The 144,179-nt window shown below is 40.8% G+C and overlaps 3 protein-coding genes across 5 annotated transcripts; 2 read left to right on the top strand and 1 right to left on the bottom strand.

Annotated features, from left to right (window-relative positions):
• The first annotated feature begins 9,701 nt into the window (after positions 1-9,701).
• Positions 9,702-46,297, top strand: FAM124A (family with sequence similarity 124 member A). The gene is made up of 4 exons (XM_062514743.1): positions 9,702-9,760; positions 20,391-20,422; positions 36,236-36,975; positions 45,500-46,297. The coding sequence occupies exons 1-4, from the start codon at positions 9,702-9,704 to the stop codon at positions 46,295-46,297; spliced, it is 1,629 nt and encodes a 542-aa protein (XP_062370727.1).
• Positions 46,298-70,974: 24,677 nt separating this feature from the next.
• On the top strand, positions 70,975-86,211 carry SERPINE3 (serpin family E member 3). The gene is made up of 8 exons (XM_062514742.1): positions 70,975-71,233; positions 73,891-74,118; positions 74,754-74,951; positions 79,301-79,499; positions 80,565-80,665; positions 82,679-82,765; positions 84,109-84,192; positions 86,171-86,211. The coding sequence occupies exons 1-8, from the start codon at positions 70,975-70,977 to the stop codon at positions 86,209-86,211; spliced, it is 1,197 nt and encodes a 398-aa protein (XP_062370726.1).
• Positions 86,212-87,726: 1,515 nt separating this feature from the next.
• On the bottom strand, positions 87,727-125,584 carry INTS6 (integrator complex subunit 6). 3 transcript variants are annotated; one of them, XM_062487666.1, is made up of 18 exons: positions 125,180-125,584; positions 124,845-124,922; positions 123,939-124,088; positions 108,900-108,989; positions 102,444-102,627; positions 101,382-101,507; positions 100,424-100,578; positions 97,558-97,710; positions 97,288-97,420; positions 96,709-96,803; positions 96,217-96,327; positions 94,446-94,661; positions 94,211-94,337; positions 92,857-92,999; positions 92,056-92,290; positions 90,966-91,334; positions 90,424-90,517; positions 87,727-88,306 (listed from the first exon to the last, which is right to left on the bottom strand). In XM_062487666.1, the coding sequence occupies exons 1-18, from the start codon at positions 125,288-125,290 to the stop codon at positions 88,213-88,215; spliced, it is 2,664 nt and encodes an 887-aa protein (XP_062343650.1). In that variant the 5' UTR covers positions 125,291-125,584; the 3' UTR covers positions 87,727-88,212. The 3 variants fall into 3 exon arrangements, with proteins under 3 accessions (XP_062343650.1, XP_062343652.1, XP_062343651.1); XM_062487668.1 differs by having other exon boundaries at positions 94,446-94,529; XM_062487667.1 differs by lacking the exon at positions 108,900-108,989.
• Between the last annotated feature and the right edge of the window lie 18,595 nt (positions 125,585-144,179).

The following is a 144,179-nucleotide window of genomic DNA, read 5'->3' as shown; positions in this document are numbered from 1 at the left end:
GGCAAGAGGCAGCAGCCTATCGTGTAACACCATTACTGGGATTTGGATTAAGAGTGTCTTGCACACGTTATTGTCCTTCTTTTAGCTGCTACATGTTAGGTGCCTTGAGAAGAGATTCTGGAAACCTTTCCCAAAGTCATCCTTTTGCTGCCCATCTCTGAAAGGATCTGTTTGCCACTGAGTTTCATGGCCCAAGTCTGAGGAAAAACACAGCAATCAGCAGAGAAAAGGAGTAAGTTCAGAAAGAAACTTTCCTATTTCATGTCCACTTGCATTGCAAAGATGATCCCTCCTAGAAAAGTAAATGCTTTTATTTGCATAATTTTTCCAAGTTCACCTGTAAAATTTTACCTGATACACTCCTGCAGTGTCTATTTTCACAGGAGATTCCTTAGAGTAGGTACAGCAGTGGGCACAATCACAGTCAGACCTTCCCCTTTCATCTTTGAGAGCTGGTGTGTTTTAAAAGCTTGAATGCAGTTTTCATTCTCCCGGGCTATGGAGGCTTCCTGAGGGTTATGGAGGCTTCCTATGGGTTATGGGGCTTTTGGTGTCAGCACACCCCTCCCAGCCTGGCTCACACAGCCCCTGCACACCTGGCAGACTGGCCACGTGAGACTTTATAGGAACCAGTGAAATAACTGGTGAGCAGGGAAACGAGCGTTTAGCCCTTCCCTCTGCCACAACAGAAGAGCCAGACTTGATATTGTTATTGCAGCTGTGGCCCAAGGGAAACCAGGCAGAGGGCCAGTGGGACTAGCAGGGCTGTGCAGAGACAGGCCAGATCCTGTGGCAAGATGGAGAGAGGACACATTTCAATCTTACTGTCATGAACAGGGCTTTCTTCATCCTGAAAGACAGAACATTTAAATACAGATGGGTTTCCTTTCAGTTTGATTAGTGCATCAAACAGCTTGGAGCTGAGAGGAGCAGTTGGCAGCTTTGATAGGTGGATATTGCCTCTGATGTGTTTTCTACTGTGATCTGTGTACAGGATGTTACCTATAAAACACTGGAGGACAGCTCCAGGCAGCAGCCCTGCCAGTCACTAGTGTGGAGGTTTTGGCAGATTCACCAGCAAGTTTTGCTACATCAAAAACCCCTGACTGAGGCACATCAGAGCTAAGGACAGAAGCCATTAGATGCTCCATCACCTACACAGCGCAGAATTCCATGGAGAGTGAAATCACAGTGTAACTGCTACCAAGACAGCTTTCTTGTTTCATTAAGATTTTTTTCCTCACCACAAGTTATGTGACGCCCCTAGAATGCTGCTAGAATGTGTAGTAATCATAAAATCAGCCACATTTTCTTATAGCCAAACTGCTGGACAAAAAGAAGTGGGATAAGTTCTGGATCCACTTCGTACACAAAGATCTTATGATCCCTGCCCTTGTAACGTATCAAAGTTCCATCTGGAGATAAATCACAGAAGTATCATTAGAAGTCTGTCCTGTTTTTCTTAAATGTCTGCTTCTGGCTACTTGATGAGACAGATGCTGGGCTAGATGGATCTTGGATATGACCTAGTACCACTATTCCAATAGTCTGTAATAAAAGAAGATTGCAGAGCAGCCAGGGAATCCAGGAGGCACTGCAATTTGAAGGAAAGGCACTCATGTGCTTGAGTGATGGGCAGCCATCCAAAACACTAAGGTAGATGGAAGGCAATAAACTCTGGAGATAAGCAGATGGCTCTCAGGCTACAGAATGAGTTTACAACCAATACTAATGGTCTTAAGCTTTTTTATGAACTTCTTGCAAAATGCCAGAGCCAGCTATTACATGTCTGAGCTTCTTAAACATCAAAGATATGTTTTTAAAGTTGATTTTCACAAGCCAAAAAAACTTATGTAACTTTCAGTTAAAACTTGCAGACCACAGAAATAGCATCCAAATTTCTTTCCCAATAATCCTTTCTGGCTAATGGGTTTTTGGGCCAAGTTTCTGGCCTTTATATTTTTATTTGGCCCAGTTACAATTCTGCAATTTTTTCAGTGCAGTTTGAGAACAGCAGCTGAAGTAAAATTTAATCTGGGCTGCTGGGGTCCTGTCCTCTGCCTTGGAGGAGCCACCCACTGCCAACCATGCTGTTCTGTCCCTCTGTTTAGTCTTGCTGCTGAACTTGGTGCAATGAGAAGTTGAGTCTGCCCAGGAAAGTAATATGTCTGAGGATGAACCATTTCTCCCTTTTGCTAGGCTGGTTTTCAGTCAGATCAGCTCCTTCACAGGCAGTGTGAAGATGAGGAGGTGCACATGCACAGTCAAGGACAGGAGAGATGGGCAGATGTGCATCTTCCCTTTAGCTGAGCGTTAGCTGCTGAGGGGCTCTGCTGCACAAGAATGAGACCTCCTGGCTCTGTGGGTCACTGGAAGATGCAGCTTGCAGGTTTAGTTGAGAACTTTAACATGATCCATCAACTCCTAGAAAAGACCACCTTGGTATAAACGGATGAACCAGAAAACTGGGAAATTTTACATTCTTTCAATGATTTACCAGCTCTGATAAGACATTAAAAAAATTACCGGGCTCATATTTTGGGGCAGAGTGTTTCTATTTATTTAAGTCCCAATGATTTTCTTCCTATGGTTCCCGTACAAAACTCTGCTTTCATTCCTTGCCAAGTTTTGGTAGAATCATTGAATTCTTTGGCTTGGAAAGGACCTTAAAAATCATTTAGTTCCAACTCCTCTGCCATGGGCAGGGACAACTTCCACTGCACCAGGTTGCTCAAAGCACTGTCCATCCCAGCCCTGAACATTTCATCATTGCCTTCTAATGTTCTCAGCACAGGCAGAGAGATCACATATTCAAGGCTGCTCTCAACGTGAGAGAAGGGATATAGCAGTCACAGCCTCAGTCTAATGAGGGAGGGGAAAGGCAGGCTGCACTAAGCCACTGGACACAGGAGCTCCTACACCAGCCAGAGCAAGTGGGACTTTAACATCTCCCTCTACATCAGCAAATCTACTCCTGCTCACAGATCTCAGAAGTGGAAAGAGAATCAAATATCTTCTAGCAAAATTGCTTATGTTTTATTTCAGTGATCTGCTTCACTGTGTTTACCATTGTTTAGATTATGCATAAAACAGACATTCTTGATGTTAGTTTGATACGTCAGTGGCTAAAATTCACAGCTACTGGATGAAAAGTTTTAGCAAAAACATTTAAACCTAGAAAAACAATCTGATTGCAAATCTTATGATTAAAAAATTGTATCACAGGTAATTCAAAACTTTTTTTTTTTTTTAAATGTGGTAGAACAATTAGGAAATAATATCTTCCTTGGAGATCTAACAGTGTTTTTAAAGTAGCTGTTTTCCAGAGTAAAACTTTTTACTGTCATGACCAGCTGCAAAGGAAAAAACCTGAAGATCATTTTCAGTTTCAGAAGAGCCTACATGCAAAAGCTGCTGTAATATTTACTGTTGCTACCATAGGGGCTTAATCTTTCCTCTTTGAACATCAATGGATACAGGATTGGTCCTTGAAAACAAATGTTTTCTCTGCCTTGTAAAGCAAACTATTTCATGAAAAAAACTTTGTTTAATAGGAGTTACCAATATAGGAGTTACCGATATAGGAGTGCTTTTCTGACTATAATAATCATTCACTGAGTATATGTGAAGGGTTCAGGACACTCACTAGAAGCCAGAACTGTCTCACTGACCTCATAAAAGTGACAACAACTCCACTGCCTGCTTTCCTGGTATACTTTCCACACATGTGGCACCCCATGACACTGGCTAGCGCTTCTTTAAATGTGTCAGCTGAAACATTTCCACTGTGCTTAAGTGGATGTGTGCCAGTATACTCTTAACACTTCCACCAACAGAGAAACAAGGCAAACACTCAAGCATCACCAGACTCATACTCTAGATCAAGCACTGCCTCCCTACCTCAGCAAGTCCACAGAAGACAGCTCCATACTCTGTCAGCCAGCACAAATCAGTGGTCTGTGGCCAAGTGAGCTAAGAGTACTTGGAAATTTGCAAATTTTTAGGCCTCTACCCATCCCCTGATATCTTGAAAGCACCTCCTTAGTCCTAGAGAAGATAGAGATGGCTTTGTTTGGATTGTGCTCTCTCTTCTTGCAGAGCACCAAGGAAGAGGTGCAGTGTAACACCACCAGCTGGTGACCAGAAAAAGGGGAATTCAAGTGCATGACCTCCACCTGCCTTCACCACGGCATGTAGCCCTTGTACATCAAGGTTTCCACCCTCAGGGCTGCCCAAACTGGTGCTAAGCCCTACTATGTTCTCTCTCACCAGTAAGGGCTGGGTCAAAGTTTGCAGCAAAGTCTCACCTCTCATGCTTAACTAGGATGTGAGCACTGGGCAGTGCACTCACAGAGATTGAGGACTGACTCAGCATTGCCTGGCACAGAGCCACTGACCTAAAGTCCAATCCTGGGTGTTGATCCTGGCACCTTCACACAGCAAACCACCGATTACATCCACTTGAAAGATCTGTCTGAATGTGATTGTTGCAATGTGAGGGCAAGATTAATTCCTCATGTCCATAATACACAGTCACCTCCACTTTACTTCTCCTGGAAAGGGATTTTCATTGCCCATATTGGTCAAGCCTGAACCAACCAGAAGCCTGAGCAGGGATGGGGTGCAGCTCTGTTTTCTCTTGTACTCCCACAGAGTTCTGGTCTACAGGATGATACTGAAAAGGACTCCAAATAGTCAAGTTTTTATAGCAGCTGTTACTGAGTGCTAGAAGTTTTCCATAAAAACATTAATATACTAGAATTCAAGTAAAAACAGAGCAATTTGCTTATAAAATGAGTATTTGTTGTACTGTACCATGAACTTGGGTAGGAGTATGTGTGCTACAGTTTTCAAATGAAACTTAAAAGACTGGGATCTGGGAACAAAGCTCCCTTAAACTTCACTGAAAAAACTCACCTTGGTGCTTTGAAGAAATAGCTTTTTACTGCACAGTTGTATTTTACCTCAAAATTGTAGAACTTTTGGAGGTTGGGTGTCTGGCTTGAGACCTACCACAAATGAAACTGACCTTATCATAACCTTTAAAAATCCAAACAACCCAACAGTCTATGTGAGAAACTGCCACAACTATTTTGGCAACATTTACCAGTCTAAAAGTCAGCATTTTAGGGCTGACCTAGCATGAAGAGTGAACCACATGCCAAGACATAATTTTCCTCCTCCTTCCAAAACTGCAATTGTCTCTTTTTTTTTAAAACCACAACCCAGTGTCTTAAGTCCAGCAATGAATGTTAACAAAGCCTTGACCTGCAGAGGGCTAATTTCCACGGGGACCATTAGAGGAGAAAAACTTTTTTATAAATGCCAGATTCTGTAAACTGAGAAGTTCATCACTGAATACCTAGAGTAGTGTGGAAAGTGCCAGGAATGGAATCCAGAACCTCTTATTAGAGGCTGAGATTCTGCCTCCAGAGTCAGGTAGCAGAGGGTGGAGACAGCGCAATTTGAAATGTTTCACATGGGAATGAAAAATCCCGTCCTTTAGCATCTCTGCTATTTCTTTGTCTATGGTACTGAATCCTCTGCTAAGCTAGGCTCTTGGTCTGTCTCTCAGAAGCTAAGAGGACTCTCTAAATTATAGCATAATGCCAGAAAGAACTGCAGTGGCATCTGTCCCCTTTTGTTTTGGAATTGCAGAGAAAAAGGGAGAGATCCCAAATGCTGCATGAAAAGAAAGTAATTGAGTGCTTTTCCCCCCCGCAGAACACCCCTATCACCAGAACTTCAGTCACATGAAAAGGGACGCATTTTTCTCCTCTCTCCCTACACTGCTACACTCTTGCTCACATTCTATCCTCCCAACTGGTGCAGGAAAGATGATACCCCAGCAGACAGAACTCAGGGAGCGGAAAAGATAATGAAATTTGAATCCAAGTGTGGATTCACCAGGGAAATGGATGCTTTTGCTTCCCCTTCTCTTAGTTCCTGTATGATCCAATGCAGTTCATCTTTCAGCTTTCCAGTCTGCCTTTCCTCAGCTGGAGGCTGCAGCTCTCCTGTACCGTGCTCTCAGTTACTGAGACCACTGTGTGATGAAGGAGGATCTGCTGCCTGCATTTGCTTCTGTGAGGACAGAGATTATAGCAGATGGAGGTTGCAGTTAGGTGGTGCTTAACTTTGCTGATACAAGCTGAAATGGTTAACCTTGGGCAATTTGCACATACAGCCCCAGACACAGTGGAAGTTTCCTCTGGAAGGTAGACACATCCTAATTACCCACGGTGTAGGACTTACCGTGAGAATAGATTTGCAAACAGTCATAAAAATTTGCTTTACACCCTCTCCTTTGTACCTTAGGTCCTATTTTAGGTCTGGATCTAGGCAAGGAGGAGCAAGAGAACTTCCTGCAGAACTAGTGTTCATTTCACATCCTCAGTGTTTGGTTTTGAAAACAGAAAGCTTTTCTCATTTGGTATCTTTGAAGATCCAAAGTCTCCTGATACTTTTGTGTCTGGGTTCTTGTCACCACTGCTATTAAGTGAAAGGCTTGAAATTTGAGGAAATTTAACTTAGAAATATTTTCACTATTATCTTTGTCTTTAAACTGGTATCACAGCATCATAAGTATGATGAAGTAATTAAAACTTAACTTCTCTTTTTTTCAATAAATAGTAGAAAGCACCTAATGTGAAGTACAAGTAACAGAGAAAACCTAAGTAAGGGACAGGAGTTAACACCTCATTCATTAAAATCTTTTAAATGCTTGGAATTTAATGCAGAGAAGTCTCCTTTTCACCATAATTATGTGAAATACCAGAATAAAACAGAGTTAAATGGGGCAAATATATAAATAAGAGAACCTACAGTTTGCAGTAGCTTTACTTACTATCTTAATTATATATTTCCTTTGAATGTTTCTTTTTTCCTTCCCTGGGACAGATGGAATAAATTAATCTTAAATGCAGCATAAAATCTATTCCAGATCCCCTCATATGCCAGTGTTTAAACAAAACTAACTAGAATAATAAAAGTCAGAAATGGAAAAGATCTATTAGCTGACCACCTAAAATTTTATATACAGAAATGCATCAATTTAACTAAACCTATTTCTAAATATTTAAGGAGGTTTGGTTACATCTTAAATCAGTTCAACGGTGGCTAGAGTCAGTTTATTTCACTTTGAAACCACTCTTAAAAGCAAATAAAAATGACCTGCTTTTAAGCACAGTTGCACTAGCTAAATAAATGCACGTGTGTAGGCTAAGAATGAGAGAGAAAAGCAGGTCTGTCCAATCCTGCTAATAAGTGACTACAAATACCATTTTTGTGGGGCTCAGGGTCATCCACGGCCAGTGATGGAGAATAAAATATTTACCCAAAACAGAGCTCTGAGTTGGGAATCAAGAATTGTTGTCTCCGTTTTGCCTCTGTCTAGCCTTGGGGGAATCTCCTAATGACACAGTATTTCTGAAAATATTAATGTCTCCTACCTGAATGTGGCGATTTTAGCAAGCTGGGAACCAGGCAAGCACAGCATTTTGGTCCCAGTCCTGAAAGAAATGGTATTAATTTCATTTTGTGAGTAAATTGTTTTGGATGGCAGTTTACCAGTCATAAAGCATAGAATAGGTTGTTTCCATGTGTTCTGAATTACTATATAGGTGTATGCAAGGGACTGTTCTGTATAAGCCCCATTTATAGCATTTTGTCCAAACTAGCTTTTAACAATTTGCTGAGGGGAGGATGGAAGAGGGAATATAAAGGGGGCTTATTCCATACCTAAATCCTTATGTTTATGGGAATGTTAATGTGAAATCCTCCACATAAAATGAGAAAACATTCATCGACTTCCAAAATGACATGCATGCAACCCTTACCAGATCGCCAAAACACATCAACAAGCTTTCCTATACTGCATTTTTTCCCCTAATTCTTGATGCATAGTAGAAGCAGAAAGTTTCCCCTAAAAATCTCTGAAGACTCTGAGTGTGTTGACCTTCTGTGATGCTGAGGACATAGGACATCACATGGGTTCAGTGTCTGTCCAAGGTGGAGCAATGGGAATTCACCAGTTTCATAAGAAATACTTTGGAGTTTGGTACTGACTTTTTGTTCCTACAACATGGCAACACCACCTTGACAGCTCTTCCCAAGGTGCTCTCCTTTTCGTATATTTCACAAGAGTCCTACCCACACCTAGATCATTTTAGAGAACCAGGACTATGCACTGTTAGAGGCAGCAGTAGCATGAACTACACCCAGCCTGTTGAACAGTGCTAGGTGTCACTATTAGTTTGTGCTGCCATTTACAACTTGAGAGACCACAGGCAGGCTTGAAATGAGGGACAGCAGTGCCATGCAATGTAGAGATGGATACAAAAATATTGGTGGCAAACTAAACCAGTTTAGCATTTCTTAGACCAACAGAAGGTTGGTTTGTGTGGCATATTTCTATATTCTGGTCAGTCTTATGTCTCAAATGTCAAGATTTTCATTATTTTTCTTCTTTCTTGTAAGACACAAAGAAGAAAAGGTATAAGGAAATAATTTTTTATTAAAAAAACCTTTTTTTTGTTTTTTTTTTTTTTGCTTGCAATCACTTTCTCCAAGTGGCCATTTCCTGCAGCTGATAGAAATTTGGTGGTGGTTAGAGATTTCTGAAGAGAAAATTCCAAGTTGTCAAAGCATTTTCCACAAAAATATTAAAGGAAGAGGCCTCCAGTTATGGGGTAGATTTAATTGTCCCATAATAGCTACATTGTGGGAACACATCCCAGTGGCACCCCATCCCAGTTTTGTGCTTGAACCTGATTCAGAAGAGACAAAGAGCTGGTCTCCCTGGATAGAGAGCCTGGCTAACAAATCAGTTGTGCCCCCTCCTTGTAAACACAGACTGAATGGACTCAGTGGATGAAGGGAAGACTTGGGGTTTTTTTTTTTTTGTTTGTTTGTTTGGTTTTTGTTTGTTTGTTTTGGGGGTTTTTTTGGGTTTTTTGGGGTTTTTTTTTTTTTTTTTTGGCTAGGTGAGATCTTGGTTCACACCTACACGGGTGGATATTTGTATTTCTGTAAGTGATGGAGAAAAAGACAGGTGTTCACTTCCAAACACAAAATAAGTAGACATGCATGGCATGATACAGGAGCGCACCCACAACTTCTCCCTTTACTTTCACCCTATAGACACTACCAGTCAGCTTTCCCACATCAGCATTTCCTCACAGGCAGCATTCAAAATTCTTCTAACGCTCCTTTTGCATCATTATGGAAACTCTCATCAGGTCGGAAACCACCCCTTGCCCGTCTCTGTGCGTAATTTCAAAGTTACTGTATTCGATGTAATGAGCAAGTGCCAGACAGCACTGAGGGAGGCTGGAGAAAGCTCAGCACAGTGAAAGGCTTCAGATTAAAGGCTGTAACAGCGGATGTTCCAAGACCGGCTGGATAACGAGGACGTCCATACCCCAGCAGTCTTTCTTAACTTCCCCCGGGCGCGGGGCGCTGCACGTTTAGCCCTGGAAGCGCTGAAGAGCGGCGGTGAAGGCGCGGAGCGGTTTCCGAGCGGGGTCCCGCGGGCCGGGCCGTGCCCGGGGCTGTGCCCTCAGCAGGCGGCGGGCGGTGCCTCCCGCGGGGCGGGGGCCGGGCCGGGCCGGGCCGAGCGGGCGCTGCTCTCGCTGTCGCGGCTCTCGCTGCTCTCGCTGCCGCACACGGCGGGCGCGGAGCCCCCCAGCCCCGCCGCCGCCATGGAGAAGCAGCCCGGCGGCGAGGACGAGTGCGTGGACTCGGGAGCGGAGACGGGCGGGTGAGTGCGGGCGGCTCTCCCGGGGCTGCACTTGTTGCCGGCGGCCGCCGCCGAGCGCGTCCCAGCAGCGGCGGGGCTGGGGCTGGGGCGGCGGCTTCGTGTCCCGGGCAGAGCTTCCCTCCGGCGGCGGGGGCCGGCGCCCCGGCGGCATCCCGCTCAGCGCCGAGATTCCTTGCCTTGCCTTTCCCGTCCTGGGACTCGTCCGGCGTGACCCCCTCGGACGCATCACCCTGCTCCCACTGCCCCGGGGAGTTGGCGTTCCCCTTGGGTGAAGCAGTCCCCCCACCGTCCTCCTGCTCCACGCGGGGAGGAAGACACGGAGAGGTCGTGGCTGTGGGCTTTAAGTTTGAGCTGCAGAGCTCCACGCTGTGATGGCTCGGCGGTGGGGCCCGAGCTCAGCTCCACGGGCTGTGGATGCGCTGGTCAGGGCTTGGTGCCGCATCCCTGTATCCCAGAGGTAGTGCGGCCGAGGGTAGTCTGGGAGCGTGTCCAGGACCTGTTCTCTCCTGGCAGTGACACCTAGATAGTATCAGGCCGAGAGAGCTGACTTCTTAGAATGGCCATTGAGAGCTGTCTACAAAAGCAAGTTAGATTTGTGGGTGCCCTGAAAGTGGGTTGCTGTTGTCATGATTCTCGTTGTGATACTCACCACACTAGCCTGTGAACTGCTGTAAACTTTGCTGGTAGTCTCATCTCAGTCAAGGAGGCTTTTTTTTCCCCTGACTTCATGACCCTGCTGCCAGAGATGTGCCGTGTTTGTTAGCTGGATAACTTCTCCCGAGTTAACAGAGCTGCAAGGACGATCCATGGGATCTCCCATTCAGCTCACACCTTCAGCCCGTCTCTGTGGGAGAGAAACAGAAGTGCTTTCAAGCCTGTCCTACATGCTGCTGCCATGGTATCTTGTCAGGAATGGCAGTGAGCCTTTGCTTCTCCTCTGGTTCCAGAAAGGCAAAAGGAGGTTGCATATGCCTGCTAAGGCTGTTCTTTCCTGAGTCTTCCCTCTCCTCACTCTTTGCTCCTCCAGCTGTTTCTCTCCAGGCTTCTTGCCTGGTGCATCTCTTTTGGCCTCTAGTCTGACTTGGAAAACTATAAAGCTAATTCTTTGCACAGTAGTGTCAGGTGCACAACACCAAAACTGAAGTAGCAATATTACAAATAAAAATCTAAAAGGTGAAATTGGCATACACTAATCTTTTTCATACATCCAGCTAGTAATTAAAATAATTTTAAAATCTTTTCTCTAGTCTGAGAAGTTAAGGACTTTTCCCATCACCTTGTATTGTGGGCGCACCTAACAGTAAAAGTTTTAAAATACTTTATGTGACATAGGTTCAAAGGAAAAAATCCACACCTCTTTTCCAGATATAGGTTAGTTCCCATTAGGGACAAGGGGAAAAGAAAGACAAAGTAATCAGTGAACTCATGCCTGGTTCAAAGCTCAAAACCCCCTTGATTAGTCAAGTCACTCTTAATTTGCTGTGTTTATCTGGAATGAAAAAACCTGGATTTTCTTGGGATAGGCACTTGGAAGGATTTGACCCAGCTGGTGACATTAGCCTTTAGACCTCAGGGACCAGCGTGACAGCTGTTTGTGTCTAGTGTTGATGGGGTGCTAAAGCTGATGATTTGATGAAGCATATCTGCCCCATACGTGACACTGGAAAGTATAGGTTGGTGGAAGAGTCTGTCAGGAATTTCAACAAGGACATATGGCAATTAATAACTGCAGTGCTTTGCACTGACATTTCTTTTGAAAAGCAGTGGGTCTCTGCATTTCAGTTATTATTTTTAGTTTTGTTTAGCAGCTGTTTAATTCAGATAAACATGTTGCTTATGTCTCTTATGTCTCTTTCACAATGTTTATATTTTGGCTTTCTCACCAAACCAACTGTTCACAGCACTTGCTTTTCCCTGTTACAAGAAGATCTATTTGCTTTGTCTCAGTCCCATCACAGCTATTGCTAAATTGAACTATACTCCTTTTTCTCTGATTACTCAATGGTAAAAAAAATAATAAAATTTTAAAAAATTAACTATTCTGAGCTTCAGCAATCATCCTCTGAAAGAATAACGAGGAACAACTGAGTGGTTCAGTAACAGTTCTGCATGGAGTGGTCCCTTTCTGTCACTCAGGGAACAATAGTGGATAGTGACTGTAGTAAATCCAGGCACTGCACGCCCTTGTCATCTCAATGATTGTACATAATGATGTGTGAGCTCTTACTTGCAGCCTGGTCTGCTGAAGCTGCTTAGAGCAGCTAACAAATTGAACACATCAAGTACTCCACAGGGCATATGTTGCTTAAGGTTCTGTTGTGGCTGCCAGCTACAAAAGCAGGCAAAACTCTCTGCTAAAGGCAAGATCAATTACAATTCAAACCCCTCATTTTCCTAATCCTTTGGAAAATATGTTCCTCTTACTGCATTTGCCTAGGTAAATAGGGTTGGCAAAGAGTCTGCTGAACAAAAATACCATATTTGGAGTTCCTGAATCCAATAAGAATGGATTCAGCTGGTGTTGTCAAGTACCTAAATAAAGGGTGTAGAACGTATAAGCCAATTAGTTTCTATTGGCTGTTTATTAATGAGATTTGAAATAGTTTGACCATCCTTGATCTGAGACACTTTGCCTATACAAGTTTTATCTTCTCAGGAAGCATATTTTGGGAGTTTTTGGCATAAAGACCTTCTTTCATCTGCTACTGAAAATTTTAGTCCAGAACTATGGGTCACAGCGCTTTCTCTGGTAATAGCTTTAGTAGTGGATTTGTACTATAGAACCTGACATTTCGGGAAGAGTAAAAATAGTCTTTCTTTAGTCTTTTATTTGAAAGAAGACAGAGGAAAAACAAGTGGAAGAAAGGTTGAAGGGAGGAGAAATGCATACATTTACAGAACTGTAGTTAAATGGCAAAGAAAAGACAAAAAAGTGAAAAAATCACAGTTACTGAAAATTAATTGTAGAAATATTGATTTTAACGTTTTCTTCATTTTACAAGCCATGCAAATGCTGTTATTTCACTGTCTTTGAACAGCAGAGCCAATATGACAAACTTAAGACAATTTTGGAAGTTGTTGGGCATGCCTGATTTTGAGGCAACACGACATATTGGCTACCGCTGGTACCAAGGACAAAGTACCAGCTTAATTCACTGTGTTCAGGACCAATACCCCAAGTGAATGTGGAAAAACAGGTAGTTTCTCAGTTCTAAATAATCAATGTTCTAAACATTTCAATGTCCATGACAGTTCCCAGCAGAAGTTTACTTGTTTACTTAGCTCTAAGAGCTCATGTCTTAAAAGGTTCACACTTTAATCATTAGCTTACTGATTGTCTCAAAGTTTGCCTAAACACATAGGGGTTTTTTTAAATTACTTTAAAGTAATTTAATATTTTGAGAAGTTATAACTTTTAATTTATTTGAATTTGCAATGTATCCTCTTGTATTTCAAATAAGTTATTAATATTTTTAGAGAAAGTGGAGAGACATTACTGAAGTACCAGGTGGGGAGGTCTTTTGTATGATAAGTTTAAAATGTAAATATTGATGATGCAAACTGAATTAAACAGTAGTTAATTGTTGAGTATTTGATGAATTTTAGGAAGGTTATAGTATTTTTTGGTAGTAGACAACTGCAACAAAACAGTTCAACAAGATATAGAAAAATCCATTGCAAAACAGAGAAACAAGAGATGTTTGAAGTTTGTGACACTGTACCATGCAGTGGCTATTTGTTAACATGTATTTAGCAAAATCCATTTCTGTTTGGTTACAGTTAATTTTCATGGTGTTTGTTGCCTCCTTTACCTTTTCTCCTGTCTCTCATTCCTGAAATTATTTTTGCAGAGATTATGTTCATTTTTGGAGTGTGCTGTACTTGTTTGTTGGTTTTCTTTATGGCTCTCCCTGGCTGCATATGTGATAGTGGCCAAGTCAAAAATTATATGAGCCTCTGTTAACTTAAGCAGATCAAAAAAGCCTTTCTTTAATTGTTGCAGTTCAGTAAAAGGTGTGAGATTTTAAAGCAGAAAATACACTTGGTAATGGAAGGTAAGGCAGCATTTATTTATTTATTTATTTATTTACTTGCTTATTTACATATATATATATAAAATTGTACCCCACTTAGACGTAAAATATCAAGAACCCTGTAATCCATGTGTTGCCTCAGTCAGAACAGGTCACTTAAATTATGAAATGAATAATTGAATGGTTTATTGGGGTGAGAGGTTGCTTTCATGTTTCTGGCTTTAAGGAATTCAACTCTCACGACTTCATGTGGCAGTCCTTTAAACTGACATGTCAGTCTCTTGTCACATATTTCATCCATCTATGAGAAACTCTGAGGAACACAAACCACTGACGTTGAAAGCTATTTTAGGGTCTGTTTTTACCTTGGGGCTTCTTTTGTTTAGGTTTGGTGTACTGGGGAACGTTTTGCTGTGGGGTTTTTTGTTGACACTTTCACTTCATATATAGACCCATCAGTCCAGATATGTCACGATACTCAAGTTGTCTCTGATTTGATATTTGTATAATGTAAAGTGGAGCTGTTCGCCACAAGCTGGGGTTGAGGCACTGTTTCCAAACAGATTTATTTACTCAGTGAAGCAAAGCTGTTGGGTTGAACATCAGGGCAGGCAGACCTGCGAGTGCCAGGCACTGGAGCAAGGCATGGAAAGTGAGGCTGAAACAAAAACAAACTTTAAATCACATTTCAGAGGCCATGAGTTCTGTGCTGAATCCGTAATTTTTAGGTCCCGACAAGCAGCGAGGTTCACCTCAGTTAAATGTAGCTCTGTGAAGGCTTGATATTTAGTGTAAATCAGGCTTCTCCTGTTGTTAATTAAGAGAACCAGGGCCTCAGGAGGATAAGTCAGCCCCGGCCTGGGACGTCTGGATACATGCCACCTGATGTGTCCCTCTGGGAGTGCTCTGTGAGGGAGTGGTGAGCAGGGTGTGCAGCCAGGTGTGCTCACTGAAGCACAGCATGGTCCTGCCTCATCAGGTGCTTTCTGGAAGATGACAGCTTGTCATACCTTATACAGCAATGGTGTCTCTCATGTGGGGTCCAAACACTGCTGTCAGTAATGAGCTCTGGAGCGTAGTGGTTAGAACTGCCTGATGGGAATCTGTCATCTGCCGTTGTCACTTGCCTAGAAATCCAGAGTACGGAGTTTAGAGACAAGTTGCTGTGAGTAACTCCATTTTGGTCATCTTGACTGCACAAGTAGAAGTACCATGAGGGTAACAGATTTGTGCTGGACTGATATTAGTGGAGCAGACTGCAATTTGACCTGCAGGAATTTGGTGATAAGAAACCCAGGACAGAGCTCTAAAGCCAAACCTTCTAATTTATGCCTGGGGCTTTAACTGTTATAAAATACTCCCGTGTGCCCTGTGGAGCATTTTCTGAGGGAGGGAAGGAAAAGAAGCTGTTAAATGCAGTACTTAATATGAAACAGTGAAACGTGCCACAACTCTAGGTAGAAAAGGCATGGGAAATGTGAATCCAGCAGGTTCTATTCCATCAGTCCTAGGCAAGCAAAGGATACAGAGGAGATTGTAAACTTTTCACTATTTCATTTTGGGGAGTGGGATTAAGGAGTGCTTGCAATGGAGACCACAGGCATATTGGGGTATGGTAATATGTTAGAATTACTTGAGATGTGTTTTACACGGCAGGTTGCCTTTGGAGATGTTGCACAGCTCAGAGACCTTGGTTCCAGCCACGCCAGTGCCTTAAACAGCATGTAGGGATGTCCCTGAGCATAGGGACAGAGTTTTCCATATTGTTGAATCCTTAAAATGGTTTGATAGCATCAGTTTGAATGGGGCCATCTATCTCTCTCCCATGTCTTTCCTGGGTGTGTTTTACCATGGACCAGGAACTTGTTTTGTCACGTTGCCATGGTTCAAGGATCATTCCCAGAAGACCACTTGCCAGGATGTTTTGGAAGGCGAGAGGTTTTACTGGTACAGGTGCAGACTATTTCAGGGCACTTGGCCTCGGTCCCAGGCAGTTCCCTTGGGACTGTTTGTTTATGGCTTCTGTTGTCAGTGCTGTAGCTGTGATAACATGGTGCTGTGCCACAGCTGATCAGTGTGCCCAAGGAGCCCAAGCACTGTGTGATGCTGGACTAGCTGCATTGCTTGTGTGAGCCAGAGCTGTAAAATAGCCATGTTCTCACCCAAAGAAACAGGCTTACAGTGTTTTTTTGTGCCACATTCAGCAACTGCAAGTTGCACTAGCAGTTTCTTGCTGGTATTCAGTGGAATGCTCTCTTGGATATTTTGAGGCTCTGTATTGACAGTCAGCAGTGAGAGGTGCACACAGATATCAGAGGACTGCTCAATATCTTTTGTGCTCCTGATGCTCTTACCATGTCTAATAATGCACAAGTCCGATCCTTCAATGGTGGTAATGGGAACTGAGGTCCCACCTTTATCACAGGCTTCTATATTTCTATTTTATTGTCTCTTGACATTTTTGCAGCTCCTCTTTGCTGGTGGGCTGACCATTGAGCACATACTCTTAGCAGACTGATGTGTCTTTTGACTGAGCTATAAGCCTTCCTTTTCAGTATCTCACACTGTTTCAATACCCTGTTTGATTATTTTGTTCTCATTATGTACCTGTAAAGGGAACAGTCCTCTATTAGTTCACTTTCTGTTGTGGATCTTTTTTCCCTTTTATCTATAATCTAACATCTATCAGAGGAAATAGCTTGCTGCAAGACCACCTAATAGGCCTGGAACTTCTGAGCCCCAATGTGGCCCCAGGTGTCACCATTAAAGCACATGAGTGCTTTACTCTTGAGTTATCCTATTGGGAAAATCTACTTCCAAGGGAAATGACAGAAGCCAATACTCAGAATGTTTAAAACAGGAATGAAAAGAACAGAAAGGAACACAGTTGCTTGATGTCCAGAGAGCCTGTATGCCTCAGGAGATGTTTATTTCAGTACTTGATTTTTCTAATGCATGATTTTGTCAAAGGGAATGTTGTGTGTGCTACTCTAAAAAGCTTAAAAGACTTCTACTAACTTCAGAATTGAATGTCCTAAATAGCTGATTGTAAAGGGAAAAAAAAAATTTATAAGCCACTTACCAACGCATGCCATCAATCTGAATGGTTTCTTCTAATATTTTGAGAACAATAATGATTTTGCTAGCACAGGTTTGTTTTTTTGGGGTTTTTTTTTGTTGTTTTTTTTTTTTTTTTTTTTTGTTCTCAAGGGCTAGATTCAAGACAAAGAAAGGAGCTGGAGGGAGAACAAAAGGTGATTCAGGTTGTCCCTGAGAGCACACAGAGAGGCTCCTATTCATCCCATTTGGTTTTAGCCACATGGCCTAGGGTTCTCCATTAGAAGTGTGGTTTCTGCAGGCTTCTTGTGTAGACAGCAGCTAGGCAGAGATACTTCAGACCTCTCTTTTTATTGACAATAGCGGGAGCTTAGGGAGGGTACAGCCTTCATTTTGGTATCTGAGTTTGACATAAGCCTTTGAGTCCAATTACCCTTTTTTTAATTTGTGGATGTCAGTTATGCAACAAACATGAATTAAACATCAGCTTGAGCCATATTAGTACTACAAAAAAACTGCAATACAATTCTAAAGCCTATTAAAATGTGTCTGTGCAATTAGTCTCTGAGCACACTGTTGTCTCCTCATTTCTTGCCCTCCATGTTTTTATTTTTCCTCTTGTTCCATTTTTCAAGTCCTGCATGTACATAGACTGCTACTCCCTCAGTTCAGGACTCATTAATTCTCCATGTCCTATAATGTGCTTGCAGCACTTTGGGATAATAAAATAACAGTGTGAAGTAATAGAATGCTGTTCCAACTTGCAGTAAGCAAAAGGCAAAATGTTGTCTCACTTCTGAAATACAAGCAGTGCAGATTCATTTTGGATTAGCTGCCAACTGCTGAACATAGATAAATTGAAGGACAGCCCCAGGCTGTTTTCAAACAGAAGTGCAGACTAAATGAATCTTTGCTTGGGATGCTTGGAGGCAGCTGGATGTATATTGCTTGCCTCTAGGCGTATGAAGAATGAAGTGTTACACAGCTTTCACACCCTTTCAAATATACGTGGTCCCAAGTGACGCTGATGTGACTTGCTGCTGAAAATCCTGTGTGGTTTTATGGCCTGCGTAACACCTTATGCCCCTGGCATCACTTCCCTTGGTCCTTGCCCAGAGCCAGAGCAGTGGTGTGTGCATTGCCCAGCAGTAGGAAGAAGGTCTCCTTCTCTGCTGATGTTGATGTCCAGGAGTTAGAAAGATAAATTAGAATTTATCCGTCAGTAGAATTGACTTGATAGATTTTCGGGCTTGATGTGCTTCACTGGTCTCAGATCTAGGGGGAGGTTAGCAAAGCTTGGAGAGAGGGATGTGCTGCTGTAAGTGGCACAAAGAATGCAGAATTCATGGGCCACAAGGACATTTGGCAGAACTCACAAGATAAGGAAGATAGTAACAAAGCTGACTAATTTCAGCAACGGTGCTGAGGTCAGCTCTAACTGGGTAGAAAGCAATTTCGTCAGGGGGAGATTGTGACCACTGACTGAAGAAACCCACTGACTCAAGAGACAGCTGATCATTGTCATGGGAAGTGAGAGAACCATGTAGCCAGTCACAGGGAGAATACTGAGCAGCAACAGAGCTCTATGACTGGTGGCCAATGAACCCTGATTTCTTTGCTTGCTGACATGTATGAGTGGTGTGAAGCTTTGGTGATCGGGGAGCCAGCCTGTTGTGGCCCACACCAGCTCCCTGCTTTTCACAAACTAGACAAAAGAAATGGGAATACCTCATCTTGGTGTGTGAATTGGTGCTGCACACGAGGCAGTGAGCCCACATTTGGGGCAACAGTGCCATTACTGCCTCTGCCCTTCCCAGCTACACAAGGGTCCTGGGGGTGATTGGTTGAGGGGTAGCACTCAATTCATGGAGGAGGTACTGTGGAGCAGCTCTGTATGGGGTGCCTGAGAGTGACTGCTAATGACCTAAACCTGTAGTCTCTACCAGTGGGAGAAAGATGTTTCCTTGCTCCTTGGCCTTGGGGGTACAGGAATAGCAAAGAAGAGTGAGTGAGGGAAAGCTGCAAGCCCCCACCAGCAGGTCTTTCCCCAGCATTGCCCACATCTTTTCCAAAAACTATGAAAACCTCATGGCAGTTGGTGGTATTGATAAGTCCTTTTTCACTAGTTTTCTGAAAAATTCAGGTTGCGTCATCTTTCACTAGTCCAGCAGGATTGACAAGAGTTGGGGGTAGTTCCTCATCATCTTCTCACCTAACCAGTAGTTTTGGCATCTGATCTGCTGAGTACTAAATGCAAGGCTATGAAATATGGGGATGACTGTAATTACTTTTTTCTTCTGCAGAGCTATGTCCATATTAAAAACAAAAGCAGATACTGTAGATATGCGGGATTGATGTCCTTTATTCCTTTGGTTGCTTGAGAGCCTAGAGTATGAGGGTATCCTGAGAATATGCTTAGATAGGTGTTTACTTCCACACATGTCTCTTGGGAGTCAAAGCTCATGTGGTTTCTTTAATTTAAAGCAATGTTGCAAAATTGCGGCAACTATTATATAAAACAAGCATTTAGGTTTTAATCCAAGAGCTATGTCAGGGCTCCCTGAGCATTTTGCCTGTTCAAGGCATTGCAGGGCACACTTGCCATATGTGTATGGTGGCAGAGTGCTCTGGTGTATGGGGTATGTTTTGGGGACCCAGCAAGTGTGAGCGTAGAGGCTGTGTAGCTGTGAACTCCAAACCTGAATGCTCAAAGGTCATAGGTGGGGCCTCAGCTGTGGAAATTATTTTTTTTCCCCTTAAATATTAAGTGATGGCATGTTTGTGTTATTATTTCTGAATCTTCAGGACATAAAGATGTTGTTTTAATCAGCTCAGAATGGAGTTTTTAGAAGTTTGGGGTTATATGCAGCAAAAAAATTAATTGTACTGTTGCTGAAAATACTTAACTGCTCTTTCTCACAGATAATTCAGTATGCCCTGAACTAGAACCAATGGCTGTATAATTTTATTGGGATGTCTTCAAGAGGAAGTCGGTCTACTAAAACAAAAAGCGTTGTCATCTAAATGTTTATCTTTTGGCATTCTTTTTTTTTTTTCCTTCTCTGACAGTTGTGACTGTACAACTTTAAAAATTCTGCTCATCACATAGAGTTCTCTTGAAAGGAACTCTAAAAACATAATCTGAAAAGCAGCGTTTAGAGAACATAATGTGAGGAAAGAGAGGAACTGAGTCCAAGTCTAGCAGACTTCTAGTCCTAACCTGCATCTGAAGCAGACTATTTCTTCCTTATGGAGGGCTTTCTGTGCTTTTGTTTTCACACCTAGAGTTAGGTAGCATGAATAACCCCCAGATAAAACCATAGTTACTTTGCTCATTCTATTTATATATTTTCAAAATTCACATAAGATGCCAGTTTTTCTGCAGGAGCATTAAAACCTGTTCCAATTATTCTCTTAGCACAAAAATAGTGCTAAATGGGTATTAAACTATTTCAATAAGCACTGTGTGTTAATTTTGGTAATTTTTTCATTACCTCTTCTAGATTTAATACTTTCTAATTAAAATCTTTGTCTTGCAGGTCTGAGTACAGCCGTATGTCCTCTACCAGCAGTGAGTATAACTTTGAGACTCTTTTTAAATGGCTTATTATATTTTCTTTTTCTTCTGCTTGCTAATATTTATTAACATCAACCTGGTGTTATTGACAGAGAACAGTTTGACACAGTAAAGCCCCCATTCCTTCTCTTCTTGCATCTATGTCTAGGAACAGTATAGAAAATTACACTCTTTGAATATTTGTGACCAAAATACAACCATGTGTAAAGTCTTAAATATTGGCATTCACAAGGATGCAAGGCAAAATGAGAACAAAATATATAGACACTGTGTGGGCCAGCGTGAATTGTCCCTCAGGCCAAAGGAGTTTGCAGTGATGAATGACATTAGAGCTGGGAATCCAGGAATAATTAAATGTTTACTGTAAGCCGATGCCAACAAAGCACTTCAGAGAAGCTCTAGTGAAGTCAGTTTTTTATTTCAGAGATGGTAGATACTCTGGTAAGTGCCACAGTCTTTCTAGATATTTGCAATGTCAGTTTATTTTCATGTTATCCAGCTGATAAAAGAAAAAATCCTGTGTCTGGATTATTTTTTCTTTATTTTTCACCAATGCAAAATTATTATTTTTTTAAGCAACAAGGAACACTTTTCCACTCCATACTTCCTTAGTTGTAGAACACACTGCACCCGCAGCACTTTGAAATGCAATAATGCTTATTCATGCATGACTGCTGGTATCTCTCCTTGTCCAAGTGCAAAGTGATGTCTGCCTCCCTGATTCACACATGGATGTGAGCTTTGTTTATGCCAGGCAAGCACATAAAAATTCCTAGATGACAAGTTGTGTTTTATAATCTGGATCTTTAAGCACTATGAAAATCAGAGGGGAAGAAAGCTGTCAGTTGTTTACTCATTCACACATTCTGACTGAAGTGTGGAGAGGGTTATTTTCCATCTCCTGTGGTCTCCACTGAAGGGCTTTAATTGATTTCAACAAGAGCTGGATGAGACAGCATTCGTAATGTCTGACTCCTGAGCTGATGTGACTAGCAAGGAACTCACTGTCTTTCCTCCATCTGCTCAGTGTGTTTGTGTCTGAGGAAGAGAGAATTTAGTGCAGCTTTTTCCTCAATTCTGTTGTTGAAATAGATTTCTGGATTCTCACTGTCAGGCATAATTTTTTAAATGATTGGGAGGTAAAATCCAGGCAATCAGCTCTCTGTGATAGTGAAAGCATATTGGATTTGCCTGGTTACACCAGATGTGTGGCACGTGTGCCCTCTCAGCTCACAATTTCAGATGATGGCTTGGGGAATATGCTGCTAAATTCCTCCACTTTTTGGGTGGTGACTCATACTTGCTTACTGGGGGTAGATCAGTTCAAAAGACAAGGTGCAAGTAGAGTATTTCTCATTTAAAAACCTGGTTTGAATCCCTTAAAAACTGCATGGCTGCAGCACATTTTACAAATAAATGTAGCAAATTCCATTTGTAAGCCTTGTTTTTTATTAAATGAGGTGTTTCCACGGGGAATGAATCTTTTGTTACGTGGCAGCTACAGTGTGTCAGTGTTAACTATGGTCTCCTCCCTGTCTTGCTGGCCACTGCTGTCCAGTGGATGTGGCGATTGCAGTTTCAGCACCAGTAATTTGTCGGTACAAGGAGGTATTATCATTCCAGCAAAGACACACAAGTTCAGGAGACAGAAAAGTCTCCTCCTTTCTCTTTTCTGCTTCCAAGGCAAATTATAGTGATACAGCTTCGCAAGTAGCAGTATTTAACTCTGCCTTTTGAGGGATTTGTGTGGTTGGTTTGGTCAGACATTGCAACAGTAACGGGAGCAGTTATATAAAAGAATTTTGGTAAAATAGAAGTACTTTCATGTCAGAGGCATGTAATACATTTTAAAGAAAGATTGTTGGGGAAGGGAGATTTTAAAAATTATTTGTACCTTTTTTATTTCTTTGGGGAAAAAGATTCGGTAAGTGGTATCACTCACACTACAGAAAGCAGTCTAGTCAAGGATGCTGTTAGGCCCTAGTGTAGCACAAAATAAGCTGTTGTAAATTAAGAAGGAAAGAATCTCCATTACCTGCAGGTGCTTCACCTGAATCTCCTGTTCTAATGGAGTTTATCTAAACCAGAAGGATTACGGGCTAATTTGATTTTACAGGGGTCCTCTTTGGTGGCACCAGTGAGGCTCCAATTTCAGTGTTTAACAAATGAATAATCTTTTTGCTTTTCTGGATTAACTCCATTGGACAATGGTTTTTCACAGACATGCCAAGAAAAGGTTAAGAAAGATTTAGCAGGTGAATCAACTGCAGCTTCTGTCACAGCAGCAGAGCAAACTGCAGGACTTCGCACCAGTGCAAAGTTGTACAGGAATTCCAGACGCGCCTCACCGCCCCCCCCCCCCCCCCCCCCAAGTCAGAAGTAAAACGTCTTTGGCTGCTAAATGGCAGTGGCAGGATCATTCTGTGTTTCCTTCCAGTACTTTTTTTCCCTGAGCACATGGCAGCAGCCGTTGTGGTCAGTGTACTGCTTCAGCAGTTCAAAGTCCTGCCTGGTGGATTGGTTGGGTCTTGGGTTTTAGGCAGCCTCTCACTCCTTTTCTTCTTTGCCCTTGTGTCCCAGCTTCAGACAACCAAAAAATGCTTTTTACTGGCATTCATCTAATGTTTGTGGTTTCATACAGCAGGTAATTTGGGGAAGAGTACCGAAGTTTGCAGAGCGTGTGTACTTTGGCAAGAAAAGGCAGCAGGTGCCTGCTGCGCAAGCTCTGGCTGTTGTCAGGGTGACCGTGCCACTTTGCCTTGTCTTAATGAGCTGAGTAGAAAGGTCACACAAACCTGTCTGCAGAATAATGCATCTGGAGGTATTACAGCTTTCAGTGTGATTTCAGTGAAGAGAAATGCCTTTTTTTTTTTTACCTGACTGCTGGTATATGTAGTTACTTTTTCCTTTGTTCTTCAGGAAGAGGAGTGCTTTGTCTTGTTGGGATATTTTGCTTATTGGTGTGCTCTTCATTAATCTAGGAATTGCATTAACCTTCTTTTTCCTCATATTTTCAATTACCTTTTCAATTATGATTTTCAGTTGCCATTAGGGATCCCCAATTCTATATGAGAGACAATTGTGCTAGGCACCCACAGAAGAGACCTTTACTTGAAATACATAATGCCAAAATATAAAGACCATAAGTGGCATATGGACACAGACAGTCAGAATCACAAATAATTAGTGTAGGTCGGCACAATAAACAACATTCCCTGTACATCATAATTTTAATTATCTTCAGATTGCTTTGAGCTATGTGTTTCACAGATGATTTTCAACTAGGGAGGAGGAGTTTTGATGGGGGCTGCTTATTGTCTCTCCTGCTTAATCTTTGCATTGATGATAATGGCTCTTCAGAAAGACCCAAACCAGAAATCGAAGTTTTGAAATATGACTTTTGTCATTTGTAACATTTGCAAAGGATGAGAGAAAATGGCCTCAAATTGCACCGGGGAAGTTTATATTAGATATTAGGAAAAATTTCTTCACTGAAAATGTGGTCAGGCATTGGAACAGGCTGCCCAGGAAAGTGGTGGTGTCACCATCTCTGGAACTGTCTGGATATGGCACTTGAGGATGTGGTTTAATGGTGAACAGGGTAGTGCTGGGTCAATTATTGGATTCAGTGATCTTAGAGGTATTTTCCAACCTTAATACTTATATGAAGTATTCACACCTAGTCAGCCCTGGAGCCAATATAACTAGATTGTCTTAGAAATAATTGTAGAAGTGAGGGATATTTTTTTCCTTAACCATTTTTAGCCTGGCAGTCAGGTAACTGTCTGTATACACATTTGTACTGGTCCAGCTAAGTTGGTAAATGAAATATAAAAATGGTCCAATGGGATAAAATGCGAGTTTCTGGAAGAGTTTAGAGCATTTGAAATTGCAGAACCCTGTAGCATGCAGTAGTTCAAGTTGTGCTTCTCAGTGAGGTAAAGGGCTTGTCACTCACCTGCTTTGCAGTTGGAAAGCTGGTAATTCACCTTCCTCTGCTCCCTTGCCTTTCCTTTAGCAGCTAGGAAACAACTGAGTCCTTGTAGGGTGTTCATATTCTTTTGTGGCAAACCTGAGAGCTGGGGTATTAAAATTTTTATTTCCATGTTGCACATAGCCATGTTCCTAGTCCATGGAATTTTACTCACTTTCTGATTCTAGAAACTGAACACAAGAAAGTTTGTTTTGGCAGATATAAAATATGTGGGTTACTACATGTGCTTCTTTTTAATAAATGCTCTGTTTGATATTCTGCTCCTACGCTGGTTTAAATTCAGATCTTTGTTTGGGGATTTGGTCAAGGTTTGGTCAACATTTTGTCAGTATCATCTGCATCAGCTCCCTGGGCTTGTGACCCTGTGGGAAGCCTACACTGGAGCAGGCTCCTGCCACAACCTGCAGAGCCTTGAAGAGAGGAGCCCACACTGGAGCAGGTTTGCTGTCAGGGCTTGTGCCCCATGGGGGGCCCATGCTGGAGCCCCTTCCTGAAAACGTGCACCCCTCAGAAGGAGCCCACGCTGGAGCAGTTTGGAAAGAACTGTAGCCCATGGGAATGACTCATTGGAGAAGTTCATGAAGGTCTCTGTCCCATGGGAGGGACCGCACCTTGGAGCAGGGGAAGGACTCCTGTCCCTGAGAAGGAAGCAGCTGCAGAAATGATGTCATGAACTGACTGTTACTCCCAGTTCCCATCCCTATGTGCCACCGCAGGGAAGGAGATGGAGAACTGGGAGTAAACTTAATCCCAGAAGGAGGGAAGGGTAGGGGAAGGTGTTTTTCAGATTTGTTTTACTTCTCATTATCCTACTTTTATTCTGATTGGTAATAAATTCAGCTGATTTCCCAAAATCAAGTCTGTTTTGCTCATGACAGTAATTGATGACGGATCTGTCCCTGTCCTTATCTCATGATCTTTTAATTAAATTTTCTCTCCCCTTCCCAGCTGAGGAGGGGAGCAATAGTGTGGTTTTGGTGGACAGCTGGTGTCCAGCCAGGGTCAACCCACCACAAGATACCTTGTAACAAAAGCACAGGGAGAAATGGCTTTCTGTTACTTGTGTATCATTTCAAAATTTGTCTTCAATGAACTGTTAAATGTGATGAAATCTAACCAGCAGCCAGAAGGGGAGTGGGTCTGATTTTGGCTTTGAAAAATCTGTCACAAAGCTTGAATTTCATAATATAGTTGTCTGCTTTAAGTTAGGTTAGTTCTGACTGATTGTGACCCAGGCACTGCTGGACTGGGTATCTTCTAAGTCTGTTTCTCCAAACAACGTAATTTATGAGTGTAAGGATATAATTATATTCTTTTATTGCTATATGAAGATACACTGTAGTATATTGTTTCTTATTTCCATAGAGAACAGAGATGCTTTTACAATGGCTGGCAACAAGCTGTATTAAATGCAATTATAAAAACAATTTACAGCAGGCTTACCAGCATCATACTGTATTTCCAGAAGATGTTATTATAAAAGGAAGACTAATTAAAGTATGAGGAAAAATGCAAGAGGAAATTTGACCTGAATCATGTAGAGTCTTAGCCTGCAGCATCTGTCAGTGTTGCAAATTCAGGTGTTTTATATAGTAATGAAATCTGAAGTGTCAGCTCCTCTGGAAAATATAATACATCTTCTGCTTATCTTGCCTGGCCCGTGTTACAATGCCAGGGGTAAAATGCAATGCAGCTTCCCACTGTGGCAGGGTGAAGAAGGAAAATGTCTCTGGTATGTGCAACTTAACAGTCTTTGGCTGTGCAAAACATTTATGTAGCTGCTTGTCATCAGACCCCACTGTGATGAAGGACCAAATGCTTGCATACAGGATAAAAAAGAACAGTACTGATCCTCAGAGAATTGAGCTTGGAAGGCACCTCTAGAGATGAGGCACAGCCATGTGTATGGACATGCACAAAAGAATGTGTAGCTTGAAATCAAAACTAGATTTGATTTTTACATTCCCAGTGGCATTGACCACTGACATAGCATTGCTGTTGTTAAGGCTGAAGTTCCTGCTCAAATTTGTCTGGATTGGAGTGACCTGTGTATCTCTGTTTTTTGTAAAATTCAGGGTTTCACTCTTTGGGATCATTTAGCTTGCACCAAGCTGTGTGTCCCATGGCTTAATTACTTTCTACTTAGTGCTGGCTTGGGATTTCTGTATCAAGGATGTGCAAGTGTACCCTAAACAGTTACTGGGCCAGAGTTATCAAAACATTGTTTGCAGTTGTTTTGTATACTCTTTTCTGACCACATCCAGTCAGGTTTTTTTTCCCCCTTGTCATACAGATACAGCAGATGAAAACTGGACTAGTTATTAAAAATGAATAATGTGCATGAATGACAATATAAATGTTTTTCCAGCTCCTTTATTTAAGCCCACATAGTCATAATGAAAACCATGTAACCAAATACATCCTAATTTTTAATAATCCAAGCATATTTCAGAAGCATAGGAAATCTTTGGTAGACACTAAGCTATCGAGTGCCATACAGTTGCAGTAAAATCTTACAGGAAATATGTCAGAGAAAAGTTAAATTGGATTATTTGGTGATGTGGGTTGAATTTCCCCCTGTGGAAGTGTTGCTGCTGCTGTCCCAGAAAACCACAAGGAGCTAGGCAGCCATTTAGTGGGTGTTTTAACCCTGAGAAATGGGTTGCAGGAAAGATCTTGGCACTCCCAAGTTCAGCTGGTACAGTGATGAGAATGATCTGGAAATTGTTGCTATGTCTGTCTGAATTGTTAAAGCCCAAAGAGGGAAGCTAAAAAAATAAATCTGTCCCATGGCAACTCCTGACTCGGAGGCACTAGTTGGGGTGGAACAGGAAAAGCCATCTGAGTCACCGAGTCAAATAACAAAACACTTGTGAAGGCTGAAGCTATTAAGGCAGTTTCTACTAAATGTTGCCAATGCCAATAGTTAGTTTCCTCATGGCCATAGTATATTATTGTGGGGTACTTTGTTCCATCTGAACTTTTAAAAATAAATAAATACCATTTGTTTATCCACGCTCAGTGGAAGCTGGGGCATTTGGTAATAGTGCATGGCACACTCTAGAGCAGTAGATGTCCTCTGCCTGCCTCATTTTTGCTGGTACAACATTTGTTGATTTGTCGTTTGGGGGGTGGGGGGGGGGAATTGTATCTATAGTTTATAAAACGTTCGTGAAATGTTTACCTGGTGACTCCTGGCTGTCAGCACAGGGGACTAGGTTGGAGCACTGACAACAAATCATGCCTTCTATTCCTGCCTCTCTTTCCCATCAGCTGGTAGGGGGTAGATCTTTTGAGCCATACACTGCTGTCAGCTGGAAGGATTATGAGATTCAAACTAATTTTCTGCTACTGCCAAGTCCAAATGGGTCCTCTGCTGTAATGCTGATATTGTTCATTGTCCATAGAGACACAAACATGACAATGCTTGGCCATGCCTCGGGGTTTGATCCCGTATTGTCTTTGATTGTGTCTTCAGTGTAGATGTTTTGGTGTGACCTCTGGCTGGCTTTCCTTGCCACATTTTTGTGATACCAGGAAGATTTGTGCAAAAGCACAGGCTGATTAAAAGAGGTCTGCCTGAAAATTAACTTTTTTTGCCAAACTAGTTATCTGACTGTCACCAGAAAACACAATCCTTATTCTTCCTGAAGTCTGGGAGTTTCTTCTCAGTATGTTCAGCAAGCTCTTTCAACATGCATCTAGAGCTGACACATGGAAAGCACTGGAAACACTTAGCTGAGAATAGTAGGGGGAAGAGTGCCAGCAGTAAAGTCTTAAATTGTCTTAAGCCCATCATAAAATCACACTTTCAGTCAACTGAAATACACTGTGTGTGGTATGGAGCTCATTGTTGGACTGAATTTGTTAGCTGCTCAAGTGTGCAGTGTTTCTTGGGTTTTTTTTAACAGTGTTCTTATTGCCCTTTTACAAAAAAACATACTTTTGAGAATCTCAGCTTTTCACAGGAGTGGAGTTTTAGAAAACACAATGCCTGTAATCGGAGGACTTTGGAAATTATGGTGTTGGATGCAGTTTTTACAGCTTCTGATTTACTGGTGGTTGCTGATGGGAGTTTTATTATGTAGTAATTTATTTACGTAGTAATTGAATTACACACACAACTTGTAATTGAATTACACATTGCAGCTCTCTACAGAATCTGGTATTTATACCAAATATCAGTGCCTGGGTTCTTGCCAAGAGCTATGATCCTTATCTGTGGCTGAGGAGAGTACTGAAGACTTTAGTGCTCTCTGGAGGATAAGTAGATGATAAGGCTGTTGGGTTTTTTTAAATTGAAATTCAGATTATTTCTAACAATGTAACGTAATGTTCAAGCAGCATATGTTGAGGGAGGAGAACACCAGGCAGCCAAAATAAAGAGCTCATGGAGAAGCCCAGAGCACTGGCAGAAAAATCATTATCTTAGGGTGTTTGTAAGGAATTGCCAAGCAGTTTATTTAATTGTAACCATGGTGTGAAAGCACCCACTATAGGTTCCTAAGTTTGTTTTCATGAAGATCCTATACAGTGTCTTCTCAGAGCTGAGAGTCCTTTTTTCATTGGGTGCTTAATATACAATAAGCACAGCCTCTGCTTTGACATGCCTCCAGGCTCCATAAAACCTGGGTGGAATACACACACTCAGCAAAAAGTGTCAGGGACATGGGATTACACATTCAGAAACACAGTATGACACTCTCACCCTTTCTTTTTATCCTGCTTCAGAAGGGAAACATAATGTGAACTTGTGCCATCTTTCCTCACAGAGACACTAACTTCCCACAGGTTTCATTGGAACTGAATGACAGACACTGGGACAAGAGGGAGAGATAACACTAATGTGAGTTTAAGTTACTTCTTTTCCTAACCTACAGCTGAACTGTCATCCCACAGGCAACACATACATCATTTTATACCAAACGTGAACATTCCTTAGGTGGTAAGGGGATAAGTGAAAAATCTGCAGTACTGTGAATGAAGAGAGGAGGGAAAAGGGGGCTGAGAACAGATCTGTGACTGGAGGAGTGACTCTGACTCTGCCTTGGTATGAACAGTCAGCAGCCTGACTAAAGGACTCAAAGAAGTTGGTTTTGGAGGATGTCATGGAAGACATGATAATCATGTAATTCAAGGGCTTTTCTTGCATAGCACTTGCCACAAAACCACTTCTCATTTGTGGGCAAGGAGTACAGCAAGATAATGTAGTAGAACAAGACAGTGCCTGTAGGACCACACAGATTAGGCGCCCAAGATGGAAATGTGCACAGTGGAGAAGTGATGGGCTTTATCTGAGGCTGGACTCTGTTTCTCACCTTGGCTACAAAAGGAGCCCACGACTGCCAGCCATGTGCTGCAGGGACATCCACCAGGTCTATAACCTTCCATGGGAGGACTCTGTGCCACAGAAGTTGTGATTCCCATGAAGGTCCCATGGCTCTGAAGAGGGCAGAGGGGACACCACAAACCATCTGACTGCAAATGGGAGTGCCAGGTATTGTTGTATTGTCAGTGTAGGAAATGTAGCTACACAAGCACCCAGGCCAACAGAGGGGAAGGGAGCAGGAGTACATGGAGAGGTGAAGGATGTGAGATGGCCCCTTTCAACAGCAGCTTAATTTGATCATGAAAAGTTACCCGTAGGCAGGTCAGGAGATGGTAACTGCAGGGGGAGAGATGAAAATTCACTGGAGCTGGAGCACAGTGGGGAGTTTCAGCAAGAGTTTTACAATCTAACAGCAAAGGTACACCATGTTTAGATCTACCATTGCCTTTGCTTGATCATACAGGGTCTCTATGGGCATCAAGTGTTGGTTGTTGACAAGATTCATTCCCGCAGGATTGGCTCCAGTGCTGTACACTAAGAGTAATAATGACTCCTTGCAAGACTGCTCATATTAATGTACCAGAGAAGGCTTTTTATCTCCATCAGAGAGATAATGGGCCTAATTTTGAGCTTTTTTTTTTTTCTCAGGGTTTTTTTGTTGTTGTTCTACAGCAACTGGAGGAGCAGATTGGCCATTTTTCTGTGCTTGACTGTGTGCTGGTCTTCCGTGCTTCCATAGCATGGATGGAGGAGTGAGCATTGTAGAACATTCAGCGGCAGTTTCTCAGGAAAATGATGCTCTGTGGGGACTGTGAAAGAGGTTTCTCCTCTTAGCACTGTGCTGTGCCAAGAGAGAACACTTTCTTCTTTGCTTCTTGCTTCTGAACATCCTTCCTGAGTTTGAGGTGGTGTGCAAAGCAGGGCATGCTGAGAAGCACATTATCCAGCAGCCCTGCATTTGTCAGATGCTATTAAACAGCAGGGAAAGAGAATGGAAGAACTGGTGAATCTGTCACATCCTGCTTGTTCAAAAGGTTATTGATGCTGCATAATTCATCAAAGCATGACCAACCTAGTGTTGGGGGGTCTGCTGCCAGAGCTGTCCAGTTACTGCTTCTGTTGCAGCTGCCCATAAAGCAATGATCCTTGTTTATGAAAATGGCCTCTGATTTTGTGTCTGCCCATGAGCCTTTCAATTAGTACACGTAAAAGGATCATTCTTGCCTTGGACTCAGATAAAAGGTGAAGGTCCTGTTCACTGAGAAAAGCTACCGTTTTGACATTTCCTTGTGTTTTGCAATGTAATTGAAGTAGGGAAGTACTGATACTTTCTGTGCAACAGCAGTCCTGGGAAATTTTAATTGGAAATATTATAGTGCCTTTTTTTCTCCCTGACATTATTTATACAGTGTTTGGGATTATTTTATGTTCCCACAGTTAAAGTATTTTGATTGATCACAGTGAAAAAATATGCTGCTTTGTAATGTTTGGTTTTGAATTATTTCTTTAATTCCTAATAGCTGTAATTTCTTGATAATGAAGTACTGCTTGATGGGAGTTGCAGATCAGAAGCTTGGCAAATTCACTCTGAACCTCTCCTGTTGCCCAGTTTGCATCTCTGGTACTGCATCATGCAATTTGGTCCAATGAAATTTGGTGTCCTACTGTCTAATGTAGCAATAGAGGAATATGGTGTGTATGGCATAAGACAGATTCAGGTGTTGATTCTCATGAAGCAGCATGCTGCATTGGAAAAAATGGGAGTTTGTGTTCCAGTGCTCTATCAATGCAAAAAAAAAAAAAAAAGTAAAGTATTTTTTAGGTTGGATATTTCCTCTGTGTTTCCTGGATAGAAGATTGAAAATGTATGTAGCTAGAAAATTGAAAGTATCTGCCACAGTTTGAAAATGCTCTTTCATATGCACAAACTAGGACCAGGAACCAGTCTGCCTAAAATCTCACTTCATTATAAATTCAATCCAAAAAGTTACCAGGTTTCCTTGGCCCTGTAGGCAACTCTTCATTGAATAACTCCTGGTAAGTCTGTGAGGTCTTTAGGTTCACCCTTTGTTTCACCAGCACAGGGTGAGGAGAGACATTTCAGGGAGACAGTTATTTATATCCTTCCTAAGCTCTGCTATGGGATGAGTTTAGTCCACTGGAGAAGCCTGGAAAATCAGATCCCATCAAGACTGCTGAAGGTGGTGACTTCTCCTGAAATAAGAAAGTAGTTGGAACACTGCCATGAGAAGGGATGGGTCTTTGCTCAGGGCATCTCCAGAGGGAATGCAACCTGGGTATGTCAGGGTGTAAAAGAGGGACCAGATTTCCAGGTCACGACCAGAGTTTTGCTCAAGCAAGGTGTGCAAGAGACCTTGGGCCAAAAAGTAAATGAAAGAGGGAGACTTCTCTAACCTAGGATTATGCAAGTGGTGTGGAAGAAAACTCTAAGGGCATTTTGCTTCTTGTATGGGTTAAAGTTAAGTTCATACATACCATAGGGAGAAGGAATGTTAGATCCAGTTCTCCATATCTACAGATGAGTCTGGCTGCTTCCCAGCTGCTGGGGTTGCTGTCCTGACTTTACACCCACTTGGGCCTGCCTTGGGTCAGGACCTCTGCCTTCCCAACCAGCAAGTGATACCTGAGTCCTTACGGCATCTCTCAGGGGTGCTGGCTGCCCCCGGCCACTTAACCCATTGCTTTCCACTTCACCCATGGGTATTTATGTCACTAGGTCATAAAATAATAAAGTTATTTAACCTCTAAGATCATCGAGCCCAACCATTAACCCAGCAGTGCCAAATCCATCACTAAGCCATGTCACTACATGGCACATCTACCCGTCCTTTAAATACCTCCAGGGGTAGGAACTCCACCACTTCCATGGACAGCCTGTACCAAAGCTTGACAATTCTTTTGGTGAAGAGACTGTTCCTAATATCCAGTCTAAGCCTAAACTGGTGCAACTTGAGGGCATTTCCTCGTGTCTGATTGCTTGTTATTTGTGAGGAGAGACTGACCCCCACCTGGCTACACCCTCCTCTCAGGGAGATGTGGAGAGTGATAGGGGTCAACACTGAGGTTCCTTTTCTCCAGGCTGAACATCCCCAGCTCCGTCAGCTGCTTCTCATCAGATATTTTCTCTGCACTTTTCACCAGCCCCTGTTCTTGCAGTCACCCAGCCAGGCAGCTCTGGATGCCAGGAGGGTTGTCCTCTGCAGGTGCTGCTGTTCCCTGCAGAGAGTGGGGTAAAAGAATGAGGAAGGCAGCCATCCTCCACAGGCTTTTCAGAGGTGGCTGCCTCTCTCCGTGCACACAGTAGGGGATGTGGACAACTGGGATGGACAGGTAGGTACCTGTCCTGTTTGTTCCCAAGCCCAGGCAACTTCACTTTCAGAGAAGTCACCAAAATGAGGTAGTTGGCAAAGGCAGACTTGACAGGACCCACTGCTTTCTTTCAGATTGTCTTACTGATGAAAATGTCCGGGTTTCTGGGCAGGAAGAACCACAGGGCTGGACTGTCATTCTACTTTGCAGGCCTTTTTTTTATCTCAGCTCAGCAATATAGCATTAGCAGCAAAATAAAAATAATATGCAGAGAAGGACCCATAAAATCATAAAATATCAGGGCTACCTTCCACTCCCAGCTTTAAGAGCTCAAGTGTAACAGGTCCACAGCATTTCGTCTGACTGCTTTAACCTCTCATGGGTGGTTAATACTACCTAGCAGAGGAGTAAAACGTTTAGAATTGTAAAATTCTCTTTCAATCTTGATAGTAATTACCTCTTAGCAAAGTTAGTGCTTTGCCAACTCGAAGAGACCTAATCCCCTTCTGTCATAGGAAGAGAAAAAATGTAATAGCTGTGAGAACTGTGACGCTTATTTCCAAATAGATGCCTCAGCATTTTGATATTTTCTGTGGGATTAACTAGTGACCCAGGAAGGCTAATACATATGCAGAGCTTTTATTTGCTCCTGTAACAATTTGCCCTGGAGCAAATTGAACTGTGTCATGAGAAATGGTGCTGTTTCACCTCTTTCTTTGTCAAATGAAGGAAAAAGACTTGTTAGCCACATAGTAACAATTTGCAACTTATTGTCATTTCAGGGAAGGTTTCTCCTTGCCTCATATTTCTGCTTAAGTTTCTCTTTTTCTGTTTTCCAAACAGAAAGCATTGGCATTTTACAAGCACAGAAGCCACACAATGAAACACGTAAAAGCATCTGTGCTAGCACAAAATAGAACTGAAGCTCTTTCTGTACTGATCTGTTGCACTCACATAGTTGCTTCTCTCTCAAAAAGGAGGGATGATTTGCTCTGCTCTGTATAACTCTGGCTCCTAAGGGTGGCTTTGTGCTGTGCCTCTGAGGCTGGTTCTGCGAGCAGCTGTGCTGATGGGCACAGGCAGCGATGGCTGCAGAATACTAATGCTGCCACTGGCTCCCACAAGGCTCCACTTCTGAAAAATGCTTTAGCCATTCAGTGTCCATGCACCATGCTGAGCAACGGGAGGGTAGAAAAGCCATGATCAGGGATTTTTTTTTTTAAATGCAGAGCAAGAAGCTGACAGCAACGATGGCTCTGTGCTTCACATTGTTGTGCCCAAGCTTCTTTCAGAGCTGCAGTCATTTATATGCATAAATATCAAGCCTGTCACTTGTTGCAGGCTTTAATAGCATTTTGTGTAACACAGGAATCAGAGAGAGAAAAAAGCAGAACATCTTGTATTCCAGTCTTAGAAAATGAATGACTGTGTAGTTTTCAGGTTTCAGGTTTTATCGGATCACTGTTCTCAGCAATTTGTTTTCCTTCGTCTTCTGCTGTCTGATGTAGAGGACCAAGAGAGCACCTCCCCCCATACCCCTTTTGTCTTTCTCTCACACTGTGACTACCCACAGGGAGTATCTCAAAGAATTACCTACCAGTAATGATTGCCACAGCTCTTTTTGCTTCCAATTTTTTTTCTTCCATTAGCCTTCTGACAAAGTCACTCTACATCACCCATTTCATGCAGAGATATGAGAACTCTGCTGTAATTGTATTTTTGATTATTTACTTGGTTTTTCTTTGCCTCCCCTAGGCAAGATGCTTGCTTGCTATTTGCTCTACATACCATATCTTTCTGCAGCTTCTAAATTGAGGCCAGTGTTGTGTTTACCAGTCATCTCTGTCTACAAAGCTATGCAGTTGAATATAATTTTCTCTGGGTCTTGCAGCTATTCTCTATTGAAAGACAACTAAAATACACTACTCGCACAAAGCTGCTTTTCCATTAAAGCAATTGGTGGAGTATCACAAGAATGTTGTTCTGATGCCAGGAGGGAGAGGTTTGTACTGATTGCTAAAAGGAGGGGGAATAGCCTTTGAGGCAGTCCCCTTATTAAATGTGGTCTGCGCAGTGAAAACTTGGGAAGCCTTTCTAAGGCTTCTCACATTTAGGCTTTGTGCCGAAGCTCAGGGTCTCAGACATGGAGGTGGTTTCGGAATACCACACAAGGCGAACCATTTCAGAAAAAATATCAAAGTAACTTGATTAATTTAGTAAACTGTCTTGGATCACCATGCCTCTTTATTGGCTGTAACTCCAGCAGAAGAAAGTAACAATTTCTCCCTAGACCTAACCAGCTATTGCTCTGCTGGGTTATCAAAGAAGTTTCAGGGACAAACCAGAGATAGAGCCCCTGTGAACATTGCCAAGATTAACTAGAGGAAGTGTAATTTTTTTTGTGCCTCCTCCCTTTACAAGTCTTCTCTAATCTTAAGAAAACCTTGAAGCAGTAGTGTTACAGGCTTGATAGTCTGAAGATACAAACAGTGAAGGATTTGTAGGGACCAGTGATACATTTTCCTAGAGAAGGACCTAAAGGCTTGTCTGGTTTTGTTTTTGTTTTTTTTTTTCTTTTTTTTTTTTTTTTTTACTAGCTGTATCAGTTAGTCTAATAAAAGATATTAGCTTTCTTTACAAACGTTGCCTCCAGGATGTAAAACACTTAACTGTGTGTAAAATTCCAGTGTCAGGGTGATGGAGTTCAATGGTGTGATTTCCATGCCCTGAACCAATTGGCAAAATTGAAGACAAGGTGGGATGAACACTCTCCCCCCTTAACATTCTGTGCATCATTTTTGTCTCTTACACCCCCATGCTACATCAGTATTTTTGTATTTCCTACCTTTCAGCTGTATGGAACAGGTCTTTTCTAACACAGAAATGCACATTGAGTAGCATCTTTTGGATGCTAACTCAGAGAAACAGCAACTCTTACAGTATGCATGATGAAACTTTTCTCTGTCTTCTGATTGTTTTCTTGGTTGTTATATCACTGTACATTTTGTTGTAGTTGTTTACTACAAGTGAGATTCAGGGAGATGGAGGGAAAAAAAAGTCTGCTGTGACTGACTAGACTATTTCTCCTTTAAGGATCACCTAAGTGTTGCCAACTTGGTTGCAAATCTTAAAGGACTTTTTTTAAATATTTCAGGTGAGCTTTCCGTGGAAGGCATACAAGACCCATTCCTTGTTAGTGTGCATATTATCACTGACCCAGGTGAATCCAAGACTCTTCAGCAGGCCATTGATAAGCTTCTAGCCTGGATCCATCCAGACCTCCAGCTGTTTCGGGTCTCAGAAAGACGAGTGCCCAGGAAGCGCAGGAAGCCCGTCAAGGCTGGTGTTTCTCAGCCAGCCCTTGCTGTCATTCTGTTCCTGCAGGAGGAGTATGGAGAAGAACCCATCTTGCAGCTCCATGAAACTTTTCAGCGGCCACCTTGGCATTACCACCACACAGAGCTAATGCATGGGAAATTCCTCCCTTACATGCCATGCAGCCAAGACTTTTACACTTTGGCTCCAGAGACTCCCCTGTGGGCCATTCGCCCAGTGCACTACGGGAAAGAAATGATCCGCTTCACCATATACTGCAGGAGTGAAAATTTTGTGGACATCTTGAAACTGTATGAGCTAATACTGAAAAGACCAATGTGTCAGAAGAAAGCGGACTTTTGTGTTTTTCCTGTCTATTCTAACATGGAAATAGACATTCAGTTTTCTTTAAAAAAACTCCCAAAGGGACAAGTTCCAGTGAGGACAGAGTCAGCCGTGCTGGAGTTCAGAGTAAAAGATGTGGGGCAGCTTGTGCCTCTCTTGCCCAACCCTTGCAGCCCCATCAGTGAAGGCAGGTGGCAGACAGAAGACCATGATGGAAATAGGATCCTTTTGCAGGTAAGCTCAGTACACAGGGGAATAGAAGCATATTTCTTGGTTTTGTGCAGGAAAGCTTAACATGCATTGATAGTTGCCCTTTGGTTGGTTCTTTTGCTCTATCCTTGGAGCAAGAACCAGGACAGTACTGCTGAAGAAAGAACTTGAAACCCCTTGCTGTGCTGTGTAACTGATCACACAAACAGTGAATGATGTTATCCAGATATCAGTCAACCTCAGTCTGTGCTAATGAGATGAGATAGCTGTTTAAAAAAATGAAGAGAGAAGGAATTATGAGCCCAAGTTGAAAAAAATCATGGCTGGTGAGTGTAGTTTTGTAAGCAGTATGGACACAGAACTGACAGGGAGTTTTAAAATAGCCCTCAGTTATGAGACTTTTATGGAAGACAAGCAGAAGTCCTAATGGTAGTCACTATTTTTTAGCATCGCTGGGTGACAAACTGCATCTTTCTTTTGCACAGTGATTATCAGGATGAAGTGAGAGGTGATGAAGGAAAAGAAATGCGCCCTGAAGAGCAGTCTAAGAGAGACATTCCCACAGACTCTTTCTGAACTAATCTCGAGTGCTCATAACAGAGTCCTGAGAGTTTGTTAGAACATCTGTAGGCACCATATCTGGGCAATATATCAGCATGCTCTTCTCCACTACACCACATCCAAAGCAAATAAAAGGATAAGCAACAAACTCTTAATAGCTGCCTGCCCTGCAGAGAGGTATCTGTGGCAATCCAGAGCCAAGTTAATGTGCATTCTGACTCTGCAGAGGCATTTATTGCTGCTTACATATGAATCCAGGAGCACAATCCCTCATCTTTATAAGGCTGTTGTTCAGGTTTCTAAGGGTATTTTCTTTTGGAGTGAATTTCATTCATATGGCTTGTCCAGTTGTCTGACCTTATTTCTGTGGAAGGCCATTGTGGGTGCCATCCTTTCACCACACAGATCTCCCAGCACACAGAGAGGTGTGTACAGCCCTCTGTAGCAGAGTCACTCTGGGTTTGTACTTCCTGGGACTGAAATTCCAGGCACACAGACATCTCTGCTCTGGTGAGTCATGTCCCGGTGGTAGTGGAACCTTTTGATGTTGCTTTGCGGATGCCACCCTCAGAGAAATCCCATGCCAGAGATGAATAACACTTGTAAAGGGCTGAGCAAGGCAGTTTCCTTGCCCACCTGGCAAGACAGTCACCAATTTGTCAGGGTTACTGGTTGCACGTTAGACATACCTGTGTTAGCCCAAGGTTAGTTGCAAACTGAGGCTGACAAGTCATCACCAAACTTACACAGAGCAACCACACTCACCTGTGTCCTCTTTTCCCTGTTCTTCCTCAGGAGTTTTCTGCTCTGTGATATAACTTTGGTGTATGGGACCTTACACTAGTTTCAAGCAAATTGAAGGGAAGGGTAAAAACAAACAAAAAAAAATAGGGCTTCTAAATAGGGCTCTTGGTTTAAACCCAGCAAATTTTCAGAAGTAACAAATGCCAGGCAGTACAGAAGTAAAGTGAGACTTGCTGAGCAAAGAAAATCAAAATAAGATTTTAGCCATATGAACCAAAGGAGAAGAGCAGAAACCTGCCTAAGGATGGCCTGCAAGTGCAATTGATTTTCATTTTCTGTTCTCATTCATTGTTAACTACTTAACAGCCACCCAGCAGGTGCAAGCAGGTTAATACCTCAATTTATGGCAGGATGGTCAATTAATGAGAGGAAATGATGGAGCATGGCTTATAGGAAACATCAGATTTAGCTATCCATGGACTCCTTATATTAATTTAATTCATTCTAAGTTCAAAGCAATTACAGTATCTGACACTGAAAGTAACAGGACAACATTTTGACTTCTCACAGAGAGTTGCTATTAGCAATATTATCCATGCCACAGCATTAATGATAACTTTATCTTCTTCCCAGTTATATAAACTTAAACAATGACCTCTCAGTATTTTTCAGTCTCCATATCAGTTGATAATTAGTAGTCCTCAGAATGGTTTTGTTTACTTTATACAGATATTGCATCTTTTTAAAATTATAGTTGTCTATAATAGTCTACCAAAAATGGTAGACTAACATTCCTGTTAAATTGCAGGCACTGTTTGAAGTTTGAGTATACTTCCATGTTTAAACTAACAAGATGTGACCTCTTGCTTGTCCTGACAGGGAATTGGATACTTGCCAGCCAGATTGATCCATGTTCTTAATCCATTTTGCAAATGCAATTATCAAGGGGCTTAGATAAAGTCAGTTCAAGAGACAACAAAGTTATTCATGGGTAAGATAAATCTGTTTATTGCCAATAAACTATTCCTTCATTTGCAAGGAAGCTCTTCAGAATTATTTTGTCACAGTAGTTTTTAAACATTGGCAAATTGCTCCAAGGGTGCAGCTATATAACAGCGCAGGCCAAGGGTTCAGTTGGCTGGAGCAGGAACAAGGCTTAGGACCACAGTTGCATCCTATGGGAAGGCACCCACGCTGCTTCACCAGAGATAAGCCCAGAAGCAGGAACTCTTGGAAGCAGTTGTCAGAGCAGTGGGAAGAGTATGTAAATAATGCAGCTAAGAATATCCCATATACTGTTATACTGAGTATACTGCTGGATATATAGGTCTTGCCCAGATTCTTGGCTGCCTCTGGGCATAATCCACACAGAGACAGATGAACTGCTAATCAACTTGCACTCCTGGCAGTGCAATGTGGGAAGCAGGAAAGGTTAATAACTGATTGGACTGGTTTGGCCATGCATGTTTGGGAAGCAAGGATAGTGAGTAGAGAAGAGAAAGTGCACAGATGTCCTTTTTAAATCATTATAACATCTCTGGATAAGTATGAAAAGTAAAATAATATTTTGGCAGGATTTCCTAGCCACTCTGCGTGAGATGAATCATGCAGACATACCCAGGAGGAAGGTGGACACCAGAAAAATTAATATCTTACCTAGGTAGAGACCCAGCATTTGCACTTAAACTTAGGACCTGCTTTTGTTTTACATGCCAGACAGTCCCTGTGCAGTTTATGAGGTGTCTATTTTCTGCCTAGTGTTGCTTTATAAGGCATCCTTGAAATAACACTGGGAATATTAACAGATCACAGCTTATGAGGAGGTAGAGGGATTCTTTTTTTTTAGCTGATTTGCTGAATTAATCGGCCAATGTTCTTATCTGTATGGGGCAACTGTAGTCTTGATTTGAAAAGTGGTATCGTGTTTCAGGAGCAGAGATAATGGCCCTAAGTGATGCAAGGCGCTGGGACAAGAGGACTCCGTTATGACAAGTGGAAAAAGAAATAAGGGCAGCTAAACCAGGGTCAGAGAAGGCAAAAAGACAAAAACAGGCAAAGAGAGGGCACTTTTGCAGAGAACAGTTCAGTCTGCAGGAAGGGAATGGATGTGAGAAAGGGCCTCCAAGCTTGCTGAATTATTATACTTAGTAGTGCGGATAGAGCAGAATTGAGCACAAAGAGAAAGAAAGGCAAGAAAAGCATCCAGTGAAAGAGGTTGCCCTGAGAATCTGTGGATGCCCCATCCCTGCAGGTGTTCAAGGTCAGGCTGTATTGGGCTTTGAGCAGCCTGGTCTAGTGGAAGGTGTCCCAGACCATGGCAGGGGGTTTGGAGCTATACAATCTTTAAAGTCCCTTCCAAACCAAACCATTCTTTGTCTTAGGACAGGCAAGGATGTGTACAGGGCACCTTTACAAAAATTATATTTATTTTCTTCTAAAACTGGTGACACACTTTCAGAGCAAAAATTTACTGAGTTGGGGGAGGTGCCATGAACTGATTTAATTAATCTACAAATCTAATACTAGTCTCCTGTTTTTCAAAATATTTTAATCTATTTTTTCTTTTCCTTTTTGTGACCTAAGTGTTTGGTTGTCCTTAATGCTAATATCTGTGTTTTGGGAGAGCACAGAGAATCAGTCACTAACTCATGTAAGAGATTTTTACTTGTTTTTCTTCAGCCTAAGGTACTTTATCCAGTTAAGTTCTGTGACATACTGGGATCTCTTACAAATCTGTACACCCAGCAAAAAATCTTGAGAGTGAATATATTCTTGTGTTACAAAGCACTCAACTTTTATATTTTTGTAAACACATTATGAGCCACTTTTCAAAGAGGTTCAGTTTTAAATCAAATCTGTGCCTTTTGCCTTTTTTGGAATGCTGTGCTTCTGACTATTTGCCTTTCAAGTAAGACTGTGATGATACTGAGGACTAATCTCTGCCACTTTTTCTTATGTTGACTTTTTTTTCCCTCTGGATCAATTCCACTGGTTTTAATACAATTAAATAAACACCATCACGCTCCTGTTGAGCAAGGCAGGCAAAATCTGGGCTTGAGATGGTGATGTCATTGCTGTGCTGGCTGAGTCCTGACCTCAGCAAAGCCTTGCTGGCAGTTCTTAATGCAGATAATGCTTAAGGAGATCTCTATCTGCTTTCTTAAAAAGCAGATAACTTAAAATAGACTGCAACAACACTCATGGATTTTTTTGTCCTAGGTCCCAGCAGCCCAAGTTGAAAATGTATTTCTGAAAGGTTCACCCCAAGTTGTTTATGGCATTCCTGGATATTCATCATGAAATTCTTCTGCAGCCCATTGTAAAACACAAAGACTCTAAATCCCTCCAGGCTTCACAAAGATTTGTGCAGAGATTATAAATGAGCAGCAGATTAGCACCAGATGTAAAAATCTGTTCTGTTAGAGAGCTAATCTGTTCAGTCAGTGGCCGGGTTTGCTGTACATCTTTGTGGCAAGGTCTGACAAACCTTCCTCCCTGCATTTGGCATTTTGTTGAAACACAACGTGTCACTTTGCATTGTGTCTTTGTCCTCTCAGGTGACTGACGCCCTCTCTGGCATCTCTCTGGTGCTTGTTCTTGTTGCAGGGAGCATGGCTGTACCAAGCAGGGCTCTGCCAGGCAGCAGGGGGGCAACAGCCAATGCTGGGAGCTGTGAGAACACTGACCATGAGGACTTGAAAAAGAAAAAAACTCAGAAAAGGTGCAACTGTTTTCAAAGCTGGTGGCAGGGTTAAGGAGGCAGAGAAGCCTCCTCCAAAAGCTGAAGAGGAGTGGTCTTGGTGCATGCACAGGCTGCATGCAGCACTCAGTGTGCTGTGCCAAGGTGGCACACAGGAGCACAGTCAATGGCCTTGGCACAGGACAAGGAGCTAGTTTTGCCTGACTTTTAATCCTGGCTAAATTGTTGAATCCTCTCTGTGATCTCTGACAAGTTGGAGAATGTAGATATAGAAGAGTCTTATTAGTCCACATAATCCAGTTCTCTACAATCAGGATTAGCCTGTAATCTTTATTCACTAATATTCTGTGGGATGGAGCTTCTGACACGCTACCTGTGGTGCAGTGTTCTACCTGTAGTACACTACTGCTGCTTGGACTGTCTGGTGTTCTCACACCCAGGAAAGTCTTTGGTCACATTGCTTTAAAATGAAAATATTAAATTATTATCTCCCCATTATTTCCCATTTCTGCCCATATAATGAAGAGCGGCATTGGATAATAGGTCTTCTAAATCTTAACTCATCTAAAAAAATTATTGAAGTGAGCAGTTCCTCCTATAAACAGCTGTTCAGAAATAAGTTGTATTAGTGATGTCACTTGATTTGCCCTGCAGGCAGCCATTCTGGGGGCAGTTTGTGCTTGCCCTCTTCTCCTCACCATCCACCATTACCTCCTGCCAGGTCAGCTGGGCTTGACCAGAAACTGTGACCCAGGAGCAAGATTACTATAAAATACTTTGTGTAAATTTAAATGTCTCTATCTGTCTGCAGGAACGTTAAAAGAACTAGGAAGAAAAAGGTTTAAAATGGCAAAACCATAAAACTAATGTCTTACCTAAAGTAGGTTGTCAGCTACAGTCTGTGTTGTCCCTGTAGTCGATGGGTGTGTACTCAGTACAGCCCAAGGACATAGAAAGCACTTCAGCTAACCAACCAGACACAAGAATTTTTTTCAGGGAAAGCTGAATTGCTCTCCAGACCCCACTGGCTCTATTAAGTAGACTGCTAAATCTTATTTGTGATGTCTATGGGCTCTGCCTGATGTATGTGTGGTAGGTGGTGTGACCTGCACAAGGTAAAGGCAAGGCTTTTGTACTGGCCCCAGAGATCTCTGCTGTCTGTTCCCAAAAGCCTTGTGTTTTCGGCTCCGGTTTTCTCCAAGGTGCCAGAAGTGGTCTCATCCTTTTCACAAACAGGAAGACTGCACTTGCTTTGATCGTTTGTTTCTGTGGATGCTTGATCTGCCAAATTGTCAGCTTAAATCTCCAAAAACAGAAGTATAGTGTAAAAATAAGATACAATGAGGCAATCCATTATTTTACTGAGAAGTAGAAGTGTTCTGAAGGTGCTTCTGTTGATTCACTGAGCGTGGTGGTTGAGTTCATGTAGTGTATCTTATGACAGAGCTACTGCAGAGTGAAAAAAAGGGTAATTTTTTTGTTAATGCTAACAAAATATAATGAGAATTGTTTTCTTGGTCAAAAACATCAGAAGAGTGCAGTGGTCTGTTTGTGGACTTTCAGCATGTCGGATTCTTATTTCCGGGTTATCCAAAAATGTCTTCAGTTAAGAAAGAGCTGGTGTTTTCCTCATGGACAAGCTTTTTATCTTGCAGAGTAATTTTTAAACAAATTGGCTCACATATTGCACTAATAAAATAATGTTATTTGTAGAGGTCTAACATGATTTCTGGCTAATGTTTTGTTGACAACTGAGTCATTACATTTGACTCTTTTGTCCTCAGGTTCTTCATTCATGTAATACTTTATGACATTAAGGGAAACAGCTTACTGTATTACACAGAAATAGGTTATTAATTAACATACCTTATTACAAGTATATATAGAGAGATTACATATGTATATTTATTTACCTACACCATCTAAATGAACTTCTGTGGTTTGGCTGTCCTATAATCTCTAGTAAGAGATCATGAAAGAGCCAAGCAATTTTTGCAGATGTGAAAATCCTTTTTTTGCCTATAAAAATCACTTCAATAAAAACCAGAAGATGGCTATGACAGATCTGGGTCACTAAGACAATGTGATGTGCATGAGCAAGATGTTAGAAGCAGCAATGTATGGAGCTCTTTTAGAGACTGGGTACAAAGAACCTCCTTCGTTGCCAGGTCTCAGCTCTTTCTGTCATGTCATATAATCTGTTTGGTAAAATGAACAAGCTCTGTCTTTATCCATTACTCACCCCAGAAGATTCTTCTCCTTCTATTGTTATTAGAAACCTTTTATTAGTTTGTGGTTCCATTTTTTAATGGATAGTTCATCTTATTATATTTTTTTCCCTGTGGCTCCATCTTTTTCTGTTCAAATTTATTCTTTTTCACATAGGTGTGATTACTGGAATCATGTGCAATATTCCAGATGAGGCCATAACAGTGTTGTTTGCAGTGGTTTTTCAACTCACTTGAGACTGCCCAATACTTTGTTGTCACAGCCTTGTTCCTTTAATAGCAGAAAGAGATCAGGATATCCAGGTCTTTCTCCTCTCCTGCTTCCAACTGACAAGTCCCATAGCTGAGATTATTGTTTATTCTCACGAGCATGATCTTTCACTTTGTCCAATTTGTTCCTGTCCCTTTTGGAGCAGAGATCAAGTGTTTTTATTACATGAGAAATTCCATTTAGAAGACTTTAAATTAAACTTCTTGAAAGGCTAATTTCTAAAAGCCTCACTGAAATAAGGGGGAAGGTGAAAAACCTTACAATTGCTCAAAAACAGTTCAGTTACACAGACATCAGTGTATAGTCCCATAGGAAAGCCACCTGGGTCCTGCTCATGTTAACTCATCATTTGTCACAGCTGCTCTTCCCATTCAAATGCTTAAGTTCAAATGATGGCTAGGCAACTGAATCCTGCCCTGGCACTGAGATTCAGGTCCAGATTTGGATCATAACCATGAGTCTGAGTCTTCAGTCTAGGTGTCTACAAGCAAACTGAATGTGTGTCTGTAATGTCGCTGTGAGCTAGTTAATAGAGCTAACTAGGTAAGACAGAAAATGTGGAAGACTTGAAAGAAGTAGTAAATCCCCAGTGAGAAGCTTGCGGAAGGCTTTCTGATGTTTTAAAGGAGGACAAAACAAAAAAAAAAGGTAAGGAAGAAATAAGATATTATAATTATATAATATACTTCCATTTCTTTATTTTTTTCTTAAGCTGTCCACTAATGTAGTAATGTTGGAAGACAGACTATGAATAATCTGAGTAAGTCAGTAAGAAGCGAGAAATTCAAACTAGTGTAATTCAGCCCACAAGGCAAGGCTTCTCTACCATTTATTCTTGTTGTCTTGAGGCTCCTTATGTAAATATTTGGGATTTTGGCAGGGTGGGTCGTCTTTGTTATTGCAGTAAAACATTTGCTGCAAGCATACTGACTGAAGTCTGCTTCATAATTATTTGCAGCAACAACTCAGCAATGGAGACTTAGGGTTGTGAAACTGCCAATTCTGTATTAATGTGATCTTCTTCTCTCCCTCTCCCAACTGCAGCAAGCACACAGTTGGTGCAGGAAGTCTGCAAAGCAGAACAAGCAGCCATATCCATCTGTGTCAACAGATTCCCATTTCACCACTCTGCCAGCCTTTCTTCCTCAGAGCTACCGATCTGTCTCTGAACAGCCACAAGAAACGGGTCAGAAAAAGATACAGCACACGAATGGCCTTGGTCATTATCTTGGTTTCTCCCAGCAGGACTTGAGACATGGTGATCAAGGAGACTTCACAGGCAGATCCAGGAGTGCCTCCAGAATTTCTTGGTCATTTCAACGAAGCAAGTCTCTGTTCTGCTTGCCCACAGTGAACTCCTCTACAGCATCAGAAACATTTCATTTCAGTGAACCATTTCAGTTTTTAAACACTGGAACACCTGCAACCAGGTTAAAAACATGGAAATGCAGCCCCAAGCTTAACGTTGATGACTTGGAGGATGCCCAAGAGACTGATGTGGACACAGGGATGAAGCTGTCCTTCTCAGACCTGTCTGTGGTTTCTGCATACTCTGCCCTTAATGGATTTTGCAATGAGTTGGAAGACTCTCTTCCATCACAGAAACAAACTGTCAGTGGGGCTAAACAGGCAGCCACCAGTGGAAGGCCTGTATCAGCCATGTGCAATACTTTCGAATCAGTTGATGGTTCACTGCCTTCTCTTTCAGAATGGTCTTCCACCTCTTTCATGTCAGCTTCTCTCTCCGAGCAGCACAAAGGGCCCTTGAGAGCAGCTCCCTGTTCCCTGGATGATCGTGTTTGCCCAGCTTCACCAGTTAATGAAGAAGAATTTTATATCTGAAGTGTCTCTATCTTACACCTTCCAGAGGAAACACATTCTACTTGTGAATGACAGCAGTGGGTCCACCCTGAGCTTACAGAAGGTTCCTTGCTGAGGAGAAGGTGATACAGAAGTGTATTAAATATTTGAAGGAACTACTCAGAGCCCTCCGAGACTGGCATTCCCAAACTGGGCACAGTCAAGAGTCTGAGTAAAAAGTCTGAGATTGCACCCCCTATCTTTGTACTGGAGAGTATGATCAGCACAGAGGCTTTTCCACGGGAGCCCAGGGTGGATGTTTTCTAACCAGCCCTAGGACTGGTGGTGAAGGAAATGCCAGAAGAGGCACATAGTATTCCATTTTAATTTGGCAAAAAAATGAGGACTAATTTGTGAAACCAAACAGCTTTAACTTTTCTGAGAAATTCCCTTAAGTCAAGAAAGATGGGTAAAGAAAGGGGTGTTATTTCCCTTTACAAGGTCCCAAAGGCAGCTGTAAGCACAGCAGGTCCCAGCAGCACAGCTCCAGTAGGGGCAGGCAAGAAGTTTCTTGTGAGGAAGCACTTTCCTTCCAACCTTTGAGAGCTGGCAATGGTAAGGGAGGCAGAATCACACAAACATCCACTTTGGAAGAGGTCTTCAAGATCATCTAAGTCCAAGTGACAACCTAGCACTACCATAATCACCCCTAAACCATATCCCCAAGTGCCACATCCTGATACCTCTGGAAGACTTCCAGTGACTGACCCCACCAATTCCCTGGACAATTTATTCTAAGGTCTGATGACCCTTTCAGTGAGTAGTTTTTTTCTAATATCTAATCTGACCCTCCCCTGGTGCAAGTTAAGGCTGTTACCTCTCCTCCTTTCATTCAAGATATGGCAGAAGAGACCAACCCCCACTTCAGTGCAACCTCTTTTCTGGTAGCTGTAGAGATCAGTGAGGTAACCCCTGAGCCTCCTTTCCTCCAAACTAAGCAATCCCAGCTTTCTCAGCTGTTCCTTATCAGACTTCTGTTCCAGAAGCTTCACCAGCTCCATTGCCCTTTTCCGGACATGCTCCAACACCTGAATGTCCTTCCTGAATTGAGGGGCCCAAAACTGAACACAGGATTCAAGGTGCAGCTTTCACCAGTGGTGAGTACAGGGGTCAATCTCTGCCCTGGTCCTACTGGCCACTCTATTCCTGATACAGGCCAGGATGTCATTGGCCTTCTTGGCCACCTGGGCACACTGCTGGCTCGTGTTCAGCTGGCTTTCGACCAGCAAACCCAGGTCCTTATCCAGCCACTCTTCCCCCAGCCTGTAGTAATGCATGGGATTGTTTTGACTCAAGTACAGGACCCAGCACTTGGTTCACCTTACTGAACTCCATAAGACTGTCCTCAGCCCATCAATCCAGTCTGTCATAATCCCTCTGGAGAGCATTCCTGCCCTCTAGCAAGAAGATCAATACTCCCATCAACTTGGTGTCATCTGTGAACTTACTGAGGATACACTCAATCCACTCATCCAAATCATCAATGAAGATGTGAAATAGAACCAGCACCAGTGCTGAACCCTGGGGAATACCACCAGTCACCAGAAACTAACTGGATTTAATTCCGTTCACCACCACTCTCTGGGCCTGACTATCCAGCCAGTTTTATTTTAAAAGGAGTCTACCCATCCAAGCCATGAGCAGACAGTTTCTCCAGGACACTGCTGTGGGAGTCAGTTTCAATGCTTTCCTAAAGTCTGGATATAAAACATCCACAGACTTTCCTTCTCCTGCTAAGTGGATCACATTGTCATAGAAGGAGATCAGGTTGGTCAAGCAGGACCTGCTTTTCATGAACCCATGCTGGCTGGGCCTGAGCCCTTGGCTGTCCTGCACATGCCATGTGATGGCACTCAGGATGACCTGCTCCATGACTTTCCCCAGTAGTGAGGTCAGGCTGATAGGCCTGACCTGACTATCCTCAGATCATCCTTCCAACCCTTCTTGCAGATGGGCATTACATTTGCTAATTTCCTGTCAACTGGGACTTCTCTGGTAAACCAAAACTGCTGGAAAAGGGTTGAAAGGGGGTTTCATAAGATCTTTTGCCAGCTCCCTCAATACTCTCAGGTGCATAACATCAGGACACATAGGTGTGTGTCTAACTGGGACAGAAGGTCATACCCTTTCCTCATGGATTATGGGGACTTCACTCAGCACCTCATCCCTAACTTCCAGCTGCCATTGCTGAGTTTCCTGGGAGCAGCTGGCTTTGGTGTTAAATACCGAGGCAAAAAAGGCATGAGGTAACTCAGCATTTTCCTCATCCCTTGACGCTCTGCCACCCTGTGCATCCAGCAAAGAATGGAGACTCCTTAGCCTTCCTTTTGCTGCCAATGTATTTATAGAAACTTCTTTGCAAGAAGTGTCACTCCTTCCCCAGGGAAGAGGAAGTTCCACAGTACCTCCCACTTTGACAGACCAAATGCAGGAAGTGCCAAAAGGGAAACCTTAGAGAGTATTTTCAGCCCCCTCACCCAGAAAGCCCCTCCTCTCAAGATAGAAGGGAGCCCTGTGACAGTTGTCTGAACCACTTGTACAGACAGCAATAACCTGAGTAACCCGTGTTTGCTACTTCTAACTCAGGCAATGCAGCTTAACTTTTTGGAATACAAACCAAGGAAGATAACACAGCATTTTTATATATTTCTACACCATTAGACTCAAATAAAAGACAGCTCCCTGCTTTTTAAGGAGTTATTTTTCTGTTAAAAATAATTAATGCAGAAACTTATTCTTTGTATTTCCAGTTCAAGCATACTCCTTTCTGGATAAAACTTTTTCTTCTTGAATACCTCTCCCCAAAGGGAAAACAAGTCAAATTTTCTGGCTTTTGGAAGATGTTTTTGAAATATGCATTTTTGATAACCTGTTTTGCTCTAATTTAATTGGTGTTTAAAAAAAAAAGTAAGTGAAAAGATGCTACTATGACAGCTAAGTACCTCCACCAGGATTTAAGTCATATAAACATATTTTATAATGCTTGTTCTGAGAAGTTACATTTTTGGCTGACAAGTGTCACTGATCACAACTCTGGTCAAGCCACTGGGGAAATGACCATGTTAAAAGATGTATGTATAATGCTGGGTGTAACTTATACACAGGTGTAAATGCTGAAGACTTACCATGATGGCATTGTGGTGTGTGGAATAAAAACTCATTTTCAAAGAAAGATACTTGCTGCATTACCAGGTAATTTTAATCAAAAGAATTTCTGCTTTGGAGGGGGAAAAAAAGGTGAAAAAGCACGCACATACTGTAAACAATAGTTACAAAAAGTGAAACAGCTCCCCTGGCCTGTTTAGGTAAGTGCATGGTTTTTACAAACTATTCTGGAAGAAAGTCTAGAGGAAAATTAGTACAGGTTTTTAGGGGAGGAACCTGCAGCCCGAGTCCAGAAGAGGCCAGAGGGATAGTCAATGCTTTTTCCTTTTGCTGTTGTTTTCTTCACACAGGAAAAAAGGCAACAGACTGAAGTCCAAGTCTCCTCTCTCTGATATGCTGTCATGGCATTTACCACGGGTAGACTTTGTCTTTTGCGCTAACACAATGAATAAACAGAAAAGTCTATTCAAGGTAAAGAGCACAGAAGATTATCAGTCTTCTCCTGCCCTCTAAAACAGTTTAGGCTTACTGCAGTTTTGGGTAAACTCTTCTCTTTCTGGGACCAAAAATAGCACTAATGAAGAATTTGTCATGGTGTGTGTGTTTACCTGCTCTGTGCTCCTTCAGACCTCACACAGTCTTTCCTCTGACTGTTGTGACCTTTAGATCAAAACCCCCCCCAGAACACGTGAACGTGAATTTATCTAAAGTTGTATTCCCATGTTATTGTTTGTACCCTGCCAAAATATATATAAAATACTGTGAAGTCAGACTAGCCCCTTTTTCCATCAGCTTGCATTTCACCATACAAACAGTGATACCTAGGACAGTCAGCATCCATGGGTTTAAATTTATGCTTCATCATTTTCTGTCCACAATCATGATATTTTCACAATATATTAATAATACAGGTAACATTCGATCTGGACATGAAATGAAAACCTTGCTTGAGCTGATGTAGCTGTCTGATCCTGGCATCATGCCAACACTGAAACTCCTGACAAAAGCTGATTTGGGTTTTTATTGAAGAGGAGGCTCTGAACCATCTCTCTGCTAAGGCATGCCTCTAAAAGGAGTCCATGACATCTGGGGATCATCACCTGCTGTGGCAGGAAGCACTGGCAGTGGAGATGCACAGGGAAGCACAGGACAGCTCGAGTATCAGTCATGAGGTTTGTGTGTTATTAACCAGCAGCTCCAGAAGCATCTCAGTTCCAGATTTTGCCGCAGTAATCCTGATGGGAAGAGAGCTAAATGAGTGTCCACAGACTTTGCATTTGTACTGTCCCCACTAGTTCTGTCTCTGTCTGTTTACTGATACCTAACTAGAGATTAAAGTTGTAATCGTTTGCATTGATGGCGCTTGTAACCAAGTCTTGTAAAAAACTGAGTGTCCTACTGTCAGGAAAAACAGAGGTGATAATGTACAGAAAACTTTCTATCTATAAAAAAAAAGAAGACATGAAGCATGTTTCACTGAAGGTAGGCTTCATTAATTCTCTTTCCATTATTATGAGAAAGGGCTCATCTCTTCAGAGACTTGAATATGCCCAAGTTTCATGGCATTTGATTATTGATTAGGTTAAAGTATCAACAGTGTATTTTGAGAACTGCAGTTTTTTTCTGAATTTTCTCTCCTCACCCCAGAATGCACTGCTTCTGTGAAATAAAATGATGAAAAGTCAGTTATACATAACCTTCTGCATGTTCATTTATGATGCATTGCAGACTTACAGAGTGTTTTAACTAGGCTTCCAAGATGACTGCAGTGCCACAAGCTATACAGCTTTTGGTGGTGTGTGTTGATGGGATAATTACAAAATAAACACAGCAAAAATATTTTTTGTTGGACTCAGTTTTGCCTCTGTAGACTGGGTCTTTTGATTCTCACAGTGATGTTGTAAATCATTTGCTCTAGTAAAGCTGAATGATAAAATAGGAGCTGTGGCACATATTGGTAATCTTGCATGCTTAAATCCCATCTGGGTTTGTTTGATGTACATTGGTCTTCATAATCATCCTTTCCTCTGATTTTCATCGGTGTGTGGTGTTACCTATTAAGCATTTCTTTATTCCCCCCATGGGACACATCTGCATGTCAGCACTGCATTGTATATGCAAAGCTGTGTAGGTTTGGCTTTGTTTGGTTTTTATGGTTTTATGGTTTAACATTGTGAGGTTTGTATATATATTTTTATGGCACTTACAGAGCTTTAGAAATATCTGGCTTCTGGAGGTCACCTAGTCCAAAGCATTTGCTGAAAGCAGGTACAAAGCTGCTCAAGCCTTGGGCTTTGGAGTTCAATCAAGTTGTTCAGGACCTTGTCTGGTCGGATTTGAAGTATCCAAAGGTGGCAATTTCACAATGTCTCTGGGCAATGTGTGCCAGTGCTTGCCCCCTGTAATGGTGAAGAATTGCTTCCTAATCTGCAGTGAGAATTTCCCGTGTCCAAAATTGTGATCTTTCCCTCTTGTTTCACTGAGCACCTTTGAGAAATCCAGGCTCTGTCTTCTCTGTAATCCTGTTTTAGGTGCTGGAAGACTGCAGTTGCTCCTGCAGCCATGGTCTTCTCATTCCCTGACCCTCTGAATTCTCTCAGGTTTGTCAATACCATTCTTGTGCTGAGATCCCAGAACTCCACACAGATGTATGGATGTGGATGATGAGTGCTCAGCTGGCAGGAAGAAGAATTTCTGTCAACCTGATGGCAGCTCCCTTGCTTAAACTACCCAGTATCCTGTTGGCCTTATCACTGCAACACTGCCCTGCTTAATCATGTTCAGCATTCTCTTTACTGGGACTGCAAAGTCTCTTTCTTCAGAGCTGCTCCCTAGCCAGGAGATACTTCCTTCTATGCTGGTTAGTCCATGCCAGGTGCAGGGCTTGCATTTGCATTTATTAAACTTGGTGAGGTTCTGACTGGCACCTTTCTCCAGCCAGTGAAGGTTTCTGTCAGTGAGAGCCCTGTAGCCCTGCCCTTCAGTGTATCAGTCGTGGCCATCACATTGGCCAGTTTCTGTTGCTGTGTCACTGGTAGTCCATCCAGCCCCGTGGACTTGTGTATATACAGCTTTCTGCATCCCTGACTCAGTCTGTAGTGTGATCATAATTTTCTCCTCTAAACTTTGCTAGGTGCAGACGCATGCAGAGCTAACAGAACATCTTGTAAGTGACAACCTTGTGACTGAAGGCAGAGGTTTTCCCAATCAACAGATTCTTCCACTTACAGAAGACAGGAATTTCTCTAGTCTGTCCTGAATAATTCCTGAGTTGTTTAAAGATGGTTCTATCTGTCTTTCCTTCTTGATTGAATGGGTTGTGGGAGATGCCCACAACAATATCCCTTTTGTTATTTCTCCTGACCCATAAGCTCTTGAATTTCTCACCATCTGCTCTCTCACAAACATGCATGAATTCATGCCACCAAGTTGCCTAGAGCACAAACCTCATCACCATCTTCTACCCTTCCATAAAGAACCTGTGTCCAGCCATGAGAGCTTTGGACCCAGCTGCCTCATCATATCTCTAAATCATCTGGTTTTATATCCTGAGATTGCTGAGGTCTTCCAAAAGTGATTTTCAGGTTCACCAGCCTGAGCTTTGCCTCAGCATCCCATCTGCCTAAGAGAGTGGAGCTACCCAGGTGTTGGGCAGACAGTCCCACCTCACAAAGGGCTTAAGAAGCAATTTCAAACAGTACATGTGTTAACTACTGCAGAAATCAGATTACTGTTTTTCCTATCAAGCTGAGAAGTCTTAACCCAGGAACTCATTCTTCATAGGAAAAACATTCCATGCTTTTGTTTGTTCTTGTTACCTCTCTGTTCCTTTTCTGTGCTGTGTGATTTTTCAACTAGAGGGTCCATAAATGCATATGGTTTTTGGAGATTAGATGCACTATATAAATGTACAGAATAGCTTGAAGGTGTTTGCCATTTTATTCTCTGTTTCTCTCCTAGTAATGGAACTTGCTGCTTTGGCTGCAGCTGAGTGCTGAGCTATCCTTTTCATGGATATTTACACAGCCCTAAAGTCCAATTCCCAAGCAGAAAAGGTCAGTTGATACCTTACTCTCATGTATGTAAAATTAGACATTTTTAAAATGTAATTAATTTGTGATTTAGCTCTGTTGAATTTCATCTACCTTTTTATTGCCCAGTTCCTGTCTATTGTGAGATTTTTTCCTGTCGCTTCCTCAGTTGTTCATCGTCTTTGTGGTCTTGGATGGTTAATAACCTCAACAAACTCCCATCTCACAAAGTCATCTCCCCCTTTTCCAGGTTTAAGTCATGCTGAGCAATGTAAGCTTGAGTACAAATCCCTGCATGACTCCACTGCCAGCCTCCTTCCACTGTCAGAGCTGGCTATTTATTTCTACCTTCTGTTTCCTGCCATTTAATCAGCCCTTTATTCACAAAAACTTACCTCTCAAACCACCACAGCAGGATTTCCTGTAAAGGTTTTGATGAAGGGCTTTGGAAAACTGTTCTTAGCTCTACACCTATTTGTTGATGCCTTCTAAATCCCCAAATAGACTTAAGAGGTGTGATTTCCTTTTATAAAACCGTGTTGACTCTTCCCAAAAAAAATCCTCAAACTTGCCTCTGTTTAATGACTTGTCTCTCATCTGAGCCCGAGTGTCATTTGAGTACAGAGCAATCCTCTCTGTGGCATTCTTTCCCAGCTTCCAGGATTCAGCATAGTGCAAATTGCCAAATTTACAGAGTCCAGACTTCCTGAGCCAAAAACTGCTCAGATCACTGTGGGACCAACTGCTACGCTGTGGTACCAATGCATTTATCCTCCCTCAATTTGTCAGATTTCTTGTTGAATCTTTCTTAATTCCTTGGGTTTCCACACCAGCTCAGGACAATGAGCAGCACTGAATTCATTCCCTGCATGAGAAGAGAGACACATTTATTTGCAGCCTTCACCCAGACAGTTTCACTGAGCACTTTCTGTTTCAGGAGTCAATGCAGGCTTCTAGGCCATGTTGCCTCAGTAGCTGGGAAGGATTGTGTCCTCCTGAGCTCAGGAACCAACAGGTTGTGAGGTAGCTGTGATAGAATCCAGCTGCTTGTTTCAGAAAGCCTTGCAGCCTTCCAAGGCATAAATCCCATGGTAGAATATGTTTCCAGTGGTAAATGGAAGTGGGACAGGGAGCAGGTTCAGACACTGGATCATTTGGATTCTTGTTTCCGTTCTGGACCACTTCAAGCAGCTTTCTCCAAGACGCTTCCTGATGGTGCCCTTCAACCCTAGGACTGTTCCCACTATGCAAGAGGCTACAATAAGGCTTTGGCTTCTCTGTCTCCAACATGATCCCACCAGGATTTTTGCCTCTTCCTGTCATCCCATGTTCCCTTGGACATCCCACAGCAGGAAACTCAGCCTCTCAGGGTCATGCTGTAAAAAACACCTCTCAGCTGGGCTGCAATGCATCCTCACTTGGCTTCAGGTAGCAACCCCGGTGCATAGTGGGCAGGTTGTCAGGTTGTGTCCGAGAGCTGAACAGATCCTGCGGCAGTCCAGGGGGGAAGCCAGGCCAGCTGCTGTGTGTGTGTGTGTGTGTGTGTGTGTGTGTGTGTGTGTGTGTGGTGTGTGTGGTGTGTGTGTGTGTGTGTCTGGTGACCCGTGGGGCATCTCTGAAGGGTGTGGACACAACTCCAACAGTGCTGGGCTGGCCTTGGAGCTCAAGAACAGTGTTCAAACTGCTGGGGCGTTTTGGGGTTTTTGTTTGTTTGTTTTTGCTTTTTTTTTTTTTTTTTTTTTTTACAATTTACAGATAGTGTTTGGCTGCAGAAGGGGTCTTAGAGGGGTTCATGGCTGTGCAGGTGCATCCCAGCCCTGCTGTGGTTCAGCCTCCTGCATTAAGGCATGGCTGGCGTTTTAATCAGATTTCCTTTTTAATCACTTTCCTCCTGAATAGATGGCGCGTAAAATAGAAAACCAGCGTGCAAGGTGGAGGCCATTAATCCAATCTGCCTGCCCTAAAGGAAAGCTGCCGACTGGACGGCACGGCGATGGAAGCGGTCCGTGGTAGAGTTGCCCCATTCCCGGCCGCGGGGTGCCCGTGCCGTGTCTGGGGGTGGCGGCGGTGCGGGACAAGGGCTCTGTGTGCCACCCCGGGAAGCCACCAGCCTGCGCGAGCGCCCAGTGCCACCTGGCGGTGCCAGCCGGAGCCCGGGCGGTGACCGGGGGGACCCTCGGGCTCGGGGTGCCCTGCCGGCCCCGCAGCCTCCCTGCCCCGCAGGTCAGCCTCAGCCGAGCAGGGGCCGTGCTGCGCTCCCGCCCCGCCGCTCTGCTGCTCTCCCTCCCTTCCAGCACGAAGCTGCCGAGCAGGATAAGCCATCGAGCGGCTCCGGGACCCGAAGGGCTCTGCCGTGTGCTCTCCCTGCGCCGGAGCCCGCGGGGCTGCTCTTGGGACGGAGCCGAGCATCCGCTGTGTATGAGCCTCTGAGCGCGGCACGGTAAGCCGGCTGCCTGTCACGAATTCCTCTGTTTGCTTTGATGAAAATGTCAGCCCTCCTGGTACGGAGATAATCTGCTAAGTATGACCCGACTCCTGCCAAGACAATGCTTCTTGTGAGGTTAGCAGTGCTACTGGAGAGCTCCTGCTCCTTAGGTGTAATGAACCTGGGGACAGAGCTGCCCGAGACAGATACTCTTTAAGAATGCAACACAAAATGCCAATTTTATCATTCCTCTTGCTTCCATGAATTAACAGCCTTCTTTTTCAGCTCACATGTACTGTTGCAAGGACATATTTTTATTTAAGCTGGGCTGTGATTAGGAGCAAGAGGGTTTTTTTCATATGGTTTACCATGATATGGTTATGAGTCCAACTTCTTCCTACTTTTGGGGGAGGGTTGTGGCGCTTTTTTTTTTTGTCGCAAGAAAGAAAATCTTTAACTAATTACTCTATGCCCCTGCTTATGGAATTTGACTAGATGTTATGCCATGTAAAGCCACAGAAATGCAGCCTCTGCCCTTCAAGTTTCTCTCCCTGGCACTTTGCTGCCTTGTTTTCATTCAAGTGCTGATTGCTCTCTGTTTTTCCCACAGGATGGACGAGGATGCTAGTGGCCACACTGCCATGTGTGTAAAGACTGCAGAAGTTTTGAAGAAAGGACTTCTGGGGCTACCTGAAGCAGTAACAGATAAAACCATTCCCAGGTCTGCCGCTGCCAGAGAGCTGGCCATGAGGTCAGGGTAGTGTTGGGACAAGCCAGAGGGCAGGAGAGGAGCAGAGAGATGAGAACCACCTGTGACCCTCCTCCCATTTTTCTAGCCCCAGATGGTGAACCAGCTTCAGGCATGTGGAGCTGTGCAATATCCTGCACTTTGAGGGATTCAGATGAGATAGGGAATGTGGAGGGAAGCCATCAGCCCTGGGGGATAAGGATGCTGAAGCTGTCACGTTGTCAACAGGGCCCAAGTGAGCACTGTTTTCCAGGTTTCCAGAATAATCTTTGCTCTGGGCTGGCTTGCTTTTCCAACCACTTTCTTTGCAGATGACTTCTTTTGGATTCATGCTGCCTGTCCCCACAGATCTTTCCTTTCCTTTCCTTTCCTTTCCTTTCCTTTCCTTTCCTTTCCTTTCCTTTCCTTTCCTTTCCTTTCCTTTCCTTTCCTTTCCTTTCCTTTCCTTTCCTTTCCTTTCCTTTCCTTTCCTTTCCTTTCCTTTCCTTTCCTTTCCTTTCCTTTCCATTCCAACACTATCTCCTCCTTGGCCAGCCTGAGCCTGGAGATGCTTCCACTGTTCCAGCTCCACCAGCTCCCTGGCACATACTTTGTCTCACCCCTTCTAACAGGACTCAACTCTGAGGCTGTACTTGCAGCTCCACATCCAGAATGAAGCAGGACAGGACCCAGGGCTCCTCTCTTTTCCTGCCCACCCCTCTCTATAGCACCTCCTCCTTAAATCCACTGGGTTTGGTACTTAGCTTGTCTCTGGAATACTGCAAGGGGCAAAACTCTGCTTTCAGCATCCCTGGGAGTCATTCAGTGACACCACAGGGTTGCAGCTGCTAGTGTGCTCTGTTCTCTGCAGTGGAGGCTTGTTGTGTCTCAGACATGCAAGGTCACCAGAATATTTTCTGATTATGCCATTTTTGGTAGATGGCCCAAAGAAAAATTGGCTGCTCTCTGGAGTGACAGCTAGATTGCAGTCTGACATGAATGAAGAGCATAGCAAGATGGAACAGATTTTTGCTCCAAGCCTTCTCTGCTGATGTGTTAACTTTGGCAGCATCATTTGGAGATAAAGTGAATTAATCTTATTCAGGCTGTGTACAAAAGAGACTGGGGGGAGGAAAAGGAAAAAAAAATAGAAGAAGGATGTGTGAATCTATGTTGATTATTTTGAAGCCATAAACAAGTGACATCAGAAAAGATTTTGACAACCATATGGACTTTCAGAAGTGTGAAATCTTCTGAAAATGATGTGCAATCATGTAACGGCTGGCATTAAAAAAAAAAGAAAAGAAGACAAGATATGGATGGATGAGATGTACAGACAGTGGACTGCAATCTGTGATACATGAGTTAAGATTCTGGGTACATGAAAAAAAATGTTACCAAAATAAAAATGTATATAAATCAAATTAAATTAAATCAAATTGCTTAAGAGAATTCTCCCAAAGGTAATAGAAATAACAATCAATCCTATTTCTTATTGCTGGTTTTCAGAACTAGACTCTGGGGAACAGCAGTCCCAGGGATTGAGCAAGAGCTTTCCACTGAAATAATGTGTTTCTGGGAAGCTTCACTGAAGATGCCACATGCAATCTGGATTTTACACGGGGCAGAAGCCACAGGTACCAGAGTGCAGGTCCTGCTGAAGGGCATCAGCTGCTCTGGCTGAGGTCAGGATCTGCCGTGGCAGTGCAAGGTATCTCCCCTGGTGTTCACTAAGGGGACACTTTTATCCCAGAGCTTGGGAAGTGCTGCCTGAGAGGCAAGCAGAATGACAAGAAAGCAGGCAGGCAAATTTTGTAGCTTTGGTGTGGCATGTTTCCACACAAGCTGTATGTGCACGTGGCAGGGACATCCCTGTGGGCCACATGAAGGTGTGTGATGTGGCACACACCAGAGGAGTTCAGTGCTGCTCTGCTGCCCTGGGGAAGCAGGGCTATTGCCAGGGGCAACTCATCAGATCTGGACAAGGGCCACCACGCTGTCTGAGGTCTTACCTGCTAGGAGGAGAGAAACTTGAGAGGTCTGGGCTCTCTCTGGGGGCTAAGTTTAAATGAGAGCACTCTGAGCCTTTTTACAGCCTGAGTGTTTGATGCCTTTCCCCTTTAAGTTATCACAGTGTACAGTAATGTGAGACACAAATTGCAGCAAAATACTTTTCAGGTTTGATTCATAAATGGCTCTGATTTGCTTCTGATTTCAGCTTCTGCTGTGGCAGCATTCCAGGTCCAGATTCTAGTTTGGATTTCTTGTTGCATCACGAGAGAATGAGAAAATCAGATGAAAGATGAAAAACTGAAAATGGAAAGCAAAGCAGTTATGCCATCTTGAAGCAGGATCAAAAGTAGGCTGAAGTCTCAGCTGAGAAACTGTTTTTCATGGGAAAACACAGATCAGGGCAAGAGTTGGCTTTTATATATCAATAGGGGTGTGTGATGTGATGAAATAGATGATTCATATGAAATGAATCTGTTTGCATTGCTTGAACATTGAAAAAGTACAGCATCTGTGCACTGTACATAATATACACTATCCCGTAGTCTGATGCTTTGAGTCCTCTTCCAATTCTGCAGTATTTCCATTAGACCTCAACCTTTAAGAAGTCAGTACACAAAAATGTTACCCACGCATCTTAAATTTTTCGATATAGGTTTTCTAAGTATACCCTTCCTTTCCTTCCCTTTACCTTTCACCAAGCAATCTTTTGTAGTTTTGTGACACTAGCACAGCCACCAGAAAATTTAATAAAATGTGTCAGGGTCTCTTTCTACCTCTGCAGGTAGTACTTGCAGTCAGTCCTAAGAGGTTCCAGCAAGAAAGTGTCAATGAAGAGAATGTGATAAACTGTATAAAGAAACATTTATTTGCTATTTGAAAACTGAGAATACTTTATGATGCCATGATCTGTATTTTCAGATTCCAGAGTGACAGGCTTAAAGAAAAGCATATCAAGACACGCCCCCCCCCCCCCCCCCTATTTCTTTATTTAATGAGGTATGAGCTTTAACTGAGGAATTTAAATGATTGACTGGGAAGTATTTTAAATTCTTGAGGGTCATAAAGATCAAGGCAAATGGATCAATCCAAAATAATTAATTTTGACACTGTGACAACTGCTAGCGCTTTCTTTTTTCCTCTCAAACAATCTATGAATATTTTTCCTCTTTTTGAAATGCTGAAATAAAGAGTCTTGTTTTCCAAGGAACTGCAACATTAAATGTACCCATATTTGACAAGAGCACTTAAAGAAGGCTGTAGTTGTTCTATTTCTAAAAGAAAGGAAACATTGAATAAGAAAAATTCAGGATCCATTCATTCATTAGCTGGTCCTTTAACACTTTCTCTTAATTAATAGAGTTGTTATGAGACTAAGCAGCAACAAATACACATTAAGTATGGGGGGGAAGCACTAAGAAATGAATGTTTTACATTTAATTACAATAGTCATGCAGAGATCATATGTGCTGTGCCACATCTCAAGCAGAACCAGTGTGCTGTCATGCCTTTGGAGAAGAAACCTTCACCAGACCAATTAGCTTTTTAACACTTTTTCTTCTCTATTACTAGCACTGTGTCTGATGAAACAAGATAGTTTAACAGTTTAATTTTGTTTTATTCCAGAAAACAGATTTACTGTTTCCAAACATACAACCTCAGGGGCTGGGAATACAGCAGTGCTGAGGATTCCAGCTTGAAAGGCATCTCTGGACAAAAGTGCACAGGGAACAAATCCAGAGGAAAGGTCTTCAGCCACCCTGTAATGAGTGGCACATGCCTTCTCTGTGGCTTCACACAAGGCCCTCAAACACACGGTGTCCCAGTCTTCCCAAGGAAAAATTGAGAATAACCTTGTGTCACCCAAGCATAGCTCTAATATAGTTCTGCTTACTACGGAGAAACATAAACAAAACAATGTTATTTTATTAGATGCCTATTCCAGCAGACTTCTGTTTAAAGGAGGAGAAGGCAGTGCTTGTTTTCTGTAGGAACTCACTCTGCATTGTAGCCCTGAAAGCTCAGCTTGGAGTCAGCTCTGTTTTCCTGCCTGTCTCCAGCTGTGTCAGAAAGAGCTAATGGCTGGATACCAGGCAGGCTGCACACTGATACAAGAGAGGTCAGCTTCCCAAAATTACTGCCTCTCTAGGGATTATTTTAACTCTCTTGATCTCCAAGAACTACCATGCCTCAGAGAGGAATGCTTCAGAGTTGAGGGGAAAGAGAGGAGAACGAGCTTGTAAAGCAAACAAATTACCCTGGAAACCAGCATTTGTTCATGTGAGTACGTGCTTGCCTACTCCATGGCCTGAGCTGGCTTTTGGCTCTGCTCTTTGGAGCAGCCTAAACAAAGGTAAACCCCAAGCAGCAAATACCACTATGCTCAGAGGACTGCAGGTGCCCTGGTCACCACTTTACCTAAGGAAATTCCATGTAGCTCCTTCGTGAATTTGTCTTGTGCTAGCTACGTCAGGATCAGCAAGTTAACTTTTCAGGATCCCACTTCTGGGACATTCTTCTCCCCTGACTTTTGTTCCGCTCTTTCCTTGTTCTTGACATTTATATGAACATTTGCAACAATACAGAATAAATAATTCAATTTTAAAGTTGTTCCCCTGAGTTGTAAGGGTGATCCAATCAACCTGCCCTGATCTGATGCATAAGGCCTGGGTGACCATCACAAACAAGACATTTCAAGACACATGGTCCCTCAGAGCTGAGGTTCTGTGAAGAGCCTGCAGACAGCAAGTCCTGTTCTGTCCTTCCCAGAAAGATTTTATTTTAGTATCTTGGATCCCTATTCAAGTGCTGGGCTAGCCGTGCTACTGTTAGGAAGATCAAGAGCCAGAGGTGTTAGCACCCAGCATTAACACTGGGTAGGAATTCTTTTGGCTCTGCCGCAAGGTTTCCCTGCCACCTCATGTCCCCACTTTGCTGCCTTAGCAGAAGATGGATCAACTCCAACAGAGTGGAGCACCATCACCTCCCAACACCAGCAACTCAGAGAGGTCAACTGTTCCCATGGGACCGAAATCCCACTTTTTAATGGCAGGCACATCTAATATACCCTAGGAGTGTGTGTGGAGACTCCTCCTTGACCGGGGACTCCCCTCAAGGCTGAGCAGAATAGATTTGCCCACAGTTATTTTGTGGGTTACTAACATCAATCTCTACTTAATTGTTTTGCTAGCTTTAATATTGCAGTTCCAATATTGCTTCAATAAACAGTGCACTGCACTAGTAGTTATAACTGTCTGTACTGTATAGTAAATCATTCTGATTAAGGTCTTTCAGTCTAATCATTATAATTATCACCATCAATAAAATAAATAATTAATTTTATTAGTATAAATATATTTGGCTTTCCTTTCTTAATCTTGCGGTCCAGATTTGCACAAGGATTTACACAGTCCTTTACAATTACAATCCTTTAAACATAAATTTGGGCAAAGACTGGATCCATCTTCACCTACATTCCTCTCTGAGGAGGAGTTTAGAGAGTAAGGGGGTTCTTTATGCAACTCGTGACTCAATGAGATCACTTCTGTAATAAACTTTCTCTGGAGCTTCTGTTCTGCTTGTGACACCTGCGTCAGGAGAGGGTGGAGAGCAGGCATGTGGTGTGGGAGGGAGCCACACCAACAAATGCCATCTCTGAGAATGAGATCTTGATAGAAAGCCATTAAGAAGAGGCCTTCTAATTGGAGCCTTCTTCTTTCCTTGCAGCTGCAGCTTTGCACAGCAGCCTCCGTGCCACATGTTTGAAGATGGATCTGCCCATAGCTCACCCAGGACACGGAGGACCGACCTCCCTCTGTGGAGCACATGCACCAACAGATAATCCAGATCAGTTTACCTCTGTGTACCTGGCAGCATGCTACTGTGCACTGACCAAATATCAGAAGAGTTTGTGGTTAATTAGGATCAGGTTAATCCCTGCTGACTGCCTGTCTCTGTGTAAAAAGGGCACTAGAGGTTAGAAAGTATTAAGTACCTTAAATGTCTACTTGCATAATGTAAAAACCTACTGAAGATCCAGACTTTGTGCTTGAAAGTGTTGATGTGAAATAATTTACCCCTAGAGATGTTTAAATGTGCTTCTTATCCTATCAAAGCAAAAGAATCCATTAAAAATTTTCCAGGATAAAGTGTAATAAATACTTGACCATGGAAAATAATAAACTTGCAGAACAGTGAAGACATCTACAAAAAAAGTGCTTTAGAGATTCTGAACATTATTTCCAATTCCAAAGAATTTAGCTCAGCATATAAAGTATCATTTTTATAGCTGCAATAAAGCTTTTCTGTGATACAATTGTATGTAGTTTTCTATTCTATTAGCTCCTATTTATCATAAGAATACAGCAGGTAATAATTAGATAGTTTCAGATATACACCCATTCTGTGGTACTCCCCAGAGACCCCAGAGGGCTTCACAGGAAGAACGCATTTCCATGTTGTTATATGATCAAATTACTTAACACATTTGTGACACTAAAATGTAGATTATGTTTGGTTTAGATGTTTTGCTATGACTAAGCATGTATGTGATTATTGGACATGTCAAAATATGGAGAACTTTTGGGCTTTTCTCTTTAAATAAGGAGAGAGCCTGAGGTTGATTTTAAAAAACTGAGCTGATAGTGGGAAGATTTTTAGAAGCAAGACACACTAATAAAGGACCTGTGAATCCGTGAGAAACATCAACTTTGCACACATCTTCACATATCCTGATAGGCCATTGGACTCTTTTTCTTTCTGGTTTTTCTTACTGGCACATTTATATAAGTATTTGGAACACTTATATAACAACAGGATATTAGCTTATTTTGAGGTCATCTGTTCTTGTGACTTACTCCCCATTTACAGTCATAAGCTTCTCATTGTGACATCACCTTGGCGGCCTCAGCAGTACCTGTGATGTCACCAAAAGGGATTATAAACTGAAGCTGTGAGAGCAGATCAGCTTCTGAAGAACAAAGGTTTTTTGTTTTGCCCTGCTAGCAGAGGGACATGGAAACACCCACCCACCCTTTCTGCCCTGCCTGTCATGGTGGAGCAGGACCATTTCACCACACAGGCTGGTAATGCAAGAGTGGGGCTGCCTCGGTATGAAGGATTGCTTAGTTTGGGTGAACTTGAGTGCAGTGAAGTGCATGCAGGAGGAAATATGTGCAACATATGCAAACACATCCGACTGTGCTTCTCCGCCCAGCTTGGGGGCACATCACAAGCTGGGTGGCCTGTGCAAAGCCATGCTCTTGCATGTTATTCACTCTATAAGTTCCTGTTTCATCTCAACCATCTTGCCCACTCAACCACACCCCTCTTTCTGAAAACCAGACTTCTTATAAGAAGTCAGCACTGCAACTTCATAAACATCTTTATGCTTTCATCTTCTGTTTGGTTCCCTGTCATTTCAGTCAGATCAGCAGCAGAGACTTCAGCTGACAATGTGCTCATGTGAGGACCTCTTCCTATGTCATTTACTTGGCAGCATTCACTTGGCACTGTAAGAGTCTGTGATGGACAGTTAGACAAGCATTTGGGGGTATCAGCTTTTAACTTACTTTGTATTCCATGTCAACAGCAAATGCATTAAATTTGTTGGTTCATGGAGCTGTCTGGGAGGAAAATATGCTGCTGCAGTGCTGCTCCCCACTTCTGCTTTGGCTCACTGGCCTGTCTTGTCTGAGCACGAATCTCCACCAGGCCCCCATGCAGGGTACTGATTCTAGCTCAGAATAATTTTAAATCTGCAGATACCAAAAGGGTGATGTCTGAGGGCAGAGGTGGCATTTCACAGACTGGCAAGTCAACTCTGAATGTGCTGATGCAGCACCTCTGAGCCACTGGAGTCAGCTAAGCAGCTGAGCTGTGACAGCAGCCCTCACAGGTCAGCTGTGCACAGAGAGAGGCTCTTATCATGTATTCAGAGTCCACAGGGAAGAGGCTTTACTGCTAAGATCTTCATATAACAATGCTGAAAATAAGTACACAGTGAGATTACCTCTTTGGAACTCATGCATCATTTCCCTGGTGCTCCTAAAGCTGTCCTCCCTATGACACATGCATGGGACAACTATTGCATTACAACAAGGATGTGCAAAATCTTTAGTCTTCCTTCAATCAGCTTCTCTTTCTTTTTTCTGTTTTCTTTTTTCTTTTAATTCAAATAAATTTCACCAACCTTAAAAAGAAACTGTTTTATTCTAGTAGTTTCTCTGCCCTTTTGAATTTTGTCTATTAAAAATACATAATGAGAGCAGTCAATGAAAGTCAGAAAACTGCTTGATTTGGCCTACACTTATTCCACTTCTGCCTGTGGAAACACCTGGCACTTCATGAGTGTTACAGCATTAACCTCATCCAGTGGAAGTGGAATTCCTGTTTGCTTTGCTTTGCTTCACACTGGAGAAATGCACCAGTCTTCCCACTGCAGAACACATTACATAACGCATTAGAAACATCTACCCTGCAAACTTGAACTTAACCCCAGCACCCGTTCCTCACACTACCTATTAACTTACTGTCTGGCTCAGTTTTTGGATGTTGTCACTAGCTGTCTTCAAAACTGGCCCTGGGAAAGGTCCAGGTCTCATTTGTTCCCAGACTCCTGTGGCATAGCCTTGCCTAAGCTTGTATCCCACATATCCTTCCATCACCAACCCATCCTCCAAGGGTGCCCTTGGGGCATCCCTCAGGGAAGGAAACACCCCTGGCTCCCAGGGTGATGCTGTGAAACCACTGCTCTCTTATTCCTCTTGGAGTATTAGAGACAGAGGAAAATGGACTCACCAAAATGTTATATTCATGTTTTGGGTCCGCAGGGGCTGAAGAGGACTGGGAACCAACTGTTGCACTGTTTGGTCATAGCTGGCCTGTGCCACTGCTCCTCTGCGACCCAGCCTGCAGCCATGGGCAGGGAGACTACCTCCTCCTGTGGAGATGCCAAAAAAGCCTTCATTGCTCCTAACAGCTCTTCTTTCCACCTGGAGCTGGCCAGGAAGACATGAGGGAAGTGATCTGGGGGCTCCAGCAGAATGGAGCTCCACTTCAGCTTCTGCACTATTTGACCTGCCCAGAAGGTCCAGGCTGGCACCAAGCTCATCTGCTCAAACCACAACACCTCACTGAGCAGATGGATTTCTGCTTTGGAAGCAAACCTCTGAAGAGCCAGATTTTGTCCTCACACCCCAGTGGGAGGCAGAGGCAGTGTTGGTTTTTACATGGGCATGGGGATAGCAGTAAACAAATTCATTTGGATTTGCTCATCTGGGTGTTTTGTGGCTCCACAGCCATCTGCCTCCCCACAGAATAAGCTCTGTATGAAATGATTATGCCAATTTTTCTTATCCTGAGATTCAGCAGAACCACCTTCCTGACAGAGCAAATGTGCTGGCATCTTGCACTGCAGGCTCGCTCCTGGAGGAGAGATGTAAGCAGGAAGGAAGCTGGTTTGGATCCAATTTAATTTCCCGAGGGTTATTCTATATGTTAAGGAGAGCTAGGACACAAAAGTCAGATGCAGAGAGAAGATTAAATTCTGTTCTCATTTGTGAAGGGGTAAATGTACAGTAGCTCTGCTGATAACAGGGTTATGCTGGAGTGGGAAGAAGACTGCAGGAAACTGACCTAACACAGAAAAGCTAACAAGAGAGTTCTGAAGAAGAAGACCTGGTTCTCTCATCTTTTTCTCTTCCAACCTTTCCTGGGCCATATTCTCCTCCAGGTCACAGTGTAAAGTGCATGCCACAGAAGCACAAACTGGCCGGAGCCCAAAGCAGAGAAGCTCTCCCTTTCCTCAGCAGCCACACCAAACTAGGGCTCAGTTTTCTTAGAACACTGATAAATCAGAGAAAACTCCAGTGTCCTGTGAGAAAAAATTGGCTGTGGGGAAAGGTTTCCAAAGAAATCTTTCTTTGCCCATAGTGCCTGTGCAGGCTGTGCCTTTCCCTCTGGTTTCTCATTTCAGTCTGGTGACTTCTGGCTGCTTCCAGGGCTAACATGTTCCTGCCCTTCCTCCCTGTTGGCACCATCATGGAGGCTGGATCCTGAGTCTGTTTTCCACAGGCATGGAGCACCCTGTCCCCCAGAGGAGTCTCCCATCCCATAGTCCCCCAGCAGCTCATCATTTGCTCAAGGATCCAAGTTTGTGTTGATGGTTTGTATTTTCACTCCTATACCTGGGAGCAGAATCTGGCCCATGAAGACCTTGAAGATGTAATTCTGGAGGACAGCTGTCTCTGTTTCTTTTTCCCTCATCTTTCTTTTCCACTTCTGCAGATTTGTCACACCAGACATCACAGAGCATGTGATGGCATCTCTCAGTGCTGAGCAGCAGGGGAGGCTTCAGCACCCTTGCCCACCACCATGGTCACACAGGGGGACACTGAGGGGCTGTGCAGTGACAGCAGTGGCACACTGCAGGCACAGACATGATCTAATCCATTGTGGAAAGCCACCAACACTTAGGGCTCCTTTCCAGTGCCTTCCACCAGTTTGGCTCATTGTGTGGGGAGGTGTTCACACATCAGGAAGCTCTTTGCTCTCTTCCTTCTCAAAGAGTGGTGGTTTTCTCTGCTTAGAGAGGGAACAGAGAGGTTGGGCTCCCTGTGAAGCTCTCAGAGCTGCTCCTGTAGAAGCTCAGAGCAGGCACAGTACTCTGTGTTCCAGAATGCTACCCACACACTCCTGTGCTCTGTTTTCTCCAGACATCCTCAGTTTGTGTCTTTCATCACTTCCCTCAGAGTCAAAGTTATTTCAACGTGAAGAAGCACTTCTCAAAATACAGATGCTACCTCTGCCCTTTCTGACTCTGAAGTGTTACCTTGGGGACCAGTCAAATGAATGCCTTTTAAAATGCATTTTCAGCATCCTAAAAACAAAATAATTGCCACAAAATTTATGAGTAGTTTCCTCACTACCTTGTGATGCAGAGCCAGATTAAGACTCAAAGAAGGCTATGATGCTTCAACTAGAACACAGTCAGGTATGAAGGCTCTAAAAAAGTCCTTAAAGGAGACAGAAATGCCCTTTCTCCACAGCAGCCTTATTCTAACACTTCTTTAGGTCCAAGACTCTTCTATTTCTGACACAGAATTTCTCTAATTGGCCTATTTAATTTGCAGCCCCCCCTGCACTACCCTCACTTGGACAGCTCAGTTTCTGGCTGCCTGGGCTCACTCGGCAGCCTCAGTTTTCAGACTCAGCCTGATGTGGCACTGGCTTCTCCTTGGACACCCACTTCTCAATTGTGGATCCCAGTCTGGCACAGAGAAACTTTGAACATAGGCTGCTAAACTGAACAGGCATGAGAATTTTGATTCTGACCTTGAGTATGATAAATGTTCATAACCTTCCCCCAGGCTTCTACACTTTTTTTTAGCCACAACTAGTTTCACTGACTCTTACTTCTTTATTACTCCACTGTCTCCTATCTTTCTCATCATGCACCAGTGGATTTCTTTCCTACTCATTATAGGTAAAGCACATTTCTTATTCCCCGTGGTTGCTTTAAACAATATTGATCCAGATTTAGTTTTCTTGAATCCTCTCTGCTGGTTTGCAAACACTGCTTGTGCTGAAAATATTCCTCCACAGCTTTCCTTTCCAAAAACATTTGCAGAGAGGGAAGATTTGAAACAAACACTCCAACTTCTAAGCCTCCTTTGTGATGAGACAAGACTCAGAACACTTTTTTCTCTTTCCCACTGAAATTATGCTGTCTTACACAACATTTTTACCAAGTCTGGCTTTTAATTATGTCGTCCATAAATACATACCCCAAATCTGAATAGCAACATTTTTGTGAAGTGGGAATTGAATGTTATTTTTGGATACTAATGACTAAAACCTTCAGGGGTTCCCCAACTTGGTTTAAATGTTACGAAATCCACAGGAGAGTAGCAAGAAAGGCACAGAGGAAATGTCTTTTCAGGTGCAGAGCCTGTGGGACCACCACATCAAATCCAGAGTACAGTCCCCCACCAGTGGCCAGAGCTAATTTATCTATTGACAGCTCTGAGCCCCTCTAGAAATCACTTGGTGGTCTCCCTTTCATTCCCTCTGAATACATTTCTCTTAGAGTGAAAACTGTTAATGACAACTTCAGCAGAGAGGCCCTCATTCAGCCAAATCCCTAAGCCCAAATGTAATTTTCAGCGTGAAGATACTGCCATTGAAATCTGTGGCAAAATACATTTCTGCCTGTTGTGTTAGACTGTGACTGACCAAGCTCTTGTGCTTCATCAGTCCTTGAAGGAATCACTCTAAATCCCAGGATCCTGAAACAGACCCCAATGTTTTCATCTATTCTTGCATATTTTCCAAACAGCAAAAAGAGAGGAACAGCCCAAGAACAGAATAATAGAGGTTTATTGCTTCATTCTCACATAGGCCCTAATTCCATTGTGTGGCTTCTCCTTCCCTGCTAAGAGTGAAACAGAAGCACCTAAATTATTGCTTGATTGTAATGCCTTTTCCCCCTATGTCTTCTTTCCCACTTGCAACAAGAATGTGTATTGCGAAATAGCCAAGTGCATCGCATCAAACTCTGGGAAGATCAATAAGCTGCAGTTTTATGTTAATTTTTAAGCCAAATCTTGCTTGTCTTAGGTGGCATTGTGAAGCTGTGAGGCTGAACTTATGAATATGATGGGCAGGATTTAATCCTGTCACACGAAGAAAGCCATGAACAGCTGCAACTGCTTTTAAAGCAGTCACAACTCCATCTCTTCTGCTTCTAGTCCCTTCCTCATTTGCTCTCCTTCAAGCAGAGCACTTTGTTTCCTTCTGGAGTCTAAAGAGTGAAAGAAAATCTTGCTATTTTGGATGGCAATAATTAAAAAAAAAAAGGAAATAAAGACATTTGAATTGCATGGGATTTCTGAATAAGGTTTCAAAGTGGGGGTAAAAAAATAGCTGTGTGCCTGGTACACAGAGAGCCCTTTCTCTTCCCCTTTGTGGTAGAGGAATCAATGGAATTCATATAAAAGAAAGAGGGGGGGTGGGAAGAGAGATAGGAGATGCCTTGCTCGGTACCAGCAGGTCACAAGTCTCATGAGGCTCGAGCAGGGCTTGCAAGGAAGTTGCTGACTCTATCACCATGAGTACCTTTTTGTTCCTTGCCTTGGATTTGCTGGTCAGTGGCATGCCGCTTTGCCTGGCTCTCCATAGAGCTTGTAGCCTACAGGAATTTGGACAGAGTGGTACAGACATCGCCGACAGAGACTCTGATCACTGACTATCCCTTTAAATGCAGTCTCATGACTTAGTTTTTGCTCCACTACCTATTAAAGAAGGAGACAAGACGTTCATAGGCAGCTTCCATTCAGGCACCCAGAAGGACACAGAAAAGCAAGACAATTTAACAGAGCTAACTGTGAGTAAATACGGAGCATTAGAGGTGCTCTCTAGAGCAAAGGGCAAGGAGAAAGATTTGTAGGAAATCCTGAGGTGAAAGAAGGTGCAGTAATTTTTAAAAGATACTTGTATACAATCTTCAAAAGGTGAAATTCTGTAAGGAAAGCTATCCTCTCATTATAACATTATTCCTTTAAATATGAATCTAAGTGTCTCTTAATATAACATTGACCAGTGCTTGATTTCCCCTAAAAATCTGATCTGGTGAATTTTTGCTGCAAGCACTGGAGCCTTTTGCAAATACCACCTTTTCTTTTGCTGGCATAAATTTTATGGAAGGAATATCTGGGGGGAAGTTTGAAGCCAGCCTTGTACAAACTTGGATCCAAAGCCCAGCCCGGAGCTTCCAAATATATTTCTGCACCTCCTGAGGGGTGGCCTTCCTCCTGGGAGTGCTGGGTGTGATCTGCTTTCTGCTGGGGACAGAAAGGAGCTGTGGGTGCTCAGCAGCATGGAGACTGCACTGAGTGTACCATCATGTGTGCAGGTAGCTAATTTTTAACGAAGAGGCTGTGTGTCTCCACATTCTGTAATGGCCAACCATCTTATATACTACAGCATTCTGGAAAACTCAGTTCTTGTTAGTCACCAGAGTCATCAGCATGTCCATACATCTTCTCTTCTCTTCTCTTCTCTTCTCTTCTCTTCTCTTCTCTTCTCTTCTCTTCTCTTCTCTTCTCTTCTCTTCTCTTCTCTTCTCTTCTCTTCTCTTCTCTTCTCTTCTCTTCTCTTCTCTTCTCTTCTCTTCTCTTCTCTTCTCTCAGAAGCTGCTGAGTAGACCTGGACAAGTATTTCAACAGTGATCATTATTATTACAGGTGATATCTCAACACTGATGGGAAAGTTCCTCTTCCAGCTCAGCCTGTTTCTTTTCTAAATATATCTGTGTCATTAATTACAGGTATTAGCTGGTGGAGACTGTTCCCAGCTCGTCTTCATGTTACCCATTCTATTCTCTGCATTTATCCTATCTGCTTGCTGCTTAACCAAAGGGAACTGCATCTCCTATGATGAGCTGAAAGAGCTGAAGACTGAATTTGCCATCAGTCTCTACCAGCACGTGTCTGAAGCAGAGAACAGGACAAATCTGGTAGTCTCTCCAGCAAGTGTGGCTGTTTCTTTGGAGCTGCTGCAGTTTGGAGCTCAAGGAAATACCTTTACTGAGCTACAAGATACCCTAGGATACAGCATTCATGGTAATGTACTTTAAAAATACTTATTGTCTTACATTTTGTTAACTCACAGCTTTATGAAGGTGAAAGGAATTGCACACATCATACTAAAGTTCAGCTTTCTTTCTCACTGCAAGATGTAGTTTTCTCCATCTTTGACAGCCAGGTATTAGAGGGACAAAGGAAACTCAAGGGAGTAGTTGACACAGAGATTATTATTTCTCTTCTTTTTTTTTTCTGAACCGGTACTTACTGCCTTATGACACAAAATATGACACATCTAGAAAAGCTACTTCCATGAACAGCAGAATTACTCCAGGTTTGCCAGAGGTCCACTGTGTCCTGGCCTCCTCTGTGTGCTCTGCAAAGAGCTGCCAGGCAGAGAACAGTGGTTTTCTCTCCTATCCCACTAACAAATTTTATGAAACTTGTAGAAGCTGAATTATTTCTAAGACTGTTCTAATGCTATTACAACTGGTCAAAAAGATGAAAAGTTATCAGAAGGAGACTGGCAGACAGAAATATATGTTGGCAGATGGATGGTGCAATTGCATCTTTCCCTGAAAGCAGGCTAAAATATAAAACTCACGGGGAATTTGGAAGGGATATGGGAAAGACAGATGTCTTTAAATCCAGCATTAAGTCAGCTGAATTTAAGGATGCTGTTTTCATTTTAGCTCTGGATTGTCCTACCATCTCAAATCATATGTCAAAATCTATTTTACATTATGGGCAGGATGTTTCTGAAAAGCAGATGACTGCCTCATCTTCAAATTTGCAGCTTACATACAATACTTATGTATAGAGATGACACTACTAATTCTCAGCATAAAATTCACCTTCAGGGTATGAAGGCTAAAACCCACAGTAATGTCACTGTCCTGTGGTGTAACCAGCCTCAGTCACCACCACCATTCTGCATTGATATTCAACCCCACCACAGCAGAAAGAGCTAACTCTGGCTGATCCGTACAGATACACCTGCATGTACTGAGACATGGACAAAGCATCTAAATTATGAGCAGCTGATATAACAAAGTCTTGCCTACAGGACTCCTATTTCAGTAAATTCCATTTCTAACCAATATTAATTCATACAAGGATTATGCCTTGCTTGACACTTCTTTCTGGTCATTAGGGGCTCAGTTATTATGAAAGGACCTTACAGAAAAAGATTTCAAAATGAAATTTAAGCACAGATCTCCACAGGAAATACAACAGAGAAATGCAGGGGTTATTCATGACCCGCTAGCTCTTTTATGCTCTCTTCTTCTCATGTGGCAAGTAGACATTTTATCTCCATTTTAGCTGTCTGTGGCATAATCCACATGAACTTTAGCTTTCAATAATATTAATACATGTATGTGAAAATAAAGTAGGATGGGATCTGTTGTTATTGGTATACAGCATATTTCCAGTAAAGGGGAAGGAAACCACTTCCTCAAATGGTCTAAATCAAATAAATACATTAAATATTTGGATGTAATTTCCTATAAGATAAATAAACCCCAATTGTATATGTATGCATATATGATAAAATTCCTTTCTTCCAGTAGATGTTTGCATTAATGTTTCTGTTGGTCTGCCCTAAACAATAATGAAGTATATGGTTAAAACCTTAGTAGGCTGAAAACAATGAAAACATTAATGGCTCATTCACTGTTCACAGAGAATTTACTCTTACATGCACTTGTAAACTTCTTTCACTGTTTGGAAAAATTGTTCACCTTTTTTCGAGTACTAACAAAAACAATGCATAATGGCATGTATCTTCAGACAGCACAGGCAAAATGATATGCCTTAGAATGATTGCTCCTTGCTGTTTTATTAAAGCAATTTAGAGCTGCTGTCCAAGTAAGAATTCAGGACTTTGATTAGCTAAGCACTTTGGTGAAGTCAGAAGCTTGGGATACCACTCCTCACATTAATCTCTGCTTCTAATTTACCATCTTTGATTCCTCACATCTTCCAGAGAGCTCACCAAATGCTCCCATACTAATGCAAAACACACAAGAATAACACTTTACACCTCAGACTATGTCAGTTTTATTTAAAAAAGGTAAAACCCCACGGTTGTGGCAAGGAGTCGCTTATAACACATGAAGAAACCTATCAACTTAGTTTAGGATTGCCAGGGTTGATCAGCAATACCGGGCCAGTTTGGGACACCACCCTCCAAGAAATCAAACACCACCTAAGGGCAAAGTGTGTCAGAGGGACCATCAGGGAAATGCCTTTCCTAGGACAGGTGGATAACATCAGGAGAAGGAGATAGTGCGGTTGTGGCATTGGCAGCACAGCTAGTCATGGCCAGAGGCATGTTCACTGGTGGGAACTCAGAGAGTGCCCAAGAAAGAATAACTACCTTATGAACTGCCAAGAGCTGTGTCTGCATAGAGCTGTGAGCCTGAGATGAGATCAGCCACTTGACACATCCACACTAGAGCGGTTTCTACAGACACATAAAGAGAGCTTTCCAACGTCCAGCGCATCATTGCCCGTGGCAGCAGTGCTTGACTGGAATACTCCATAAAGTCAAGGGTGCTCTAGTGGGTACAGGGCTTTAACAGTCAGAGGACATCAGTGTCAGCAGTGGAGCTAAGAGCTCTGGAGCCCTGGGGACATCTCTGCTATCCTTAGCCCCAGCACAACAATTGCCGTTTCCCTCTCTTGCCTGGCAGACCAAAGTGTGCAGGATTTCATACACACGGTGGGTGAAGCAGTGACTGACTCCAGCCAAGGCACAGTGGTCCAGCTGGGATGTTCCCTCTTTGTGGATGCGGGCGTGCAGCTCTCACCCGAATTCGTCGAGCGTGCCTCGCGCTGGGCCAACAGCAGCCTGCTGCAAACCAACCTGAGTGACCCCAACACCACCCACGCACAGGAATGGATCACCACTGACCTTGCAGGTACCGTAGGGACCCACAAGAATGGTTGCACATGACTGAAATGTAGAAGAAGAGTAAATGGGAGAAATTGCATTTAACCAAGCATAAAGTTTTTTTGCCATGCCCCATGTTGCCCAAACTGAGGCGGAAAGCCAGGAAACCTAATTCTTGTGTTAACACTCACTTGTAATGTGAAGAAAGAGATGGAATAAGTTTGAATTTATAAGAAGCGTCAAGATGGCAACTGTTCCTTGGCCTTGTTCCCCTAATTTTTAAAAAGGCAATCCTTTGCAGTGTTCTCAGTTTTGATTAAGAATGGCCAAATTCCCCTTGGACTGTATTAATGACATTTAATACTTTCATGGTGCTAGGGAGACACACAGGGTGAAAAGCTCAGCAGTCAGACTCTGAGTTTAAAAAGTCAAAGTGGGGAATAAAAGCTCTCTGGGGGAGATCATGGACCAACAGGCAACCCCAGAGAGGTCCATGTGCAGGTGGGGAGGGGAAGGTAGAGCAGTGTCCTGTGTGTTGTGCCTCTTGGCCTTAGGGATGGAGAGTGGTCTCAGCTTGCTTTATTTAGTCACAGGGACCTGGCCTTTAGTCCTGGGCATGTAGGACTGCATGTGTCCCCCGTCCCTTGTCTCTTTTTCATGCAGATGGAGACGTGCATGGGATGACTTTGGAGAACACTGGGTTGTCGCTCAGCCAGGTCACCCTGGTGAGCACCCTGTACTTCAGAAGCATGTGGCAAAAAAAGTTTTCTTTTATGGATTCCCAGATGTTGCCTTTTACCACACCAGAGGGCTTGACCCTGAAAGTGCCTACCATGCACCACACAGCTGAAGTTAACTACGGTAACTGTCCTTGATCCATATTTGATCTACTGTGCAATATGGAACAGATTTACTTAATTTCCACAGATACCACACTAAGATGTATAATTTTCCCAGCTTGGAGAAGTCTCAGAAGAAGTCCCATCAAATGAAGAGACCACCCAGGTGACCAAATCGACTCCTCATAATTCCAGGCAATTATGAAACAGATCCTAGGTTCAAAATGTTTCCTAAAATACCTACTGTCCCTATCCCATCCCTCACAGACGAACACCTCCCAGTACTCCATGACAAACTTGTCAGCTGTAGAAAACAAACAAAAGTCAATATATCATACCAGAAGAAAGAAAGATGAGAGACTGAGGGTACTGCAATATCCTTTACAATAGAATTGAGCTAGTTAAAGCAAGCTGACTAGGAAGGGACTACAGTAGGAAGCACACCTGACGCTGTGACAGAGAGGAAATTAAGACTAAAATTACATCAAGCCCCTACCAGTTTGATTTGTTGGATAAGAAACTTTCTGGCCCTTCAGCCAAATCACTGTCCCTTGAATGTGTGAGCACCAGAGGGAGCAGAGTGTAACCAGGAGCACCAGCACTTCAGAGCTGTAGATCTGGTCACAGTCTGTCTCCAAAGCTTTAGGGAAAAACTGCAGGTCTTCAGGGACAAATTCTAGAAAAAGGAGAGAAATTCTTATGTCATTTATACCAAATCAGTGGATGATCTCAGCCTGGGCTTAAAACAGTACAAATATAGGTCAAAATTTATTTGTATAATATATGAATACAGTGTAGGCTACTTTCAAAGGCTTGATGTATGTGGGCTGCTGACAGGACTCATGCTGCAGGTTTAATTTACTGCCACCAGGAATTATGCCAGTTAGCTATACAATCTCTTTCAAAATATAAAAAGCTATTTTCCCTCCTACTTGAAATTTTAGAACTGCGCTTGGGTAAAAACCTTTCAAATTCCAAATCTAAATTTTTTCAAGACAGATTTATATCTCTTAACATCCTGCCTTGTTTTAATCCTTTAAATTAAATAGCTTCTCTTCAGCTTTGATATTTATTCCAAAATGTAATTGCAAGTCACCAAGTTTTCTCTCAATTTCCCGATAGTTAAGGTGAAGATGCCAGGCTCTTCCAAACTATTCAAAAACCAAATGCCCCAAAATCTCTACTAGCTCTTTTGTGCACTTTTTCAATTTTAAATTAATCTTTCTTGAAAATAAATGACCAGGGGAAAAAATTGTACACGAAAATTTCAGTGAGGGCATACACATGCTTGATAAAATGCCTTCACACTTTCTATGTCTTGATAAAAATATCTTGCATAGTGTATTGCAGAACCAGCTCCATGTGGTTACTCAAGGTTGGCCCCACCTGGGCCTTTTTCCTCTTGGCACTTTTTAGGTAAATCAAGGGGAGGGAAATCTCTAGAGGTATATAACTTCTTCGTGTGTTTTTGACCCACCATTTTGTTTCCACCACTCCAGTCTTCACAGCAGTCTCACTGCTTGTCTTTGAGAAAAGTCTTGAGTGTTGACAATACTTTGGAAAGCTACTAGTGACCCTTTTCCACCTCTGGTACCTTTCTTTGCTCATTGTAGTTTCCCCTTCAAGTGGCTGCTTGCTGCCTTTCCTTTCTGGTTCTAAGTGCCACCACTTCTACCTGTAAATAGTGGCAGTGAAACAATGTTTAATGTTTTACCTAAAACTAGATGGCTGGATCTATGCCTTTTTGTCAAATTTGTTAACTCAAGTTAAATATAGTCAAAAAGTTTATAGTTTTGTTTGCCAGTCTACATGACATTCCAATTTACCTTGTTTTCTATTTCTTTCTGTGACCTGATTATTCTTTTCTCCAGAGTATGTCCTAAAGCTTCTCAAAGACAGGGCTAAAGTTTCCCAGATTGCCTTCTTTTTCTTACAAATATACTCCTGCTTCCTAGTCATAGGAAACAACTGAATCCTCAGGCTATTGAAAACCTTTGCTGACTCATTTGCAATTCCACATCCAAGTTCTTCTCATATTCTGGGGTTGTGATCATTCAGGCCCCAGATTATTAAATGAGAAAAGGCAGGAGGTTGTTGGTACTTGTACAAGTAGAGATCTCAGGTAAAGCCAATTACCAGGAATTCCCCAGCTGAGCTGCATTGTCTGACCATATATTTGCTCCGCAGTCCTTGCAAAGTTAACCTGAAACCATTTGTTGTGCTCTGCTGACCACTTGCCTAAACACAAGGAACTCCATCCTATCATCCTTAAATATGCAGCTAAAGCAATGAATTTTTGCACAGAAAAGGAAAGACAAAATACTTGGATTACCTTTCATCCAGCCTGAAACGTGTGAGCCCTCTGCAGCTGGAGACACTTTTGAGAAAAGCCAAAATAGAAGGGATCATTTAAAATTTGCTGTGGGACAATTCAATCTTTGCCACTAAAAAATCCAGAAACCTTTCTAACAAATCAGTTTAAAATTAATGCAAAAGACTGGCTCAGTACAACTAAACAGAGGACTGAGATAACTTTCCTTCATTATTAAGTGATAGTAGCTGTGTCCCACCAGGATTCAAAACACAGAATGAGAAAGATAAACGGTGGTCTGTTATCAATTGCAGCATTTATAACATTGTTTATCCTTTTAACGCTGCCACACAGAACAAACTAGCCTGGGGACAAGTAAAACTGCTCTAAGAAAAATGTCAACATTACTGTTCACACACACTTTTTAAACACTACAACTATTTTACATATTCATTTTTCCAAGCAATTTGTTAACGACATTTGCATTCTAATTTAGCATATGTGTAATCCTTATGGGATGCTCAAAATTAGTTCAAGCAAGGAATACGAAATGTTCTGACTCGATAATCTAAAGCCTTTGATTTTCTTCCTAATTAATAAATAAGGACTGTATAACCTTTGTGGAAAACGTGCTGATTTCAAAATAGATCAGCATGCCCACAAATTATACCTTTCATGTCCAGTGAACTGCAAATATAAATCTTCCTTTCCTGTCCATTAGAAACCAGAACATCTTTTCCCAGCAAACTATCCACATGCTGGGAGTTGATTTTAACAGAGCCATTCTCTGCAGATTGCAAGGCAGGAGGGCTGATCTAAGAGCCTAAAATTTAATCTAGCAGAACAATCAACACTTAATTATTCTTATCTAGTCCATATATGCAAAACTAACAAACACCATACACTAAATATTTGAGACATCCTATAGCTATGTATTTTTTGCCAAATATTTAGGTATTATAAACATGAGCTATCTATATACAGTTATTTATAACCAATGACTCAAACAGTGTGAGCATCTACCCTTGAAGAGACAACTGCTACAGGTGGGTGAAGAAGGTGTAGATTCAATATTTTGCATGGCCTGCAGTAAAGGCAGTACAAATTTTCACTTGTGCCTTGCAGTTAAGTTGCATTTAACTCCTGGCATGCTAACTATTGCTGAGTTCCTGAAATGTTACCTATTGGATTCTCAGATGAAAAAATAAGGAAGCAAAATTGTGACAGCTAAATCTGTTCTTGTGTGTAACAGAGTCCAATAGAAAGGCCTGGATTAATTGCATTTTGGAATGTGGGATGAAAATGATACTTTTAAATGGCTGTTACAAATTACTGTAAAACTAATTGCAAGTTTGGAAGCTCTCCAGCTTTTCCTTTTGAGACTACTTTTTATGACCTTCATCTGATTGTGATACATCTCTGTGCTTAGAATTTCAAAAATTATAAATTTGGTGCTTAAATTTAAAAAAGAATTAATGCTTAAATAAGCATATACTAGATCTTAATACAACTCTTTTTTTCTTGAAATAAGGTTAAAATTGATTTTTAAAGGTAATAAAAATATTTCAATTAATCAAGTAGGACACACTGCATTTTGTTTTTGTAATTCCTATCTGTTGCAGTAACATTTTAGTGAAAAATATTATAAAATTCTAAGTTCATTCAAAGAACACGCATTGTGGGAAGAGTCATCACTGTTGTCATTGCCCTGGTAGTTCTGGGTTTTTTGTCCCCAAACTGAGCAAGGAGGAGAGCTATTATATGGCAAAGTAATAAAATACCCATGTTCTGTTGAGGTGGTTCTTCAGTTACTATTGGTGGCATTGGCACTGCTCTGCCAAGATATTTATGTCTCTGACACACTCAGCTCTGTTCAGGTGAGATTGTTGTGAGTTAACAGCAACCTGAGCTGGCTACAGGAGCCCAAGTGCTGGAGACCACTCCCTACATGATCATACCACAGCTGCTGTAAACCATTTGCTGACCCCAGCACGGGTTGTGGTTCAGGGTTTTACTCCCACCTGATTGATGAAATAAGATCTTTCTTTGCCCACCCACAGGCCAGTTCCAGACTGCAGCTCTGGAGGCTTTCAGCATGGTTGAGTTACCCTACCTGGGGGAGAAACTCAGCATGTTCCTAGTGCTTCCCAGCCACAAAAGAACACCTTTGTCCCAGATTGAGTCTCACCTTTCTGCCAAAACCATAACTCTCTGGGCCAACAGCTTGAAGAGAACAAAGATGGACATTTTTCTGCCTAGGTAAGCAATGTTAACACAATGGATTCACTACATCAGCTGTCAGAATTCCATGTGACAGTGCTGACACAAGAATTGTGTGAGCAAAATCAAATTACATGCTTTTGGTTTCATTATTCATCACATTATCAGAGATGCTCTAACCCTCTCATAAACCACAGACAGGTGAGCCAGGAATGACAAGACTTTCTGGTTACACTCGGTACTAAAAAACCTAAGGTTAAGAAACCTAAGTATTTCAGTTGATCCTACAGCTTTTACTTACAATTTGTTTGGGGTATAAATCCTTTAAGGATTCAAACCAGAGAATTGTTGCTGGACCTTTCCCACTCTCATTTTTCCCTTTGTTTAAGGAAGAATAAACATATAACAACCTAAAGACACACTAATTTGTATTTTTTAAACTTTCCAGAGTACTAAAAAGGCACTGGACAAAAAGCTTGGCCCCTCTCCAGCAGTCATAACCATCTTTCCATGCACAAAGCAGGTTTCAGTTATCCACTTTCCACTTTAGTCAGTTGTTTTAGCAAACACCTATGCTGGAAGTATTTGCTTTTATCTACTCCAATGAAATTGCGTACCAGAAGGACTAAGGTGCAGAAGGCTTTATGTGGCTATATCTACTGTATGGATTAGCATGCAAGGGCTTCATTACACACCTCCCACAACACATTCATCACATTAAAGAAGCACTGAAACACAGTGTCTACATTAATATTTGTTTTCTTCAAGCTAATTTTTTGGGGGAAATTTCTCCAAGGGCAATTTGCCATAGCCAAAAATAATACTAGAAAGAGAACACTTTGGGAAAATGCAGAATTCACATGTCAAGAAGACTTAGTAGCAATCTGATTGCAACAGAGGATGGTGAGGGATTCCTTCTGTTAATGTCTTCAGGTGAAAGTGAGCTACTTTTCTGCAAATACAATTTATTTCAAGCCTTTGCATTTCATCCATCTCTTCCTGTATGAGCCCAGTGTATTGTCTAGTTAAGTGTATCTGTTAATGCCTTTTAATTCTACAAAACTCTACAAATCTTGCACTTAAAGTCGATCACATTAATTTCAGGTTCACTATTCAAAGCCTTTTTGACCTAAAGACAGTTCTTTCCGCCTTGGGAATTAGAGATGCATTTGATCCCATCACTGCTAATTTTAAAGGCATTTCAGGTAAGAGGCTTGGCTGAAAATGATCCTTGACCCAAAAGGTGTAGACTCATACATTTGAATGATTTATTAGACCTGAGTCTTCTGGATTCTACTTCTTTATCTGTTAAAATCTGAAGCACAATTCACACTCAACTGCAATTGTATTTTGAGCTGTTTTGTAGGAAAGAGGAACCTGAAAAGGACATGTTTGGTTTTGGCCTGGAACTTACTTTTTTCTTGTCTTTAAGATTAAAACTGTCAAGGCAGTGTAGGCCTGGAAAAATGGTTATTTATTCAGAAATTTAGGATACTTAAGTAAAACTTGCATTCCTATATGTGTTTTTAAATTGTTATTAACAATGAGGGATGCTGGTTCAACAAGTCTATATTCCAACTCCTGACACTGCAAAAAATACTGGTTTATGCCCTGGCTATATTGTCTTGCTAATTCAGTAATCAGTGGACAAAGTTATACCTTCCCTTTGCTGATATACTGTTATGATTAAATTCTTGAGTTTGGAACACTGAAATTCTTCTGCTCCTAGGAAAATTTGTCCCCATTTAATATTGCTTTTTTTAAAATTCCAAATCATCTGTTCTTTTTTTCCTTCCAGCAACAAAATATTTCAACTTAGTCATTTCTGCTCACAGTAAAGACATGGGAATGTCTGGCAGTTGCCCAGCAAGAAGCTCACATCCTTGCGCATGTGAGTGAATAAATGAAATTGCTCCAATTCAGACAAACATGCTTTTAGAGAAAAGTTGCTTTCCTGAGATGAACCTCAGTAGGCATGTTATTGTTTTTTACGCTGCTTTTAAAATTGAACATAGCAATGTTCTATTGTAATATAGAGCTCAGACTGCACATAGATGCACATTAAAATAATTTGTTACTGCTCACTGCTGCTTTGCTTATTGCAAACAAGTGTTACTATACCAATAAAATACACAAGGATGTATTTTTATAAAGTTAATATCTATTTAAATATGATAAATACTTTGGGGAAATTAATTCCATAAACAATGTAATTTAGCAGCTTCCTTTTGGCATACAGGGTAAGGCTTTAGAAGTAGTTGATCCTGGCAGGGTTATGAAACAAAGGATATGTTGAGGCCCTTTTTAATTCTACTCTTACACCATTGTGTCATAGCAGTAGGGCTCTCCTTGTGGTCTAAGAGTTACATAAAGCACAGTTTACAAGGAAAATGTGTATTTTACTTAACTAATAGATAGTTGAAAAAACCCAAAAAGGTAAGTTTCCATTTCCTCCTCCGGATGAAGCAGAAGGATAATCTTCAGAATATTTACACTCAGATCATGTTCAGGAAATAAATGGGGAACTTCATTTCAGATCTGAAATAGCTTTTTTATACCTGAAAGCTGGTCCTTTTTTTTGCCCTCAAAAATATTACATATTTATCTACTTTCTTAAATTATTCCTTTCCCTAGTTTTGTCCTGCTTGCTTCCATCCCAGTTTTTCTGTCTGGACAAAATTAAGACAGAAATAGATAAAATCCTCTTTTTGAACTTCTTCGATTTCACCTACATCATGTTGAACTTGATCCTTGAATTCGGACAAGAAAAAGTTTCAAAACTTCTCAATCTTTCCTGCTTTCTGCCTTTTGCAGGCAGCTGGAAAAAAACAGACTTGCAACACTTTCTTCAGTGTCTTTCTGAAATTATTTATTTTCCAAGATGCATTTTATGTCACAGTTCCGTTGTTTCTTCCTGAAAATATTTTTCTCTATTTTCCTTTCCAAAGGTTCTTCAGTTCTTTCATTGTCCTCACTTTGTTAAAGTTTCTATTTTCACCCTGTAAACTTGTCTTCCACTGCAACATGAAGACCTGTCCAACTACTAACTCCCATTCAGCATTCATTCCACTGTTATCCATATAGTGGGAAAACAGTCAATGGCTGTTATGTGATGCTTAGATTCTGCAGGGGAAAAAAAAAAAAAGGTAAAACCATTCTGATTATTTTTTAAGGATGTTCATATTGAAATGTAGAATGTAATTTTTTGGGTTTTGCAGAGCAAGATAGTCTTTATATTTCAGAAGCTATTCACAAAGCAGAGATTGAAGTAACAGAAGATGGTACAAAGGCATCAGGAGCTACAGGTAAATCAAATATTCAGACAAACTTCTCACTTCTGGAGTGACCACTTCTCCCTGCTCCCAGGAAGGAATTCAAGAGGCATATAGAGAACATGGCAGTGCTTCTCACTGTGGTGCCCAGTTTGCTGCACATTCCCTCACTACAACATCCCACAGTTGCAATGCCAAAAAGAACCTGAGCATACCTGAACTGATGTATTCAGTAATCCTCCAGAAACAACCCTGAATAAGACACACTTGTACACATAGGGGCGTACAGAGAACATCTGGCACAACTAAATTAACCTTTCTGCAGAGCTGTACAGTTTTAAGTTCCATAGCAGTTTTTATCTCTATCAGAGCAGTAATATTTTCAATAACTTTGTGGTAAGCCCCATACAAAATAAAAGCTTTTAGGTGACTTCAATTACATTCCAAAGACTAAGGGGAATAGACCTTTATCCCCTTGAAACCAATGCCAAAACATCCCTTAACTCTAGTCAGACCAAGCTGACATGCAGATTTTTAAAAGTGCAAGTGCAACATTTATTGTTTACTTTAGAAGTTTTGGATCTTGTCACATGATAACTTTAAACTAGGCACCTTCTTTTCTACAAGCACTAAAATAATGCCTTCCCAAACTAAATTTATTGTGTCTTACTTGAATTTTCAAACTAATTCAATTGTTTAACTGTTAAAAAAAATCCAGATCAGGTGGGTTTAGTTTGGGGGGGGTGGGGGCAGCTAAGTGTATTCTTAATACTATATAGCTAAAAGGAAGAACTTATCTAAACAAGATGTATTTCAGTAATAGCTGAGCCATCATAATTCTTAAAAACTCTTTCTTTAATCTAATAATTAACCCACAACCAGAGAGGAAAGAAAGTCATAAACTGAGTTGAGGACACTTCAGATTTTGTTGAGAGCTCTGACAAGAGAAATTCCAGGATCACGTAGGTATTTCTCAGCTTCTTGTCTCCTAATTGGATAAGGAGCTACATTTCTGCCTTGCTTATCCTTTTCACCAGAACAGCATAGCTAGGAATTGGCTAACAGGTGAGGAAATAGCATGGTATGACTTCAGCAGAGTTAGGGATGTGATGACAACAAAAATTACCTTTAAGATCCAGCACCAGGCAGACCTTCTTCAGCACCAAAATATGCACGAATCACCTGCATGTAGTCTCAACTCATGACTTGTTAATACTGGCAGACCAGTTTCACTGATGGATAAAATGTTGTTTTAGTCAAAGCAGAGGAGTAACTTGAAAGTCAAAGTACTAAGATATACAGAGCTTGAGTGCACTGTATGGAAGATGGAAAGAAAACAGATGCATTTTACTGATGACTTCTTTGTTACATTACAGCAATGGTCTTACTAAAAAGATCTCGAACACCTATTTTCAAAGCAGATCGACCTTTCACATTTTTCCTGAGACAAGCTAATACAGGTATGCATGCTCTGCCTTTCAGGAGCAGAATCCCTCACAAGTAGCACTGAAATCAATACAAATAGAACACCATTGAAACAGTGGGGTTTGGTGTTTTAAAGCATAGATTTTAATTTCCTTAAAAATCATGTATAATAGTCATAGAAGTCTAGGAAACCAGATTAGCTTCTTCTTTGGACATGCAGTATGTGCTCAAAAAACTTCTATAAAAATTATAGGCACCAGAGAGATCTCACAGATGCTGAAAGCTCCAGAATCAGGAACTGATCTCTACAAAGCAATTCAAATTACAAACAAGCTGGACCAACTGGATTAACATCTGAAGTACTTAAAATAGAAACCCTTCCCTATAAAGGAAACTTATCTATGCCTATACTGATAGTAAACAGACTTCTACCAAAAAAAAAAATTCTTTGCAACTGTTAACTCTTTTCTTGCAAATGACCTCTCCTACCCCCAAACAAAAACCACACAAAAAACCCAAACAGAACTGCAGAGCAGGTCTTAGACTGAAGCATCACAGTGCTCCTTTAGCTTCAGTAAAGGATTATAAGTATCATTTCAGACGTCCAATCACATTAAAGCATTCCAGAATGTCTGCCAAAAGAAAACACCCTATAGAGTTGGTTGGCAATAATAAAGAACTGCATTATGCACCATTGAGTAGGTATTTGCTACTCTGAAGCATCAGGCCAATCTCCAACAACTCTTATCATTCTTAATGCAGTAATCTTGCACCTAAAGTATTTTCCTAAAAATCATTTGAACTACCACACTTCTCTCATAACTGGGGTCACAGCCATTTAGATTTTCAAAGAACAGAGACATTTATAGGGCTCAGTAAAACACTGGGACCTAGCACAAAGACAGCGAACATTTCCCTTATCTGCTTCCAAGCAACACACTGTTCTCTTAGTGAATACCTGTGTAAATAACATTTTGTTTAAAAACCCCATCTTAAATTTTTACCACAGTACAAGCACCTGAAAATTACTGACTTGGTTGGAATCTTGTTTTAAATATGCCTTGGCAATTATTACCAGTCAATGAACAAGAGTATTGTACTTGGCAAATGCAGAATTTTACAACAAAAAGGCATTAATAAGCTCACCTATGAAACATGAGCCACAGACTCTTCAGGATTAAGAACAAACTTACTTTGGTGAATAAAATGGTCAGTTTACAACATATATATAAATTATATAAAGAGGAAGGAAATCAGATTGTTAAATAGGATTTTTATGTGAAGCATAAAATACCTACTTTACAATCAACTCAATCAAAAATATTTCTGTAATTTAAGCTTTTTAATGCAAAAAGTGAAAATATTCAGTCATTTTGTTTGCTCAGACTTGGTGATTCACATTTTTGAGGCATGGAAAACTTGTTCAAGTAAACAAGATCTATTTTTCATCCACTTGTCTAGAAGTGCTTAAAGTGCTATGCCGATAAAGATCATAATGAATCTTTATGTAGGCCAAAAGTATTTATTGCACCAATTTTCTAGTAATAGCAGAAATACATTTTTCAATACTTAAAGTAGCATAGTTCTGCTCAAAATAATAGAGAAAAATAGAGTTTTTTAATCTGAATTTCAGGTTTGAGCACATTTCCTTTGAAGGATGGGCAAAAGGTAACAGCAATATGAATAACCAAACAAATCCAGTGAATCAGAGGCAGTCATTTCATTCTATTTTGTAACTAAAATATGAACACAAAGCAATGAACTTAGGTTCTGCTTTGCTCAGTGTAAGTCTCAGATTTTGGCAGGTTCCTGGTTAGGGCTACCAATTATTTGGAAAGGTGTTTTTAATACAGAAATGTTTGGATTATTTTAAGACAAGCATGCAATTGCAGTCAGTTTTTCCATAAAAGCAATGAACGATTCTATGATCTGCTAACTTACATATTAAACTGTACTACACTTCAAAGTTGTGGCCCCAAACTGAGATAATGTTAATATTGTTTTAATTTACAGGTTCCATACTTTTTATAGGAAGAGTTACAAATCCCTCATAATAAGCACTAAATGTATTCCTTGACTTCTACTCCTCCTATGATGAGCCTTCCTCAATGAAATTAAAGGCTACATTGTATGCATTTATTAAAACAGTTTTAAGCCTATCAATCACTTTTCCAAGAACAAGCAAGAGCAAAAGCTCTCCACTTCCTTATTACATTGTAGACACTGCTGAAAGGTAGAGCTAAGAATCATCAGCACCACAACTACAGCAAAGACACTATCCAAATAAGCATTTGCAAAAAACAGAACAGGTTTAGCCTCCTACATGTTTAACAATATGAGCCAACACTTTATCTCCAACTTCATCATGGCTAAAGTCGTGGCTTGACTGCTGCTGAGTATGCAGGTCATTGGAATGAAAGCAACCCACAAAAAAAGGCTTTGTGATGTCACTTTTCATGCACAATTTTATTTCCCTGTCCTGAAGTCAAAAGCTTAAGAACAAAACTGAAATACATTCTGACCTCAGACAGTTATAATCCAGCTGCTATAGAAGGTAACAAGCAAGCAGGTAAATGCAGTAAAAAAAACCTGAAAGGCTGTTTAGGCTGTTTCAAAACTGACACAATCATATAATCATTAAGGTCAGAAAATACTTCTCAAATCATAACTATCAAGCCCACCACTAAACCTACTCCCTAACAACCACACCTACACACTTCTTGAATGCTTCTAAGGATGGCAGTTCTACCACTTGCCAGGGCAGCCTGTTCCATACAGAGCAGGTAAGAAGCAGGAACACCCACTCAGTGACCAAACAATTACTGCCAAAAAAGGCAGCAGTACTACCTCCACTGCCTTTGAAGTGTACACAACACAGAATGGACACTCCAGAAGAACACTGAATGTTACTACTGGCATCAAGAAAAATGAGTGTTTTCCAGCATCCTGCCAAAAGCTGGGATATGGCAAGTGTTCAGCAATTCATGGCACAAGCATCAGAAACCCAGGCCCATAAAGATTTTGGGTGAAGACTGCAAACAACTGACTCCCAAGAAAAGCGTCAGAGAGGACTATTTTAGTCAGCTCCCACTGAATCAAACAAAGCCTTCCAAATAATTCAGAGCATCTGGCACAGCTGAAAGACACAGCCAGTAAAGCAATCAGTGATCTTTTGTTTCCAGGCAGAGCACCATGTGGCTGTCCCTGCACTTGTAAACACGTAAAATCTTCTGACACAGAAAACCTCTGTGCAGCCTTCCTTAAAGGCTACCGACCCCTGCTTTATTGCACTGTTCCTCAATAAAGCCGCAGGGTTTGTCATGGCTGCACATGTACATATAAAACATCACTTTGTTATACTGGTCACCAAAAGTGAAAAGCACACAAGATATCCTACTGTAGCTACAATTCAGCATTAGCTCTCTTTCACTTATTCTCTGATTAAGAGCAAAATATCCAGTGATACAAAACCACTCTTCCTTCTTTAACACTGATACCAGAACACAGAAGCTCTGGAAAGGGAAGGCTAAACAAATCATTCCAATAAAAACTGTACTCAAACATACACAAAGATTAAAATAGAGATTTTATTGATGGAATAACAAAAGTGCTTTTCTTAAATATTTTTCAAAATACATTTATACAACTTACAATAATATATCCAAAATAACTGTATATACAAAACATTACCTTGTTTAATGTATGTGCTTTTTTTTTTGAAAATTACAAAGCAACTTTTTGGCAAAGTTCAACCTTAAGAGGTGATAGTTTTGAAGATTAGATTAAGAAAAATAGAACCTGAGGGAAAGTGACACTTATGTCCATGACAAGCAAGAAGTTCTCAATTTAGTTAAATAAAAATGTTTTTGTAGTATTTTTCACATTACAAAAATAACAGAAGTGAAGGAAAAAAAAGGATGATGGATACTTCTCATCACTTTATTGAGCAGCTTCCCATTCTTTCAGGTACAGGAACTTGAGATAAGAGTGCATGTCAAAAACGAATGCAAGTATGAACAGCAGTGCCCTGCTGTGGCTCTCTCATGTGCAGTTTCTTAGCTGCTGTTGATATGGTTGACCTGATTTGATCTGCGATGGATTTCTTCCAGGAAACTCTCAAGTTGTTCTATCAGCATTCGTTTTTTAAACCTGGATTTAAACAAAACCATTACAATGGATGCACAAAGTAACACAGGAAACATCACTGAAAAAAAAAAACTTCTACTGAACTCTGGAAACTTCAACTATTACTTCAGGAGCAGTGCATGATGAGGCTATGCATGCCTCATATGTATACATACACTGTCTCCTAACATTCTGGTAAACCATTAATTTGCTTTTCCATTTGCTGTATACAAAACTACACTTGCAACAGTTTATTATAGTTGAACATCACTCAGCTCTGAGAAATCCAGGAAATAGAATTAAGAGTTTGTTGCTTCCAGAAGTAAAAGTTCTAAAGTACAGGAATAAAATATACATCAAAAGAACTACAATCCCACTGGCAAACAGCTTTTAGGGATCATTTGCATGCCTTCACAATGCATTCACCAAAGCTAACCAAGGTGGTACTGGTAGAGGAACAACCATAACAGTGCAAAGCAGATTTCCTGAAAAACAACACAAATTACAACTTCAATAAAGAAATTAAAGGAAAATCCAGGCATCCAAATTCCATACCTCTGACATCTCTGCAGCTCTATTCCATATCAGTTGTATAAATTTGATCAATAGGCCATTCTGTCACCTCTGCTTACAGCCCTACCTCAGGAAGTACAACTCCTTGCTGTATTTCTGCACCTCTAAGAAGCCACTTCTGACCAATGCTTTGGTAGCTATGTGTGTTCAAAGGCAGGCAGCAATGAAAATACTTTGAATTATACCCCAAGTTCAGTCCTATGACTTCACTAAATCCCAGCAGAAGCATCTGGGATCCAGTCAGGTACCCTGGGCCCATGTCCTTGGCTCACAGAGACATGGTACCTGCTCTAATTTCCAGCTCACAAGCCTCCCCACAACCCCTGAGGCATCCAGCAGCAACACTCAACCACCACCAAATTTTGGAAGTCTCAACTACATATAGCTGGAATGAAGAGACTGTGCAAGAGAAATGAGAGTTACAGGCGATGTTAAAAGCCTAACTTTACAAGCACAAAAATTCCAACCCCACTAAGGGCTGCCAAAAACTCCAAAAGCAACAGTACTGTTTTGGTGTGCTGTGACAGTGAGGAAGAAGATATAATTTACAAGATATAGAACAACTCTGACAGGCAATATAACAAGCAAAAGCACAATAAAGCAATTGCTGCTATAGGAAGAGCACAATCTACATAAATGTACATGCCCTACCAAGCTTGTAACAGAAGGCTAGAGATCTGTATGAATGTCCAACATCCAGCATACTTTAAACTCTCAGCAAGATTTTCTCCTAAAATTACTTTGTTTTTTAATAATGAAATTTGCTTAATGCTACAGAAAGAGCTACTACAAAACAGATTAGAGAATAAGAAGCATCTATTCTTTGAGGTTTCTGAAGTAAGCCTCAAAGTTCTTGTTATATTTACGATCCATGCAAGATCCTGGATTTACAAGTTCCCTGCAACTCCAACACTATTGGTTCTAGTACATTTCTCCTTTTTTGCTCTCAGTGAGAATGTAGAAGGCTACATATGGACAGTATCTTAACAATACTATAAGGAACAGTTTCTACCTGGATGAAAAACAGAGTTTAAATCCTTATCAAGTCACTTTTCCAGAGAAAAGCCACCTCCATTTCCAAAGTCTCAGACAGGACTACACTATCTCTGAATGAAATAGGCTGAAAGTAGAAACATATCTTTATGAGTATACCTGAATTTAAAAACTATTTTTAGAACAAGATCTTGAGCTGATGCCATTTCTGAAAGCCTAATTCCCAGTAACTGGCAACTCCATTACACTTGCAAATTAGCATTATACTCACACCTGAAGTTTTTAATTTCAATTATTTTTTTTAAAGGTACCTTCTCTTTCTCTACCACTGTCCATTTACATTTACAGGGATTTATCAGTTACAGTTGCTAACATCTTTAAGCCAAAATCCAAGGGAAAAAAGGTAAGCTTTTACAAACAACATCTCACAAAGCTTATACATTTCTGCTCATTCATGGGGAATTATTTACTTGAAGTGCAAAGCATTGTTTTCTAACAACCACATGATTGTCCAGCAGTTATACATGACACTACATGATGCAGTTCTGTAAGAATCTGACAATTCCGTTGCCTACCTTGAAGCTTCTTTTATAACATTTTGTAAAAATATCAGTCGGGTTTGTAAGCTTCCTTGTACATGCTTCAGTAAAAAGAAGATTTTTTCATATTCTTAAAGGTCAAGAGAAAAGAAACATCAGTTACTTAAAAGATGCCTACACAAGATAACTGTTTTAATATATTTGAGTGAAATGCAACATTTAATTTTTGTAAACTTTTAAGCTGTATCTCCTATCAACTGGAGAAAGAACATATTATTTAATGAGAACCAACACTTAAAACCATAAGATATTGCAGCTTAGGATATTACTAATACCTATCAAGTTAATTCTAGTATGGATATAAAAAAACATTGCTATACCTATCAGTGTTCACAAAAGTAATGTTTTAATCACTCCTACAGTAAGTTTTTAGTAGAGGTTTTAAAACAAATCTTTACAGCTTTAAATTTAATTTTGCTTCAGTCTCATGGTCCAGTACACTTCTGAAAGAGTTATCTAGCATGAATTATTTGTTTAACTCCCATGCCAATTATCTGAAAGAAATTCAGTATACTTACTCCTTCCTGGTTTTCGGATCTCTTTCATAATTTGTGCTCTTAGCTCTATGTTAATCTCTCTGGAACTTCTGCAGTGCACTGTTTTTTTTCCTTTGCTAGGTGAAGACATCGTCAAATTCTCTTCAGTACTTTGCTCTTTACTACCTGATTCCTCATGATTCTCCAAAAACCCATCGACATTCAAATTATTTCCTAAATGTTCATGGCCTACATCCTCCGTGTGAGCTGTTGGTCGATCCAATGAATTGAATGGTGAAGAGGACAATGAAAAGTCTGAATCCACAGCACTTGGGAAAATATCAGATGAAAGGGGGTCTGTAACGTGATTCTCAATGACATCAACTCCAATTTCATTGTTTGTTTCTGTTGCTGAAAAAAGATTACATTTGCCACATTCAGATTCCTTACCATCTGATACAAATCGATGAGTCACATCAGTATTAGACTCTTAAAACTATGCTTCAGCACACAGTCTGCTGTACATGCCAGGCATAAGAAAATGTCTTTGTGGATTATGATACTGAGCCCATCACTATCTTCTGGCAGCTAATGACTTTCAAAACAATCACAGGTATATCCTTTGTATGAAAAAGGAAATTACTGTATGGAGTACCAATAAAAGAAAAGCCACCTGTAAAGAGTGATTTTGACATGATGTCCTTCCCCCTTTAATCAAGTACTCAAGTACTAAACCAAGTGTACTCTAGCACTAAGCAGTAAGTAAGTTGTACAGCCCCTCAGTTTCACACTCAAGGAAGTGATTTCACTGCACTAGAACAAAATTCAAACTTCATATTGTGATACTTCCTAGAGTATCTAAATTTCCAGACAAAGGAAGAAAGCTCTTATTGTCTACAGTGTCTTCCTAGGAGAGAGGAAATACATTGTTTATACTTGGAATTTATGTGGAAGACTTCCATCTGAAGGACTATATGAACTCTGTAAGTAACCCCAGATGCACACTTAAATACTTTATTTTCAAGAGGGAGGGATAAAATTGCCATATTTCACACATCAGCCAGCAGTATTTTTTACACAAAAAAGGTTTCTCATATAAATTAAAAACAAAAGATTTTGAAGATTAACTTACTTTTGTGAATAGCAATGGGTTTAACAAGGTCAGGCTGTGCTTGTGCAATTGGTGTTGGTGGCCCTTTTCCTCCTATGTGGTTATTGACAACTGGAGGAGTTTGTGGTCGCCCTCTGAGCAGGGGGGACATACAACGTCGCCTTTTTGGAATCCCTTGCATATTTGGTTCTCCAGGTCTTTTATGCTTATTTTGAGGTCCCGATACGAATTCATCTGCTTCGTCTATCATCATTCCCTGTAATTAATTTAACAGGAAGAATTTTTAAGCTTCACACCAAAACCACATAATGTAAGGTACAATTAATGCTCTGATAATACATTAATGTTTAGCATGCATAAAAGTTACATACAACATGCCATTATGTTTGGAATTCCAAATTGTCAACCAAGACCAGATAAAAGTGCTTAAGGTCCTTATCCAACAGTCTGCCAAGTAAGGTAATGGAGTAGGCCATCAAACTTTTTCAGTAATTTCAAACAGACTCACATATTTAATTCAAGAGCTCTAAATTATATTGACAGTTTGGTCAATTCTAAGATTTGGATAAAAGGGGCAGTCAAGACGATCAAAGTTAAGACAAGTATTTCAGTTAAAATACAATTTAAAGACAATACTGGTTTTGCAATAAAGACTGCCCTCCATAAGATACTACTGATGGAAGAACACCAGAGACACTTTCCTATAACCATTTCTTGTACAAGTATTTGAAAGGGTTTCTCCAACAGACTACTCAAAGAACAATGCAGGCAATAGTGTACACACAACAGCACATTTTTGAAAAAGCTTGACAGGAAAGTCACCTTTTTGTCCAATTTGAATGGATTGCCAAATGTATGAAGCCTTCGTGGCTGATCAGGATCAAGTTCCCGGAGTGGAGAAGGTATTTGTTTGAGATACTCCTGGTAGTTTCCCATTTGTGCTATAGGTACGCTGTGAACTTGATCTATTGTAACAGACGAGTTAATTAATAAGCAGTACTGCTCACATTATGACAATTTACATCCATTTCATATCTCCAGTGTTCAGACTTAACATACACATTAACAAAACAGCTGTACAAAGCTCACCATTTTTCTTCGCTAACTGGTATTTATAGCACTTTTGACTTCAGGTGACTTGCTCAAATGAATTGGTACATGTCTTGGGGATTTATCATTTTGACAGGAAATAAGCAAAAGGTGTCATGCACATGTATTCATTTTCCTATGTCTCCCAACTTTACAACAGAGAGATGGATGGAAAAACAGACTAGGAAAAAATGAGAACTACAACATTACTACAAAGAAAAGATAGAGTAAAGCAAAGTAGCAATGCCATGCTGCACACAGTTTTGACATAACTTTGTCCAATTTTAGCCAACCAAAACTTAATTGTCAAGACTAGCTTTTTCCCAGAGCAAGGGTGACTCCTGACACTGCAAATCAACACATTCTTGAAAAAGCATAGGGCCTGATTTTAAACTTATTCTAGTTTTAGAGTTGCCAAGCCTTTGATCCAGAAGGAAATACACTAGAAGAAACTGCAGTAAAAAATCCTAACACAAGTTAATCCTCCTCCTTGAAGAGCAACTACTCTGACAAAGTGATAATATAATGTGAAATGTACAGATGTTAATCTGACCTATGTAGTGGCAGCACTAATGAAGCACAAGCTTTCACAAGCCTTCTCACTCAATTTATTTCAATGCCACAGCAGTGCCAGAAGACATAGGAAAAAAAGGTAAAGGAATAACTTAAACAACTGAATCATTTGCTGTTGGCTCAACAGGCAAAACAATCACAGTGGCAGCACCCAGTGAGACAGCTTACTTTTCCACTGCTCACAATCCACTTCTACTGAGAGAGATCATAATGTTCAGAACTGCCCTGTGATTTTATCAGATACATCCATGAGAGCTGGGAAACAGTGAACAAAGAATCTTCTGAAAAAGCCCAAGTCTCTTTATACAGACTTAAGGACAGAGCAGTGAATCAGCAATTTTCTGTCCTCACGATTTTTAGCTCCAATAAGGAAAAGAAAAAGCATCTAAAAAAATCCACGCCGTTTAATGGCAGTATCAGAGGTCCAAGAAGTTGTAAACAACTACAGTATTTGTTACATTTTTTTTAGCAATTATTATATAACAGGCAAATAAAGTACCAACTGTTATCTAACCTTCATCTTGTCCTTTGAGGAATTTGCGAGTACTCTTCAGTAAATTAGATCTCATTCGTGTTAACTGATCCAAAAGATTTCTTCTGGGTATGTCATAAGCATTTCTAAATGTCTGAGGTTTCAAATCCTATGGTTCCAGTAAATGAAATTCCAATTAATGCCACATAAGAAACAATATCTAGCATTTCAATGGAAGTATATTGAAAATAACAACATTACACACAGTGGTGCTTACCTTATTCAGCAAAGCTATTTGGAACCCAGCATACTCCTTCATATTGAGGTCTAGAGGTCTATGAGGAATTTCCCCAGTAATCCCCTGTAGCAGATGTTGAAAATCGTTCCTATGTGCCATAGACAGGTTGTGTGATCTGCTTCTGACCTTAATTCCAGTCTCTTGCGCTACCTTTTTGCCTACAGAGCCAATGACTCTATCGGACTCTATTTTGGCCTTAATTTGAAATAAATAAATAAATAAAATTGACAATATGCTCTTAAAAGGATTAGTCAGACTTATTCATTTTAAATTCCTACCTACAAGATTCAACAATGTGCTAACACACTATGAAGACCATAACCAGGCTGAGCGCTTAAGGAGTGTTTAATACATAACCACTTAATGCCTACAACAGTTTTAAATATAGTGAACAGTTCTCTGCCCAGATCTTCTGCATATTTCTCCTCTGCTGCCCATTACAGTATCTAAGCACCAATATGCATGCAATGCTTTTATTTTCATAAAATGCCATAATTTGACTAGTAATTCTCTGCAGATCTATCTGTACTCATATAGTGTTCAGCTGCTCCTGCAGAAAAGAGTCAAAACTCTCATAAGACTGATTCTCCCACAACTGTAGTTGCAATCAGTCACCCAACGGTATCACCCTTTTTAAAGCTCAATGAATAGTCATAACATTCAGAAATGTGAAATATATGAAAATAACCAACTGGTTGACCAGACAGACTCAGCCCCTAATATTGTTAGATTTGTAGCAAAATTCAGTGTGTTCATAAACGCCAGTTTTTGACAGAATACAGTGAAAAGAGCCAAAAGGAATTTAGTAACAACTGCCAATTTTAGTTTTGTAATTTCACAAATTTATAGACTACTCAAAAATTTGAATAGGCAATGAGAATGCTGAGTCTTGACTGGCAGGGCCTTTCAGAAGTTACAAAATCTTCAGGTACAATTTCAAGTGCATGTCATTACATTTTAGAGGAGTCTAAAATGTCTAGATTGAGACACCAGTTCACAGATTAGTGAGCAATATGACTGTTTTAACAGGATATGCTCTAGACTTCAAGATACTTGCTTCCTCAAATAATCATTTATCTTCTTGTTTCAAGGAAAATCTGGTCCATAAAAACTCAAAAGCTAAGTTTCAAGTACTTGGCACTACTGTTTCTTGAAGTTTCATGTTTACTTTTATCTAGAACACCAAACTTAACATGTACAGTTCAAAAGTGGAGGTAGCAGGGCAGAAATGCTTTAGCTGGTACAGGAGCCTAGTCACAGTCAGCAATTTCAAACGGTCACTTGTCACTTCTACATCTCTATTGTTATTTGATATTCTGTTATGTCAGTTCTTATTTACTGAACACTTTCCACTTTATGCCACAAGCCAAAGAAAGAACATTTTGATTCTGACGCATCAAGCACAAATCCCTATTTCTTGAAAAACTACTAGAACATCTTTAATGACAACATGGGGATTTTTGGATAAAAGGATATTACTCTCTGCACAAGTGAAAATGCTCCTTAAATAAACCCTCAACTTGTACTTCCGTATCTGTCTCTATATAGTTCCATTTATAAAGTCTGCATTTAAAATGTTATATATTTTCCTTCAATTCAAAAAACCAAAATTATTTTTGGTAATTGTTTATGGGAAAGTATTAACTTGATCTTTCTGCTTCCTTTTCCCTACAAAGCTACTGAACTTGAGAATTTTAAGATTATCCTGCTATTAGAATAAATTTTTACTGCTCTTTTGATTCAACATTACCTGCTGACTCAACTTTTTGAGATATGAAATGACACTGTAACTAAGTCCATATTCCACATTGTCAGCTATAAGGTTTGGTGCTCCCATCATTCTCACAGCTTTCTTCAAAGGCTGAAATATGGAATATATTCATGGTCATTTAACTTTATACATATTTCAATCAACTGTAGCCATTTCAGATAGAACCTGATGTTCTGAAAGTTCAAACAAAAAAAGACTCTCAGGGCAGCTTTTTTTGTTGTTTTAAAATAGTTTCATGTATACAGAATCAGTCAAAAAATCATGTATATACAAGCCCCAGCATATTATGAAATTAAGAAAATTTCATAGCATTCAGGTCTCAGGCCTTTCACAGGACTCCAGTGAAAACACTATGACTATATATGAAGTTTAACTATTCTCTCAAAAGAATACATATTCTACTTAAAATAGAGACTACATCTATAGTGGAAAGACAACTATAAACCAGAAATACTAACACAGGCATCTTACCCCAAGATAATAAGGAGGCATTGTCTTCAAATAGCTTTCAAATGACTGACGCCATTTCAATGTAGGCTTTGCCTTGTGTACTTTAAACAAGTCATCTAATGGTTATAAAAAAGCAAAGCAACAAAATGAAAGGCATGTCTAGATAGCATTGCATCTTCTCTAAAATAGAAAATTCTAGGAAAATAATCTCTTGAAGAAATGCAAATTCCTCAATGATTAAATCAGTATCTACAAGTCAACATATATACAACTAAACCAAACACACATACAATATTAACACTGCAGCCAAAACTGGAACCTGATATAATATCAAAGTGCATTGGTATTGAGACAACAGATTAAGCAAAATGGCTCTTAAAACAATGAAAGTGAGACCAAAACACATCTGAAAATGACTGAGTAAATCATCTTACAAACTGTGTCATGAAGGCCAGGCAACTGGAGACAAGTGAAACAAGTTACTGATTCTACCTTTCTCCAGCTGTTATTAATACTAGCATTAACTGCAGTAATTGTTTAGATGACATCAATGTCTCAATTACCTACCACATAAGAAAATTTGTATGAAGTGGTATTTACCTAGCAGTGGAAGCAGGACTGGGTAATTGTAAGGCATTACAAATAAATTCACGCAATTCAGTGCTGTACTAGCTTTCAAGTAACCAAAAGGATGACCAAGTTCACTGTATTTTGCACTATTGCTCACATACACCTGCAATAAAACACATTACATTGGGATTTACATGCCAAGTATTGTGTTCTGAAATTTTGCATCCTATTTTCATTTAGAGTTAAGATATATGAAAGACAGCATTCCATAAACTTCAATGCAGCATGCATTCTACTTGCCTGCCAGCAGGTCTGAGGGGATTTTCTTTCCAGGATAAACTGGGTCAGTGGTGAAGGCTCTAATTCGTATTTATCAAAAGGCAGTTTGTCAATGACCATTGGTTCACAGTCAGTACAGGAAAATTTCACCACAGGATGAGATGTGCGAGGTGGCTAAAGAAAGTATTCCACTGTTAATAAGGCTGTGCAACAATTAAAACACAAATGTGTTACAACTACAGTAACACAGCTTCTTTGAAAACACGTGTATTTAAGGAACCTAGCAACACAGGATTCATTTACTGTTATTGAGTCCTAAGCAATTTATGATGTTAGCACTGTCTTATTCTGAAAGAACCTTGTTTTCTAAACAAATGCCAATTACTTCACATAGTAAGTCCAGAGCAATATGCAGCTAAGACTTCTTGCATTTACTCCTATTTGTACAGCTTTTGGCTAAGTCCTAGTGGGGACAAAACACATCAATGCTACTCTGGGACATTCCATTTTCATTCCCTACAGAACCAGGTGCTGTACTTCTGTATTTGCTGACTTAGCCAGGAACTTTCCCTTCTCGGCAAATTTAACAGTTACAAAAGTCAATTATACATATCAAGAGTAGCATGAATTCAAAAAACCTAACTTTAAAAACTCACATTTTAACTAGGCCTGAGGGGGAAAAAAGGATTTCAATTCAAAGAATTTCAGTGTTTGGATTCTTTTCGTAGTTTTATTCATCACAGGAAACTCCATCTCAAGTTTCAACTGCAAGTTAACAACTTGAAATTTCTGTTGCCAAAAGGGAAACCTGATTTTAAGTGTGATGAAAACTAGAGCTGCACACCTTCCACTGAACAGAGGAATGTAAGCTCTTGTACTTACTCTGAGCCTTCCCCAAGGCCACTAGAATCTGAGAAAGAGCTCAACTGGGAAGCCACCTTCCATTTACTCTAACAAAAAGGTAACTCACAAATACACAAGATGAAGCAGCGAAACACAAGGTTTCTTGAACATCTTCACCTTGAAAGCAATTCTTTTATGTCTAAGCTCTAGGCTCTTCATTTCAGGAAAAAAACACCCCAACAAGTTCTGTCAAGAGGACTGGTCTTGCCTTGAGTGTCCCCAAGCTGAGGAAGGTGGACTCTCCAACTGGACATCAAACAGGAGGCCCAACCAAATGGAGAAAAAGAACTCTCTTCAAAGAACATGACTAATAAATAGTTGTGGTGGTGTTTTTGATCAAGCCACCAAAGTTAAACTAGGAATAAAAAGGCTGCAAAAGAAATTGACTACTCAGACTTAAGAAGTCCAATAAGCCTTTGCTGGACAGCAGAACTATTTTTACCTCTGAGCAGCTGAAGCAGCCATTTACATATTGATCTGTCAACATAATTATTAGCAGACTTTCATATACGATTCAGGAAGCCTTGATGGTACCATTAGCCACAGCAGACTTAAGTTCTTGTGATAGAACTCTTTGAGATAACTCCACTATAGATCAGGTATCCAGGCAGGAAAAGTCAAGAATTTAACTATGAACACTTAAGCAGACAAGATATGCTACATACATACAACCTGATTACAACATACATTGTGTTTGAACAGTACTGAAACACAGGTCTGGAAACACTATCAGCAACTTAACTCCCCATCATTGCATGAGGAAGGTACAAGGCAGAATTTAAATTGAAGAGAATTTAGCTATGCACGACAGTGCTTTGTAGTTATGAGAGCTATACACACTACAACAGAAAAAAAAAAAATCTCATCTTTTTGCAATTTCAGTAAGTCCCCAGGCTTTCAGAAGATTTAATTTAACAACTCTTCACTTGATAAGACCTACTTTAACAATCTTGATTATGATCTGGAGTAGCAAACTGTACAGACTCTACACAGCAAATAGAGGCAGATACTCTGACAGTGCTTACAAGCAATACACAGGACCAGCTTTCCTACAGAACAGCCTTTAAACATCTACTACATAATGACATTTTGGTTGTTTTAATGACTACAGAAAATTTACTTTCATTCCTATATACTATCTTGCTAGTAGCTCATCAGAAGTAGGACATCCCCACATCCTTTAATGAATGCAGCCACAGATGCCAAAAATATCAAACCTGTAAACATGACTAAAATGTCACACTCAAAAACATGTATTTCAAAGGACTTCATCTGTTTTCTAACCCAGAGATAAAATTTATGACAAGTTCAGTGCATGATCATGAACATAGCTGTTTCGTTTCAAAAAACCCACAAAAAAAATCAATAAAAATCATCATGTAATGTAGGTAACCATCTACTTTAACAATTTCAAATATAAACAAACAAAATTGCATTTTACTATACAGACCAAAAGGCAGTGGCATACATTCTTTTGTGGAAAAAAAACCAAATAAATTAATTCTTAATAAATTAATTCAAAACCATGTTTTTTTCTGTTTGGTTAAATTGAAGGTGTGGCTACACTGCACAACAGCAGATGAAATTACATTCACTTGCTAGAATGAAAGTAGAACTACCACAGGGATGCAAATTGACAAGATGATATCTTTTATTAATACCCTTTATGAGGCAATACAATTAGGCTTTTACTAAGTACCACCATTTGATATTTAACAGAATTCAAACAACCACTTACATGCATGTACTGAGTCAAAAATCTGCTACAGGCAGTTACCTAATGGTTCAAAGTTACTAAAAAGAAAACCCCATGTTATTTGCTCATCAGTAATTTATAGGCATGCATGTGTCATTCCTTGGGTCACGCTGCTTCCACATTTGCTATAATGCAATATATGTGACAAGACTTGAAAAAACTTAGTGAATAGGAAATCCTGGAATATTCCTGCATGCACAAACCTTTTGCTTTATCTTCAGTACATACCAGTGTTGGCGAATTTTGATCTGGCCAAAAGGATTCAGGAACAGGCCAATGACCTATAGGAACCCCAGTTTTAGGGTTTGGTCTGACATAGATAAGTTTGTGACAGCTGTGCCAAGGTTGGGGTCCAAAAGGTCTGGATATCTCCACCTGCCCATCTAAAGAAAAAGGCTTTGAGTCAAAATAGCATTAAAACTAGAGAACAGTATTCAGTAACTTCTGTGAGGAGCTAAAGACCTATACTCCCAAGGAAGCCCTTCCTGTAGTTAATATTATTTCTAAGAATAGCAGACAGTTGTCTGAGCAGGTCTGCAAAAACAAACTGAGGAACCAAACAAAGCACTGAATGTTTACAGGATGAGAGTCCAGAAAGGCAATTATCTGGAGCCCTTCATAATAATGTTTCTTTTTCCTCCATTGTCATTAACAGATAACCTTCAAATCCAAGCATTAAAGAAGTGATATACATGACTAAATACTGCCGGGACTTGTTATTGCAGCAAAGTAAAATTTATAAAGTAACAACCAAAGAGGGACCTAGCTAAGCCATTTAGTTTGAGAAATTAAAGCTACACAGGTGTATTTGCTATTTTAACTCTTAACACAGCCACTGAAGAAAAAAGAATAAGCCCAGGTCTTTCTGTATCATGTTATTTACATTTCTAGCCGGCTGAAAACTGCTTAAAACCCATAAATCCCTTTAACTATGCCTGACACGAACAAATGCATTTAAGACTACCTGAGCAGTTTGACCAAATGCAGATATGTCTGGCAGCTACAGCCAATATTTTGAAATTCTACGAAGTTTCAAAATTAACATGTAGGTCCTTTTTCTAGTTAAGTCTTTCAAACTCCAATAGTTTCTCTTTTGATTTGACAACTAGTACATTAAGTTCACTAAGTTACACTGATGACAGTCATCCCTGTTATTTGATACCGCAGTGCAAAAAATGTTAAGTACCATCAATTGGTGAGGGATCTGGTCCAGCTTTCTCAAAATTTATTACCACTCCACTCTGCACTTTTTGCACCAATGACTCAAGACATTGATTCAGCATTCTCGGAGAGCACACACAATACGATCGACCTAGAAGAAAACAGTCAGGGTTAAAGCTCTTCAGTGTGTGCACCCTTGTTTTAACTTGGATCACTGAAAACCGTTCAACCACCCACACACATTGATTTATGTATGGATCATTGATTTAAAGCTTCTCCTGAACACTCCCTCTTTTGTTAAGCAGCAAGGCAGCCCTAGTGAAGCACTGACAAGAGCCTATTGGAAATGTTTGTATTTTAGGCCCTTAATGCCTAACTCAAATTCTTGGTTGCATTCATGGAAAATGGGCTCCCCCTTGTGACAGACATCAATACTTAAACTGTCCACAAATTACAAAGCACTTGCCAGTACAGCCTACATACAGTCAGAAAGTAGTGTGATCAAATCCTTTTGGAACACTTTTCAATGTCCTCTGTCTCCTCTCTATCACATCCTCTCTGATGCATTAGAAGAACCACTGTACTTTTAAAACATAATCAACTCAGTGCCTGAGTTTGATCTGGAATATAATTTCCAAGATATTAACAATATGATCTATAACAGAAGTTTCAATCCTGCAAAATATTATGCATTCTGAAATGCATTCTTGTGTGCTCTGGAGGGAAAAAAACCTAAAATAACCCACTTCCTTCACTGTGGCTTTTTTAGACCAGAGAATTGCATGAATTTACCAAAACTGTACTGCAGAACAGACTATTACAATTTCTAATTGCAACACCAAGGTGTAAGAGAGAAAAAGTAAGCTCTCTTACAAAGCATTTCTGAAGAAAGTAGATTCACTCTTCCAAGACAGGCTATATTTAATTGTCTGTAGCTTTAACACTATATATTTAGTTTCACTATAACAGTCTTAAGAACTTAGAAAACCTTATTCCATCACATGGAATCACACAACTAATTAAACTAAACTGAATTAACCTACACTTTGCAAAGTAATGACCAATCAAAGGAAATAAGGACACTCACCTCCTGTGACTTCACACATAGGTGTGATAGCGGAGTCATCCACAGGTACCCCTGTCATCTGCTCTGACTCTGGTGCTGTAATACCAGGCAAACGAAGAACCAAAGCAAATAATCTCTGATCCCATCGAAAGGGTTCCTTAGTCAACTCACTTCCAGGTAAAGGGGAATTGAGAGGTAAATGGAGCTGGAAAGGGATTTAAATCTGTGAATACCCAGCTTTTAGAAGAAACAAAAACCCAGGTTATATACCAATAGCAATTCACTCTATGTAAGTGCATACCTATCTCTCCACACCCATTTAATACCTCGTTGACCAAAATGAGGCAAGCTTCTAAACGACAGCACAAGGCATTCAGAAGATTCTAGATGCTCTTTTTGCATCTGGATACTTCACACAGATTAGTGGGAAAAATAAAGCTTATCCAAACACTTAACTACAGAAGCCCTGAACAGATGGATTTGCAAAAAGTAATTGCAAATTCCAGAAAAATTGATACATCCCTGGCTGATAATACCACTGTCAGCAGAAGCAAAATTCTCATTTCACCTGGAACACTGCAGCAACAAAAAGGGGGAAAAAAATCCCCAAAGCAATGACTCAAGTGGTGCAAACAGTTGCATTAGCACATCAAATACAAGGGGGTTAAAGCCCACATGCTGAAGCAAACTCAACATATCCTCATTTTCTCTCATGGAGCATTCAAAAAAATCCCAATTCTCAAACTTCAGCTCAATGCTAGCAAGAAAGTATTGGTCTGTTCCAAAACTTGATGCAAATCCACACAAGCACTTATACATTGCCTTCATTTCTAGTTCATAGTGGTTAGAGAATTTACAGAAAGCCATTAAAAAAGGTTTTTTGTCTGCTTATTTTTAAGAGATAGCTAGAAGGCATTAAAACCTGATTTCCAAAACCAGATACCGCAGCTATTTCTATTTATATAACTGCAGCATCTCATACTGAGAAAAATACATACCTTGATGTTTGAAAAGCAATCAATTTATTGATAAAAATCTTGAAGCTATGGTCATGACAAAACTACTCAAAATGTGGCCAAGAACCTGAATACTTTGGACTTTTCAACACACCTGCTGATTCCTTCAGAATTTCTCTTTTTGCTTATGCAAGCACAGAGTACATGTAAGAACAGAACTATTTTCTCCAAATGTTCATGCTTTACACGAAACAGGTCAAAGCTAACTCAGTTGTTTATAACTGCTTGACATGCATGTCTTTCCCCTCTACACAAAGAGCCACAAAGACTGCCTGACAATGGAAACTCAGTTAAAAAGTTAAAAGAATAGACATTCTTAGTTAACAGCCTGGAATCCTGACTGTTAGACTGAATTGCAAGCACTTCACCATTCTCACTTGGGGCTATTAAGGAATGCCATTCAAGCTTTCCTACTTAGTTTATCTTTAGTCAGATCTATCTCCAAAGAGTACATTTGATCTGCAAAACACACCTATGTAACAGCATTGTTTTCCTTCGGGTGGCATATATACATTTTTTACTATGTATATCTATATATATAAAAAGTATCCCATAGGATCCTGCACCAACAGTATCCTGAGTTCAGTTTACCTCAAGCTACATAATATTTAATTTGCTCAGCTGGTTATATGAAGGGAACCCCAAAACCAAAGAGTAGTCAGAAGCTGGCCATTGCATTATGCACATATTACTATCAAAAATATTTTCAAATGCAAGAAAATGCAAAGCAATCATCAAGTCAAATGTCTTCACCTTCCTTCCTACAATTTAAGTTTAACATTTATAACCGGTGAGGTTATAGATTCAAACCACTTCAACCACAGACATTAGTAGCTTGGTCTTGTCACCTCCAGTTACCTTTTTTTAAACTGGTATTTTATTACCATAGCAACTGCATACCTAGCAGAAACTAAGATGAGCCTAGAATTCTAAATCTTGCATTTGAATTCTTTCCCCACACATTTTAATATGAAGGCATGTACACATTTTCCTCTTTCTCAACAACCAGTACAAAAGATAAAGGTACACTGAATTAAGGGAATGTTATTTACCAGCTATGGTCTTCAACATGTGACTGTACATAGACAACAAGTGTCCTCAGCTTAGTACTAGAAACCAGCTGTTTAGTCTCATCACTTGTTTGTAGGAACTCCAAGAAGCCCTACCATTCCTAAATGTCACAATGATAATGCTAGTATACAAACAGTGCATGCCTTATGCCACTCTTCCTGCCTTGAAAACAACTAAAATATTCCAGAACTTCGAGGACGTAGAAGATCTAGAACACTCTTTATCTCTTCAGTGCAAGGTTATTGGTGAGCAGGTTTGTTTATTGTCAGTCTTTGTTACTACCCATATTTACGCAGTCATGAGAAACAGCACAGTTTAAAATCCTTAGAGGGGGGAAGAAGAGGATCCTGGAGACCCTAGGATGAAAAAAATCTAGATAAGCATTAGAACACTCTGCACTGGCAAGGCAGTCTGAGAAAGTAATGATCTTCTGGCAATGGCCAGACATAGGGGCTCATCCATTAGAAGGATTAGAGAATAGCACCGCTTAAGCTTGAGTACCCAGCTCCATCTTGGGAAATCTCATAAATGGGTCTTACAAGAGTAGGCACTGAACAAATACAGTTATCAACAATATTATGTTTTCCCATCTTTTTCCATCCTATCCCATGCAGTTATAACACATAGAAAGACACAAACTGTTCTTCCATGGAAGATAACTCAAGGAGATCCCAAAGCATTAGCCATCACCAAGTACTCACTGAGCTGATAGCTATACATCAATAATTCACACATCAAGAGCTCTGGAGCTCAGTGTCAAGTGCTGTGAACCAAAAAACTGCTGCTAACAGGAATAATCATTTATCAGAATGCATCAATATGCTAATAATTCCATTTCAATCTTGCAGACAAATTTAATGCTACTTAGAGGGTATGCAGAGGGAGGACAAGGGAACATAGCTCAGCAATTGCAAAACTGGAAAAAAATGCTATTTCGTAATATGAAGAGGAATAAGAAAACCCTTCAAGCATTTAAATATTTCTTTAACAAAAGATGAAGAAAGGGCTAAGACTGAATTTGAGGGATCAGGCCAGAAGCAAAACCCACTCCATAAGGAACCCAGAACAGAGACCAACTAACAAATTAATGATGGTTTGCCAATAGTATGAGCCCATCCCTTCCAAGTTCTGGCAGGAACTAGTGAGTCCAGGGAAGAGTCTGCTCAACAAGCCATGCAGAACATAGAACTGATGCTGGCACTTTTCAGTGCATTGGCACTGATGCATTAAAAAAGTGCCAAAAGGGACAGAACTGAAAGTGTTACTTGTGCAGGTAGAGAAAATGGCATAGACAAAATACTTTCTGTTTTCAGTCTGAGCAACCACACCCATGAGAGACAAAGCAGCAGTCACTAAAGGGCAAGGCTCTATCTGCAGCACCCATTTTAAAGTCCACAAAGGAACAGGACATCTGAAGAAATCAGCAAGAGCTCTGGAACACTGTTTAAGCTTGACTGCTTCACACTAAGGCAAATGACAGTGTTCCCATAGTGATAAACTGATTTCATTGGTAAGAATGCAAATGTTCATCTGGATGACAAAGCTTAGAGAAAACTTGCCTCTAGGTTCCATGCTGGCTTCACAGGCTTTCCAAAAAAACCCCAACAAAACACCAAAGCCCAACATCGTTGGTACTCCTGTACATATGTCTTAAAAGAGCTAAAAATATTCTGCCTCAGTCGATGCTAAGTAAAAACACTGTTGTCACAGGCAGTGGGATATGATCACTTCCAACACTGACTCTGAAAAGCCTCCCCCAAAGTCAAACCCAAGAACAGAACAGACATTTGAAAGTGACTGAAAAAGCTTCATTAGTGAACCAAAGAGGAGCAATGAACTTCCACATCTCCAGGGCAGTGTTCCTGTACTAATTCTAGTTGATTTCTGCATGTCCAACCTGAGAGGTAACTGTAAAGGACGCTCAAGGTAGACCAAGAAAAATTCTGATCAATAGGACACACACTGACAACAACAAAAGACCATCCCTGAAAGACAGTAGCACCCTTCAGTACTTTCTTCCTCTTCTCCTTGATAGTGTTAAGAATGTTCCTACCAGTACACCTATGGCAAAAAGAAGGGGGAAAAAAAATCACATGCTTTGCTGGGTATGAAGCATACCCAGTACACACAAATGGAAAAGTATTCAAACTTGCATTTTGTCTTACAGAAAAAACAGTGGTCACTTTGCCTCCTAGAAGAATGGAACACCTTTACACTGGCTTATTTATAACTAAAAACAAACCACCCCACATTAATTCACTATTATTGGAGCAAATTCTGCATTTCTAGAGTGTAATTTAATAATCATAATACTGTAACATTGGGCTCAATTTTATGTGACAACACAAACTCCAAGTGTAGCATACATTTATCAGTCAGCACTGCTCATGAGCCAAGTCTAAATTTAGTAGATTTATGCAGCCACCAGAAAACACTCTCAACCTAAGTTACAAAAGTTTAAAGATGTGAATGTATGACCGAAGAGTTGCCTGACCCTAGGAAATATCTTCTTGTGAAGACTACAATGAAGTTGTACCCACATTAAAAGGAAAAGGAACTGGCTGGCTCTAAAAGTCCTGATTCTTGTTGTAAGAGCAAGAGCTTAACTACTAATGCAGCTTTCTTACCCACATCATTTTGAGTATCAAAGATTAAAGGAAATGTAACAGAATCACAACACTGTATACACTAGAAGGAACGAACACATGACAGCTATATAGTCCAGGGGCTTTTGACTGTTCAGGGCCTTGTCCAATGCAGCCTTTACCATCTCTACAACCATTGGACAACACACCTGGTGTCTGATCACCCACACAGTTAAAGACTTTCTTGATATCCAATCAGAATTTCCCATGGGACAACTTGCAGCTGCTACTTCTCATCTCAGCCCTGGGTACCTCCAGGAAAAGACAAGCTCCCTGTCCCACTCAGCTGTTGCAAAGGGTGGTAAACTCCCCAGTCTTCTCTTCTGAAGAAACTCAGTTCTCAGTCTCTGCCCAGAGGTTATTAGTTTGACATCCTGAGCACCCTAGTGTTCCTCACTCCAGTATGTCAGCGCCAGATCTTACAAGTCATCTGACAAGTGAGATTCTTCTCCTCAAGGAAGGACTTGTAGAGCTAAGAGATGACCCAAAGCAATATTCTGCTGCTAGCAGCACTGTATGTTGCAGAAGACTCTTCAAGTGTCACACTATTCTACGCAGTATTTTGGCCTATATTCAATCACAGAATTAATTTGAAAATAGCTTATTGGGTAAAAAAAAGTATCATGGGGAAGTGAGGTTTCATACAGATAACCTACTTGTTACCATGGATCCAGGAATTCCCTTTCAATTACTAGCTACGCTTGTTAGGAGTCCACACAATTATGTGATCATTCAACTCTCTTCAAGTCAGATATATTGCAAAAACCACTCAAATACCACTTTTCATACAAATTCTGTAAGTGCTGTAAGAATGTAATATAAAACATGATTAGGAGAAATCTGAGTAACTAATAAACACCAAAGTACAGCAAGTTAATCTATACAATCAAATGTAGTGCAGCACAGCCAGGAGTCTAAATTCTCCTGCTGAGTTTCAAAATGGACCTTTGGATATTAACCTTTTCCCAGAAAAGGGAATGAACTTAGGGATTTGTTGTAGTTTGTGTTTTTTTTTGTTTTTGTTTTTTTTTTTTTACTACTGCATAGAATGGCCACTGAGCTGGCCAGACCAATCCTACCTCATACAACTACTTACACCTTTTATGGAAAGAATACAAAATGGCCAGTATGTTAAATTAGTTCAGTGCCTCAGCATTTGCTATACCTCTGAGTTTGCCAGACATCTGAGTGGGTACTCCAGTATATTAAGATCTCAGTTTTAAACTGCTCCACAGATTTAACTTGGAATATATTTCTTCAGTTCTTATCTTGAATTATAAAGACTACTGATGTGATTATAATTTAAGAACTTAATGTGAGAGTAGTACATGTTCCACATACTCCCTAGGCGCCACATCCTTTGGGAAATCACTACATTAACTTGGGTCTGTACAAAAAGAACTTATATCAAGACCAATTAAAGACACACATGCTTTACAGAAATCAATTTCTTCTGCTACCATATTTGAAAAGCCATGAACTCCCTAGACAGAAAGAACAAACTCATTCTACTCAGACCAACAACTGTACCACAAGTTTCTGTTACATGAAGTGAGGAAAAAGTATTTTTGGTTTTTTTTGTAGTGCTATTGCATAAAATTACTTGAATTTAAAATCAAAACACAAGCAAGTTTAAGCTATGAATAAACATTCTTCTGAGGAGCCACTTATGATTCTACTGTAAACAGTATCAAAGTTTAAACCATATTTAGTACACATCACTGTAACCAGAGGTTAGATCTTACCTCTTCCTGTATCCCACTGGTAGTAGTTAATTTACTTCCATCAGTTACTGTTATAATTATTGCTGGCTCCAGAAAAAAGGGGTTTCGACCCTAAGGGAAGAAAAAAGTTTTACTTAAAATGATGCAACAAACTCTGTTCGGTCATTAAATAGTCACTGATATTCACTAATAAAACAACAAAGCTTGAGGTATTTATTCTCGTGTACTGCATAGTACAGCACAATGGGTTTGAGCCTTTTTACAGTCAGACCATGGAAAGCTAGACACCTAGCATGTCTGCATTCCATGAATGCATAAAGAAACAGCAAAAATTGTTAAAATAGGACTTCAAGAATAATGCTTGCTGAAGTATTCTGACAAACCAGCATCTGTTTAGAGAAGCAACCATCTCAAAAGGTACTTCCAATACCCCCTATTCCAGGGCGGATTTCATGTGATTTAATTACTATGTGTACAAGTAAAGTATTCGCATACTATCTTGTGATCATGACCCCTGGGTTAAGATCTAACACTTTATGCATTAAGACTGATATAAATAGCACCAGTTCCATTCTGACCAAAGTTTGACATACATGCAAAAATCTACTCCAGAAACAAGTACTTGAAAAATAGATAAATTTTCTATATGTATCATTTAAGACACAAACATACAAGGCAAGATATTCTAGGATCCCAGCAAGACAGGGAGCTAGCCTAGCTGCAGCAAAAACTTGAGGTCAGTTATTGGTATTCCTTTATCTACTGCCAGTATTCTAGGAGCTTTCTGTGCCTTCTGAAAAAACACCAAAGTATTCCATGGACACATCACCTCCAAGGTAAGGTAACATTTCACTCTACCTAGTGTTAATAACAGACAGAATAAAAGTCACTAAGATTTTGTTTAGGAGGTCCTGTTCTCCTCTTGCTAATCTCAAGGCCTTGTTTTTCTTCCTCAGGAAGCAAATTGAAATGTAACTAAACCCACAGCCTAGTTCTGCTTATAAAGACACTATGTCATGAATGCTTGTGATTTACTCTAAAAACATGGAAAGAACAAACAGATTTAAAAAGATTTTAATTCCATTTTTAGAATCCACTAAACATACAATATCATCTGATTTTGTGCTTCAAACAAAACTATTATTCAACAATATGAAGTATATTTGATGAAGGGCATCGAGTTGGAATATTGTGGCAGCACTACATTTGTAGTAGTCAATATTTTCCTCAAACCTTAATGACAGAAAATTAAATATTTCTTTTCAAATAGCATACTACTACAAAAAAATAAGCAAAAATCAAATTAAAACAAATATCAATATCTCCATGAAAGCCAAGCCACTTCATAATTTAATTTAAACAATTACTGAGAAGAATTTAAGGACCCTCAAAACACTCAACTTTAATTAAAATAATTTCCTAAGAATATTTAGCCTTATTTTATTCTTAATAGTTATGATATGTTTTTGTGGCAACTAATAGTTTACCACAACTGCAAATCATCAGCTGGAAGCTAATTACATTGCACTGAAATAATACAGAAAGTGGAGTTTGTATCAGATATTTTTCTCATGAATACTGACTGTAAAAATACTTTAACACTACTGTTGTAAATTATGGAAAAAATAAATTGACAACTGATAAAAATAACCCTTTTAGAATGGCATAAGCAAGGCTAAATTAATATTCTGGTGCAATTTCAGATACCAGTATTAAAATTTTCATCTCTGACAATACCTTTTATCTGGATAAGGAATAAAAAAGTTTTTGAAGTTAACTTTACTTTGCCTCAATTTTTTCTCATCTAAAGTTTAAGCCTTAAACAGTCTGGTCCTAGAATGATTATGAAATTATAAGGAAATAAGAGTTGCTGTGCTTAAGCTCCCTATGAAACATGTCTGAGTGAGAAATGTCTTCATCCTCAGTCTAGTCTTTACAATTTCACAAGTATTTTACATATACAAAGGACAGTGTCACTAACATATTAAGAAACATGCTTTCAGGAAGATAATTAAAATATATCATGGAAGAATCTCAGTAAGAATGCCTATTATTGAGACCTATTTTTGACTAATAATTTCCATGTCATTAATTTTTAAAAGACCACTACTGACTCTTCTGACCCTGCTCCTCACCTTAGTTATATAAAGGCATTTGAAACTAGTATTAAGTCAAGTATTCCTCTAAGAAAACCCCCTCTTATTTATGCAAACTCAGCAGTCAGACATCATTAAATACCAGAAGACGTAGCAATTCTTTCAACTAAACTGCAGCACTTTTGTCAACAACTGGTTGAGAACTTCATTTCTATCTAATTAATCCAATTCTACAGTAGAAAAGTTACTTTCTAGTTTTCTTTCCCTAGAAATGCACTTTAAAAAAAACCAATTAGCATTTACACATCTTGAAATATCATTCTTCAAAATACTTAGCAACATCATTGATTGTCAATTCATAGGTAATTCAGTCCAGCCCAATTATTTTGGATATGCAGAGCAACAGTGAGTGACAGTGTACACTACCAGCTCTTTGGCAGCTTACAGATATGCTGCAATGCACTGTGGAAAGCATCTCAGGATAACAAGGTATAAATAATAAGATTGCTTACAACTTAGTCTAAAAACTAGCTAACCAGAATGAGGTTTTATTTATTTCAGAAGTAAGTTTTTTTAAACACACTGCTTTTCCTTCCGGAAGTTTGCAGCAGTGGAGGAAAAGAAAAAAGCACCTACAGTTTTAATGGCTGACCACCCTCTAACAAGAAGATTTTTTCATTCACCTACAGTCTGCATTTTCAAGGACAGATGTGTACCAAGACAACAGAAAGGCCCACAGACCTCTTTTGCAAGCAAAGTTACTTAAAACTCAGCATCAATACCCAGGAAAGCCTGCTTGGCTAAAAAGGAACAAGCAAGAGATTCAAAGCCTTAACATCAACTTACATTACACAACACTTCCATTTGAACAATTTGACAGCATCATGACTGCTCCAAAACACAAAACAACTGAGCTGCCTTTTCCTTGGTCTCCAGCTAAAGCAGTTCTGTGCTCAGATAATGCAAATACAGAACACCACTGAGCTCCACACCACTCAAAGAGTCACAATAGGAGGCATCCCACACCATCCCAGATTGCAAGATGCTCTAAGAGGGAGCCTCTCATCAAGCCAGGAGTGTATCAAATTATCAAGATACATTATTGCCTGGTTAAGGCTCTCACAACTAAGAATTCACTCCCACTGGCAAGTAAGCTTTGCATCAAATCTTAGAGTGACTGATTAACACACATTTTTTTCCTTCTTCCACGTGTACAGGTAAAGCAGTTCAAGAGCTACTGTTATCTTGACATATCCAAGTATACACAACTACAAATGCAGAAAGAGAAGATAAATTGAAGACTACTGTTATCTCAAAGCACACATGTAAATATTAATTTCAGAGTCAGAAGCATTGCAAAACTGAAGAAATGGATGAGGTAGAAATGCAACCAAAACACACCAAATCAGAGATGAAAAATGACACAATAAGCAACTACTACAAAAAAGTTTTTAGTAGTACAGAAATTTCATGCCCACGAAAGGCTGGAAGGTCAAAATAGACATGAACTGAAGTGCAGATTTTTTAAAAGAACGTATCATTAGGAATGGGAAAAGTGCATTTTGAGATCACAACAAATGTCTAAAAGGTATACTTTCACTTCAGTAAATCACAAAACTCTGCAAGCTGCATTGCACATCTACCTCCCATTATATTATCTCAGCAGAGCCTTTTCATTTCCAGAAGTATAAGCCCTAGATCTCAGTAAATTTAGACATCTGACCAGGAAAAACAAAACTGCTGTATCAATTTTTGAATTCAGTCTTGGGTTTTTCAAAATTTAGAAGGTCAAGAGTCTCACAAATGCTCATGAGAATCTGTGAGCAACCATTGTTCAAAAACAACAGCTTAAAATGAAATCAAAGTCAGAATGATAAAATTATTAGCTTTAAAGCTATTTTTAAACTGATAAACAGCTTTAAAAAATATCAAAACACTAAGCTCGAATTTCAAACTAAAACAGATGGTCCAAATCCATAATTATTTTCACTTCCTGTTTCTTAGAAACTTAGTTATGATTTAGCAAAATCATGAAATGTCTAAGACATGAACATTTTTTAGAGACTTTCCCCTTCATTTGCTCAAGGCAGAACACTATCAGTCAAGTACACAGAGGTATTTAACAACTCTTCTGATCATCAGTTACATAAGAACTGCAGCATCTTGTGCAACTTTTTACTTGTCCCACTCCCATTTTCAGCAGCTTTGGCCATTTTCACTTCTCCTCACAGAATTAATCAATGCAGTTGGCAAGTCCTATAGAACCAACTGTATTTTATGCTTTTGCACAATTGTTTCCCAAGTCATAAACACAGCTGAATACACAACACTATTTTAGCCAATTTATACCCAGCAATTAAGCTGTACAAAAATTACTTTGCCTTTAAGGATTTTGAAATATATGTAGATACATACCATAACCAAGCATATACATGTAATGCACTACAGTACTAGGGAACAAACATGCTTTCAACTTTGGCAGATCAGTAAATTCTTTCCTATTACTCAATAGGAAGCAAAATGTCTTTAAACTGAAGTTTTCCCAGATGAAGCTACTCTATCACCTAATTAATATTTAGCACAAACACATTAACACTTTGATCTATCAGAACACAAGGAAAAATATTCAGGGGCTGGGGAGTGCAAAAAGGGCAGTCCAATTCTACTACAACATTTGCTTTGATAAATCTGACTTCTCACAGGATATACCACAAGAGCATCGTAATTCTGTGGACAGACTGAAAAATACAGCACCTTTAAATTCCATCAGTGTTATCTAAATGACTGAAACTGCATGATAAACTTTTCAATTGTACTTATTTACTATGTCTGTTTCAGAACTGAAATTGATTCCTTGAAGTGGAAACACCTCAGTATCAGAGAAAGTCTGTGCTTTCAGCCTGAATGAGTAAGAGCTGATGAACATACAAACGCTGTTCAGGCTTAAGATCTAACATGATGGACTTCACACACAAAGAGAGCTGCTAACTCATCTGTCTTGCTGTCCATAAAGATTTCAATATGGCCCCTCCATACTCAATATACAACACAGTTTTGCAGTGGTAGCAGTTCTATATTAGAAGACCACCAGACATTCGTACAGCAGATATATTTCAAGATCACTCTCAGAAGTCACAGAAGAAAGTTCCGTGAGAGCTACACCAAGCAGTTAGAGTTTTACATATGGTAAGTGCTTTGAAATCTGTTAAGATTTCAAGCCATAAAAGAAATTCTAATACAAGCCAGAAATTTCTCTTGATACCTGATTAATGACAAAGGCAATACCACCAGTCACAGAGGAATCTTATGAAACAACCTAATAAAAGCCCCATTCCAGAAATTATACTATCTCCAAGAAAAGATGCCCAGTGTTTTTATGAAAGGGCTGCAGGACAGCAGGATGATTCTTGTTATTAGAGTCACACACACCTGCACATGGACAAGCATCCTCCGTCATAATACTGACATCTTTTAGCTCTCCCTGCAGTACCCAAGACAGGAGGTACACGTGCTCTGCCTTTCACTCATGCTAGGCAGTGGGAATACTACCTCACCAACAGACAGGTTTCAGAAAGAACACAGGAAAAGTCATCATCTTTTAAGTAAAAATTGAGAGATCACTTCACTACCACCAAAAGAAGTGAACTCTAAATCTCAAGGGGAAAACAACTACTATCAGAAAAGCAGGTGATAGTAACAGATTTTAGAAGACCCAAGTGTGGGTCTGTATATGTAACAATATACACACCCAGGGTGAGTAAAAAGATCACATCACTTCAACTAAGGGAGGAGGGAAAGAAACAGGTTTGACAAATACTTAAGGAGTCTTGACTGAGCCCAAGACAGTAACTACACTATGGAAACACCAACTCTCAACACCACTTATTCCCCCAAATTGCAACTCCCGGGGTTTTTGCTGTAGTTTCAGCTGCATAAAAGCAACATTTATATATTTAGCCAAAATAGCCTGTCAGAGAGTACCTCACCTATGTAAACTTGCATTTTACTTTGTAATTGAAACACCAGCCAGCAGAGGGAGCACAAGTTAATAAAATCTCTGCTCATATGAGGTTATTTGAGTAACAAGATAAACCTGAGGCGTATTCTATTTGCATACAACCTCAAAACACACAGGCACAGGTTAATTCCTCCATTCTAAAACTATATATCTAAAACCCCTAAATGTTCTTGTGTAAGTACAAATAAAAAGTAATCCATCACTGAACTCTAATTTCTTTATGTATGTTTAATCCAACAGTTGGTTCATGATTTCTAGACACCATGGAAGCACATACTATCATTCTACTTCTTCCTTTTTTTGCTGCAGACTGCCCATCTTTGGAAGGCTTAGCCACAAACGTTAAACTGTATTACAGACACATTCCCTTCACTTCTGAAGCTAACCTCCCCCTCCACCCCCAGTATTCTATCTCAAATTATTTTGTCTTTTGAAGAAGACCCTAAAAACAGAGTTTAAGAAGGCCCACTAGAATTTAACAACGTCTGAACCCATGCTTCCATTAACACACCATCTTGCTCTTCCCAAAAACTAAATGGAAAACACTTTTCAAGAAGTAATGATTTCTCCTGCACTCATTCATACTCTGTAAAATTGTTCCAATTTTTTTTACTTTCAGTAAGGATGACTACCAAAAAAATCTTTCTTCCATGAGACAAGCTATCCTCCTCCATAGACGGCAGCAAGGTTACTGTAGGCAAATTAATTTCCTATATTCTAAACAATTGTTTAGTTAACTACATAACAAATACCTAGGAGTTACTACAGTGCCCGAGACATGGGCTAGTCACAGTTTCTTAGCTGGAATATCTATGTAAGATTACAAGGCAGTTACATTGCTTCACTTTCATTCCTTACTGGCACTACAGATTAGCAGTAGATGAAATAATTTTTGTACACACGGTGTTGGTACATACCACTGTTTGGTGGTATGAAGCTTTCTGCATTTCATGAAAGCAGGAACAAATAAGGTTATAGACTTAAATAAAAAGAAATTCAAAGAAAAATCAGTTAGCAAAAGGGTTCCAAAGCAGAACAATTATAACAGCAAACTTTTCCTAAAGCTGAGCCAGAGATCAAAGTCCTCAGCACAGCAGTTACAGAACTAAGGGAGAATTCTTGAAACAACCATTATGTCATAACACAGGCTACCCAAGTTATGCCTAAGAAAAGGAAATTTAAGGTATTGAGGAAAATAAATGGGATGAAATCAAGTAATTTGCTCCTTGGTGTTTTGGACCTAAGCATTATCTCCAAAAATCTTTTTCAAAACAGCCACTTATTACTTCAATTGACTACTGAACCTCCAAACATGTCACCTTAAACTAGCCATGACCAGTCAAAGCTGTACAGCAAAAATCAAAGATCTAGTCAGATAACACTTCTAAAATTAGCAATGCTAGAGACAAAATAGCTATCTGAATTGCACAAGAGACATCAAACCCATTTTCAACAACAAAGTCACAGAAATATATCTAAGCATATCAGCTGCTTGCTTTGCTAAAGCTTGCAAGTTGGTGTTCTATAGGCAATGATTTCATTGCACATCAGTCCTGAAATACGCCACAAGGAAATTCACTGTGCTTAGTATCATTTTTATAGGCTCTCATAATTTTACACATTTGGAGTCTCCAAGTCTGGCACTGAATGAACTGCTTAAAGATTATTTAATTGTGCAACTTCAGTCATTTTGGAACTCTCTCAAAAAGTTTGTGCCAAGAACAAAACCAAAACTAACAGCAAGAAAACAAAACAGGCAACTCAAAGCAGCCTGAAAATGAGTTTCAATGCAAGAACAGATCATTTTGGAATACAGAATCTTCATATTGAATAATACACATGTGACAACCGAAGGCATGTGCTAAGGAAGCAGTTTGAGACTCTGTTCATGTTGAACAATAAAGGAGTGATGAATACATAGTAGTTTTTCTAAGACATCAAACATAAAATCTCAAGATACTTTCACGCCTTCATGTGCCTAAATCAGAGAGGTCCCAACATTATTAAGACACAGTTTCAAAAAATCACAGGTTAGTATATAGGTTTGTCCTGTTTCTTTCATTTAAGAACAGATTTAATTGAGTTTTAAATATCACATTATATAAGTGATAATTTCTTGATTACCTTCTAAGCACTCCAATTTAGATAAGGTCCTTAGTAAGTTCCAAACACAATTCAGTCCTTCAATCTTTCACAATTATGTTACAGTTAAAGTAAATATGCATAGAACAGATTTTATACATAATGAATTCCAGCAAGTAACTAAACAGTGACAAATCACATTGAAATGAAGAACAAAAGGCCACTAATATTTGAAACATTTAAGTCCTGGTGTGACAGATACATAGTCACAGAAGAGGAAAAACTAACTTTTTCTTAAATTAAATTAACTACACCTAAGCAGCAAAATCAACTGCAATCACAATTTATCTCATTTTTAAGGTAATGGAAATGACAAATCATAGAAAATATGTACTTTATCAGTTAGTTACAGATTAATAAATGCATCACTACTGAAATCATCTGAAATTGGACAATCAGCCAATAAGTCACAGGACTTTTCAAAGTTGAGTGAACATGGTAAATGTGAGCTGCTAAAAATAGGTTCTATTTGAGCCTTTATAAACTTTTTCTATGAAAAATGAAATAACACAACCCATACCAAACATAACTTTAAAGTCAGCTCCAAAGACTGAGTTTAAGATGATTTCAGTTATATTTCCTAAAAATATCTCTGAATGTTTTATTCCAAAAATAACTGACCTTGCCAGGCCCTGGATCAAGTCCCTAATTACAGCAGCCTTTCCGCTTCACAGCGGTGACTTGACATAGCTGGTTCTGGCTCAGTCAGTGCAATTCACAGTGCTAAGCCAGGCCTCTGCTCTCCATATGCTGGAGAAGGGTAACGAGTCCTACAGTTGCCAGCACACTAAGTGGAGGAAAATAAAAGCTAACAAAAAAATACATCATCAAGGAGAAAACAAATTTGTACACAAACATCTCCCCATATTTTAGGGAGTTAATAATCCAGAGAACTGACAAGCAGACTGAAAGTAGCTTGACCTGTGAACACAGCATTTCTTCAGAATAACTTCCCAAAGACTCCCCTACAAATCCTTCCTGGAGTTTATTACCACAACAGCAGGAGCAACTTAGCTGCTGTAAACCAATTTTGAACCACAACAGTTCAGTCCAGTTGATTAATTTCACTGATCAATCACTGATTTATTTTACTACATTAAGTCACAACTTGAAGCAAGGTTAGCACAACTATGAACCCATGAGAGACCACAAGTTCCAGAGCAGAGATCTAGGCTGAGTATGCCTTACAGGTAGACGCATACAACCAATTTGGCATTCTGGGATTCAAAGCTGGGAGGGCAGAACTGTTGCAAGAGATGGCCACTTTTTCACTCCTTCTATATACTGAGCATCAGAAAACTGTCAGTGCCCTACATGAGTCTAATGACACATTCTGCATTTGTTCAATGTAGCTAGACAAAATGCAGATAACTTATGAATGAACATGTTATGGCACTGCTTCTACAAAATCAAACTTGTTTGAACCATCTTCTTTCTGTTACTGGAACAGATTGATGAGATTGTTTTCATTGCAAAACAAGTACTTCATGTAACATTGCTTCAGATTCTTTATGAACTTACTGGGTTGGAACTAGACAAGTGATTTTAAAAACATTTCACTTTTGCTGAGCTTTGTTGTGCTGAGAGGGCTAAAGGGCAAACAGTTCCACCTTACTATGTGAAAAAACACTAACATTGCCTGCTGTAACTTTCACTAGAGGGTATTCTAAAACAAAACTAAGAAATTCAAAGATGGCATGTTTAAAGGTTATGGTCTAAAAGGTACAAGTTCAAAACAGTATGCTTAATTTCATCACATAGCAGATGAGAATGACTGATTTTTTACCAGCGCTTCACAGACAGATCTTGGACATCAGCAGGCATACAGGATCATGTTAAATCCATTGCTATTCCACAGAACACAGGAGACAGAGAAAGCCTCTCATTTCTGCCATTATTACGCTTAAACTTGTGATGGTGTTTACTACTGTATGAAATTCTCCTATTTGGTTTTCTTGGGGAAGAAGGGGAAAAAAGAGACCAGGAAAGCTACTCTGTAATTGCAAATCTCTGCCTCTACCAACATAAGCAGCAAACTGCAGGTGCAACTGTGCCAGCATGACAAAGCAGGATATGCTAACCTAAACTTTGGTTCCAAATTTGGAGGCACATGCAGCACAGGCCATTTCAGTGCAATGTGTTATGATCCCAAAATACCAAGACAAAAGCCATACTTCAAAGGATTTTGACTTCTGAGAGCAACAAAATCCAGTAACAATCATCAAATGCCTCTTGGGAAAACAAAACTGCTCAACAACTTAAAGAAAACAGAACATATCACTGCAAAAGCATAATGTAGTCCATGCTAGGGAACAGTACTTCCTTCATATGTGATGGTTGTGGTTTTATAAGCTCAGGAGATCCTAGACATGCATATACGCAGTCAGCTCTAAGTCATACATTCTAGGCTATCTTGTGCCTACAAGTATGATTAGACATTAAACCCTAGGCATGCTGTTAACTTGTAGTAGGAATACTACAGTATTTAAGGCATTTAAGCCATTATGGCAAAGCACCATGAACTCTACAGACCAATGGTAAGTTCTACTGCGGGAACAGATCAGCAATTCTGCTACTGTTGCTAAAAATTGGTCTAAACATATATTCAGGGAGAACTATAAAGTAACAGTCAACCTAAGATTGTATTGCTTGATGGTCATACATGGCATGACCAAAGCACTTGGAAAAACTCAAATTATTTAAAAACAATGCCATCATATGCAGGATACCTTCCAACTTCCAGCTCTGAGCACATTTTAAAGTTTCCAAAATATTCTTTAGCAGTTGAACTCCATCTGGACTTTAGTTTTTCCTCAAAAAATTTTAGTTATGCTTGTGTTCATATGCGAAACACACCACAGAATAAAAGGCTTTTACCAAGACCTCACACAGCCTGGTAAATCACCCAAACAGTGTTTCTTATGCTAATCTAAATCCAGGTAGCATCTTGTTCATCATTTTGAATGATAAATACCTATTCTAAATCCACTTGTATTAGATACATTACAGTTGACTTTTCTGTTTCAGAGCAACAAATAGCATGTGCTTTTGTTACATTAGATTCCTTTAAAAGTCAAACTCATAGCAGCAGAAATGCTGCTGAAAATGTGCACCCTAGTGAGATTTCTAAAAACTCATATAAAGCTTATATTGTTGAAAAGCACTTTCTATAGGCAGTATTAAAGCAATTTCACCTGAAAACAAATGCAAAAACACTTTGAAATATCAACTCTACCACTTTGAAATCCATTCATTTAAGTGTATTTTATCCTCTCAAACCTTATTCTATGCAATACTGCTAAAAGAACAGTAGGAGACTTTCATAATTTCACAGGTAACAGGCAACATGGGGTATCAGTAAATCAGTCTTCACAATTGAAAACATCCATCAGATTCCAGTTTTGGTACAGCTATGCTGGTCCTTTGCACGAGTATCAAAACATCATTGAAACATGTTTTACCTACCTCAGATTCAGTGCTTAGTCATAGAAATCTCACTACAAACTGCAAGTAACTGAAGTTGATGGTTCATTTCAACCATTTGTTTACAATTTCATCTATCATAACAGCTGCTACATTTTTAATATTTTCTGTTTCCACAGAAACGTCTATCAGTATTTAAACCTTCTATCAGCTACAACAAGCTGTACATTTGCTACCCTCAAAACTATTTGTTTAAATTGTGACTATTCATGTCCTGTTGAATAAGCCATAGTTAAAAGACCTAAGTGTATTTCATGAGGACAAAAAAAACCTGTTAGTAAAAGGCTTGCTATTTCAGACTACCTGAAATAATGGAAGACCTGAACTAGAGAAGATAAGTAAATTATATAAGTGTAAACCAGGCTAATGAAGTACAACATTTTGTGTTATGTGACAGTAAACTCTTAGTGAACTTGGTGTGTTTTAAGTGATTTCTTCCTGGAGACATCCAAATGCTGCATTACTTCCTAAGCTCCACATAAAAATGCAGGAGGTGAAAAGGATCACTATTTTTAGCAAATGCTAAAAGCTGACACCCTATTTAAAGGTTTATTCTTCTGCTATCATAATCATCATGAAGCATACTAAGGGTTTTGGGAAAACTATTATTGGATCCAAGCAGTATAATACTGAAATTATCAGTCTGAAAACACTGCCAAAGTTAAAGGAACAACCACCTTAAAACTTGTACTTTTAAAACCCATTTTTTCTTTGCAAAATACTCCAAAACAATTGGATCTAGCAACTCCTGAGTAAGACAAAATATTAATAAAACCCTACCACAGCATATCAGAAATAGCTTATGAAAAAATCTTCCAGGCTCTTGACAATTTAAGTGTGTTGACAGTGTCCTTTAAGATCTAAACACAAGACCTTGTGATCAGCTGATGACAAGGTAACTCAATCTTCATGAGCAACTAAACCAGCACTTATTTGCTTAAAAGAGAAGTACAATAAACTCATAATAAAAATCCAAACATTGAAGTCGCAAGAAAATATGAAGCAGATTTTCCCCAACTCCAGAACGACCATTCAGCCATCATTCTTGTTCAGAAGGTCAGCTGATGGAGAACTCTGGTCAACTTTAAAAGAAACAGAGTATAGTGAGTCACTCTGCCATTTAAACAAGCACTCCACACTTAGCAGTGGTACAAGATATCACACTGGTGGAGACATAACCAGACAATCCCATCAGGCTTGTATCATGTCTTGTCATTTGCATGTGTAAGAAAAGTCTGGTTTACAATTCATTTTTGTGTAACAAGTGGATCTTGGCAAATATCTTAGAGGTTTGTCAATATACGAAAATACAAGCATGACAGTCAAAAGATTTTTAGCAAGAGAAATTTCCCACAGAAGATTAATAAGTCTGGATTTTATTACATCATATAATATCACACCTAAGATGGTCTATATGTTGCTCTTTTTTTTGCAAAGCTGTATTCTCTTACTCTGACATACTTAGTCTTCAAATACCTGCCTGCTAAACTTCAGTTAACTACGGTTTTATAGCCCTATTTGCAGCTGCTTTAAAAAAAGTTAATCAGCAATTTATGTTCTGAGTGAAAACTATCTCAAATGCAATTGAGCATTCTGACTTCTATTTTCCTGGAGTTTTAAGTTTCTCATACTACGTATGGTTAAACACACATTTGTCTGGAATAAATTTTAGGTGGTAGTCAAGAATAACAGGAAGATGATAGGCTATCAAGACATAGTTTTAAAGACCAATGTGAAGTTGAGGACAATTAGCTGCCCTAGATCTCATCCTGCAAACACTGAAGGATCAGTTAAATGTTGTGGATTTTTTTTTTAATTGCCGTTTTGGTTAGAATAGTCAAAATGGCAATCTTTGACTACAGCAGCAGATGACCTGCCACTTGCAATATGCATATACCTATATACACATACATATATATCTACGTAACATGTCTATTTTTGCAGACACTAAAAAGAGTTAGAATTTGTATTAAGTCACCTGTCTGCACATGTGAATACCTCTTCAACAGCCAGCTCCACACGTGGAATGGAGCAAAAACATGCATAAGTGAGGGTGGGTTCAATCCCAGAGAGAACTACAACCAGAACCAATCAGACAAGGAAAAAGTCACTGCTTCACAGGCAAAACAGCAACTATTGCAGTAACAAACACTACTAGTGAGTCAAAACAGCCATGACAACTCAACTGCCCACTTGAGTAGCTGAGCACAGCTGGTTCACCGAGATCAAATGATTTGGCATGGGTTTAACTAGAATATTTATCAGCAGCAATGGGAAAGAGCAAATATTTTGTGTATGGGCCTACAGGGGCTAAGTGTTCAAAAAAAGATTCATATAGCTGCTGTACCTAAACAAAAACACCAGAAAAATGGGAAAATTGCACACAGACATATGAGGACAGAAGGTGGCCATAGGAAAAGAAGAAGGGGGACTTATATTCACAACCATATTCCCATGTTGAAGAGGAAGTTAAAGAGTACTCCAAGAGGAGTACTAAGTACTAATCCTCAGAGAGTGGACACAATTACACAAGAGTAACAAAGAAAAAGGGGAGATTCAAGTTAGTATCCCCCAGATGAAAAGTACATTATATATTTTGCCCAACACTAGTAGCATCTTTCAAGTGAAACAAATCCAGGCTTTGAGCCAGCACCAGAAAGAATTCTGTACGAGTCCTAATGCACACGATAAACCTACAACATCCGTATTTTAGTACCTCATACTAATGAGCATGAAAGTGCTGGCCCACGCCAAAAAACACTTGCTTTAAAGGGATAGTTGCAATAGAGAGATTGAAAAAGCACAGCTTCTCAAGGCTCTGATACAACAGGCAGGTTTATAAAAATAGACGTATGCTGAAAAATGTTGTGGTAAACTCAATGGAAAGGAAGTGTCTTGAAAGAGTCGTGCTCATTTCTTTTGGACATATGGTGTTGTTAGAAAAAGGGCTCATCTCCCAAACTCTTCTGCACTGTATAGAGAAAGCAAAGTTTTCATAACCCTATCAGGCTCACCAGCTAAGGTACTGAACACAGGCTTGACCACAAATAGAAAAATTTGAACTGAAAAGGTCAACTTGGAGGCTACAGCACAACTTAAACTGAGAAACTACTGAAATTAAAGAACAAAAAAAAGTAAGTTGGGTACCAAACTATACTCACTGACCACATTTCTTCAAGCTCGCTGCGCTCTGCTTACTTTTGAAGAAGCCTCCCCTACTGAATATTCCATGAAGATGCCACTTTGGACAACTAGCTAATTGCTGTCTCTGGGAAGTTAGTGTTTTTTAAGATTTTTCCCACCTAGTAACAGTCAACCTACCTGCCCATAGTTGTCTATGCCAGTTACTAATCTATTTAAGTTTAATAAATCAAAAGCTGTCCTTAGGGACTGGCCAAGAGTCGTAAGTCCTTCAGCCTGAAGATTTTTCAGCTCATTCATAAATGTAGCATGGTTTTCCTTCCAGCCAGCCTGCAAAAAGAAACGTGAGAAGATTTATTCTGCAGATACAAGATTTCCTTTCCTGTTAAGCTTGACAAAGAGCTTTCCCTGCTGCATGCAGCTCACTACATATGCTAACAAAACACCCCAAAAGTTAGCAGCATTTGATGTTGCTCCAAAAAGCCCGAAATTACATACTTAATCCTTAGAACTCCCCATCTCCCGAAGGAGCATTTTAGCTTTCTTCCAAGGGACAAATTTCTTTGAAGACACCGGTGCCCAAACCTTAGAGCTATTTACATCACCCTCCCAGAGCCCTGCTCAGATGGAAGCCAACTGCGCTGTGAAGCGATCTCCAACAGGTTCACCGTCCTGTGTCATATGGACCCACCGCCCCCTTCCCCCGAACGGTGCGTGTCCCCCACCCCCCCCCCCCCCCACCCGCCGCCGCGGCGGGGCCAGGGAAGTGCCGTCCCCTTCCGAGTCCGGGGCTCTCCCAGGCTGAAGTCGGTCCTTCCCCCGCCCGGCTCGCCCCTTCCAAGCCGAACTCTCCTTGGAGTTGCTGTCACTTCTCCCAACTTGAATAAATATCCCCCACAGTTCATTGCTGCTCGCACACACCGCACAGGGGAAAAGCGTCGGCCATGTTGATGTCAGCGCCGCCGCCGGAGCCCGTGTGTGCCGCGCTCCCCCGGACCGCCGGCAGCCGGGGCGACGCGGGCGGGGGGCGGACGGGCCGGAAGGAGGCCGGGGGGGGAGGGGAGGGAAGGGGTGAGCGGGGGTTACCTTGATAGCGTAGGGCGGCTCCTCGAAAGTGACCAGCATGTACCTGTCTCCCCTGCTGGCTGGGTCCCGTGCTCGGAGCTGCAGCGCGGGGGACAAAGCAGAGGGTGAGCCGAGAGGCGGCGCCGCCGCCGCCGCCGGAGCCCCCCGGCTCAACCCGGCCCTCCCCTCCCCTCCCTCCCCGAACACACACACGCACTCTCTCGCTCTCTCCCGCCCGCCCTCGCCCCGCGCCCCCGGCCCAGGCAGCCCCCCGCTCCCTGCCGCCCCCTCCCCTCCCCGCACAGTCACTCTCGCTGGTTTTCTCTCGCCTCCTCTCGCAAGGCAGAGCCCGGTACCTTCATGAAAGTCTCTACAGCGCCTTTGGCTATGTCCAGATAGGTGGTGCCCAGATGGGTGCGCTGGTTCATGGAGGCGGACGTGTCTATCAGGAAGAGTAAGATGGGCATAGTGCGGAAGGGCCGGCGGCCGGACGGCTACATGGACAGCGGGCGGGGGCTGAGGGGAGAACTGTGGGAGGGAGGTGAGGGGAAGGGGGGGAGAGAGAGAAGACGGGGGACGGGAGAGGAGTAAGTGGCTGTGAGTGCTGTGCACGGGGAAGGGCGCCTCCCCGCTGCCCCTCTGCCGAGGCGGGGGGGAAGGGGGGGGCAGCCCTGTCTGCCCTGCCCTCCTTTGTGTGAGGGGCCTGCTCAGCCCAACACAGGCTGGTTTATGAGGGAGAGGCGGATAGGGCTGCGCTGCTGGCTAACCTTCCCCCCACCACCACCTTCCTCCTCCGCCGCCCGCCCTCCCCTCCCCCTGTTGATGTTACTCAGAAGTTTCAGGCGGAGCAGCAGCAGCCCCACCACCCCGGCACTTTCTCGCTCTGACTGAGGCGCTTCCTCGCTCGCCGCCCGCTTTTAAGGTAGCCTGGGTAGGTCGGCCCCGCCCCTCAAGGACACGTCCCTGTCCCACGTGACTGCCTCCCGGCTCCACCATAGGACCCCGGTAGCCGCTCATTAGCATATTCAAATCACGGGGCGGGCGCCGGGGGCGCGCAGGCGCAGCCGCGGGCGGGGGGGCGGCCGGCCGGGGGACACGGGGCCGGGCGGGGAGCGCCGGTGCTCGCTTGGACGGGTCCCGTGGATGCGCTCCAGGCGCCGGGGATGCGGAGGGGGAGCGCGGGAGGGATGGACGGGGAGAGGGATCTATCGCCGCCGCCCCTCTCGCTGAGCTATTTCGAGGGCTGCGCGGTGAGGCGTTCCTCGGGGGTAGAACGCTGCCCGAGCCGCCCGCTCGGAGAGGGCGGGGGGGTGGCCCCCGGGGAGCGCCGGGCCGGGGCGGTAACTCCGGCGCTGGCGGCTTGTCGCCGCCGGGAGAGGTGGGTGAGTCACGGGGGCGGGAAGGAAGGAGGGAGGGAAGAGGGCGGGCGCTACTCCCGCCCCGTCTCCGGGCGCCGCCGCTCTCCTTGAGGCTGCGGGGAGATGCCTGCAGCGGATCCTGTGCCCTGGCCGGGACCAGGGGAGTGCTTTAGGGGCTCTGGGCGAGCTGTGCTGCAGCCAGGTACCAGCGCAGCCCCTCCGGCCCGGGGAGTGTGCGGAGAGCCCCGCGAGCCCCGGTGCCGAGGGAGCGGGGGGTTCGCTCCTCAAGGGAACTTCGGCTCCCGGCAGGCAGCACAGGGATCGCCTGTCGTGTCCGCTGAGTTTAGGATGGAGAAGACGGTCCGGTACCATTTTGGTGATGAATTCCCAGAGACATGGTCTGGCCTTTCACTCGACCCTTAGGAAAAAGAAAATTGGCTAGCCTTAGCTGTGACCTTTTTCCTTCCATATGAGCAGTGATTGACACTAAGGTTTCTTTCATCTATGCTAAGACACTCCAAATTTACTTCTTATAAATCTTCTAATTATGGAGTGTTCCTAACAAATTAATGACAAAGATCTCTGTTGTCAGGGTCTTGGCGATTTGTTAGGGTTTGGGATTTTTTTTTTTCGCCAGCAATTGAGTCTGCTGTTTGTGCTCACAGCCTTTGAGCAGTAACTCCAGAGCCATTTCTTAGCATAATCTGTACAGGAGAATGCTCTGCTTTCTATCTTGCAGATTTTTTTTTCTCCCTGATCCTGCTGATGTGCTCCCACAGCTACTACTCAGGAAGGTTTAAAGCCGCTGTGTTCCTTCCTTCTCCCAAGATAAAATTGGCAGTGTTCTGGCTTGATTCATCTTGGTCTTCCAGGCAAGATTTGTGTCTTGTTAGGCAAGACCTTGGTTGGGCTTTTTTATTTATTTTTTTTTATTTTTTTTAAGACTAATGGAAGGCTAGCATTTCTAGGAAGAGAGAGGGGTAGAATCACATTTCCATTGCAAATTGGTATGCATTCTTATGCCTTTGAGCAGCTTATTTTTGCTTTTCTGTTCATGCTCTACCTGTGACCTATGCCATCTTTTCTTAGGCTTTGGGGTGAAATCAAGGACACATTCTTTCAGCCCAGTTTATCATTCAAGGCCATTAAAGTATCTCCAATCTTAAGGACCCTGTGGGAGCTGAGAAGGGATTTTTTGAGTTGGTGCAGACCAAAATGCAGCAACTTTCGAAGTAACTTCTTTTACTATGATTATTTCTCACTCTGGATTGTGCTGCTGGTGGTGAAAGTGGCCAAGCTCACTTGCACCCAGTGGCACTTGAGCGGCTTGTATCTTTCCACTTCAGTATTAGAGTTCTAGCAGTGATGCTTGGTCTCATAACCTGCAGCAAGGCTGTTCAGTGACAGGTTCTACTGTTTAATCTGAATCCCACCTGTCAGAGGGATAAAACCAGCAAGTGCCACAGAGGTCACATTGCTGGGTTACCCTGGAATCCAGCTGCCTGCCAGTCCCTGTTTCACAGTAAAGCATTCAGACTAGCAGAGAGGCTTGGTTCACGGTCATTTTCTCTTCACAGAGGTATTTTGGGACACCTTATGTCCCCTCAGGTCCCCAAAGAAAGCTAAAGGTATCTTCTGCAGCTCCTAAGGTCAGTGAGAGTGGCTGCTGGAAGAATTGTAGTTGTCTCCCTAAGTTGGGGAGATTCAAGTTGTAGGCTGTGGTGCTGCTTTAGCAAGTCATGCCTTGGGATTAGTAATTACATTTGGGAGTAACATCAACTGAGTGTATGATGAAGCCTTTAACTGGCTTCCTTTTAAATTTCAGAGATAGGCACATTGTTCAGACATGCCATATTTTATTTGTTTGTGTGTTGCTGATATTTCATTGACCATCCTAATAAAACTGTCATCACTTTTATGTGTTAAACATCATGCATCTTTTTGGGGAACATCTGAAAAATGGGAAATTTCTGGAGTGCTTCCTTCTTCAAAGTGCCAGAAAAGAGGCATTTTAGAGTCCTTGCCATACCAAAAAAAAAATATAATGGTGAAAGGCAGCCTGGGCCATGAAGACTGCATAAATCCTGGAAGGCCATTTGGAATTTTTATGTTTTGTTGCCAGTAAATGAAAAGAGATCAGGGAAAAAGCCATGTTCATTCATGGTGGTAGAATCAGTTAAAAACCAGCATGGATTGTGAATCAACTTTGAAAATTGCAAGCTGTAGGCATGCTGTAACTGTCTTGCAAAAGGAAGGTGAGACTGAAGCAGCTGGCCACACTCTACCCCTAGTTCCCTCAGCACTGGTAATTAATTATCACCGATGGAAGAATCCCACAGACAAAACTTATACACTGTTCCAATGAGACTTATACAAGGAAGCTAATTTACTCTGTATGCTTTTTGCTATTATCTTTGAGGCCATTTGGAGCATTCAATCCTTCTCAATCCTATGCATTTTATATGAGATCCATATTAGATCTGCTATAGGGCAGAATCACGGCTGGGTGTGTGTGGTAGGTATGAGTACTTTGCTGCTGGGAGCAGGCCAATTTGACTAATATTGAGAAAGATTCTTTCAAAGACAAGTAATCAGCCCAAGCCATAAGTGTGCATCAGCCTCTTGATGTGAGAGTCATAATGGCTGGTACTGCCATCAGAGTCGCATTTATAAATCTGTGTGGGAGACTGGCTGCAAAGGAACAAACCCCAGTGATATTAGTGCTTATGCTTATTACTGGCAGAGCTGACACAGTTGAGCAGGGAGAGAGACTGAGGCTGCCACCAAAAACAGATAAATCTTCCTTTAATATTGTAGGCAAAGTGACACCCCATGCACAGCCCAAATGAGCTAGTTCTGCCTTTTCTCCTGAGTTAAGATGGATGATTTCAGCAAGCTTCTGGCTGGATGAATCTCTCTTCCGGCTGTCCTCATGATGCAAAACATTCCACCTGCTTTCATACAGGTTTGTATTTCTTGTACATCCATGAGGAAGCATGAATGTATATGTATGCCTAAGAATATTTGTTTTCTTATCTTCAGAGAATAGATGTTGTCCATCTGTGGACAAATAAGGTCGTATTGAAGGTGCATATTTACTTTACTTTTGAATGCTAAGTCAATAAACTTTTTAATTGTCTTTCTCCTCAATATGGAATTATTTTCACAAAGAAAATTTCCACATCTTAGTTCAGGTCCTAATGATAACAGGGAAATTTTTCCAAGCTTCCTTTAGAATGGAGTTCTGTAGCCTTTTAGATTGTCATTATTAAGTGCTTTCCCCCCCATTTAACAGTAACGTTTTCCATTCCCTAATTTAATTATACTTCATATCATTAAAACATATCTCTTTATACAGCATTCTGAGTTTCAATTTATCTTTTAATACTTGTATCCTCTTTTCCTTTGTCTTCCTTTAGACATGTTCTGTGCATTCATCTCACTTGCTTTTTGCTACAAATAAAATTTTACTGTTTACTTGTCTTGCATACATGGCAGCATATATTGTGGAGGGGTTTTGGTTTGTCCTGTTGGGTTTATTTTTAATAGTTTCAATGCAGCAGGATTTGAAGGTAATTTTTTTTTCCTCTTCCTGAAATTCTTACCAAAGATAAACTCATTTAATCTTATACTTCAGGCAGCCTAGGTAAACAGAAAACTTTTTTTATGTGTATTCTAGGACTTGAATGAGGATGCCTATTTTTCCAAGATTGCAGCGGCGGCTGCCTCCCTTTGAAACTAGCACCTTTTAGAAGCCTGTACTTTGGGTTCCCTTGCACCAGAACACAGTGAAACTACATCTCTCTGCAGAACAATGACCTCTAAAAGAAGTGCCATTCTGGCTTCTCTTGGCCCATCTTCAAAGACAGCCTCTTTTTCATTGTCCATCCATTAGGAAACCCAGAGGATAGGCTTTGAAGCTTCCTAGGGATTTTTTGTATTCCCCACCACCCCTCCAGTCATCCAAATCCCTTGCTGTTTCCCAGCTTGGGAGTTGGAACCCCTGTGAAGAACAGTTAATCTGGGAATGCAAGGAAATGGGTACATCAGGAGTTTGATAGAGCTTGTTTTCTAACTGTGCAGACTGAATGTGGGTACTGGGAGACTTGAGTTCATGAGTATTTGTGAAGTACTTAAGTACTTCCAAATGAAGTTATGATGGAAGTTCACAGTGAGATTATTTTCAGAGAAAAAACCTGATTGCTGTGACAGCAGAATTCAGTCAGTTAATGATGGAGAGTTTGCAAAGCACCTGAATAGAAGATAAGGAAGCTTTTGTCATTAAGTGAACTGTGTTAGCTACATGCTTTTTCTTTACTATTACTTGTCATTGCTACTATTACTGGTCATCGATTGAAAGGTCTAGACTATGCACTGTCTTCATATGTATTTAACAGTATTTAACAGAGCAAAACCTCTCCTATTTGGTATCATGGAGGAGTAGTAAATATAGTATGGAAAAATCTACTTAAACTTTTCAAAATTACAGTTGCAGTAAGGTAGCACACATGAGAATTCAAATAGATTTACAGTTCTTATTTATCATTCCTGATGTGTTACATTGCTCCTTTCACTTAGGGTTCTGGTCAAGAGCAAAACCCTGTCTCAGCTCTGGGCCTTCCATGTCCTGAGTATCTAAGCTAGTGCATTGAGATCCAAAGGGAACAGAAAATACCCTCTGGCATAAACACCATCTAGCATACAATAAGATCTTCCTTCCTTCCTCCTTTCCTTCCTCCTTTCCTTTCCTTTCCTTTCCTTTCCTTTCCTTTCCTTTCCTTTCCTTTCCTTTCCTTTCCTTTCCTTTCCTTTCCTTTCCTTTCCTTTCCTTTCCTTTCCTTTCCTTTCCTTTCCTTTCCTTTCCTTTCCTTTCCTTTCCTTTCCTTTCCTTTCCTTTCCTTTCCTTTCCTTTCCTTTCCTTTCCTTTCCTTTCCTTTCCTTTCCTTTCCTTTCCTTTCCTTTCCTTTCCTTTCCTTTCCTTTCCTTTCCTTTCCTTTCCTTTCCTTTCCTTTCCTTTCCTTTCCTTTCCTTTCCTTTCCTTTGCTTTGCTTTGCTTTGCTTTGCTTTGCTTTGCTTTGCTTTGCTTTGCTTTGCTTTGCTTTGCTTTGCTTTCCCTTTCCCTTTCCCTTTCCCTTTCCCTTTCCCTTTCCCTTCCTCCCTTCCTTCCCATTCTTTCCTTCCTTCCTTCTCTCCCCTCTCATTTTCCATCCTTGAGATGCTTCAACTCATTCAATTACTGATACTATCAGAATGCCCAGGAAAATATCAGTACAGACTTACCAGTCCCCCAGATCATGAACACAGGAGAAGTCTTCTGCATTCACTACACCAACAGGTTTGAGGAGACTTTTGCTTGTTATGTCAGGGCAAAAAAGATACTCTCTTGCCAGAATGGCCACAGATCATAGTTAGGTCTATTGAAAGTCTGAGAAAGATCATTTGTAGCAATCTGCTCTGGTTTTGGGGGTTTATGCATCCTCCACACAAATACCTGTAAAAATGTTGCCATGCAGGCTTTCCTCCTGATGACGGGAACAGAACTATGATACTTTTCTTCCACAACACTACTTTTAAATGATCTTTGGGGTGGTTGCTACAGCTCTCCAAGGGAAACCCTTCTGGGCATCTATGCCTTGCCTGTACCTGCTGACTTGAGCAATCCCCTGTCACTGTTCAGTGATTGCTTTTGTTCATTCCTCCAAGCATTCCTTCTTGCCTGTACTACTACCAAGTTTCATTAGCCCTGGCAATCATATCCTTCCTGAAGTGCTGGACCTTCCTGCACATTTCATAGCATAGCAACATAACTCCATTACCATGGATCCCAGACACGAGCATGCCGAATTTATCTAACTAATCAAGCAGCTAAGGGACACCAATTTCAACTGCAGTCAGCTTGGATTATAAAGCACTTACAGATAAAATGTAGCCTACAAGCACTTCCCAGGGAGGCAAAGCAATGAGTTGGGGTTTCTTTTGTTTGTGGTTTGTTTGGTTTGGGGTTTTTTAATGGCAAATGTAATGCAAATGTATAGTCTTGGTAAACACACAGAATTATTCATTCATCCATAAGCTGTTTCCCACTGAGGTATCACACCTGCATGTGGTATTTGCAAGCTGGGAGTTCTTTCTTCACAATACTGCCTCACTGTAGAGTTTTTTTGTCCAACTTTTACTCTGAATGTGATTATTATGCATTGCTATCTTTAGACCAAAATCAAAATACACTGTAGAATAAAGATGCACTTTGTTGCTCCTACAAAGCAGCTGGCTGATGGCTGATGTTGAATGGATCATGGACCAGTTGATCTTTTTCCACTTAGCAGTTAATGAAAACTTAATCAAATCTCAACTAGTAGCTAATCGGAAATCTTTACAAAAGCCATCTATAAAGCACAGACATAGGTCTTCCAGGAAACAATTAACCCTATAAAGCCAGAGAGGAAATATATAATCTGTATTTCATGCCTTCAAGGACCTATGTCAAGGTGTTTTGGACTGTTGCTGAGCATGTAATTCAAAAGATGCAATTAAAATGAAGTGAGAGGATTTTTTTTTTCTTCTCTACTTTTATGCTCCCATTGAAGGCCTGATATAAGGCCTATTTGTCATAGAAATCTTTAGTGGGTGCCACAGTGGGCAAATCTGTCCTGCACCAATTTGCAGAAAAATAGTGTCTTGTTTTATAAATATTTCAAATGAGAAGGAAGGACACTTAAAACACAGCTTTGAAAATTGCAAAAGAATGATTCTTACTGAGTTAGAGACTACAAAAGCATTTCTCATTAGGAAAATTTTAGATTTGACTTGAGACCAGCTTATAGGAAACCCTGAATTACAAGTGTAACCTTTTTTCATAACAACAGTCTTCACCAGCAGTGCTATTTTTGTCAGTGATGAGTTCTTTTGTTGTTGGAGATGGCTTTCTATTTCATGATGTTGCAATCGGAAAGCCTTGAACATTTCAGGATCAGTTCTAATATTTTCCTGTTGGTAAGCCATTTTTAAGGCAACATACCATTTATGGTTATTTTCCTAACATGGGGCCAAAATAAAAAGTCCCAAGAAAGCCCATCCCATAATTCATGTTGATGGTAAGTGTGTGCTTTTCCAGGTTTGACAGAGTGTGTGTGTATACCAGTTGTGTGAGTAGTCGAACATTCTCCTGAGTTTTTCCTAGTCTTTTCCTCTTTTAAAGTATTTCTATTTTCTGTTAGTTGTTTTCTTACAAACTTGATACTGATGTATGCATTTCTGTTTTTTGGTTTGTGTGACTTGTGAATAAAGCTAGCAGTGATTTATATAACTGGGGTGTCAAAGAATGAAAATAATGCAAAGGTGACAAAAACAGCCTTTTAACTGTTATATCCATTCCATTACCTTTCAGGGTTTACAGGTTGTTTCTTTTTTAAAAAATTTTATATTCCTTTATCAATTCTTATTTTTCTTCATGTCTTCCATTTCAGGTCCTTTTAATCTTCTCTTTCAGGAAAAGTTACAATATGTTCTTCTTGACACTTCTGCTTAGATATGGCTTATCTACTTAGATACAGCTCTCCTCAGCTGGCCAAGGGAAAAAAAGACAAAACTACTAATTTGCTCTGATGAGTGTTTTCACTCTTTGTTCTTTCAATGACTGGCTTTACTGTGTCCTGGACTTCTGCAGCAGCTAATAAGTAAGTCCTGATGCCAGAATAACTCCTGATTCCAAAGGTTGACAGATATCATCTGAACTCTCATTTCAGAGGTAAATGACAGCCCTTTAACCCAATTATAGTCCAGTGTGGCATAATTGGACTCATTTGTGATCCTTTACCAACTGGCTATTGCAGTTAATTCATGAAAAATATGACAGTATTCCTTTTTCAAGGGGAATTAGTCTATTATGCTTTAATTTATACATTGTTTAGAATGCTCCAAACTGTTTCTACCTAAGCACCAATTTTTCTTTTTCTGCATCTGCTCATTGTTTCCTAATTCCCTTTTATTATACTGAAATCTATTACTTTTGTGTTAGTATGCTTTACAGTAGTTTTCACTGAGACATTTGGAGTTTTTACTTTTGTCACAGTGTCTCTCTAATTAATACGGCCAATTTTACTATAATGTCAATTACTTTGTGGAGTATATAACTGTAATTGCCACCATCATCTAAATCTGTTCCTTATTGCAGTGCTAGCAATGCTGAAGACCACTGCCACTAGCATCAGACTTTCCTGTAATTCTGACACTGTAGTGAATTCCTTCCCAACTGGCAATAAGAAAGTCTTACACAGCTCTTTCTCTGCTTGAGTTCTCTCTTTTCTGGATTGTGAAATTATCCTCTGCATAATTCAAGAACCGCTTCATGATCTATGTTTGGCAGAATTTGTAACCCAACAGATGTCTGGACAGTTAATGACCTCTGCAAGTACAGCCCTGTGATTTCTTGCTACTGATGGTCCAAGAATTTTTAATCTATTCCGCTACAAGACAGCACTTGAGCAGCATGGCATCTCTTATTATAAAACAAAAGCTTAAAATGGGTATAAATTGTATTTTCAGAATTGTTATGCCTGGTCAGGAGGGGTATTTTCCCCTCATTTTCTTCTAAGTCTTTGTTCATGTATGTGTACATGCAATGCACAGATGCAATGGCTCCATATTTTTCCTTGGCCAAAATGAAAGGATATGAATGAAAACCCCTGAAATTAATGAAAATATATTTTCAGAGAAAAAGCACTCCCTTAAATACAATACAATCAGAATTCACCTGACTTGCACACCTTTAAGTTGGGGAAAGGGCAGACACCTAGAAAGGTCTATGGTAGCAAAGCATTTTTGACTGTTACATGTAGTATGCCAAATGTAGTCTTAGCAGAGGATTTGAAGACACTAGAGTGATGTGTTCACAGTATGAAATCATGCTGCAGCTACACAGCCATTCCTTCTTTCCTCTTCCCCATTCAGATCAGGTTTTAGTCCATCCCTGCACAGGAAAGTTGTCCTAGTTTCTCTTCTGGATAGTTTTATTTTCTATTAGGTTATTGGCACTTATGAGAGGAAAATTGTCAGGCAGGATTGTATCAAAGAGGAGGTAAGAGAGTCCCTAACATCTGGCACTCATCTCCCAGAGGAGGGAGTCAAGGAATTGAATGTTGATTGATACAGGTCCAGTCAGACATCCCTGTGGAGATATTCTGCGAGCCAGGTGCTGAAGTCCCTAGAATATAAATCTGCACAGTGAAGTGCTTGAGACGATGGTTTGTATTTCAATGTGTGCCACTGTGAAGGAGAGAAATTAGGCTGCCTGCGTGCAAGTGCTTCTCTAGCAGTCAAAGTCCTGGCAGCTGCCTGGGACTCTCACCACATAGCTCCTGAAGTGCCAGGAAGTTTGCTAGATGCCTCACTAGTACTTGCTTCTGCAGTGGAAGGGTAGAAGCATTGTTGTGGCCAAACTGCTGGATTGGAAGGTACCAGAACCCTGAAGAAATTTTCATCAGCTGGATTTACACTGGTGAGATTCAGAAGCCAATGCTCTTGCATTCTATGCAGAGCTCCTGCAATTGAAGTATAGGCAGATTACTTGGCAATTTTGGCATGAAACTCCTGGCAACTTCTCAGATGGTACATGCATCTGGCTTGGAGGACAGCATGGAGTAGGAGTCATTTCCTCAAAAGCAATTTTACATCATCACTTTCAGGAGAAGAAGAAAATGTAATTCTGCAATGTAAGTTGGGACACACAGTTCAGCCTCAGAACTCAAAGAAAAATGTCTGGTGTGTTTTATGAGCTAGAGAGCTGGAGCAGGTACCTGAATTTCTTGCTACAGTTTTGGTCTTGGTCTCTCTAGTTTTGGCAAAAGGTTTATTTTTCAGTTTGGTGAGCATTTTTTGGGTGTTTTTTGTTTTTTTTTTAGTTGGTTGGCTTTTTGATGTTTTTTTGTTAGTTTGGTTTTCTGTTTGGTTTTTTTGGTGGGGGAAGTTTGAGGATGTTTGTTTGTTTAATTTAAGTATGCGTCTACATGCATATCTACTTTTGGTTTTCTTCAGATAGAGAAACCTGTTTCCAACACTCATTCAGTTCAGTTTAAAGGGTCTTTACATGTTCTTAATTACTACCTGTCCCTTTCTCCAATGTCTTCTCACTTGGACACTTTGGGAGACATGGACAATTCTTATTGTTTCTTGTCATGGTTCACTGGCAAATAAGTATTGCTCTAGCCCCCTCCTGTTACTGAGAACTGATCTAACATGGCAGACAAGTTCTTTTGATTTCAAAAGCATCTCTTGGCCTCCTAAGGAGTCTGTTGAGCACCTTTATCTTTTGATACCAGTACCTGTTTTAGAGCCTCTGAGTGAAAATTGTCCCATGCTCATATTAAGCATACAGTACAGAGGCTTTTCTGGGGCTAGTTAGCCTGAATTTCAGGGGCTAATGAAAACGTCTGAGAGTGTAACTTTTATTTCTCCTCTCTCCCAGCTGGACTGACTCATAGGTTTTCTTTGTTTTCCCATTTGGAGTTTCCTCGTGTACTTTCAGAGGCACAAGCTGTACACTCGTCAGCTCCTCAGTCTTCACAGAAGTATTTCTCCTATCTTGTCAGATGATATTTTTATACAAGGAGGTCACTGAGTTACAGATGAGGACATGACTGAATAATTGGTTTTGCCTTCCAAACACAAGTGGCCTCTTGTCTCTAGAGCATTTCCTATTTTACAAAAAAGAGTATTTCTCCCACTTTCATGAATTTTCATATTTGGTGGATGTCCTATAGTGGGCCAGTGCTTTTACACCCACTCTTGTCCCAAAGGAAGTATTCCTAAAGCAGCTAAACTTGACTCAGATATGGTTCTCTCTTCCAAATCAAAGGGCACTCTGTAGATTATGATGATAAACATATGGGCCTACTGCAGTGCAAGATGTTCAAAGCAATCAGACATTCTGGCTGCAATCTATCTAGAATAAAAATTATCAGGAGTGGCCATGAGGTAATCAGAAGCAAATGCTCTACAACACATCTGTGACAGTGCCCATCTAAATGTGGCATTACTGGCATGTCTCTATGTGCTCACACACTGAAGAACCTCTTACCACAGTGATGGCCAGAAATGGTGACTTGCCTGCTAAAGAGAAGGTGGCACATAATGTTGGCCCAGCATAAGACAGGCGAAAGTTTGATTAGACAATCTGGGATTCTTTATTAACTCTAAACAGCCCTGCAGCAGTGAGTCATAAGTCCCTGTATACAATGAAACTCCTGCAATTTTGCTCTCAAGCTGTTTCTTGGGACTTCTTTGCAGAAGTAATTTTTTACAGGAGGGATGAGTTCAGCTGCCCTGCTTTAGGAACCACAAGCTTTTAAAGCAATCTTTTGTCAATCAGGTTTGAGTTGACAAAACTGGCAGTTTAGCGAGGGTTCTACCTATTTTTTAAGGACTCATGCTTAGTTTGTATAATAGGGAGCTTTGCATGCAATTGCAGTAAGGCATGAAAATGGCTTGACTGCAAGAAAACTACACAGGTCCAAAAACTTTCTATTGAAAAGTATTTATTAAAATTATGCCAGAGCTTTGTTAGCACTAGCATTGCTAAGATCTTTTGGCCATAAGTTTATGAGACTTTTTGTATTTTTAAAGTTATTCCTTGATTCCTTCTTCAAAGGTACTTGCAACATTAAGAAGCAACATTTTTATATTTTTAATAATAGTTTATATTTTAATAGTAGTTTTCTTGTTTTTCTCTTTGTATACTCAGATCATAGAACCACAGGTTTGGGTTTGAAGGGTCCTTAAAGATTACTGAGTTCCACCCCACCTGCCATGGGCAGGGACACCTTCCACTACATCAGGTTTCTCAGAGCCCTGTCCAACCTGTCCTTAAACACTTCCAGGAATGGAGCATCCCCCAGCTTCTATGAACAACATATTAGTGTCTCACCACCTTCCTTGCAAGAAGTTTCTTCTTATCCCTAATATAAACCTACCTTCCTTCGTTTTAAAACCCTTGCCACTTGTCCTGCCCCCACAAGCCTTGGTAAAAAGTCTCTCTGTCTTTCTTACAGGCTCCCTTTGTATATTGAAAGGCTGCAATAACATTTCCCTGGCACCTTCTCTTCTCCAGGCTGAACAACCCCCAGCTCTCTCTCCCTTTCCTCTTAGGAGAGGTGTTCAAGCCCTCTGGCCATTTTTGTGGGTCTTCTCTGGACCAGCTTTAAGAGGCCCCGTGTCCTTTCTGTGCTGGGGATGGCAAAGCTGGATGTAGCACTCCAGGTGCAGTCTCACAAGGGCAGAGTAGAGTGGCAGAATCACCTCCCTGGACCTGCTGGCCATGTTGTTCTTGTTGCAGCACAGGGTGTGACTGGTTTTCTGGGCTGTGAGTGCACATTGCTGGGTCATATCCAATTTTTCACTCACCAGTATTGCCAAGATCATCTCTGCAGGGCTGCTCTCAGTCTATTCATCCCCTGGCTTGTATTGGTAATACACTGATCTGGGTGCAGGAACTTGCACTTGGCTTTGTTGAACTTTGTGAGGTTTCAGATGGTTGAAAACATTTTGTCCATCTAACAACATCCACTCTAGACCCGTGTGTAACAAAAGTGAGAAAAATTAAAAATTAAAAAAAAAAAAAGCCAAATGTACAAAAGTTATCATAAGAAGTTGTTCTTTGTTATTCCCTGGATATGTTCTTAATTGCACACTTCAGATGAAAGAAAAGGAAATACTTCAAAGCTTTCATATAGTTCATGCATCATGTAAGACAAGTTTATTTACTTTCCATGCATGTTACTTGAGTGATTTTAATGCATTTTCCGGGTACAAAATTGTGTTTGCTGATGATACTTCATGATTCTTCTATATAACAGAGGGAAGATTTAGGGGAAAAAAAACAAAACAAAACAGGTCTTAAGTCCTGAGGCCTAGAAAAATATGAGAATAATGAGCTTAGAAGAATTAGTGGTCAGAAAATTCTACCAAAAAGACAATGAATTAAATTACAGGGTTTTTTTTGGGAGCCCAAAATGTGAGTAATACTATAGCAGGATCAATGAGGACAAAAGAAAACAGCAATAAGACTGCATACAATGCCAGAACTGCTTATGGGGCAAAAATGTATGAGCCAGGAGTTCTCATTTGCAGCCCACACACTGACACAGCATCATTTTTTTTGTTCTCACATGTTCACAGTCTGTTACAAAGCCAACAGCACTTGCATGGCAGCTAAAAATGACTATATATTTTCCCGAGAAGGTGCTACATAGTGGTACTGCCATGTTTATCTTCTAATGCTAATCTTTCTCTCCATAACTTTAACCCAGAGCAGATTCAAGCTCTGTTTCTAATAGGTCCTCATTTTCTCAATGGCCACATAAATTGAAACTAATAAAATATAGAAGAAAACTGTCCCAGTGAGGATGTAGGGCTTATTAACAGAAATGTGAGAGGTGGTACGCTATTAACTGTGTGACTGATAAATACCTGGAGCAAAATAAGGAGCAGTGATTAAATCTGAGGGTGCATTTTTGTAACAAGTTTCATATTTTTAACCAAGACGTACAAGCAAATTTTCCACAGAACATTTTGGTACTTCATGAAGTTTGCCTTCCTATATAAAGAGCTCATCTATATTTGTTTCCCACAGTCTTCCAAAAATGATGTAGCATCTGAAATTAAAAATACTTTTCAGTAACTATCTTATGAAGGCTGTCACCGATGACAAAATACGAGAAGGAGAGAATTTTAAGTATTAATTTTTGCAGTTGCATAGAAGTGGAGGTATAGAAGAAATTGTAAATCCCATATATTGTAAAGCTGATAAAGATTTTGTTTACAAACAAGCAGAGAAGAAAAGCATGAGAGAGAGTAAACCACTGTATTCAATTACTATTGAGAGGCAACTCTACTTGTTGCCAAATGGTTTTTTACCTTTTTTATGTGGTTAACTTTTGTGTATGCAAGTTCTTTGATTTTGCATGGGTGATTAAGGAAGAGGCCTCAGAAGCCAAAATCTGGCTTGCTGTCAACAGAGCAACTTTAAATTTAAGCACTGATTCAGTCAAAGTGCTGTTTTGCTCCCACACTAGTTCCCTTTTTGCAGGGTGAGGGCAACTGGAATCAGATTACTTAATGGCTCAAAAGGGTATGAATAGTTTGGGCCTAAAAATTAATCACCACAAACCAGGGGGTTTTTTTTATTAGAGGCCTATTTTTGTGACTTTTACTATTACTCTTATTATTGTTGAACACTTTGTAAAAGGGCTGTTTCTTTCAGCATCCACAAAAAGACCAATCTGTTTATTAAATTGTCTTATACGTACTCAGTGGCCCCAGAGTTTGACAGTTGTAGCTGAGATGTCACTTGCATTGCCAGGTCACGTAATGGTCCTAATTATCCAGAAAAATACAATTACACCAAAACAGAACATGTTGCTGTGCTTTTTGGTCAAAGGATTTCGCCTCGTTTTGTAACAGGAGTAACCACCTGGCAGAACAGGAGAATCTGTAAACACAGGGCTGACAGCAGAGCTGGGAACTTTCAGCTCTCTCCTCTCTGGGCCACTCTTTCCATCTGCAGGTCGGGTTTCTCTCTGCTTTGTCTAAACTGTCACAAGATGTGATTTACCTACTTTTTAATACAACTTTAGTATGTGAAATTTAGAAGATCTCACCCCTGTATGTCAAAATTAAAGACATAAAAAAAAAACCAAAACAATCCCAAGCCCAACCAACCAAACAGAAGATGGAGCCAGAGAGCAGCTTTTAAGCAAATTGCCGGAGAAGATGGGGAGTTGGCTTTGCTCCAGCTCATGAACTCCAAACAAGACTGCAGATAAGGAACTGGAGGAAGTCCTCCAAGACTGTGGTGCAGTACGAGGGCATGGAAAGAGGCCTCACTGTGTGTGAACACATCAGTCCCAACCAGCACAGATGCTTCCCGGGGTCTCCTGTCCTCACCCTACACATGAATAACATGAGCCACAACTGCTGCTTAGAGGCAGGGAACTTAATTCCGCTCTACCCCAATCAAACGAGGAAAAGTCAGCCTGCCCCAAGAATAGACAGGCCAAAACTAACAGAGGGATGGATGTTTCATTTACTGTGGTGTCATGCCAGGACAGAGTAAGAAAAATGATGCTAAGAACCAAAGATGAGGTAATATTTTGTCGATATAAAGTAAGCTGCATTTTTCAGCTTGATTTTCATTCTGTCTTATTGGTGGATACACTCTTCCAAGAAAGCTCACATTATCCAAACATACCTACTGGACAAGAAATAGGACCTTTAGATGATGTCATCATATAATTTTTACAGTTTCCTGCAAAAAAAGCAAATATCAGAGCAGCATAACTCTTAATCCTATAACATTTTTAATGCAGAAAAATAACTGAATAAGCTTGCTTTTCTTGGCCTCGGATTCAGATACTAAGATGTCCTGCTTTCAGTCCTAGCACTATTTTTAATCTGTGCAATCTGACCTGAAAGCTATGACAGAAAATGAAAAAATATATTCTAGGAAGTATTTATGAAATTTATTTGCTTGATTTTCCTTTTCAGTTATATGAGGAAACACTTTTCTAAAGTTCCCTAGTTTTGCTTCTGTAAGTTCTCATTAAACTTGATGTCTACAGCAATTCTAACTTTGTCTGAACTGTCACACAAGACATGATTACCAACTTTCTGTCATTATAGGAAAACTGTTTATTAAAAGTTTTTTATTGTTTTGTGTGACAGTGGTAGACCTGGGAGAACACTCAGATCTTGTTGGGAATTTCCATGCCTTTTCCATCATCACAATACTCTTCAAGCCTGTCAGCTTAAATGCATGAGGATGCAAGAGGACCTGCAATCCAGGTCTTCACTTTGAAATCTTTGTATTTCTTCTCTGTTTCCCTACTCATCTTCTCAGGTTTCCATACATTACTTTTTCTTCCATCAGTCATAGCAAAACTGCTTTTGTGTGCCATAATTTCCCAACCCTATTTCCCCATCTCATCAGGGAGAGTAGAGCACTGACCTCAAGTTTGCACACCTGCTAAAATGATGTACTAGACCTCAGGACACCTTTCTATTATTCAAGTACCTTCCTGGTCTTGCAGAGGAAATCACCGTTACAGATAAGCTTTAAAAGAATTTTAAAGCCCTCAAGGATTTAATCTTGAATAGCCACTGGAATTCTGGAATCTTTCCTGCATTGTGTTGTCTTTTTATTTTTTTTCTCCTTCCTTTCTCCCCAAAGAGTAACTTCGTTCCAAAAACCAATCATTTATATAAAGCATATATTTTATTTCATCATATTATTATTTCACTTCAGTCCAAAACGTATGCCTGCCTTTCAGTGTTTTCCTCCAAACAGTGTCTTAAAGAAGGAGTAGTTGGATATGGACAAGATTAATAGGGAAGAGTGATATTTCAGTAGGTAACTGAGGATAATCCAGCTGATTTGGGAGATATGTAGGACCTCCTTCCAGTCCTGTGACCCACACCTTTGCTGTCAAGACACTAATTTCCTCAACTACTTTCTTCCTTAAAAGCATTTCTGGGAAATGTATTCTGGGTCTCCCAAGAGCCTGCAGCCTGCTGTCTCCAACATACTTTCAGCCCCTGTTGATCTGTCAGTGATCCACAATGCCTAATCTTGAGAGCAAACTACTGCAAGGTCAGTAGACCTTACCAGACCAGTTTAAAAGACATTTTTTGATATATTCAGAGAACTAACAAGTCTATCAATCTCCAAAGAATACCTCACACCTCACCAAGTAGTGAGACAAGCATTTCTCTCTGTAGGTCTAGCCTAGGACTGCAGGATCATCCATAGCAGTAAGAAGGTAGGTCTTTGACTCTTCAGTAGTAGCTCCCTTTTAAGAATTCTGAGGAAGAGATATTAACCAGTCCAGTCACACAGCCTCAGGGAAATAGTTTGAGACTGCAGATTCATTTCATGCAATCCAGCTGCTGCTGACCAGACCTTTCCTTCTGCAGTACATTTGTGGACCTGTCATGTTTAGTTGAGAAAGCTTAAATGTCTTCCTGTACTCCTACAGACACTGTTTAGCAGAACAGAGATTACTAAACACGGTGAAATTTAATTTCTGTCACAAGGAATTGACTTTATTTTTCCTCTGTTGCCTCTGTCTACTACATAGGCAAGAGAAGTGTGAGTGGGCAATCAGGATTTCTTCTGTTGCAGACACTGCTGTGTTCTACTCCTGGAGAAAAATTTAATCTCCTGATCTTGGATTTTTTCATATCAGAATGTTTGGGTTTTTTTTTACAAGAACTGCTGTTCATTTGGCTTAGTGTGGGTAAATTTAAAGATGTGGCTGAAATAGTGCTTTCCAATCTGCTGACAACTTCTGCAATGTAGGACAGCAGTTCAGACACTGAGCATGATTTTCCAGAATCTTTCGAGACAGATTATGAAAGTTTGGCATATGCCTCAGGAGGAAGCTGCCTTTTCACTGGTTTTAGCACAGAGCTTTGGGCAAGTGATCTGACTTTCTTGGAGATCAATGAATCTGTCAGGAAAAGCGAGTGAAAAGAAGGCGCTTGATGAAAACGAGCTGCTGGAAGTCTGCTGTGTTTCCCTTAGGAATAAGCTTTCTGAAAGAGAATTTCTGCTGGCGCCTCGGTGCAGCCCTGCCTGCCAGCATCCCTGCCTCATGCAGCGGCAGAAATCCCATGTTTACCTTCAGTCCCAGGCAAAACGAATATAGGAAAATGGAAACAGAGCGATGCAGCTACTTTCGCAGCAACATTCCGTTTAATCTTTACTCGCGTGGGGCTTTTTTCTTGTCGCCCGGCGGCCACAGCGGTGTGGTACGGACCGCAGGGAGCCGCACGGTGCCGCCAGCCCATACTCGGGCACGGCCCAGAGGGGAACACGCTTCCCGGGCTGCCCCTGGGGCGAGCCGGCGGCGCTGGGAGGGCGGCCCTGGCAGGAGAGGTGCGCTCATACCTCCGCCGGACGGCAGCTTTCCCTTGGCGAAGGCGCGGCTCCGTAGCCTGGCTCTGCGAG

The sequence above is a fragment of the Cinclus cinclus genome, chromosome 2 (assembly GCF_963662255.1).
Source record: "Cinclus cinclus chromosome 2, bCinCin1.1, whole genome shotgun sequence".
Lineage (NCBI taxonomy): Eukaryota > Metazoa > Chordata > Aves > Passeriformes > Cinclidae > Cinclus > Cinclus cinclus.
Note: the sequence above shows the minus strand (reverse complement) of the source record. Positions and strands in the feature narration are given on the sequence as shown.

Bases quoted from the DNA above. Each gene is read 5' to 3' on its own strand.
- INTS6 (XM_062487666.1), bottom strand. From the start codon at position 125,290: ATGCCCATCTTACTCTTCCTGATAGACACGTCCGCCTCCATGAACCAG. The intron at 124,923-125,179 runs GTACCGGGCTCT...CCCGCGCTGCAG, and splicing joins CTGTAGAGACTTTCATGAAG to CTCCGAGCACGGGACCCAGC. The intron at 92,291-92,856 runs GTGACTTTCCTG...AATTAATTACAG, and splicing joins CATTCAAATTGGACAAAAAG to GGAATGATGATAGACGAAGC.
- FAM124A (XM_062514743.1), top strand. From the start codon at position 9,702: ATGGAGAAGCAGCCCGGCGGCGAGGACGAGTGCGTGGACTCGGGAGCG. The intron at 20,423-36,235 runs GTGAGTATAACT...TAAATATTTCAG, and splicing joins CCGTATGTCCTCTACCAGCA to GTGAGCTTTCCGTGGAAGGC. The intron at 36,976-45,499 runs GTAAGCTCAGTA...TCCCAACTGCAG, and splicing joins GAAATAGGATCCTTTTGCAG to CAAGCACACAGTTGGTGCAG.
- SERPINE3 (XM_062514742.1), top strand. From the start codon at position 70,975: ATGTTACCCATTCTATTCTCTGCATTTATCCTATCTGCTTGCTGCTTA. The intron at 80,666-82,678 runs GTAAGAGGCTTG...TGGGTTTTGCAG, and splicing joins TAATTTTAAAGGCATTTCAG to AGCAAGATAGTCTTTATATT. The intron at 82,766-84,108 runs GTAAATCAAATA...GTTACATTACAG, and splicing joins AAAGGCATCAGGAGCTACAG to CAATGGTCTTACTAAAAAGA.